The 138,091-nt window shown below is 37.4% G+C and overlaps 2 protein-coding genes across 8 annotated transcripts; both read left to right on the top strand.

The window, feature by feature from the left end:
• The first annotated feature begins 25,460 nt into the window (after positions 1–25,460).
• Positions 25,461–76,712, top strand: nrip1a (nuclear receptor interacting protein 1a). 2 transcript variants are annotated; one of them, XM_060887946.1, is made up of 2 exons: positions 25,461–25,865; positions 71,218–76,712. In XM_060887946.1, the coding sequence occupies exon 2, from the start codon at positions 71,570–71,572 to the stop codon at positions 74,885–74,887; it is 3,318 nt and encodes a 1,105-aa protein (XP_060743929.1). In that variant the 5' UTR covers positions 25,461–25,865; positions 71,218–71,569; the 3' UTR covers positions 74,888–76,712. The 2 variants fall into 2 exon arrangements, with proteins under 2 accessions (XP_060743929.1, XP_060743928.1); XM_060887945.1 differs by having other exon boundaries at positions 25,461–25,877.
• Positions 76,713–89,598: 12,886 nt separating this feature from the next.
• Positions 89,599–105,166, top strand: zgc:153372 (uncharacterized protein LOC767695 homolog). Of its 6 annotated transcripts, none has more exons than XM_060888800.1 (12): positions 89,599–89,679; positions 89,967–90,031; positions 91,092–91,219; positions 91,410–91,560; positions 92,746–92,882; positions 93,891–93,960; positions 94,058–94,139; positions 96,306–96,437; positions 97,447–97,589; positions 99,940–100,062; positions 100,225–100,349; positions 105,003–105,166. In XM_060888800.1, the coding sequence occupies exons 2-11, from the start codon at positions 90,002–90,004 to the stop codon at positions 100,318–100,320; spliced, it is 1,092 nt and encodes a 363-aa protein (XP_060744783.1). In that variant the 5' UTR covers positions 89,599–89,679; positions 89,967–90,001; the 3' UTR covers positions 100,321–100,349; positions 105,003–105,166. The 6 variants fall into 6 exon arrangements, with proteins under 6 accessions (XP_060744783.1, XP_060744786.1, XP_060744787.1 ...); XM_060888803.1 differs by having other exon boundaries at positions 89,608–89,679; positions 89,955–90,031; positions 105,011–105,166; XM_060888804.1 differs by having other exon boundaries at positions 89,608–89,679; positions 89,955–90,031; positions 105,008–105,166.
• Positions 105,167–138,091: the final 32,925 nt, after the last annotated feature.

Here is a 138,091-nt window from a genome sequence, read left to right as displayed (position 1 = left end):
GCACTGCCAAGCTGCCACTGTTGGGTCCTTGATCAAGGCCCTTAACCCTCTCTGCTCCAGTGGTGTTGTATCATAACTGACTCTGCACTCTGACCCTAACCTCCAAAGTTGGGATATGAGAAGAAAGAATTTCATTATGCTGCAATGTATATGGGACAAAATAAAGGCTTTTCCTCTATTCGTTACTTCTCAACAACCAGTTATTTTAGTCCACGATAACGTGGTATCAAAGCAAAGGCCAAGCAGAGAGAACAGAGCTGAAAGAGGACGAGGGGGAAGTGCGGCTACGGAGTCTACAACGTCTCCTTGAGGATCTTCGTCAGCACACTTCATCACAAATTCCTTTTCATCCTCGGCTTCCATCAGTTTTCCATGCTGCAAACTACGTGATCAGGATGCACCTGCCGGTGCTGGGAATTTTTCATCCACAATCCTGAGTTTGAATGTTAGTGACGTGCATTGTTTTTTGCATCCTTTTACCATCAAGGTCATTGTGTCCTCCGACGAATCCATAAGAGACCGGCCTCATTATTGAGTAACAACAGGCAGTGCAGCAATAACCTAATTATCCTTGGCATGTATTAGATAAAGGGCCTTATTGCCTGCTTTCCTACAAGAGGCCTGTTGAAAAAGGAATTTGATTTCCCAGAATACTGCTTGCCCCGATCTTTCCCTGTGTTAATTGGGTATATCGAGCATTGAGGGTTTCCAGCGAACGTGAATGCTTCTCAAATTTAAATACGTCGAAGAAGCTGTGGTTAAATCCCTCTCTCGTGCTGGTGAATATTAATATAGGACATATCATAAATCAGATCATAAGTCAATCAGAAGAATAATGCAGGCATTAAATATGGACATGCGATCTTCATTGATGCTTTAGACTTGTAGTACTTTCATAGCATTCTTTAGAACTTTGTTCCTTCTTAAATCTCTTATCACGTGGTGAATTATAGCATTTTGAAAGATGTTATAGAGATAAAGAGAAACAGCCAACTCCCAAGTACAGTTAGATCCATTTCCAACTCTCGCAACAACTACTATATGCCCCAAGGGCATTTTTGGAACCATTTATGCCGGCATTAAGGAGAATGCACTTAGACCATACCAAACGATTTTGGTTTTAAGCCAAAGTCAAGCTAATGAATGAACAACATAGACGAGCATCTAGCAGAACCTCTTCGATCGATTGACTTAAGTGGCCCACGCTTGTACTTAAGGAGAATTTTGGAGCATCACTTTTAAAGCTGTCTTCAAGAGAGTGTGAGCAAGTGCAGACAAGAGTCGACAAGAATGTGAAGAGCTTTTCATGTTATTCTCCTGAGCAGATGCTTCTACTAGAAGCAGACTGTAGCTGTGAGACGGTGATGACAATAATGATGAGGGATCTCGAGAGAGAAAAGGCAGGAGGGGAAACAAAAAAAACATCACAAGCATTTTTCCAGCATGAGGCTGCTCATGGCACAGATCTCCTACAAAACAGACCAAGGCTTGCAGAACTGTTTTTACTTTTTAGATCGGTCTAAAAATAAAAACAGGGTTTCAAATGTAGCAGAGTGGAATATACGGTATATAGAAAGACATTTTATGGACACCTGATCATCACCCCTCAGATTTGAAGTGTGGCTTTACTGTTATGAATAATCTCCACTTTTCTCATCTTTCTACTACATTATTATCTAGTGCTGGATAGTTTTATGAGCAGCAGCTACACCAATTCCTCTGAAAGAGGCATCAACCCTGTAGACATCCTGAGGCATGGAGATGTTCCAGCTCCAGTTGGATTCCACTCCATGAGGATTCGGACATTTAAATAGAAGATGCCAACTCCATGTGGTCTTTAAGGACAACGACTTCCTCATCAGTACACAATTATCAGACTGTATCTGACTGTAGAAAGGACATTATTCATAATAACACTCTCTCATGTTTATAACAGGTTATAATCACACCCTCCAGTGTCACCCAAATGAGGATGGGGTTCCCTTTTTGAGTCTGGTTCCTCTCAAGGTTTCATCCTCTTAGAATAGTGTTAGAATTTGGAAAGAGAGGCAATCAAGATTGTAAAAACATTTTGCAAGTAAACAACAACAACCACAACAACAACAAAACATGTCTACAGGGATTGGTGAAATTCTTCACAGGAGCCTGCAGGATTGGATAACCTTCCATTAGATGAGACAGGACCGGTCTGATTATTCTCTGGATTTAAATAAGATACGTGTCATAGTACTGAGAAACCACAGAGCAAAGCAAAAACTCTTTGGAAAAAGTTCCAGCTTTACTTCAGACCCTTTGAAAACCACCAAAAAAAAAAAAAAACATCTCCTTTAGAGATAATATCTCCATACCAATGACTACACACTTTTTTAACCACATACACTGACCAAGTACATTTTCATGTGCGAGACGTTACTATAGAAACAAGAAAGTCGTCAATCTGCATTTTGCCTTTTTTTTAAATAAAATAAGCAAAACGTAGCTGAAGAGAGAATTAATCTCAGAACTGTTCTATCGTTCTGAATTAGAGAGGCGATCTTCCAAAAGATCAGCTCATTAAAAGAATACAAAGTACAAACTGTACTTTTCTGACCTCCAACATCTATAAACACGGTTCTGCCTTTTGGCTAGATATTCTGTATTTTCAAATCATTTTTTATTGCTTGTAATAATTTGATAGAGGCTGGGCTTGGGTTTTCATTATGTAATGGCCTACTGTTGTGGCTACAGTTAGTGCTTGTGCAGCACTGCTCAGGTCACGGGAGATCAATAAAGATGCTTCTGGTACGGTGCGTTTCTCCGCCCAGCGTGATTTGATCACTTTGATCACTTTAAATTGAATCGAGATCCTTAAAGTCAGTCAAGATCAGTTACTGGTGTGTGCTTATGTTTATTAAGTGATGCTGAATTTTTCAGAAAGTTTCGTGAGTAGGCTTAGTGGTTAGCACGTTCGCCTCACACCTCCAGGGTTGGGGGTTCGATTCCCGCCTCCGCCTTGTGTGTGTGGAGTTTGCATGTTCTCCCCGTGCCTCGGGGGTTATCGCCGGGTACTCCGGTTTCCTCCCCCGGTCCAAAGACATGCATGGTAGGTTGATTGGCATCTCTGGAATATTGTCTGTAGTGTGTGAGTGTATGTCTCTGTAGTGTGTGCCTTTTGGATGTCTCTGAGAAACTACATGCTGCTAGATCAGCCAAACTGTCATCCGTCCTTATCCTCCTTGACCTTTCAGCAGCGTTTGATACGGTCAACTACGAGACTCTCTTATCCACCCTCAGGAGTCTTGGGATTTGCGGAGCAGCTTGGGAATGGTTTGCTTCCTACCTGGAAGGACGCTCATATCAGGTAACATGGAAGGAAGTGACATCTGCTCCACGCAGACACTCCACTGGCGTCCCACAGGGCTCAGTACTTGGTCCTCTTCTTTTCTCCCTGTATACTCACTCTCTTGGTGAAGGTATTTCCTCACGTGGGTTCTCTTACCACTGCTATGCTGATGATACACAACTTATCTTCTCGTTCCCACCCTCAGAAACCACAGCTTCTGACCGGCATGTCAGCATGTCTGGCAGAAATTTCATCATGGATGACTGCTCATCAGTTAAAGCTCAATCCTAGCAAAACTGAACTGCTGTTCATCCCAGGTGATTCATCCCCAGGTCATGATCTTGCTATATCCTTGCACAACGATCTGATCTCCCCTTCAGCCACAGCGCCCAACCTTGGGGTAACCATGGACAATCAACTGTCCTTTTCCTCTCATGTTGTTAATGTGACTCGCTCATGTTGGTTCCTTCTCTACAACTTTAGAAGGATTAGGCCATTTTTGTCCACACAGGCTCCTCAGGTACTTGTTCAGTCTCTTGTCATTTCTAGACTGGATTACTGCAATGCACTGCTGGCAGGTCTACATATGAACGCAATCCGTCCTCTGCAAATGATCCAAAATGCAGCTGCCCGGCTTGTTTTCAACCTGCCTAAGTTCTCGCATACCACCCCGCTGCTGCGATCCCTCCACTGGCTTCCGGTAGCTGCATGCATCAGATTCAAAACACTGATGCTGGACTACAAAGCCAAAAATGGACCAGCTCCCTCTTACCTCAAAGCCCTCATCACTCCTCACACTGCACCCCGCACCCTCCGATCTACCAGCACTGCTCGACTGGTTCCACCATCTCTCAGGGTAAGAGGCAAGTATACTACAAGACTCTTCTCTGTACTGGCACCAAGGTGGTGGAACGAACTTCCCCTAGAGGTCCGGACAGCTGAGTCACTGGCTATTTTCAAGTGGCGGTTGAAGACCTACTCATTCAGGAAACACTTTAACTAACACTTCTTTCATTATCTTTTGCATTTTATAAAAAAAAAAAAAAAAAAAAAAACCTTTGACACTTTTTCATTGTAACTTTGAACAAATGTTTTAAACTCATGGTATCTTAAGTATGTAACCTAGTGAGCCAGCATTAATGTATTCAATGTTAGAGATTTAAGCACTTATGTACGTCGCTCTGGATAAGGGCATCTGCCAAATGCTGTAAATGTAAATGTAAATGAGCGCGTGAGTGAATGAGAGTGTGTGTGTGAGCCCTGCGATGGGTTGGCACTCCGTCCAGGGTGTATCCTGCCTTGATGCCCAATGACGCCTGAGATAGGCACAGGTGCCCCGTGACCCGAGGTAGTTCGGATAAGCGGTAGAAAATGAGTGAGTGAGTTTCATGAGTAGGTTTTACAATATACTTTATAATTTTTTATACAAAGTTTAAAAAAAAGTAAAATAAACAAAAAATTTTTCTTTGGTTGAAGCCAAACCTGATTCAATCCCTTGAGAGGATGAAAATGTGCTCATGACTTGCTCAAGATTTGCTTGACCTTCATAGTTTCTAACTGTTTAAATCAGTGATTCATTTGAATCTAAGCAGATACATGATTCACAGACACACTTGTTCACTGAGTCGGTGTGTGAGTCAGGAGTTTAGTTTATCTCAGCGTGTTCATTAAAACATCTGTGAACTGCGATTGTGCAAGCCATATCTGCAATAGCACATAGGCTGAACCCGACCGCTGGTCTGTGAGCCAGTGAATCATTTAGCTTTGCACGGAGGTCAGTGTTGAAGTCAGTGAATCACTTCGGTTATGGCCGAGTTTTTTTCAGCGGAACAGTGAGTTCAATAAGACATGGTCAGATGGAGATTTCCAGTATTTCAGTGCATGCACCATCAGCACAATAAAAGCCTTTATTTTCTCATATACATTAAAGCACAGTAAAATTCTTTCTTTGCATATCCCAACTTTGGCGGTTGGGGTCAGAGGACAGGGTCAGCCATGATACGGCCACACTGGAGCAGCAAGGGTTAAGAGCCTTGCTCTAGGGCCCAACAGTGGCAGCTTGCCAGTGCTGGGGCTTGAACCCTGATCCTCTGATCAACAACTGAGAGCCATAAACACTTGAGCCACCACTGCACCGGGTTAGCCTGCTGTTTAGCGGTAGTGAAAATTTATTTATTTATTAATTAACCCTTTTTACCAGTACACTGGTGTTCAATGCTCCATCAGAATGAAAATTGACTTATGAGACATTTTCAATCAGTATCAAGAAGAGAACGCTGTTCTGTCTGTGAGTCTGATCTAAAACGAGTCAGGACTCGAGTCGGATTTCAGTGTGAGACATGATTATGTTTAATTTTAGTGTTTGGTGTTAACACCTTGATAACATTTACATTGAACATACAAACATTTATATGGTTTTCGTTGTCATGAACGTTTTATATAAATGTATTATCCCCTAATATTCTAATGAAAAACAGAAATACTCAACATGGACACAACAAAACAGGAGGAAACTCCATTTTTTTGGCCTCTGGGTAAAGAGCTAAGACTAGCTAGTTTAAACTGTTTAACTGTCATCTTCCTGACATGGTGCAATGTTTCACTTGTGTGCTTATGAAAACCATATCTCAACCTTAAATAAATGAATCCAAACTTATATTCTAACCAAATACTCCCAAATGACTCGTCTGTAATCTCTAAACTGATTTTAAAGATTTTGATCCTGTCCTTCAAAAAGATATCTGCATTACTTTGTTGATTTTAGTGCAGGGGCTGGGGATGCTGGAGGTGATGGACCTGATGGAGGTGATGGGCATTATGGGCGTGATGGAGGTGATGGGCATGATGGGTGTGATGGAGTTGATGGGAGTGATGGGCATGATGGATGTGATGGAGGTGATAAGCATGATGGAGGTGATGGATGTGATGGAGTTGGATGCAATGGGCATGATGGATGTGATGGAGGTGATAAGCATGATGGAGGTGATGGGCATGATGGATGTGATGGAGTTGATGGGAGTGATGGACGTGATGGAGTTGATGGATGCGATGGATGTGATGGATGTGATAAGCATGATGGAGGTGATGGGCATAATGGATGTGATGGAGTTGATGGAGGTGATGGGCATGATGGATGTGATGGAGTTGATGGATGCAATGGGCATGATGGATGTGATGGAGTTGATGGGAGTGATGGACGTGATGGAGTTGATGGATGCGATGGATGTGATGGAGGTGATAAGCAAGATGGAGGTGATGGGCATGATGGATGTGATGGAGTTGATGGATGCAATGGGCATGATGGATGTGATGGAGGTGATAAGCATGATGGAGGTGATGGGCATGATGGATGTGATGGGCATGATGGAGGTGATAAGCATGATGGAGACGATAAGCATGATGAGGTGATGGATGTGATGGAGGTGATAACATGATGGAGGTGACGGATGTGATGGGCATGATGGACAATGCACAGTTGAACAATATTGGTGCTGTTTAGTAGAAGAAGGAGTACACTAAATAATTAATTAATTATAGATTCAAGATTCAAGATAAGCATGATGGAGGTGATGGGCATGATGGATGTGATGGAGTTGGATGCAATGGGCATGATGGATGTGATGGAGGTGATAAGCATGATGGAGGTGATGGGCATGATGGATGTGATGGAGTTGATGGGAGTGATGGACGTGATGGAGTTGATGGAGGCGATACATGTGATGGAGGTGATAAGCATGATGGAGGTGATGGGCATGATGGATGTGATGGAGTTGATGGATGCAATGGGCATGATGGATGTGATGGAGGTGATAAGCATGATGGAGGTGATGGGCATGATGGATGTGATGGAGTTGATGGGAGTGATGGACGTGATGGAGTTGATGGATGCGATGGATGTGATGGAGGTGATAAGCAAGATGGAGGTGATGGGCATGATGGATGTGATGGAGTTGATGGATGCAATGGGCATGATGGATGTGATGGATGTGATGGGCATGATGGAGGTGATAAGCATGATGAGGTGATGGATGTGATGGAGGTGATAACATGATGGAGGTGACGGATGTGATGGGCATGATGGACAATGCACAGTTGAACAATATTGGTGCTGTTTAGTAGAAGAAGGAGTACACTAAATAATTAATTAATTATAGATTCAAGATTCAAGATAAGCATGATGGAGGTGATGGGCATGATGGATGTGATGGAGTTGATGGATGCAATGGGCATGATGGATGTGATGGAGGTGATAAGCATGATGGAGGTGATGGGCATGATGGATGTGATTCAAGATTTTTCAATTCAAATATTCCAGATGCAGACAAATATAGAAAGAATAGATTTATTTGACACAAGCTAAGGTCGTCAGTCTTGTGACAAATTCTTTGGGAGTGTCATCGAAAGCAAAGATTCAGCAGAAGTCCTGGAAGTGTCGGATATTTCTTTGATGAAAATGTGTCTGAAGCTGCTACATAACTTATATATATATATATATATATATATATATATATATATATATATATATATATATATATATATATTTATATATAGAACTTGAAGTGAAATGAATGCTAACAGACCAGGGGGGCAAAATAAGTCTCCTTATTACCTCAAGAATTTGTTTTAATGCTAGCTTACTTTCTTCTCAAATCTCACTGATCGATGACAGAAATTTCCTTTGCTATCATTAAATAATCTTAAATCATAAAATCACATACAGTACCCACACACACCCACACAGCTATAGAATTCAGCCACAATCTTATTTAGATCATGTCCTACAATGTACCTAAGTACTAATCAATAATAAACATCAAAAGAGTTCAAATGAACAGATTTTTATTTAAACTTTCTAGAAAATCCTAACATGAATATTATGTATGAAAAAATTTACAAAACACAGAAGAAGGTGGATATTTTGGTTGTCATACTAACAGTTTGTTTAAGGGCAAGTCATCTGCTGATACACTTGTGTAGGTCATCAAATGATGACGGTTGCTAAGCAACTAGGAAACGTAGCTAATGATTAAGACTTTAATTCTTTCTACGGGTAATCTAAAGGTATGACAGATGTGCAAACAAGACCCAGCTGTCAAGAATTTCAATATTTTACTCCTTGTATATAAAAAAAATAAAAATAAAAATAAAAGTTTGGACATGAAGATGGTAATCATTTCTTCATCACTTTTACCTCCAGCAAGATAAAAACTGTTTCGCATATATTCGATCATCTAGAAGGTATACTACTACAAGACATTATACACACGGTGACAGTAGCGTTCTTCTCCTCTTAGCTAGGACGACAAAATGCTAAAAATTAGTATTAGCATTATCCTAGATATTTTAGACTAGCCATAATCCAACATCTTCACACATTATTTGGGCAAATCTCAAATGATAAGCACACTACAGTGTATAGGCTATAATAAAACAAATATTCTATTCAGAATTTTGCTAAAAAAATTTAAAAAAAAAAAGATCAAATGAAACATTTTTCAAAAATACAATAACATTTAAGTGTATTTGTCAATTTGCAACATCATGAACTGACCTTCATCTTATCAACAGAATAAACTCCTCTCTGACATTGCGAGATTGTCATTGACCTCTTAAAAAAAAAAAAAAAAAAAGCCAGTGACTAATTTAAGGAACCTCCACCAAATTGCATATAGACCCTGAATGCTAATCAGGTCTTAATTGCAGTCCTGCTAACCAGTGGAAAAACGCAAGGCTCTGCAAATGGCAGGTGCTTGATCCTGATCAATAACAAGCATGCTACTATCAATTGCTTAATCAATACTGTTTTACTCACGCTCACAATCTTCATGTTGGCTGCAAATGAGGTCTCTAACAGAGTCGGTATGGATGAACAGCTTGACCAGTTCATATTTACCCATCAATGGATCGATATCTCAGCTTCCAGTGATAAGAAATTCACAATTATGGTTTTAGTATTAATTATTATGAAGCAAGATAAAAAAATAGTCTGCAGAAACACAGGTACAAGAATTAGCCATGTTTATGATGGCTAATGTTGAATTTATAGTCATTTTCCAAACCTTCGTCACAATGTCAGCTAAATGTCTTTTAATGCACCAGATCATTGCTGGCACTGGATCCTCTGTAGCTTGTTTGAGCCAGTAAATGCCATCTGTGACTGATGGAGAGACATGAGATTTGAGTGCATTAGCAAGCCTTATGCTGAGGGGGTGGAGGACTAAAGTGTTGTGTTAGGCCTGCACCTAGCATCCAATAACCATTTAACATGATGCAGAGCAGCACTGGGACCAAACCAAGGACTCATGCAGGCAGGTTGAACCAGTGACATTCTCCACAAAGCGAACTGGAATAAACGCTCAGTGCTCTTTTCGAATTTTGACACCAGTTTATAAATTGACAGAGAAAAATATTTCAGAGAAGACCTACTGAAAACGTGACAGGTCAAAAGGGATTTCTAAGTGAACTGCTAATTGTTCAAAACGTCATGGAAAAAAATAAAAAATCAGTGGTTGTATATTGCAAATATCGTGGTGAAGATGATTTGTTGTGTTGATGCTACTTAAATGTTCCTTCAAAAGTTTAAGAAGCCTGAATAATTAAAAGGCAATGACTCAATTGTGCAGTTGAGTTTACTCACTCTCACTCACTCATTTTCTACCGCTTATCCGAACTACCTCGGGTCACGGGGAGCCTGTGCCTATCTCAGGCGTCATCGGGCATCAAGGCAGGATACACCCTGGACGGAGTGCCAACCCATCGCACACACACACTCTCATTCACTCACACAATCACACACTACGGACAATTTTCCAGAGATGCCAATCAACCTACCATGCATGTCTTTGGACCGGGGGAGGAAACCGGAGTACCCGGAGGAAACCCCCGAGGCACGGGGAGAACATGCAAACTCCACACACACACAAGGTGGAGGTGGGAATCGAACCCACAACCCTGGAGATGTGAGGCGAACATGCTAACCACCATGCCAGTTGAGTTTAATTCTGTTAAAAACATTTCCAGTTAAGTACAAAACTTTAGATACTGGATGAAAATTTTGGAGACACTCATTCATGAAGAAAACATTTTTCCAGGTCTTTTATTCATGGGGAGATATATAAAAAAATATACCACCAACAAATATAGATTTAAAAAACGTGTCAAAATGGAAATGAGCTTAACAGGAAGCAAAACATAAATCAATAACTAGAAAGCGCTTGAGGAACTGCTCATAATGGCAGAGGAAAGAAGCAAAATACCACAAAGCGCTGAGAGAACCGTTTACATACACAGAGACCATGTGTGTACAACAGGAAGCAGGTGTAGTCGCTATTCAAGTTCAAGTGATCGATGAAATATCCGGATTGGACTTAGATGTGGAGTTGCCATGACTCTTGGGAACAGTATTGAATTGCAAACTTTCCAGAGATTGTTATTAAACCTGTAAAATAATTTAAAAAAGAATCATGATACCGGTGATATAACTGAAAAGTGTTTTGGTTTGATATAAATTTATCACAATATCAATATTATATCGTTATATTTGCAGTGTGGTTGTGATATTTTGTATCTGCTTGATAAAGATGTCTGGATGTGTTTGACTGAAGACTTTGATCGAACCACTGCTTGGACCTCAGCATCAACTTCACTTAACATCCTAGTTTAAGACAGAATCGAGAACGCTGTGTGTTATGCGAGAGTCCTGGCATGATGCAACACTTTGACATGCCTCTGAATCCACACGTCTACTTTCCTCTATATGCGAAGGAGAGGAACTTTGTAATAGCAGGAGAAATATAAATAAATAAGTAAAAAAATAAAAACTTGAATCTGGTAAAATGCAAAAAAAAAAAAGGAAAGGGAGAAGGAGAACGTGTGTGTGTGTGTGTGTGTGTGTGTGGGGGGGGGGGGGGGGGGGGTTGACTCAGATCTTTACAAGGCTAGACTCACCTTGAGCACAAAGTTATTTTCCTGGAATAATAACGAAGGCCGTAGCAGATAAGGAGCTCTCTGGACAAGGACAAGTTTGAAAATCATGGCGTGCATGTACACGAGTCTGTTGAGAGATCACTGCTGGTTTAAATTGCAAAGATGGCTGTCAAAATGAATGAGGCGTCTTCGAAGTCTCTTCTGCTTGCCTCTGAGACTTGCAGTAATTACTCACTGAATGAGTAAAAGAGGAATAGGGGCATCAAAGAGGCTGCTGATGCTGTCATATTTTTCAGCAACTATATTTTCTCGCAGACCCTCAGAGATCACATGATGGTTATTTTTTCACAAATTGTGGCGACAAATTAAGTATTGAGCTCATAGGTTTTTGGCAAAATATTATCTTGACCTCGATTTGTTATCTTTTGGCCACAAGACATTATCTCATAGCCCAAAAGTATTAACTTTTGGCTTCAGGGTATATCTAAAATAATAATTTATTTGGCTTAAATGTATTTCTCATAGCCTTATTATATTATCTGATGGCCTCTGTTTATTATCTTATGGCTACAAGATATTATATTATATCCCTAATTCATTATCTTTTGGATTCATTATATTATCTAATAGCCTCAACATATTATCATATGGACTCAGTATACTGTATTACCTTGTTGGTACAATACATTATACCACAGCTTCAGTATATTAAACTTGCTTATTTGCTTTGTGGCTTTAATTTAACATCTTGTGTTCACAAGATATTATCTCATAGCCATAATGTATTATCTTGTGACCACAGGATATTATCTCATGGCTGCGTTATCGTGTGACTTTTATATAATTGTTTCTGGCCTCAACGTATTAATTGTTACCATATTATCTCACTGCCTCAATATATTATCTCAAAGTCCTAATGTTTTATCTTATGCCCACAAAATATCATCTCATCCCATAATGTGTTATCATTTGGCTTAATGTATTATTTCATGGACTCTTGTTACCTTGTTGGTACAATAGATTAACCCATTGCAGCAATATATAAAACTTGCCTAATTGCCTTGGGTCCTCAATTTTTGTGAACATAAGATATTATCATATCACCTTAATATATTATTTGTGGCCTCAATATTAACTACTAGTTCCTAATATTTATTATCTTAAAGCCCTGATATGTTATCTTGTGGCGACCAGATGTATTGTATGTATGTATCTGATGTATCTTATGTATTGTATTGTGGCTTCAATATATTACCTCATGACCATGTCTGTCTGGATCTAGCCCTGAAGTTTTACTGTTGCCATTTGGTTTTTGTTTACGTTTTGTGTTCACGTGTCTGCTCCGCCCGATCGGTGTATCTTCTGCAGTGATGCGGTCGATATAACGGTATGTTGTGGTGAAGAAAGAGCTGAGCCGCAAGGCGAAGCTCTCTATTTACCAGTCGATCTACGTTCCTACCCTCACCTATGGTCATGAGCTTTGGGTCATGACCGAAAGGACAAGATCCCGGATACAGGCGGCCGAAATGAGTTTCCTCCGTAGGGTGGCTGGGCGCTCCCTTAGAGATACGGTGAGGAGCTCGGTCACTCGGGAGGAGCTCAGAGTAGATTCGCTGCTCCTCCACATCGAGGAGGACACGCTGGAGGGACTATGTCTCTCGGCTGGCCTGGGAATGCCTCGGTATTCCACCGGAAGAGCTGGAGGAAGTGTCTGGGGAGAGGGAAGTCTGGGCGTCCCTGCTCAGACTGCTGCCCCCGCGACCCGGCCCCGGATAAGCGGTAGAAAATGGATGGATGGATGGATGGATCTCTTCCCCGCCTTTGTCTAATTCCTTCCTTCCTCGTCTTTGTGTCATCTTTGTATTGCCTTCGTATGCTCTGTTTCGGTTTTGTTTGTTTTGTGTTTTTATTAAATAAATCATGTTTTTTACCAACCCACGTGTTTGGGTCTGAAATTTATCCACGAAGAAAACCCTTGTTTTGTGACATTATACATATACATTCCTTATACATTCACCTGGAAGCACACATCTTTCTGAGAGATGAAAGCCGTCATCGAAAGACTTTCATGTTCTCGGCTGCATATCGATCAACACTGGGATGTGAGAGGTACAGGTGGAACACAACCTATATGACCTCTGATGATATTCCTCTAAATTATAGTGTATTAGAGAGGAAAATGATGACGGCTCAAAAAATGGCACATTCGAGTCCAATAGCTGAGCCATGTAAAAACCGTGTGTGTAGACAGACACGAGGAGATATAAACCTTTTTTGCTAGACAGAGTGAAAGAGAGGAAGAGGGGTCTGAGAATAAAGGGCAGTGCAAGGTTGCTGACCTGCAGATCATTCTGAGGCTTGTGTTTCAGTGGCAGGCCAAGGTCAGCCTACTTGGTTTACCTCTGTGGTTTCATCATCTGTGTTTTATTTAGTATCACAAACAAATTGAGAGATAACCTTAAATAGACATGGACAGAAGCGCTTACCTGATCCAAATGTCACCGCTTCATTTTTTTTTTCCCGAGCTGACGTTAAAAAGGCAGCTGCATTATACGAGCTGTAAAATGAAATAATCATAGAGGGGAATAATTTTGAAATGGGAATGAAATTAATTGCAGTGAATAGGGCAGTTAGATTTATGATGTGTAACCCCAAGGGTTTAAATACCTCCCTTTTTGTCCTTTACACTATAACTGACACACATCAACACAACTGACAAGGGGTAGCTTCTATAGATTGTACACTGTATATAAATAGCGCTATTTGTTTTTTCCTTTTTTTTTTTTTTTTATTTCTTTTGTCCGAATCCTAATCCAATCTATTAGCAATTGACATAATTGGAATCATTCACCATTTAAGACTTCCATTATTTCCTTCTCATAGAGCAGGCTTATGAAGCTTGGCCGTCATTGCCCGAGCCCATTTACCTGCTAATATATTTGAAATACTTTCTCAAATGCTGCACTACACACCCACCTACTAAAAAGCCGTACTCCGCCTTGACGCACAATTCAATTTATTTGTTACTTTTTCTTTTTTCCCCCACCACAGACCATTAAGACCAATGAAGATTGTGGTGTGATTCAGCCAGAGGCAAACTCATCCATTTCGCTTTTTTTTTCTTGACACAAGACAAAAAACCTTTATATATTAACAACTTCACAAGATTGTATTGCTTTTGTGGACAAGCATGCATCTAAGGTAACTTAAACATTTAACATAAACTTGTGATCTGGTGGTAAAGTGCTGAATGTGTGCTAACAAAATGTTCCCCACATCATTATTCAACCGCCACCAGTCTGATCTGTTGACACAGGACACGTTGGTTCCATGGATTCATATTGTTTACCCAAATTCTGACCCTTTGACCAGTCAACTGTCTGTGTTCACTGCAGCCTCATGATCTTGGCTGTCTGGAGAAGAACCTGATCTGGTTTTCTGCTCTTGTAGGTCATCCAACTCAATATTCAATATGTTGCTTGGATATATTGTGTCTTTTACACCGTTGCACGGGTAGATCCCAGGAGACTTCCTGAACCACTCAAAACAGCTCACCTGGTACCAACAACAACAATGTCATGGTCAGTGTAACTAAAATCACATTGTTACTCCATATGATGTGAACATTAATTCTTTCTTCATTGAATTTCTTGTCATTTCACACTCCACAGTGGTGCTTAATAAAGATGAAAAGAAAAAGAAAAAAATGTGCAAGTTGTATATACAGCAAAAATGTGTAAAAATATAAATATAAATGTCTGTACATTTATGGCATTTGGCAGACAACTGAAGGCACAGGGGCCCAGCATTGGCGGAGCTGGGACTTGAACTTGCAGCCTTCTGATCGGTAGTCCAACACTTTAGCCACTAGGGTACCACATCCCCCACAATATATATGCATTATGTACATTGTATGTACAACAAAATAAAGTACAAATTGGATGATATCAAACCCAATTCTGCTTGGTTTCTGATTGGGGAATTGCATAAACATGCAGGTGTTCCTAATAAAGTGGACAGTGATTCTATATTGATATTGAAGTCATGAAAAGAGCTCCTCTACTTTCTTTTCTGAAAATAACTGTTGAAGTTAACAAGTTTCATACAAATCATGAGCAATAATCTCCACCTGGTTTCAACATCCTGGTAACAGGGCGCCCCTGCTGTTGCTAATTGTCATCATCGTTTATCGCTATAAGGTCAGAGGATGCTAACCTTCTACCCCATCGTGACAGAATAAGGCTGGAATTGTAGTGAAGGATGTCATCTCGTTTGAATGCCAGAATGCCTGGACTGCCTCCCGCTGTTTCTGTAATGAGTAATCAGGCCAGCGGTATGTCGATAGCTGTGTGTTAACTGGCCTGACCCACCCTGAACTCACTGCCTCCCAGTCCAAATGTAGCTCTGCTAAGCAGATTAACCCTTCTCCCTTTTACACTCCATTATCTCAATGCCCTGTTCTCCTCTCCTGAATGAAACTGCACATCACTCTCTTCCTAGATCAAACAGGACGTCCTTCGTTCTTATGTTCCAGCCAGCTTAAAGGGTGGTTTATATTTTATGCTAATTTAGACAGCTTAGGTATGTGCTAAACATCAGCTCATATATTTAATGCTAGTTCAAGCTCAGCTCAAATTTTATTTTATTTAGAGCTCAGCTCATGTTTTATACTAGCTTAGATGTCATGTGATTTATGCTAGTTTAGACATCTGTTCATGTTTTATGCTAATTCAGAGGTAATGTCTAGTTTTATGCCAATGTATGTGTCATATATTTTACGCTAGTTTAGGCATCAGCTCATTTTATGCTATCTTAAATGTCAGCTTGTTCTTAATATTTGTAACTAGTTAAGAACTATATTATGCTAGTTTAGGGGCTAGTTCATGTTTTATGTCCATTTAGAGGTCATCTTGTGTTATGCTAATTTAGATGTTATATATTTTATGCTAGTTTAGACATCAGTCCATGTTCTATGCTAATTTAGAGGTCATCTTAAGTTTTATGCCATTGTAGATTTTATATCTTTTATTCTAGTTTAGGAATCAGCTCATTTTATGCTACATTAAAAGGCAGCGTGTGCTTCATGTTTTATGTTAACTAGAGGTCATCTTGTGTTATGATCATTTAGATGTTATATCTTTTATGTTAGTTTTGAAGATCTATTTTATTCTACTTTAGATGTTTTATGCTAGTTTAGAAGTTCATGTTTTATTTAAGCATAGATGTTTGCTCATCTTTTATGCTAGTCTCAATGCTAGACACTAGCTAGTTTTATGCTCTTTTGATGCTGAGATATTTTGCTTATTAAGAGATCAGCTGAAAGTGTTTGCTTATTTGAACTCAGCCCATGTTTTATGCTAGTTTAAAAATCAGCTCATGTTTTATGCTAGTCTAGATGGCAGCACGTTTTATGCTTGTCTTAACATAAGCTCATCTTTTATGCTAGTTTGCAAGGCATATGTTTTATGCTAGTGTAGATGTCAGTTAATGTTTTAAGATAGTGTAGAGGTTAGTTTATATTCTACACTAGTTAAGGCATTAGGTTTAGGTTTGCTCCTAATTAAGACATTAGTTTATGACTAATGCTAGTTTGGAGGTCATTTCTTGTTTCATGCTAGTTTAGTGGTCATGTGTTTTATGCTAGTTTAGGCATCATTTATTGTTTTATGCTAGTTTAGAGGTTAGTTTATATATTATGCTAGTTCCGATGTCATCTTATATTTTATCTTAGTTTAAACATCACTTCATGTTTTATGCTAGTTTAGTGGTTAGATTTTATTTAATGCTGGATTAGTTGAAATATTTTACACTAGTTGAAGAGAAATAAAACAGCCCATAGTCTATGCTAATTTACAGAATTAGTTTTTTTGCTAGTTTAAACTTCAGCTCATGTTACATTAGACAGCTCATTTTTTATGCTAGCTTAGAGTTCATCTTGTGGCTTATGCTAATTTAGATGTCAGCTAAATGTGTCTAAAAAATTCATTCATTCATTCATTCATTCATTCATTTTCTACCGCTTATCCGAACTACCTCAGGTCACGGGCAGCCTGTGCCTATCTCAGGCGTCATCGGGCATCAAGGCAGGATACACCCTGGACGGAGTACCAACCCATCGCAGGGCACACACACACACACACTCTCATTCACTCACGCACTCACACACTACGGACAATTTTCCAGAGATGCCAATCAACCTACCATGCATGTCTTTGGACCAGGGGAGGAAACCGGAGTACCCGGAGGAAACCCCCGAGGCACGGGGAGAACATGCAAACTCCACACACACAAGGCGGAGGCGGGAATCGATCCCACAACCCTGGAGGTGTGAGGCGAACGTGCTAACCACTAAGCCACCGTGCCCCCCGTCTAAAAAATTACAGGTGTAAATTTCATATGTGTGTAGTGTCATTGAAGCTTATTCAGCTCTATGGGATGCTAAATAATTGTCCGTTTTCTGTATTTTTCTATATTTTCCTTCGGGTCCTTCTATGATTTTTTGGCTCACTGAAAGAGAAAATGATTTTGGAGAAGACTGTTTCAGCCACAGCTGGTTAATTTTTCTCCTTTGCCCTAATTAAAGATCGTTTCTGTAATTACGCCGCTTACTTCAGAGAGCGAAGTGCCTGAGTGAAATCTAATTTATTAACCAAGGACTTGAATATTGGAGAAGACAAGAACGGTTAAAAAATCTGAAGAATTCTAAAGTCATCAAAACCTCATTTTGTTCTATTTTAGAGTGATTGTGGTGATGAGCTGAGGTAAATTATTTCAGATGTATAACAAAAACTCTGTCCTTGCTGAGAAAAGAAAAACATTAAAGCAGCGTTAGCTAACTAGCTAACATTACCAAGCTGGTTTGTTTCTGTGTGAAACCAAACCCATATGTCAGGCATGTGTCATAATAAATCTAGATTTACATGATTACCTAATAATATTACCTAGCTTATTAGCAAACATAGAAAGCTAATAGAAGCTGCCAGCTATATAATATTAGCGATGGTGCAGTTGACTTTAAAAATAATACATGTTAGTAATAATACTAATGTTAGCTGTAGCTTGTTAGCAAACCAAACAATATAGTAGCTAGCTTAATATAATAAAATATCCAAATTAATTTTGGATACTGAGCAAAAACAGCTGAAATTTGATACTTGGTTAAATGATTACAATACATAATGTAAGCAGCCTGGTATTTACTGTAGCTTCTTAGTTCCGGTTAGTGTTAGTAATTAGCTTTTAGCCAAACTACACCTAGCATTAATACAATCTGCTGGATATGGAAAATTGTTCTCCTCTAATAATAATTTATATCTTTTGGAGGCAACTTTGACATGAATAAACAAAACAAACAAACAAAAAAACAAAACATGAATGACATTTTGAGTGTTTTTTTTCTAATAATAATCTATTCCTTTAACCAACACATTTTACAAAGTGCTGGTCATAATAAGATCTATTCCTGGCCAACAAAAGTATAGCAGTTCAAACAATGCTTATTTTATTATCTAAGCAGCAAATCTTACACAAGGCAACACCCAGCGGGGTGGTGAGACTTGCCCAGCTCAGCTTCAGGGTGATGAATAGTGCTTCTGGACCAAACAGGGTTATATTTCACTAAACCTTGTGACACTGAGCACCAATTTTGTGTCTGCCCGCTAAGAATAGATAGCCTTACTCCAGCACACAATGCTGTTGACTCGGAACAGTGTTCGCGATTACAGGCCAAGGCCCCAGTAAAGGAGTTCAAGCCAGGACCCTTGAGACGACGCACGTAACACTGAGCTTCCAAATCCAAGCCACACCCCTTGATCCAATTCTTTTTTTTTTTTCCTTTTCTTTTTCTTTTCTTCCCCCACACTGCTTTTGAGAAGCCTTGTTTCTTGCTATCTGATATTCTAATGAGGGAGCGGTAGAGAGGAAGGGTTCCGCCCCGACCACCCGCGGCACAGGCCATGGGGATTAGTCCAAATGCACAAACTGGGTCAACAACATGCGGAAACAAAGCATGCTGGGAGAGTGAATGGCACTGCACAAAAGAGTGAGCTGGTCTGGCTGTACGTCAGGGTGTAATGTGGCTCCGTTCCCTTGACACACACACACACACACTTCCCACGCCGTGTGTGTGTGCATATGTGTTTGTGTGGATCTGCCCTTGCACCTGAGGCTCTGTACTTCACCGACAGTTTGTACTGGAGTAACTCTGACAAGCGCTTTTGAGGCAACAAGCACATGAGGAAATAAAATCAAGAAGAATCTGTTCCATGTTGGGAAATTTAAAGTTACAGCTTCACCTCTTACTAAGGCTTACAAAATGCTGACATTCAGATTCTTTCCAACCACAGAAAACTTTATATCAATGATTATATGTTTTTTTTCTTGACAAAATCAAACCAAATAAATGACATTTATTATTAGGTGTAGACTACATGAAACATCTGCCGTACAAGTTCCTGTGAATAAGTTGTTACTATAGAAACGATAAGAAGGTGGGAGTGATGGAGGATAGCGCTTTGGTCCAAGTCTATTACGCCACCCTGTGACGCAGCATGAGCCACGATTTGAAAAGGTCACTTTAGAATTTGTAAGATTAGCAGACTGAAAAATTGTGAACACAATGTACAAAATACAAGCAAGAAACATTTCCAGGACCTGAAAGTGTATGAATAAAAATGATAAAAAAGTATAATTCACTTAAAATAAGAAAAAGGTCATTAATTTTTGTTCAGTCCAACCTCAACGCTATGTCAATGATGTTTAACGCTGAAGCATATGAAAGAGCTAAAATGGGAGCCTTGCCCGTGAGAACGGCCGATGCCTGTGGGAGAGGTAGGAAGGGTAAACTCTAGACTGTGATCTGTGATGTTCGCACACATGGCTGCACAATGTGCACACACACTGAGGCCTGTCCTGCACCAAACGCCAAGTCCTCCGCCCCCACGCCTCATACAGCTACACAGTCACAATGTGGCACAGCTCTGCACATGTCCATGTATTTACACTTCCCTCTTTCTTCCTTGTTGCTTTTTTTCTTTTCCTAATCCTTTCTGCCAAGTTGACAAACCGCACCTGTGCATGGCATAGCGTTCTTTTCAGTCATCTGCTCTAGTACTGTTTTCGATCCTTCAGTGAAACACACCAGAAACCGTCGCTTTAGCGAATACCAATTGAAGCGCATTAACTTGTTATCACTAAACCACACGTCGTTTTGTGATGCTAAGAGAATTTCTCCATATGAATACACAACTGCATTTTCAGCAGCTCGTCTTTGGCTGCCGCTGAACCCAAGCCAGGTCTTAAGCAGCCATAATAGCAGCCTTTCATTCTCTGAAATGTAGTGCTGTGCATGCAAGCTGCATGCGTAAACAGGGGGGTATTGATCCGCACGGCTCGGTGAAATACTAAGGGCGACATTATTATTTGAGGTCTTAACCCACACAGAGTGCCATCTTAGACAGACCTGCTTTTAAATCCAAAGCCACAGGAAGAGGAAGTCACACTGCCCAATGGATAAAATAGCGTCAAGTGCTTTAAAGCTCTAATAATGACTCCATTGATTCACGTTAGTCAGTGGAATGGATAAGTAGGTAATTAAATTTTCTCATTTGACTTCCCTGATATCCGAACTTCATATTGACATATTAACAATATTTAAACTCCATAATAATACCATGCCTTTAGCTATCAAGGTAAGGTATCTACATACTTTACTATTGGCCACATAGTGTAATTATAGTCATAGGAAAAATGGTTGGAATATTTTTTAGCACGCTGTATAAAATACAAGCATTTGTTTTGCAGGTATTTTTTCTCCTATGATGCTGGACTATATGCACAGCATTATTCAATGTAATTTCCACTGCAACAGGAAGTCAGGGCAAGACATATATAATATATTGAATGCCCCCCCCCCCCCCCCTTTTTTAAAGTGGTTTCTGAGACTAGAGAGCATTTGATTCCCTTAGATGGAAGAGCAAGAAACCTTGAGAGTAACCAGACCCAAAAGTGAACCTCATCCTCATTTGGGTGACACTGGAGGGTGTGATTATAAACTGTTATAAACACCGGAGAGTGTTATCTTGAATAATGTCCTTTCTACAGTCAGACACAGTCTGATAATTGTGTATTGATTAGGAGGTTGTCACACTCAAAGCCCACATGGAATTCCAAGAAATAGAAGTTCATGTCATGTATCCAGATTTATTCAACTAAAAAAAATAAAACAAGTTTGGAATGTTGGACAATTTATGCATTCAACACTTCAGCTTTACTTATGTAGCAGAAAAGGGGCGGGGCTACCAGGAGCTGAACACCAACCACACACAATTTAGTGTTAAACGGCTCATACTCCCGGTTCCATTTGAGACGATATGACCCGTCTAACCTTCATACACTAGAGACTATTGAGTAGGGTAAGTACTATGTAGTGCGTGGTTTGTCATTTGGGACACAGCTTAAGACCTGGGGCCTGTGCACAGTACCTGAAGTATAAACCATGAGTGCCATGAGACATGGACATTTCTGAAGGATGGAGTATGTGCTAGCACTCACGAATGCTGGAGACACTAATCATAAAAAAGTCAATCAAAGATAATCTACACGCAATAGAGTTCAAAGTTACTGACATAAACATAAACATAAAAGTTCATCAGCTATATCAACAATCATATAACAGGACATTAAAACAGATGGATGTAGATAGCCATATATTCTGGGTGCAAATGTTTGCACACCCCGAGTTTACATACATTTTTATGTAAATTTTCTGTAGTTAATTATGTTGTTTAACTTTGTAGTGTTTTTATGTAAGTTTATGTTATGTGTTTTTATTCTGTTTCTATGCTTCTGTAAAGCTGCTTTAAGACAATACAAATAATTTTAATGCAAATAAATTGAAGTAAAATGAATGAAAGGAACAAACACAGACTTTTTTCTTTCCTTTTTTAATTATCACTGCTTTTGTAGAAATGCAGTATTTTTATAATTATTTTTTTAAATGACATTTTTCACATTTTTTTTGTGAACAAAAAAGTGTCTTCTGTCATATGTACTTGATCTGTACAAACCCTCATGATACAAATGTCTGAATTTGACTGTAATTCCATGAAAATGTCGTTTACATCCATAGAGGACCTTTGAACATCTCTCAGCTGGCGCAGAGCCAGCGCTACGGTGCTTCATCGCTACTGAATATTTTATGGTGCCGTTTTACCTCATGACCTCATGTAAAATGTCATACTACACATTTTATGACGCTTTTACGGCAGTTTATACGCTCTTAGAAAAACGGTTCTTCAAGGGTTCTTCCTTCTTCAGTGGGATCCTTGCAGTGTCAGGTGTTCCTAGCTTAGTTTGGAATGAAAAAATCATCTGGCTGTACGTTACATACATTTTAGTGCTGTTTAATCTTAAAAGTCACACGTTTTTTCAGCTCTATATAAACATAAAGGTTTTTTATGCTGTGTCTGTCTTGCTTGTGTACTGTTGTGTTTGCCGAGTCACAGCTCCAGATGTTTCTAAGACAAATTTCCCTTAGATGTGTGTATGAATGTGTGTGTGTGTGTGTGTGTGTGTGTGTGTGTATGGTACCAGTTATTGGTTATTGATGGTGAATCATGTGTAATTATATGTATTTATTCTTTTTATTTAATATCTATCTATCTATCTATCTATCTATCTATCTATCTATCTATCTATCTATCTACAGCATAATTATTATATTCAGAAAGGAAACATACTCACCATCTAGACAGTCAAAATGGTGTTTAGAGTTGTGAAAAGCAAAGACTATGATAGAAACAAGACACTAACCTTTGAAAAGATTCTATAGATCTTAATGTATTATGAACATAGAGAAGGTCATAGATATTCTCACTGGCATTAATAAATGATTAATAAATGATATCAATAAACAGGTGATGATACAGGAGTGCAGTTATAAGGTGTTGATTTTGTTTACAGGATGTTCAGTACAAGCATGCGAGTCCTGGGATGAGCACAGCGCAGTGTTTATGAATACAGCAGCAGCTCTTATGTAATATCTACAAAATTCAGTTAAGGTCATCTATTGATGCAAGAGTGGGAAATTTTGAGAAATGCAAATTTTTAAGGTGTCCATGTTGGATTACTTACACCAATAGAAAGACACCCCACATATGCAGAATACCATGAAGTTGTAGTGACTGAGATGTTTACCTTCATATTTGAGTCCAAAGGTGACATCCCGTTTAGTTATTCCCCTCAGCCCATATCCTTGTTTGTACCTGTCTTCCCAGGGAGCCTAAGCCCTTCCTGCTCCATAATAAAGCTCAAATGAAAGCAGCGGGATTAAAGGTCACTGTCTCCTGGCAGTCCGACTGTTTTCCATCATAATCATCAGGTGCTGAGGCCAAAGTCTGCTTTGTGTAGGTCTGCTGTATGACACAGGGCAGCGGTCAGGGTTGAATCGACCTTTGAACTGTTAAATGTTTATTTTCAGTGTTATATTTGAGGAAAAGTTTGTGACTTGACTCTTATAACCAAAGGTGGCCATCGTTTATTGGGATGATATGGGATTTAAACTTACAGGCATGTGACAAATTAAAGGAAAAGAAATGTCAGTTAGTGATTTATTATTACTTTAATAGAATTTCTTTCATTTATAGGTTGTATAGTATTGTATATACAGACAGTTTGACAAATTGAAGCTTTAACTCCAACATAAAGTGGATTATTCTCATGTTGGGCCATGATGAGCTGCCAGAACAGCTTTACATCAATTTGGGGAACTGTATGAGATACAGGAAGGTGTCTTGACTGTGATTATTGTATGGTTTTCATCCTCATCAAACCAATCACCTAGCCCTAGTGCCCTGCTGAAAGGGTGGAGTCATTCTGGAAAAGACCACACCCATCAGACTGGAAATTATTCCTATGTAAGATCAATTAGAAGAACTGCTTGAACTGCAATATTGATTTGTCGCAATATGCTTGGCTTTAAGGAGACGAGCAGACCAGCAAAAGTAAATACACGCCCCTCAACTGCATACCAGAGCCACCGTGTTTGTGAGGGATAAAAACAACAGATGGGAAGCAAACAAAGAGAGTTTATTCCTTATAAAATGCATACGAGAAGCAAAAGGCAGTCGTAACTAACTACAGTGATCTAAAATGTGTGAATGGCTGAGCGGATCTGAAGAGGAGGAGCAGCAACACCTTCATCTCATCTTGTATTCGAGGAAGCTGTGAAGCTCTCATCAGGATCTCAACCTACTGTAGACTCCACAGGCTTTGTTTTCTTTCCCAATTAAAAAAATCTATGAGAAACCTGACACGTGGGTTGAAGAATATGAACCTGGTCTAATAATAGTAGTATTAGTAATCATCATCATCATCATCATCATCATCATTATCATCGACTCCCTACAGTGACCAGTAAATTAGAAAAACGCTATAATAATAATAATAATAATAATAATAATAATAATAATAATAATAATAATACAACTACTACTACTACTACTACTAATAATAATAATAATAATTTTAATTAAAAGTATTAATAATGTTGAAACATCATGGATCACAAAGGGGGTGTAACACTTGGAAGAACAAGATGCACATTATGACCAAGTCATGAAAAAATCTTTTATAAAAAAAGTTGTGTAAATGAATATAAAAAAATACAATTAAACCTTTCTAAGAAAAAAATCGTAACTGCATATTATTATTGTTATTATTATTATTATTATTATTTTATTATTTTTTTTTATTATTATTATTTTAAGATATTAGATGATATGATAAAAATAATCCAAGTTCTTTTTAAAAGACTTTCTGTAGTGATTTTGGATCCCACAGCAGTGTACCTGTTGATATGTTAAAATATTAACATAGACAATTAAATAAACAAATGAATGAACAAAAGTTTTTGTGTGATGGTGTGATGATGGCTATATTTATTCAGTTGAAACCAACAGTTTTGATCTAAAAGAAATAAAAACTTTCCTTTTATAATTTAGGTGTGAAGGTTAGGATTAGTTTAGGAATTAATGATATGCATTAATAATTATGTCAGTGAAAGCTTCTTACAAGGATACGTAGACCAGACAGTGTGTGTGTGTGTGTGTGTGGGGGGGGGGGGGGTTGGGGGGGGGTTGATAGAGCTGAACCTCCTCTGTCTCTCTTAACCGTGTAAATCCTCGAGCTTCTCTCTTCACCCAGAGGAACCTGAGCAGCACAAACAGCTCTACTGTCGCTTTAAGACTGCCGGCCGTGCAGCGTACAGGAGGAGTGTAGCCTGTGTGTGTGTGTGTGTGTGTGTGTGTGTGTGTGTGTGTGTGTGTGTGTGTGTGTGTGTGCGTGTGTGTACGGGTGTGCGTGTGGCAGTGGGATGCCTGGGATCACCGATCACACTCGATCCATCGCAGGAGTGCCGGAGAAAATCGGGTCGTACCGAGAGTTTATCACTTTAATCTGACACTGTGCGGCGAAAGAAATAAAGAAAGAAGCAAAGAAAGAAAGAAGGAAAGAAAGAAGAGGAAGAAGAAGCAGCGACGTGGACGCGGCGGTGACGGGGACGCGCATTTAAAAAAAAAAAAAAAAAAAGACGCAGCGGGAAAATCTCATGAAAAGCCATGTGATTGAGCAGGTACGGAGCGGACGGGTGGAGAACGGGGTTCTGTAGGATGCTTAATTGTAGCTGGATGGGTTTATGAATGAATGAATGAATGGATGGATGAATGAATGGATGGACGGATGGATGGATGGAAGTCTGAGCCGCGCGCCTTCACGCACAACCCAAGCGCCCAATGCGCCCAATGCGCCAGGCTGCGTTTGCGTTCGCGGATCTGCGGAGCAAATAAACAAGTCAATCGCATGCCAAGCTTAGGCTGGATAGAGCCTGCTTTTATTTTCTCTCTCTTTTTGGGGTTCTTTAGGGTTTTCCTCTGCATTACTGCGCGTGTAATCCAGGCTTTGATAGCAGCCTTTGGGCTGTAGGTCTGACAGGAGTGTGTGATGCTTTGCCTCTCGCGTACACACGGTCACACAGATGGCATGAAATCCAGACAGCAGTCATGATATGACAAGAGGCTCTACAAGAATTATTATTTCTAACACTTTTCAAGGGATCAGATCTCCATAACGCATTCTTATGGCATTCATGACGTTTTTCTTACCGAATGCTTAATAAGGCTTAAAATAAACCTCTATAACTGTTCATAACAGCACACATGCAAATCTTATAATAATAGGCGCTGAATAAGGATTCATAGCAAAAAATTGACGTATATTTCACTTGTGCTTAGCGTTACTGGTGAGACCAGTGCTATAAAGCTTCATAGGAACGCATTTTAATACACATTTTTCCTGTTATTGGTGAGATCGTTGCTGTAGTGCTTTCATTTCTTGCTCATCTACATAACGCTTTCATTTGTTTTCTTTGGAAACGATGAGAGTGTAGGCAAGATCTGATCTCTTGTGTACACTTATAAACATTTATGTACAGTTACAGATGCTTATGACGAGTAAAAGTGCCATGCTTTGAGCTGTGAGTTTGTGAGTATAATGCATTATTATATGAATGAACATGACATTTGTTATAGAGCATTGTAGGAGTGGCCTAGTGGTAATGCTAAGAACAGGTCAAATATGTGTTTATAATGCATTATGGCACTTTGTTGTTAATAAAATGCTGTCATAACATATTAGGTGTGTGTTTATAAACATTTGAGTACTTATTTGAGCTTATTTTCAGGTTAGAGTTGCGGTATGCTTAGAGCTCTGAGTCTATATAAAGCTCTGTGTGAATAAATATAGCATTTGCCATAAAGCTTTATAGCAGTGCTCTTAATTAATGCTTAAAAAGTGTTGTCATCTTTGTGCTCTAAAGCATCATAAAAATGTTATGTTCATTCACATAATGCTTAAATATTTTTTAACCAAAAGCGGAAAAGCATAACACATGTTATAAAGCATTATAGCAGTGACCCCGTTAATAACTCAAGAACAGGTTAGATATGTATCATAATGTGACACTTTGTGTTAAGAAGCATAATAGTATGCTGTAACATTTGTGTACAGATATAAAGGTTAGAGTGTAGACTTAATGTATTTTAAAGTCTTATGTCACTGTTATGAAGCTTTATAACAAATGTCATAATCATTTATATGGTGTAATTAATCTTAACTGGAGGACAAGCATTACGGATTATGTGAATAAACATAAAAGTTTATATAATAATAATTTTATAGCAGTGGTCCTGTCAATAACACTAAGAACAGGTTAAATATGTATTATAATGCTTAGTGTCACTTTGTGGTATAAAGCCATACACTATGCTTTTATAAAATTTTATGTGTGCATTTGCATAGAGTTATAGAGTCTTGTGTTATAACGTGTAGGTATAACGCATTATAATGTATTATATTACTTTGTGTTACGAAGCTTTATAACAAATGTCATGACAGTTCACATGCATTCATTAAGATTATGTGAATGAACATACTTTATGTCCATAGCAGTGCTCGTGCTCATAATGCTATAAACATTTTATAAATGCATTACAATTCAGTATGTCACTTTTTGTCATAAAGCCTTACAATTGTGCCGTCATAATATTCTACGGGTGTATTTTTGTACATTTCTGTAGGTGTTTATGTCAGAGACTTATCTAAAAGTTTTTCATGCATTATGAATTGAAATCTTTATGCATGCACTTATAATGCATTATAAATGACCGGCTCATGGAAAGTGTTGGTGTATTATTTACTCTGTTTAAGGAGTGACAGTAGGTCAATGAGTGGTCAAAGCTGTGATCAGTGATGTTGTTATTGATCCTGCGTTAGGGATACTACTCCATCTAGTCTCATTATTATGCAGCGACATAACTGAAAGCTGTTCTCAGGAAGCTGCCTGGACATAAGTCACGTCTGAAAATACGGACTCAAACCAAAGTCATTAAATTATCCGTCATGTAAGCGGCGTATCGAATTATAAAAGTCATTTTAAACACCTTTAATAAGTAATAAATCAAATTACGACTGAGAGATATGATAACATGACATGATTCATGTTGAGCCACATTAACATCATACATTATTTTCTGAGTGTTGTGGCCATCGTTAGGATTTAGAACCTCACTCTTTCTGAGTGCTGGGATTTTCAAGCTTATGGTTCTATCAACTTCTGTGACAAGGTAGCATTTCCCTTATTTTGTAAAATGGTTAAATCCTAATGGTTTTATTTTGTTTGTTTTTTTGTGGTTAAAGGTTCCACCCACTGACACTTTGTCATTGTTTACAGACGTTTTCTCTGACGTAGAAGGTCTCTGTCTATCCGTTATTCATGCTAGGAAGTTAGCTAAGGTGTCACGTAGGTCAAGCGCACAAAAAAGAAAAGAAGAAAGAAAAAGAATGCTTAAGCAGAGGGAGTGTGTAAATCAATATATTATGTGTTATTGCTGTTTATATTTCATAGGTTGTTTGTACCTGAGTGTGCGTGTGTGTGTGTCCATGAGGGCCCTTTTTAAACACTAGACAATATGCACCTTGGGCGGTTTATTTCTTGCTAAACTTTTTACATTCGTTAAAGGGAAAAGAAAATTCTTGGAACTTGGCGGTTGTAAAAATGTCTTAATGTCTATCAGGATACTTCAGTATATTATTATAACATAACAGACCTGTCTGTCTAACAAGCTCGTTATTATCTGAGTAACAGTTGAAAAAAAAGATTTATCTGTTTTCTTTCTAATGTTGCTGAATATTGTGCAAACTTTTGAACTTGACAGGAACCGTGATATGTGATAAGTGATTTATATCACTATATTATTTACCTGTTTTAGAGTATTTCATCTCCATTTGCTTGATAAAGTTTTAAATTAAATACTGTGAGTGTGTGCGTATGGATTATTGTGAAAATCTCTCCTGGTATCGTGATATAAAAGCATCCATTAGCATTAGCGGTTAAAGATTTGGCTAAACTTAAACTTAAACATTGACATTTTTCACGAATTCGGCTTCGGGTATCGTGATAACGATGTCACGATCCGTTAACTCGATACGTTGTGAGCATTTCTTGATAAATATGTCATGTTATGATGTATTCGACTGGGCTAAAATCATCACGGGTGTTAAACACTGATTATCAGGAGAATAATTGAGTATAGATTTTTGTCACAGAGACTTTATTAACCTCTTTAACCGCTCAGAACGGAGCTGGAGCAGACCGAAATGCCGATAGGTTAGGGGTCAAAGGTTAACATGGTCGCAGAGTTATTAGTTCAGGTGTTTGTAGTTGATGTAGATGGCGATATTCAGTTGTGGAGAAATACGTTTCTTATCTTCCTTTTGAGATTTGGTGTAAGTGGTACTGTACGTGCAATGGTAATGATGATGCTTGTGAATTTCACCACTGTTCTCTCAGTGATCTCTATAAGACTTAAAGATCTGGGACGCAGTGCAATCACGTCACTGCGTGTGTCAAGACACGGTTGGTGACGTGGTTTGGGTTATTTCTGGATTCATCCTTTCACATTTAGACCAAACTGGAAACACTATACAGCTATTTTTTTTTTTTTTTAGATGAAGAGCATTCCTGTGTCTGCTTTATTGCACACAAAGGAGCAATTACCCATAATCCCTTAATCTGTGTCAACAACAACACTAAACTACACTGAAGTTGTTTCCCAAAATCACTGAGACTTCTCCCATCAAGGAGAAAGTAAAAACATGACTCGTTAAAATGATATTTTTGAGCCGTACCTGTGTTCACGAGCTTCGTGTTCTAAGAGGACGTTTCGAGATATCTTCAAGGTATCTTGAGATGTTTGTCAGCGTGTCGAGTGTTAGGATTCACGGCCTGGTTGTGTCGAACGAGCTCAGTCGAGGACTTGCCGGTAATCTACTGGTAATATAGCTTAGCTTGTAATTTTTATTTCTTTATTAATATTCTTTATTTTTTTTTGTATTGTGATACTAGAAGGCAAAGAACTCATAAATAAAGCGATTAACCTTTGAAGGAGTTCTGGAAATATTTTATAGCCATACTACTGTAGCATGATGGTTTCCGTAGTTTTATAACAATTCTTTTAACAATTATTCCCTCAGTAAAAAAAAAAGAATTTATGCTCTGGCCAAGTAAGTAAAGCTTTGTGTGTAGTCTGTGGGTTAGTTCATGAAATTAAAAAAAAAAAAAAAAAAAAAGCAAGTAAATCTTTTTTTCTATATGTAGAAATATTTGACGAGTTTTATGTTATTCCCTGATTTTTATGATCGCTGCATTACATTTTTCCTGTAGGTTCCTTCTCATTCCTAACCTCACTGACCACAGGTTAGACATTTTGAGGGCAAACTACAAGGTTTCTGAACCCTCGTAGTGTTTGTTCGGTTGAATTACGGTTCCATGCATGTTTATCACATTCTGACTTGAACTTACACGGTCCAGGTGATGGGACTTTGACCTTCATTCTGAATGCAATTACAGTGAGAATTAGAAACGCTACTGCTAGTGTGAGGGCAGAAGAGCAGCAGGAGTGCGTACGAAATGCAGAATTAGAAAATAAGGACAGGAGAAGAGCACACTTGTGTGTGACTTGATGTGCAACCTCCTTGTGCATGCGAGCGTTACGCGGCTAATTGTTCGGGAGATAATGACAGACTCGTCTACCGGACGTAAGGTCGTCAAGTCTCTGTCGTGACCCGTACTTGATTGATCGTAATGGAGATTGAACTGCATTATTCATAGTTTTGGGGAAAAAAAAAAAAGAAGAAGATGAAGAAAAGAAACACAACAGCAGTCTTCGTAGTAAGATCGAGGTCAGATAAATCAAGCGGTGAAGTGCACACGCAAGCATTGACCTGTTCAGAAAAAAAAAAAAAAAAAAAGAAATGACTGGCAGGACGTGCTCTTGTAAACGCCGCTGCTCGACGAGAGCGTGCCAGCAAAAGATCTTAGCTCTGCAGCAGCTTTTAAGGAGAAGACATTTACAGTGGCTCTTAAATTGGCTCGTGCTATGAAGAGGAGGAGGAGGAGGAGGAGGTGGAGGAGGCTAGGAGCTAAGGGGGAGGGGGGGAAAAGGAAACAAATGCAAGCAAAAAAAAAAAGTCCTGTATTAAAACTAACAGCGTAAGCAAAAGTAGAGGGCAAAAGGAAAAGAAGGATCTTAAATCATGTCTCTGGGTGCCAGCTCATCTGTCAGCAGTGCCGCACTGAAATGATTTTTCCATCTGTAGAATAGAAATGTCAGCCCAGGGCGAGCGGGGTGTACCGGTGACATTTTTATAGAGTGGACTAGTATTATGCATGCGATTTATAGCACTCGTACGGAGGCGCCGCAACGCGCCGCACTGCACATGCCTGAAATCTCCTCCAGCTTTTTTAACTCCCAAACATCTCGGAGACGCTAAACACTCGAGCACGCAGGCATGGATCAGAGTTTTTTTGGCAACAGGTTTTTCCTCGCACTACTGTATATCAGTGCCAGGAGGTTCTCACTGTGCGTCCCTGTACACGTTCTCATCAACAGGTCACGGTGTATTAACGCTAAATGACTTGAAGTTTGTTTTCCCGTCATTATAACAACACAGTGTTGAGAGAGATAAGCTAGAGCTCAACACGGCTCTGACAAACAGTTCAGTACCCCGTGTGCTCATTTATATCAGAAGTCAGGACACCTTAGGAGAGCTATAGTGAGCTGAGAGATTGATTTCTATTTATGTTTTCAGCCTGTTTAGGTTTTATAGTAATGTGGGATTAACGCCTAGTTGCAGCCTTAATACTAATATAATCAAGACACCAAAATTCTAACGTTTTCTCTCAGAAACCTTAATGTAATAAAATGTAGCAAGCAAGTCAGCAATGTTTTATCTGAAAACGTTTACGAGCATCATTCGTAAAAGCTCATGACTAGCTAATCTTTATTATTATTTAGTTTTTATCATCATGCCTACAGTATATGTCCTTGTTGAACACCCCATTCCAGATTTATTCCCTATTTGCTGTTATAATAAGCTCTACTGTACTCCTCTGGAAAGGTTTTGCTCCAGGAGAAGTTGGAGCCGACTGTGTAGATTTGAGTTCATTCAGTTACAAGAGCATTAGTGAGATTAGACACTGATGACGGAATGGTGTGGAGACTCCAGTTTCAGTTCCAGTTCATCCCAAAGGTGTTCACTGGGGTTGTGTCGGAGTCGGACTCAGGACAGTTGAGTACTTCTGTTGTTCTTTTCAGCTTACACCTAACGTCTTTATGAAGCTCAGGGTCTTTGTTGCACAGGGGCGTTGTGCGAATGTGGTAGCCTAGTGGTTTAGGTGTTGGACTTCCTACTGGAATGTTCATTCATTCATTCATCTTCTACCGCTTATCTGAACTACCTCGGGTCACGGGGAGCCTGTGCCTATCTCAGGCGTCATCGGGCATCAAGGCAGGATACACCCTGGACGGAGTGCCAACCCATAGCAGGGCACACACACACTCTCATTCACTCACGCAATCACACACTACGGACAATTTTCCAGAGATGCCAATCAACCTACCATGCATGTCTTTGGACCGGGGGAGGAAACCGGAGTACCCGGAGGAAACCCCCGAGGCACGGGGAGAACATACAAACTCCACACACACATAAGGTAGAGGCGGGAATCGAACGCCGACCCTGGAGGTGTGAGGCGAACGTGCTAACCACTAAGCCACCGTGCCCCCGTCTACTGGAATGTTGTGAATTCGAATTCCACGTCCACCAAGCTGACACTGCTTGGCCCCGGAGCAAGGCCCTTAACCCTCAATTGCTCAGTCGTATAAAAATGAAATAAAATCGCTCTTAATAAGAGTTTCTGCCAAATGCTGTAAATGTAAAGTAATGCATTGTCATGCTGGAGCAGGTTAGTCTCTTAGTTCTAGTAAGTAGAAAGCATACATCTATAGCATACAAAGAAAGTTTGGGTAAGAACGACATATGAGTGTGATGGCCAGGGGGGCACATACTTTTGCCCATATAGTGTACACTATAGTAGAAACAAAACCCTCTTCTTGTCCCAGGTGTTGAAGATACTGATTTGTCCAATACAGTGTAGAGAAGAAGAAAACAGGGAAAGAAAGTCTAAGTGAGGTGAGAAGAAAGTAAACGGAGTCGAAGAAATAAAAGAGCGGCCGTGATTGTTTACACTATAGTAGTGATATAGCCACAGAACTACTGTCTCACAGCATCCATGTTTTCTACATGTGGGCGTGAGTGGGCTAAAAAAAAAGCTTTTAAAAAATCTATTTGCCTGACCTGCAGCACTGTAGCCTCGAACAATGCATTTTGTGATTTTGGAGGTGTGAAAGTCGCTTCCTCTACACCTCTAAAGTGAAAGTGAAAAACCTTAAGGAATTTTTTTTTTCCTTCAGATAAAGTGCACACTAAAGTGCAGAAGGAGATATTTGTTTTGAGGACATTTATTTTATGATGGATTTTGCTATATTACGTGCAGTAGTAAAACTGCACAGTCATCAGCTTTTGTAATTCGTTTCATTTGAACGGAATAAAACTTGAACAAAATGTTGTCACGATTAGAATCGTACACAGCTATAATTCAGTTTGTATCGAGCTTTAAACAGGGTCAGGTTTTTTCTTGTAGTTTTAAATCAACCCAATATCAAATAATAGTGTTTTAAGAATTTATTTGATTTTAAATATTGGAAAAACATGATGTGTTGGACTCCTGAAATGATATTGGGGCACAGAAGCCTTTATGGTGTTTATACATTACAGAACAGTGCAATTCTTTATTTCGCAACTGAGGAGGTTGGGGTTGGTGTGCAGGTGCAGCTATGATACTGTGCCCCTGGGGCAGGGAGAGTTAAGGGTCTTGCTCAATTGCCTAATAGTGGGGACTTGACAGTTCTGGGGGTTAAACTCTTGCACCACTACTGCCCCTAAGCTGAGCCTTACTTTGGGCAAACCACCTCCTTGATGATGTGATTGCCCCACCACTGCCCCTAAGCTAAGCCTCACTTTGAGTGAACCACCTCCTTGATCATGGTATTGCCCCACCACTGCCCCTAAGTTGAGCATCACTTTGGGCAAACCACCTTTTTGATCATGGTATTGCCCCTGCCAGGTGGCCATGACCCTGGCACCATTAAATGTTGGACATGTAATATATTATGAACCGTGTCATTCAAACGTTATAGTAACCTTATAAGGAGCAGAACAGTTCAAATTCAAATATGCAGCACAGTAAATCCATGTGGGGGGCACGGTGGCTTAGTGGTTAGCACGTTCGCTTCACACCTCCCAGGGTTGGGGGTTCGATTCCCGCCTCCGCCTTGTGTGTGTGGTTTGCGTGTTCTCCCCGTGCCTCGGGGGTTTCCTCCGGGTACTCCGGTTTCCTCCCCCGGTCCAAAGACATGCATGGTAGGTTGATTGGCATCTCTGGAAAATTGTCTGTAGTGTGTGATTGCGTGAGTAAATGAGAGTGTGTGTGTGTGTGTGCCCTGCGATGGGTTGGCACTCCGTCCAGGGTGTATCCTGCCTTGATGCCCGATGACGCCTGAGATAGGCACAGGCTCCCCGTGACCTGTGAGGTAGTTCGGATAAGCGGTAGAAAATGAATGAATGAATGAGTGAGTGAGTAAAACCATGTAGTTTGAGCATCTAGTTTAACATGTAGTTAAATCAGCATGGTGTTACAGTTTACCGAACATTACTATAAAGTAAAACAGTAAAATCATTTTAGAATCATTAAAGCTTAGTAAAAAAAACTAAAAATCTCACTAGAGGCATTTACTGTTAGACTGCAGTGTCTAACAGTAAATGCCTTATGAAGCATATTTCCATATGAGCTTCATATTAAGCACCACTGTGGAATGTGACGTGACAAAGACATACACTGGTGAACATGGACACAACAGGAGGAAACTCCATTTTTGGGGCCTCTGGTAAAAAAGAGATAAATGCGATTTTGTCCATTTTCACAACCTGCCTTCAAAAACAGTCACGATTTCATCCAATATAAAGTGATTTTCCAGACAATTTTGATATATCAGATTTCTACGACTAATTTTTTTTCCATGTTAACTTTCCATGCACAGAGTTCCTATTCTTTCACCCTGTATCTAATGACCAAAGGAAGAAGTCTGCAGCATGTTTCTCTGTGGCAGGCTCTGTATAATTGAGGGCTCGAGAGGACAAGGTAGGGGTTGCGCTTAAATTGGACTTAGGAGTGTTATTCAACGGTATCTTAATTTAACCAGCCACCGGTTATATTAAGCAAAGCCCAGAGAGAAAAGTGGCTCACTCTGAATACTAGCCATTCTACACCAATGCTGAGACTTTTGAAGGTTACAGGCTTGTCTATGGTTGGACCCTGACGGATTGATGTATGTCCCCTGTCGAGCGGAGAATTTCCAAGTCCAAAGCTGCCGCAGCGCCGTTCTGTTCATCAAGGGTGGGGCGATGATGGTAGGGGTTGGGGTGTGTGTCTGTGTGTGTGTGTGTTGGGGGGGTGGGTTGTCCTTCAAAACTTCTTAACCGGTCACCCTTGCCTATCTCAGACAAGGGCATTGTGTCAGCTACAATAAGCTGAGCTGTGGAGCACTTCACCCTACATAATCATCCGACTCTAATGTAAGTGTCCAACACTCACACTCGGCCCTGTGAGGAGAAGAGGCGGGGTGCCGAGTGGATCGGCGGAGACGTCCCAACTTCATTACCTCTCGCTCTTTGAAGAGCTTTTTTAGAAATTAAATTTGCCCAGCAATTAACTAAAAGGGCATTTTCTTTCAGAATTTATGAATGGCTGAAAGGATTGATGTATGACGAGAGACAGAGAGAACATTGGCATGTACTGGAGTGGGGAATGTCAAGAGTTATGGATTTACTGCCATGTTGTAATGTCTCTTGACATGTAACAAGGTTAGGACATGGATGAGGGGGAAGGTATGACTACATGTTCTGTGCTGTTAAATTCAGACGTCTTCATGCTTATGATGTGAAATTTCCAAGATGTACGTTTCCAAAGTTTGAACAGACAGCAAGTCATTTGTGTGGTTCCACATCATGAGTCAATCTCGAATCCCAGCTCATTCTGACATGCAGGAGAAGATCATATAAATTCAGCTTTGGAAAACGCTCCTTCGAGACCTGTTCCTGTTCACCCTGGTGAATCTGCTGAAGGTCAAATTCATTAAGATACTCAAGCCTATAGACTTGAGGGAGAAATCACTAACAAGCCACACATATCGAATGAGCTCGGCTAACACTGAGTAGTCCGGACATATGGGCTCATGTGTATCCGGCATGTCAATAAGAAACCACTCTGTTCATATGATCAAAGCCATTAGTGCTGATCCTATATAATGTCTTTAACAGCACATTTCCACCAGATAGTGCAGGTCGACATGGTGTGGTAACATATCCCTGATACCTCATTTTCTCTTGTTGAATTTGGTTACCTATGTTTCCTGGGTGCTATATGTTAAATACACCTCAGGCATGTGGGTGCTGCTAGAATTATTCATTTGAGTTAGATATTTGAGTTTCGTGAGACATTTTAGTCAGTAGGCAAGTAGGCAACTTGAAACACTTGATTTAGACTTTTTTTTTTTTTTTTTTAGTTTTTTTTTTAGTTTTTTTGGTTTGGTTTATTGCTCTCAGATTTATGCCAATCGTTTATGTTTAACCAATCGATGTAAGATTTGGGATTTTGGGATTGTGTGTAAATCTTTAGAGAATAACTCATTCGTATGAGTTTGTGTTTTTCAAGAAAAAAAAATGTCATGATCTGAAATTACGTTTGGGAAGATAGTAATTTATGAATATAAATATCATGTGGGGGGGAAAAAAGAAAAATGTTAGCTTACACATTAATACAAAATTATATGCAGAAGTAAATAAAAAATTTAAAAACACCAAATGAGTACTGTAAAAAAAATATCATGTGAACATAACTAAAAACAAAGTGTGTAAGAAATTCCATATGGGAAAAAAAACACAAAAAAAACATCCTGAACACTTAAATTATAACATGAAATGAAACGTTTTTTTTTGTTTTTTTTTAATTAAAGCAAAAATAAATTTTAGATGTTTGAGTTTATTGGGTTCAAAATGTTAGAAATTCTGAAAATAAATCACATTTAATAAATAAAAAGTGCATGATTTAGAGTTTTTTTTTTTTTAGAAAATGTGTTATTGAATTAAATCTTTTGAAAACTTGAGTTCGGATTTTTATTTTTTTTAAATCTTAGTTTAGCATTTTAGGTCATTTGAGTCACTTGAATTAGTCATTTTATGAAACTTGAGTTACTTGAGTTGAACTTTTTAGAAATCTCAAATATGCATTTTTAGGCAATTTGAGTCACTTGAGTTAGACAGTGTGGGAAATTTGAGTTACTTGAGTACTTCAAATCAAATCAAATCAAATCATACACACCATACTGCACATGGACACTTTAAGGACAATAATTAAAACCATACGCATTTATGTATATTTATGTATATGTATATACATTATTTTTTACTTATATTTTCATATTTTATATATATTTTTATATAGTTTATACTTTTTTTATTTATCTGCCTCCTTTTGGTTATATTTCTTACCCCAAATTACATTCCTTATGTTTGAATACCGGACAGATGCAAAAAGCATTTCACTGCATCTCGTACTCTGTATGTATGTGTATGTGACAAATAAAATTTGATTTGATTTGGTAAACATCGTACTGTAGGTCACTTGGGTTAGAAAATAAAAAAAAAAAAAAAGATTTTACCTGGAGTACATTTTTAGATTTATTTGAGGCATGTTACCTTCAGCTAGTTAGCATGTTTATGAAAATTGAGCTGCTTAATTATTATACTAGATTTACTAAATGTTAGAGTCCCATTTCAACATAACGATTAACATCATTATTACAATTTCTGCCAAATGTCAGCAGCATTAGACCAAAGCACACTGCAGTCTGAGTAAATGTGCAGGAAAACAATTCAATCAAGTTGTTTTCCAACTTGGTAACCATTTGCATGGCTGAATTTGTATTAAATGGTATGAAGGTGAATGTGAAGGTTAGGGTTGAAAGTTAGTGTTTGAACATTTTCTCACGTCAACTGCATGAAAGCCAACCTCATTGCTTTTGCCATTTTGCATTTGATCAAATTTCACATGGGATCCTGAAGTGTATCACAGGGGACTCAGGGGAACAAGGTGGGGGACGTTCTAGACGGGGTGCCGACCCATCAGAATGCACAGTCGCACACACTGCTACTTTAAAGACAATTTAGTGATGCTAATCTGTCTATAAGGCATGTATTTGGACTGGGGGTCAGGTGCAGGGACCCGAAGTACCTGGAGTAAACCACAGAAGCAAGGGTAGAACATGCAAACTTCACCCACAAAGAAGTGGAAGTCGAAACCCCAACCCTGTAGTTGTGAGGCAAATGAATGGGCTAACCTTTAAGCCACCACCATCCTCCTCCTGAGAGTGTTTTACAGTTAATAATAATACAATGGAACACTAGACAGATTCCAGCGGTAACAGCATTGTGATTCTTGTAAGCCTCTTTATACTGTACCATGTTGTTGCAAAAACCCAGTTAAGTAAGGATATGAAAGTAAACCACTACCACACCTGGTTCTAAATAAACACTGGATTCTCAGAGAGAACATCCTGAATAGATCCACAGATGTTTGGAACAGGTGAAGTCAGTTCGTTGTCAAGAGCTATTTCAGTGTGAACGTATAAGCACTCGAGAGTGTTGCTTGCCCAACGACTGTATTGTAAGAGACCCGGCTGATCTGTTGCCGAGCAACGGTGGCCACCGTCACACCGTGGCTCATTGTAGAGTTCATGCTGCAACCCAGGGGAGACATTTTTTACAGTACAGGTCATGGGACATTGTTTCAGCACTGTGTGTTTGCCCTGCATGTGTGGAAGGAATCTGTGGTGTAGGGAGGACAGAAGCAGTAAAGACAGCTGAGTAAATATTGCAGTCCTGTACCGTGAGCATGACACTTTCATATGCTAATGCATGTCCTCTGGGAGAGGTGATGGTCATGGAGCCTGTTGTAAGCCCTTGTTTTGGTTTGGTTTATTGCTCTCAAATTTATGCCACTGTTTAACCAATCGATTTTGGGATTGTGTGTAAATCTTTACGTATGAGTTTGTGTTTTTCACGAAAAAAAAAATGTCATGATCTGAAATTACGTTTGGGAAGATAGTAATTTATGAATATAAATATCATGTGGGGAAAAAAAAAATGTTAGCTTACACATTAATACAAAATTATATGCAGAAGTAAATAAAAAATTTAAAAACACAAAATGAGTACTGTAAAAAAAATATCATGTGAACATAACTAAAAACAAAGTGTGCAATAAATTCCATATGGGAAAAAAAAACATCCTGAACACTTAAATTATAACATGAAATTAAAATTTTTTTTTTTTTTTTAATTAAAGCAAAAATAAATTTTAGATGTTTGAGTTTATTGGGTTCAAAATGTTAGAAATTCTGAAAATAAATCACATTTAATAAATAAAAATGTGTGAAAACATGTGCAAGAAACACATGCACTAGTAAATATGTAAAATTAACATAAAAATTTAATATATATTAAAGTTCTGTAAAAGTAAAGCAAAAAGAAATTTTTAGATAAAAATAAATTAATAAAAAATAAATAAATAAAAAAAAATAATAAATGAATAATGTGGGGAAAAAAAACGTAAATAACTGCATTAAATAAATTTTTTTAAAAGTTAAATAAAAATAAATTAAAATTTGTAGACCAAAAAAACCCACTACAATTAAATGAAATTATATTTAATTGAAATTTTAGGGGAAATTTTGGGGAAAAAAACATAAATGGCAACATAAAATTAAATGCTTTGTGTAAAAGTAAAACAAAAATAAATTACAATTTGGTTGCCAGAAAAGTAAAAAATAATTAAATGGAAAAAAACATAAATGATAACATAAATTGAAATGTATTGTTTAAAAGCAAAAATAAAAGTCAAATGAAAAATTGGAGAGAATAAACTTTAAATTTAAATAAATTATTTTGTGGAAATTAAAATGAAATATAAAAAAATAACAGCCCATGCACTAAATGTGGAAAATTTACACAAGACAAAAAGGCACGTACCATAAGATGTGGAATGTGTAAAATTCACAGTCTGTGTGTTGTTCTTTTTGTGGCAGTGTCTAGGTCATGAAGGGTTAAATACAGAAATACAAGCCTCAAAATATGTTCCTCCACCCTGACATAAGCGGTGAGCAGATCTCTCCGTTACAGCTCTGTTCGCTCATGTATTTTTAGTGTCCATCCAAAATAATGGGCCCTGAAACTTGATCTTGATCACTTTGTTGAGAAGATAAAGACCTCTGTGCCTTTGTCAGGTGTTGACAATAGTTCAAGGTTGTTTTCCACTGGTGAAGTCAAGGTCATGCAGGGTTTAGGTCTATTTTTTTTTCCATGAGCAGAAAGTCTGCATGAGATTCAGGATATGCTAAAGACGACAAGGCCGTTTAAGATCAGTTGGCTGTCGAGGACACTTTAACTATAAAATAAATTTCATGGATTCTTGGTTATGAACATCATCCAACTATTCTAATATAAGCCTCGTTTATTTAAACGTTTAAGACAATATCTTGGCAATTTATTGCAGCTGTAGGACTTTTTATTCCTGAACCTTCTACCAGCAGAACACATTAGATCCCTGTTATTATTTATAGGCTGAACCCCATAAAGTACAAATTTTAGGTTTGTTTTCACTGCAGTAATAATCTCAGAAACCCAGGAACTTTTCCAGAAAACTTAAAAACTTTTAAGTATATTTTCAGCCCATGAAAAATCTCAGAAAACCATGAACTTTTACAGTAACTTTCACACTTCAGGTTTATTTTATTCGCGACTCACAGCAATATTTCTAGAAATTAACGGATTTATGCAGTTCAAGTTCCTTTTTCAGCAAATTCTCAAAAGAAAGTTTTTTCAGTATCTAACAAACTTTTTTTTATCTATGTTGTTAACACAAGTGTGTATTCAGAAGCCCAGGATCTATTTAAGGAACCTTTTTAGATAAGAAACAATCTCAGGTGATTTTCCCGAAACTTACGAAATGCTCAGGAATGATTTGTGAAACCTGGAACCTTTTTCAATAATTTATAAACTTCAGGTACCCTTTAAACCTAGGGATGATCTCCAAAAAATAATAAATAAATAAATAAATAAAATCATTAACATATGAACTTTATTTATCTTTTAAAAGCAGGGATAATCTCAGAAAACCAGCACTGATTTCAGTACCTTAAGAACCATGACTCATTTTGTCAGGTTTGTTGATTGAATTCCACACATTCAAGTAAAAGATTTATATATATATATATATTCATTAACATTAAAAAAAAAATTATATATCCACCTCAATAGCAATGTGGAAAAAAAAAGTCAAAAGGCTTCACACAAGTGTTTGCACAGATTTAGGTCTCTTTGCTTGGCATAGGCTTAGTGGGCTTTGTGCAGAGTTGCTGCGCTCATTTGAGGCATCAGCATAATGGAAGTAGAGCACAGAGCCAGAACTGCTACGCTCAGTTAAAATTATCTGGGCTAAAGGTGCATAAAAAAGTGTGGCACTTGTTTGATCGCTAGATCTTTTTTCTGATAGCATAACGAACGTTTGATATGTTAGTAGGTGTCTCTTTGAATGTAGGAGTATGATTGTAATAGCTTGTCTTTTTTTTTGATAAAGTGATGACTGATGGCTTTTCGCCAAACATGTTTTTCCTGACAAAGTGACTGTTGCATAAGATATGAGAGGTGATGAAGCTGTCACCTTGAATTCAAGTGCTGTATCTCCCCCAGCCTCAGAGACAAGTTTATCTAAATCCAACGCGTCAAAGTCAAGCTGAGGAGATTTTAAATGAGACACTTTTTGCAGAATGGAAAGCTTTTCAGGAAACAAAGAACACTTTCAGGAACTTTAGGTATGTTTTCAGCACACGGACAGTCATAGAAACTCGGGAACTTTCCTTGGAGAAAGCAGGTTTTACTCGGAAATTCCAGCTATGAAGTGGGGAAAAAAACATGGACTCCTTGAGAAGGTAAACTCTATGGTCAGTGTTACAGCTTTATCAGGCTAATAAATTTGGACAAAAAAAAAAAAAGCAAACACTGCTATGATCTCGTTTATAATTAGAGCAGTGAGGCTATATGTACAGTTGATGGTGTAGCTAGCCATCTTGAACTCATTTCTTCAGGAGTCAAGAGATAATTTTTTCAAGTTGGAGATCAGATATATGTACCAGAATAGATACTATTCTAGGCTCAGTGCTTGATGTTGTAAAATTTCTGATTGTTGATTTCAAACGTCAAAGAATTTCCAAAAATGTCTACAACTAAATAGCATTCAGCTAACAAGATAGTAATTCTTACAGATTTTATCTAAAAGGTGATGAACGTAAACATTTCATTTTTTTTTCACACAAATAGAGAGTTAAAAAAACCTTGTATCTATGAAGCTACCTAATGAGCAGTCCTGTTAGCTAATTGCTAGCAGACTAGCTCACATGTCTCACAGGTTTAAGTGGGATTTTATTTTCTGAGACTCCATTTGCTTTGTAAAACATTGATTAGGGCTTTTTTTCTTTAACTAGATTAGGTTTTTTTTCAAGGAATCTTTCAGTTTTACCAAAACAAAAACAAATGAGTTCATCACTTAATGGTTAACTTAAATATCGCTCTCGTTAGCTGCTGGCAAACTTGCTTGCATTTCTCACAGATGGGAAAAATTTCAGTATCAGACACTTAATTTCTGTTATTATATTTTTAGCAGTTTATTTAACCTAGACAATATAAACAACAACATAAAATAGGCAGAAACATTCCAAAACAACTACAATATGTTCATCGCTAACATTCATGCTAAAGTTAGCTAGCTAGTTTAGCATGTCATGATGATTCTTCCAAAGCTATATCTGAGCTATGCAACAGTCTTTGAATTTTTATCTAGACGTTTCTTTAATGAAAATCCCAGTTTAGCACTAAGTGTTATCTGAATTATCATCTAGCTAGAATTATACTCCTAAAAAGGAATTAGCATTTTAAACCCTTCATGCACAGTTTTTGCTGTGCTGTCATGTTGACATGTGATCATTTGAGCTAACTGCGGTTTGCGTCACTTCTGCTTTCTTACCCTAACCTGACAGTCACGGTTCATGCAGTGTGATGGGAAGTCAAAACAGGAACTCATCCAGGAACTCTATGCTACTTTCAGCACTCTTCGGTTTAAGAGTTTGTAGAACCATGGTAACTATGGTAACTATGTCAGCTCATTAATATTAGCAGCCGTGAGACAGCGCGCGACCCTCTGTTCGCTGATGTAAATCTCATCTGTGATGCAGTGGCACCGTTTCAAATACGGTTCAGTGAACCTTTTTCTGTGCCATTGTGCTGCTTATATAACACTATTTAGCAGTAAGCGGCTGACAGGAATCTCAGCTAGCTCGGACCGATGGAGTTAGCCTTTGCATGTGTGTGTGTGTGTGTGTGTGTGTGTGTGTGTGTTTAAATCTATTCTCATTTTTTGTTTTTTTGTGGGTTGACCTTACTGATTAGGATGAGATTAGATCTGACCTGAAAACATTTGAATGCCATAAATAAGGGCAATGATCTAATTAGCGCTAGTGTCGATACGTCAGCCTGAGCTGTGTGGGCGAGGCAGAGCTAACAAGGAGAGATGAAGGTGATAAAACATCTGGGTTGCCTGTAAATGTGATGAGAACCTGGAGGAGCACCGAGTGCAGCCATTAAGGATATTTTATAGGTGCCCTGCTCACTTTTTCCTCAGGGTGCACACACATGTAAACCTATCTATCAGAGAGAATTGATCTGTATGTGAGTTATGGGAACGACCGCTGTCACGAAGGCCTCAGTGTCCTCCACATACATGAAGGTTCTGATTCACTCCGGTTTCAATTAATAAATGACGCTGGATTTGCTCATAAACCTTAAGCAATTTTTTTGGACATTTGATAAAAGATGCACTGATAAATAATCTGGGAATGCACTTAAAAAGAAAGTTGTAGTAAGGAATAAACCACTTGTGCTTGTCGCTGGGTGCTGTTACAGGAAACTAATCAACGACGTGGTGGTGTGAGTCACTATTACTACACCAGAGATGTTTGTTTTGCTAGAGCATCGCATCCTAAGGTGTTTTTTTTACATGTCTAGGTTTATCTACCCAATTATCGCTTATGATTCCAAAGTCTAATATAATAAAAAAAATAGAAAAACAAATGTGTTTGGTTGAAGGAGTCACCAGTAACAAGTAACAATGTCTTTTCCAGCATGGAAACATCATCAGGTTTCTCAGCTTCGTGTCAGGGAGCGTCACATGACCGTGGCGTGGATTATAACCCATAAGAATAGTCTTAAAGAATTCACCTAATTTAATCACACCTAAATAATAAAAATATCATGTCATAAAATATGTCAGAGACCAAAAAATAGAGTTTCCTCCTGTTTTTATTGTGTCCATGTTGAGTGATTGAGCGTCTTTTCCATGTCTCACTCCACAGTGGTGCTTATATGAAGCTCATATGACAGTAGACACTCAGGACTTTGTAGAGTTTCATCACTATTTCTGTTAATCCCCTAGAATACTAGGGGTTAATATATTCATAGAAAAGTTCCAGTTATTTTAATTTCACACAATTGTTTCTATTGAGATGCCCCGAATATTTGTTCATAACCAGCTCAAATTTGAAGGTGTTTATCTTCAACCACAAAGATTCTGCGTAATGTTATAAACACACGTCTCAGACTGAAAGCCAAACAGAGTCCTGACTCATTTTAGATTAGACTCGCAAAGATAAAATCATTCACTTCTTTATAAAAGGGGTCTATGTAGCACCCTGGTCCTGGAGAAACGTTGTCTCATTTCACTGTGTACTGTACTGCAACAGCTACATATGGTTGAAATGACAATAAAGCTTCTTGACTTGACTTGACTTGACTATGTAGGCAAAGTTTTGTTGCATATAGTTATGGATTTTACCTCATTTATCAAATTTCTTGGTGAAATTCCAAATTTTGGGAGTATGCACCATTTATATCTGTAAAATGTCCTGTGTTTGCCCTTTACCAACTAGTGATGCTTGTCCTCTGTGGCTCGTGGAACAAAGCAGAAAATATAGTCGCTGGCTGCAAAGTGCTGCAGCGTGCGGCATTTAAAATTCCCATCCACTTTCAGCACTCGGTAACCTTGCAGAACTCTGACTTCATCCTGGAACAATGTCAGATCCATGTAGATGAATATAATTAAACAGCCGCTTATCATCCAGCCGAGGGAAGTTTAGCAGCAGGTCAGACTTGTTTGCCTCTCTGTGCTGAAGGTCAGGCCAGGGTTAGACTGGCAGTTTGCATGCAGGGAGGTATGCAAGAGACAGAGAAGACACACTGCAGTCCAACACAACAACATTTTCCAGCTCACAAAACAACTATTTTTATACCGTCTGTTTAGATTGGCTTTGTGTCCGGCTGTAGTAACGCTCTGTGTTGAAGAACACGTACTGTATTGCATAAGCGCTTGTTTCCCAAACTGAGGTGAAAATGTGAAAAGAAATTTGTCTTAATATTTATTTAGTGTCAATTTATTAAGATGAACATGTTGACAAAGTGATATTTTTATTCGTTTTAATGTTCGTTTAAAACGTTTAAAAAATTCGTTTTTTTTTAATGACTGCCTGTGATATAAAAATTAAATCTGAGTCAAAGAAGGATTTAAATATAAAATAAGATATAATTAAATTAGCTGTACAGGACCCAGGAAGAATAAATAATTAAAAGTTAACAAATACAGCATATGAATACAATACAATGACCGATGAGAGGAAGATAAAGACGGTTATAGGAATATAGAACGAATATTTATGAATAAGTCAGGAAGGAGTCTCCAGTGTCAGCGTGTGTCTTTGAGTTGTGTAGTTATGTTATAGTCATTTTAACAAAGGTCATTGTTTCAAAGTAGCTTTATAGAACATAAGAAATATAGTACAAAAAGTTCAAGATTAATATTAGACTTATATTTAAATGTGTTTGTATTTATCCCTAATGAACAAGTCTGAGGTGACTGAGGCGACTGTGGTGAGGAAAACTCCCTTAGATGGAAGAGGAAGAAACCTTGAGAGGAACCAGACTCAAAAGTGAACCTCATCCTCATTTGGGTGACACTGTAGGGTGAGATTATAAACTGTTATAAACACCAGAGAGTGTTATTATGTCCTCATGTATTAGAGCGAATTAGATATAATGTCCTTTCAACACTCAGATACAGTCTGATAATTGTGTATCGATGAAGAGGTTGTTGTCCTCAAATACCACATGTAGTTGGCATCTTCTCTTTGAATGTCTGTATTCTTCATGAAGTGGAACACAACTGGAGCTGGTATCTCTAGATCCTCACAGGGTTGTTCCATCTTCTCACTGAAGGTCCAAAATCTCCATGAATCGGAACACAACTGGAACACACTTTGCCATTATAGAAAAATAATCAACATGGACATGACATGCTTCAGTCGTTATCCTCAGGGTTAATTATTTTTTAACAAAAACACCGTGTTCTGAGGTTTTTTATTCCTGTTAAACCACAACAATTTGTCAACACTAGCAAAATGTTCATTTATCAAACAATAGCACCTATTAAACAGAAGGACGCTCTTGATCCGCTTTATGTTAAACAAGTTAGTTTACTTCGTCACTTAAGTTATAGCGGCTAGAAACATTCGTTCCCTCAGCAGGATTTCTTTTTTATTTCCTTTATCATGAAAACTACAAATCTAAAGCACAGCTTGTCATGTTAAAAACAAACCAGAAAGCATCAGCTGAAGACTGAAGACTTTCCAGAGAAAAGCATATCGCCGTTACAAAGCTCTGACACTGGAGCAACTTCCTGACTGATCGATAATATCAACGATCATTTAAATATAATTTGAATAGATTTGTTTGTTCAAAAAAAATAATAATAATTAAGCTTTTTGACTGGCATTAAAGTAGAATGAACATGAATAAAATAAAGAATTCATTCATTCACTCATCTTCTACCGCTTATCCGAACTACCTCGGGTCAGGGGGAGCCTGTGCCTATCCCAGGCGTCATCGGGCATCAAGGCAGGATACACCCTGGACGGAGTGCCAACCCATCGCAGGGCACACACACACACACGCTCATTCACTCACGCAATCACACATTCACACAATCACTACCATGCATGTCTTTGGACCGGGGGAGGAAACCGGAGTACCCGGAGGAAACTCCCAAGGCACGGAGAGAACATGCAAACTCCACACACACAAGGCGGGGGCGGGAATCGAACCCCCAACCCTGGAGGTGTGAGGCGAACATGCTAACCACTAAGACACCGTGACCCCCCAAAATAAAGAATTAAAATGTACAAAAAAATACAAATATACTAAGAATAGAATAGACATGGTAGCTTAGTGGTTAAGGTGTTCGACTACTGATCGGAAGGTCGTGAGTTCAAATCCCAGGGCCACCAAGCTGTCACTCCTGGGCCCCTGAGCAAGGCCCTTAACCCTCAATTGCTCAGCTGTATAAATGAGATAAATGTAAGTCGCTCTGGATAAGAGCGTCTGCCAAATGCCGTAAATGTAAATGAGTGAAATGTAAATGAGAATTTCAAGAAAATGTAAATCAAATGAACTGTAAGTGTGGGAAAGGAGCAAACATTTATGGAGAGATGTAAAATTGTGTATATGAATGCAGATAGGTTAGAGAACTTAAGGAAGCTCCACGGTGTGTTCGATTTTTTATTGGACATCCATGAAATCAGAAAGCTGTCTCGAAAATGATTGTTGAGGACACGCCGACTGGTTCGATCACCAGCTGAACCGTTTACTCCAGTTATTATAAACCACACAAGTGAAGGATTTTCCTGCTTTTAAACAGTGTTTTTCTATTCAAACGAGCTCCGGTCTGATTTGAGGAGAAACCAGACGTGAGGTGGCTAAAATGAACGCTAGGAAGACTTGCCTTTGGCTAAAAGCGTTATTTAATTAAGATCTGGTTGTTTCACATGCACGCTGCCTGATAAGGCAAGACTCCGAACCGCACAGGAGAGCGAGTGTGATCTCTATTCACTGGGGTTAATGAAGGCAGTCGTTCTTAAAGTTTAAGCTCAAACATTTTTATTTACTTTTTTGAACTCTTCTTTAGTCGTTGTAAAAGGAGATATTTTCCTGACCTGTTTCTTTGCAACAAGACGTTCTGGACTCACGTTCGTTGATGTGGTGACCTCCAATAATTATGTTGGCTTTGTAGAAGCCAACATTCTGTTTTACTATTTAAGCTTAGACAAAAATTTATCAAGAGTAACTCCTCCTAGGGCTTTCGAGCCATATGCACCAAATTCGGATGTGTTGTAGACCCTGGTCTGAAGTTTGTTGCTGTTACTTTTCTAAGCGATCCGAGTACCAGTACTTCCGGTACCGGGTCTCAAAATGGCCTTTTTTCCCATAGAGTCCCATTATAAACTTTGGAGGTTTATAACTCGGCAAGGTTTCGAACTATCTACACCAAACTCGGCCAGCTCCTTTAGGGTGATACTCTGAACAGCGTTTTAACAACGTTGCCGCAGCCCCGCCCCCAAAATATGCAAAATCAAAAATTAGCACAACATGGACATGTGACATATCAAAACACTCAGAACAATGAGGGAAACGTCCTCAAGAGTATTCAGATAGTTTCACATGTTCGTCTCCACTTGCCTCCAAATGTTTTGGCACCCTAGCTTTCTGTCCACTTGCTTCTAAAAGTAAAACTGTCCCTTATGTCCACTCGCCTCCATAAAGCACCGGCCTTTGCGAATACTTGCTTCATCAAAGCCAACATCAAAGTTTGTCGTGACGAACTTTTCAAATCTAGTTGCTTCTGTTCTTCTAGTTTGGGTTTTTTTCTTTCTACATATTATACAGAGAGGGCTTGGTACAGCAGTATCAGGTGTCTGAATAAACCTGTATATTAAATACGACTCCTGATACTGTATGTAGCTTTCTTTTTCTTGGCAGTCGTAGGCTCTTCTTCTGTCTCATCATTGGGCTTTTCCCCTTTGCAAAGTAGCTCTCCAAAGACTTTTGTTTTTTTACACATTTTAGCTAGTTTGTAGACTTCGTTTTTGGGATCACGTGACTAAAACAGGTACGTGTCAGGCGCGTCGAGAGGTACGGACGGATGTTATTAAAAGAGAATCCGGTTTTTCAATATAAAACATCTTTTAGAGTGTGATCGTCAATAAAACGGAAATAAAATGAATTATTTATTCTTCCTTTGTGGCCAAATGACCCACAGTAAATATTTCAGGTGATAAAGCTCTGAACATGCTGTAATAATGAATTTCATGTTTAATGACTTTGTTTCACTGTGTTCTTGGTGAATGATATCTCGGCTGATGGATAACCCTCATTAGTACTTCAGTGGAAAAGAAGAAGTCCGTTCCATCGTTGTTCATGTCAGTTTCGGGAAAATAATCCATGATGCTGTCCACTTGTTAGAGCAGCTTAAACAGTCATTCCTTTACAGCAGGAAAGACATGTTGGCCCAAATACTGTAGCTGATAGATAATTAGATCAGATTTTTTTTTGTTTATACATATAGAAATGAAACATTAATCTGAGGACACTCCCTATACTACGAATAGGTGACCCTTCCTTTTATATTGTGTCAAGGAAGCCATGTCCAGGCATCTCGCCTGTCCGTGCCAAGCTTGTAAACTTATCTGTTATGCCACAGCGTAGTACATTCAGATAAGGCATCTGGCAACGTATTCATCGTCAGGCCACACCAGAATAGGATGATGTACGCAACCGAAATTCCATTCCCTGAGCGATGATTTCCCGGAGGTTAACTGAGCAAGCGTTGGCGTTATGGCAGCAGTGTGGCCTCCTCAAGTGCAGGACAAGAACAGCTGGCTGCACGCATGGCCGCCGTTTTTGCACGGTGTAAAGTTTCATGCACCAGCAGGGCCAGCTCTGTTTCTTTGGAAGAGGGCCTGCACCTCTGAGAACCTGTCATCGTTGGCGTCACAAATGTTCTGTTTGTATCAAGCTGCTCTCGGAATAAGCTGCACGTCTTGGGTGTCACTGCACGAAGTGCTAATGTAATACTGTACGTAATAATCTGGGCTCTTGGCTGGGTCTTATAAAGGCTGTGAAGCGCACACGAGAATGTACGAGAATATAAACGATAGGTTATCGTTAACATTGCTGTATATAGCAGCAGTCTTCAACTGGTGGACCAGGACATGTCTGATATGACTCCTGTAAAGTTTTTTCAGTTCACTGGAATAAACACGTGCAGTAGAAGAGACGAGAAACAAATGGAAACGTGATCTTTCTGTAGTGTTGTGCTGTGTTGTGTTGCAAAACCTCATGGACAGAATGTATGGGATGTATTTGATTAATGCAGCTCATTTAACCGGAGACTAGCTAGTGTTTTTTTTACAGATTTCTTTAAATGTTTAATTTTTTTCCGTCCGCTCTCTGGTCTGAAACTTTTTAAAAAGAGTCAAGCGAAAACACAATGTTAAAGCCCACGTGCAAAGAAATACACGAAATATCCTTCCTTCGAAAAATTTCAAACCGTTATTATTGTATATTTATTTGTTATATATTTATGTATATTATTATTATTTTGTTTATAAACTAATCCATGAAACATAGCTATTTTTTTTGTAACTCATACTCAAAAATCCCCAATTGAAATAAATGTTTAAAGTGTTTTAAACATTTTCGATGATTATTAAAGGTTGAAGTCTGATTACTCAGTGATTCTACTGTGAAATGAGCCACATGCGGGTTTACCTTGATAGAATTTTTTTAGAGTATAACAATTTCTATACAATTTCTAGTATCTAGGCTAAAAAATTCAATACCTTTGAACAATTTGTTGCACATGATCTATTTTGGCACTGGCGTGAAATGCTTTCCGACTGTCTGTGGCATAAAAGGAGGACAAAAATAGAATTGTCATTGCAATATTTCGATTGATCATTTCTGTATTTTAAATATATTTCCATAAAAAGAAATCATTTTCGTAAACTTTACATAAATTTCCAGAAACAAATTTCTGGACATTTCTGAACAATATGTGGGGGGCACGGTGGCTTAGTGGTTAGCACGTTCGTCTCACACCTCCAGGGTCGGGGTTCGATTCCTGCCTCCACCTTGTGTGTGGAGTTTGCATGTTCTCCCCGTGCCTTGGGGGTTTCCTCCGGGTACTCCGGTTTCCTCCCCCGGTCCAAAGACATGCATGGTAGGTTGATTGGCATCTCTGGAAAAGTGTCCGTAGTGTGTGAGTGAATGAGAGTGTGTGTGTGCCCTGCGATGGGTTGGCACTCCGTCCAGGGTGTATCCTGCCTTGATGCCCGATGACGCCTGAGATAGGCACAGGCTCCCCGTGACCAGAGGTACTTCGGTTAAGCGGTAGAAATGAGTGAGAGTGAGTGAACAATGTATCGCACAGGATTTGTCGTGGCACAGGTCACCATTTGGCTCTACATGATTTTGTTTTAATTATTAAAAGCGACATGATATTTTTGAGCCTTCATTCTACCTGCTGTGTTGCACAAATTCAATAGTTTATTGAAATATATATCTGGAAAAAGAAAAACTTCGAACATCAAATCAACTTTCATTCGGTTTATTTATACCTAAAGAGTATCATCATTATCGTAATATTGAAATTATTCTGTTCATCCAGCAAGGAATTTTATGTAACCAGACCATTAGGAGTGTTAGTAGAAATAATTCTGGTGTGTAGAAATAAAAAGGTGTTGCGTTTATCGGCCAGGCGTCTAGGCGTAAGGTTAAAGGTACACAGACTGGATGAAGTGTCCTCTGTCTGTGCTGATAATCCAGACGGCCGCTGGAGAAAAGGCAGGATATTGAGATATGCGTCAAGCCGGTTTGGAGATTTTTTTTTTTTGTCTTGCTGATGTTGTTGAAGGGCGACTGCAGGCGACGCGAGCCTCACTGTGCCTCTGACGCCACTCAAGGTCATGCATGCTCACCCTCTGACATTCAGCTGCCGGAGAGAGAGAATGAGATGTCGAGTGTATGTGAGAGGAGGGAAGCTATGTGTGTGTGTGTGTGTGTGTGTGTGTGTGTGTTTGTGGGGGAAGGGACAGAACAGGGAGGATGGGGTTGCTCTGAAAGTCGTCTCATGCACTGAGCGGAAGCGAGTTCACGCTGCACTTGACGAGTCCTGATTTCTGCGAGGGCTTCGCTCGCTCAGCCGTTTTTGCTCTTTGTTTCATCTCCACCATTTTTCAGACACCCTTTAGACATGCTCTCGTCTCAGGTCGGCCTCTCCGCGGACGTCGTTTTGACTCTCGACAAGCCGAGTTAGCTTGGTGCTTGGTGTCATAGCTTGAAGCGTTCCAACTCTTATAAGCAGGATGTAGTCTGTTCAAAGTGCATTCACTCCAGTTTATTTAAGCAGGTGTGAACACAATTCGATCCGGTTTTATTTGAAAGCTTCTACATACAGTAGCATTCAAATATTGAAGACAGCTTTTAAGACTGGAAATAAAGAGTAAAATTTGTAAGGTATTTCTAGGTTGTTTAAATTATACCTCTTAATATTGGCCTTTGCACAAAGCCTCAGACTTTATTGCTACTGTTATTATTATTGTTAATATTATTATTACTGCTGGGTTTAGGGTGTCATTCTAGTGGATTTGGTGTCACTAACATGGATCACTAAATGTTACACAAATTTTGTTGACTAAAACAAGAGCAGGACATGAGCAGGAAATACTAAGAATCTACTTTTCAGCTGAGGCACTGAGGGGTTAACTCTCAGTGTCGGTCCCGGGAAGGGCATCCGGGGTTAAACCTGTGCCAAAATCAAATATGTGGATCGGATGATCCACTGTGGCGAGTCTGAACATGGAACAGCTGAAGGACAACAACATTAACAACAGCAACTTCTGAGAATCTACTTTTTGCTTTTTGCGTAATATAATATCATTTGTAATGAAAAACTGTGTATGAAGTAAAAAAAAAAAAAAAAGTCAAAACAGAAGAAGTGCCATAGACTTTTGGAACCCCGCTGTGCATGGCCTAAAAAGCAACTTTAAAGAAATCTGGATCCAGATTACTAATTAGGAAGCCAAAGGCGACAGTAGCAAGAAAATCCCTGACTCGTACTGCTGCAGCAACCTGGGAAAACCCATTGGGCCAAAGAAATCTGAAAAATGAGGTTTTCCATAACTTTAATTTAATTTCACATTTATCCTTTAAAAGTCACCAGAAAAAACTATATATTTTTATTTCCTATTATTCCTATGTGTAAAGATCTTGTTGTATAAGTAAACAATTTAATAAATGCAGCGGTAAAGCTGTCAGTCAGACTGTTAAGTCTTAATATAACTAAATCGGGAAGTGACTTACCTCAGGAAGTGACTTACCTCAGTGGCTAAAATGTTAATTACTGATCAGAAGGATGTTAGGTTATATCCCCAATCTGTTTGTGCTGGGCCCTTGGAGCGAGGCCCTTAACCCCTGACTGCTTAGAATAGATGAGATAACTGCAATTCACTCTGGATAAAGTTTTTCTTCTGAATGAGATAAAAAGGATAGTTCCCCTTTTTCAGAAATTTATACGGTAGAAAATGTTATCATGTGGTTATACTATAGACATATAGACATATACAGTATAACCAGACAACGGTTACAGACAAACATTGACGGTGTGAGATGTGGTTGCTTAGTGGTTAAGGTGTTAGTCTAACAATCAGAAGGTTGTGAGTTTGAATCGCAGGTCCACCAAGTTGCCACTGCTGGGCGTCTGAGCAAGGTGCTTAACCCTCAATTGCTCAGTTGTATAAAATGAGTTGTAAGTTACTCTGGATAAGGGCGTCTGATAAATGATGTAAAGACACATTTTTTTTTTATATCGGCTTGACAGCTTCATCAACTTCAAACTGAGTGCAACTTACAGTATATCAAATTCAGGAAATATCTACTTATGACCTCTTCATGATTAAAGTGGGTTGTGGTGGCCTAGTGATTAAGCTGTTGGGCTACCAATTGGATGGTTGAAAGTTTAAATCCCAGGTCCATCAAGTTGCTATCGCTGGGTCCCTGAGCAAGGCTCTTAACCACCAATTGCTCAGTTGTATAAAATGAGGTAAAAATATAAGTTGCTTTAGATAATGGTATCTGTCAAATGCTGTATAGTTATATTTGGTCATTTTTTTTAAAGTGCCCCCAGGGTTATATTCATCTAATTTCAACCATAACTGGCAAAATTTTCTTTCATTCTTTCAGGCTTAGAAATAAGCTCCGCCCACAATTTTATCACAACCTCTCAGGTCTCAGATCTATTCCTTAACAGTCTCAGGTATATGAGGTTGAACTTTTTTTAAAAAGACAATGTTTTGTAAATGTTTTCATTGCAATTTTATTGAAATATTACATCTTTACATCTTTGTATATTTATTTCTGTATATTTGTGTAGCATAAACATCATTCTTAATGAATGGAAAACAAAGTATGCTGATAAAAACAGCCAAAGTATGGATTTCACTTTGTTTCCATATTACAATGATACCAGAGAATAAAAGAAGTAGAATCCACCCTGTAGGAATCGTAAAGCCAGGCAAAATAGCCGAGTGGGACCTCAATAGTGTAAACACTGCTTGAGAAAGACGACCCCCTATAGTTTGCTGACTCGTTTAGGTTTGCGAGTCATGCCATTTCCCCCCCATTAACTTCTTAATCCGGCTTCATTTGTGCTAATTAGCATCGGTGAGCGTGAGCACTGCCACTGCAAGGCCTCGTCCTGCCCATCCGTCTATGGCGAGGGCTGAGTTACCTCTGCTGAGATGCGTTCATTACTTTTGTCTTTTTTAAGTCCTTCAAAAGTGCTTATTATTATTTAAAGTCAAAGCACGGAGAAGTGTACAGTCAGCTCTTCTAGGACAGGAAAGCGGTACAGAGACACTGTGAGAAGGCCAAGGTAGGAAATGGGAACCCACCCATGAGGATCAACACAGCGCTAGTCAACGGTCCTGGCTACATGCTAACACTGATAATGGAGTACGGAAGCTGAAGGGTAGAGCATTAGTCTGAAGTGTAATATGAGTAGAATGTGATTTAGAGATATCTAATCTAACCGTATCACCATATATGGAGTACAGTTATATCTGGAATAGCTATATAAATGAATTTAGACATTAATATGCCAATGTACCGTACCAAATCTTACAGAACGGTTGACCTTTAAGGGATCCTAGCTAGGTTGTGGATATTACATGGACGACCTGTTTGCAGGCTTTGATTAAGCAATGAAATAAATTTTATATAGCTAGCAAGCATCCATGCTGATTTTACAGATGCTATTTAACATCTGCTTTAAATCAAAGTGAAATCCAATTTTTTTATTCACTTCAAATGTGAATAGTATTAATATATATATATATATATATATATATATATATATATATATATATATATATATATATATATGTATATATATATATATATATGTATATATGTATATATATGTATATATATTTAGATATATATATACATATATATATACATATGTGTATATGTATATATGTATATATATATATATATATATATATATATATATATATATATATATATATATATATATATATATATATAGATAGAGAGAGAGAGAGAGCAGAGGAAAACAGGTGCTAGAGAAGAACCATGCATAGGCTAGCAGGGTAAAACCTAGTGTATGTGCAGAGTATCAATTTATTTATTTGTTAAATAAAATTATTGACTAAATTACACAATATTAAATTATCTTAATGACAGACAGCAAAATTACCTGAAATACCTAGTAAGATAAGCAATATATTTATTACTTACTAGCTTGACTAATCTTGCTAACAATCTAATATTATATGTCCATATATGTAGAACTTGATAGACTGCCTAAACATAGTGTGTGTAGTGTCTGCACATGGGCAAAAATGGTACACACTATCATAGCTATTTAAATCATATTCGATAAAAATATACCCAGTTTTAGGATGCCAGATTAGTTCCTGAGAACTTTTGTGGTTTTTATGTGTGTGTGTGTGTGTGTGTGTGTGTGCGTGTCCACATATTTAGCCCTTTGCTAGGACCAAAAAACCCCAAGGGTCCTCATAATGTAGGATAATGTCAAATGTCTTCACAAGACCGTAACATTTTAAAGCTTTTATTTGCTAAAAGAAACTAGAAGAACTGGCTATATTTTCTTTGTCATTGAGGTTAAAGCTGGGGTATTAGGTATAGTATTAATTTGCTCCATCAACCAGTATATTTATATATATGTTTGTTTGTGTGTTTATGTGTATTCTCTGCCTTTTCAAATAAAAAACAGATTGTCTTTGTATAATCAATAATCATGCATTCTGCTGCAAAGTATAGGTTTATATTAATATGCTGGTTGTGAGCTTATCGTTTCTATAGTAACTGTTCATTCATTTAACCTAAGATATAACGTACAGATTTTTAAAGGTGTTATTAAACCAAAAAAAAAAAAAAAAAATAACTGATGGTAAGTTTTCTATAGGAGATATTTATCTAACATTTAAGGAAGGAGTTGGGGGGCACGGTGGCTTAGTGGTTAGTACGTTCGCCTCACACCTCCAGGGTTGGGGGTTCGATTCCCGCCTCCACCTTGTATGTGTGGAGTTTGCATGTTCTCCCCGTGCCTCGGGGGTTTCCTCCGGGTACTCTGGTTTCCTCCCCCGGTCCAAAGACATGCATGGTAGGTTGATTGGCATCTCTGGAAAATTGTCTGTAGTGTGTGAGTGCGTGAGTGAATTAGTGTGTGTGTGCCCTGCGATGGGTTGGCACTCCGTCCAGGGTGTATCCTGCCTTGATGCCCGATGACGCCTGAGGCTCCCCGTGACCCGAGGTAGTTCGGATAAGCGGTAGAAAATGAGTGAGAGTGAGTAAGGAAGGAGTCTCCAGATATGTGACTCAAGTGTTAAGATGTAACAGAGTTTTTTGAGCATTTTATGTTTTTTATGACGCGTGCTTAAATATACACGTTACTTCTTGAGTAATAAAAAAAAGAGGAACTCAGAAAAGCAAGCCTTCGACATGTTTACTTTCACTATCCAAATCTGAGCTTTCTTCCCACATGGAATTTCCAGAAGCTAGAAACAAGATGTGTGTCTTTGTCAAGGCAAATATTTGAGAGCCCCAGATGAATTATAGCACTTTAAATTTGCATGTCTTATTAAATCCGGTATTAAGCGATGGCACAGAAACGTCTGAAATGTTTGACACATTTTTAGCTAGTAGATCAAACTGCATATTAAAGGATATTTTCTCCCATGCTAGATGAGCCTCAAGGATTTGGCTAAAACATTAGCCAGGAAGAATATATGTGAATTAGAGTATTGCTATTTCTTTCTGTATACGGTTCCAAAATCATCATTAAATTTCTCTAGAATTGATTTATTCGCGAGGCGAATTTTTGCCATTTAGCTTAAAGGAGTCGTGTAGCTTCAAGAAAGTTTTGTAACAAATCTAAACTTCTAATCTAAACAGATGTAACAGCGAGAATCCTTACCATTGTCTTGGTTTATGCTCTTTATGCTCAGGTCTTCATCGGTGAACATTTGAAGACTTCGGCAGGAATTAACGTTAAGTCTGTAATGGACTCACAAATGACGCTGACCTTTTAGTTCCTCGGGAGCTCTTGGTTACACAATTCTGCTCGACTACAACCTGTTGTAGAATGGACATTATTTACATTTACATTATTTCCTGTTCAGCGTCACGTAAATGAGGATGAGGTTCACTTCTAAGTCTGGTTCCTCTCAAGGTTTCTGCCTCATATTATCTCATGCCATCATATTTTCTTTTTACCTCAGACTTGATCATTATTGATACATGCTAGAGATGAATAGTAAAATAATTTTAAACTTTCCAAGTTTTATTCTGTTTCTATACTTCTGGAAAGCAGCTTTGAGACAAGGTCCATTGTTAAAACTGCTTGACAAAGAAATTGAACTGAATTGAATTAATACCTGTCACTGTAATATATTCAGATACTGTGGACACTTTGGGATTATCACAGCAGTTTGTATCGTCATAGCTAGCTAGTAGCATTCACCTCGTTTGTATTTTGATAGTTATTATAATGCTAGTTATCATCTGATACATTAACATATAAAGCTGTTGCTAGTTAGTTAATAGTAGCTAATATTTACCCACTTGGTTTCTTTGTAACTAAAATGAAGGTATAATTTGAGTTGAAGCTTTTCTCATTTAACCCTCATGCGTATTGTTGATGCACCATAATGACTACTGAGTACAACACTTTGGAATGTTGGTGAATTTTGATTGGTGTAGGAACTGAATAACAAAGTGTGTTATACATTAGGTTGAAAGTTGTTTAACGTAAATCTTGAACATCGAGCAGACCAAAACACCTAAAGTTTACCTGTACCTGAAGCTACAAGTGGATTTCCTGGAAAGCTAAGAGTTACTACATAATGTCTAAACACCAAATCATGTAAGACATGAAGGTTAATGCTGTGTTGAGGGTTTGAACACAAAAACGAGTTTATGGTTTTCCGGGTTGTTTTTGTGGCTACTTTAAAACCAGTCTGTGTTTGCTTAGCTTGCAAATTATCCAAATTAAATCTAATCAATTTCATGAAACAACAGGCTGCGGCAAACAAAGGGGAAGTGTAAGTGCAGATGGTGTATCTGTGACGTACACAAGTGGATTAAGGAATAGATAATAAGGCATACTGGTGAGCATGTAAATCTGAAATGTCTGATTAAGGGATTAAAAAAAGAGGAAGAAAAATTAATCTTCCTCTTCCAAAGTCTGGCCTTTTCGTGGTTAAGTTTCGATTCATTTTGTGTGTGTTTTTTTTTAGATGAAAACTTTCTTGTGTCAAAAAAAAAAAAAAAAAAAAAAAAAAAGATCTTTTTACCAGAATATTTAATTCATTTAATTCATTGAAACGTTTGGGGAAAAAAAATTCCTGTGTTTTTTAATTTACAAATAAACCTTAAACAATTATTCTGTAATTAAAAGAGAAAACAATCCTGCAAATTGTGTAATTTATCAATTAATACTTCACGCTCCAAACAATCTGACTTACGCTTGTCATCTCAGATTTGATATTAAAGTGGCGCTTTCTGTTTAAGTCTCACACTAATGGCGTTATCTAACTCGCCCTCAGCCCTATTCTGTCAGAGCTCGGTCACATCCTTGAAAACTCTCTGTTCTTCCGGCGCCTGATTTTGCCTCTTGATGACTGCGGAGGCTTCACTGTCTTATTAACATCGCTCCCATCTAGGGAGAAGGCAAGGGACCCAGGCGCTCTCTTTCCTTTAATGTGCTGGCTTTTCTTCAGTCATTTAATTAAGAATGGGGAGATTATTCAACCCGCAGTCAGCTCCCTCTTCCTTCCAGGGCCTCATTTATCTCTGATTAAACTTGTAATATTCGGTAACTGTAGCTTGCCGGCTGTTTCCCGGGGATGGCAAAGAAACAGGAGCGATTGTGACGGTGAGGAAAGGATGTGAGAATGGCTCAGAAAAGTACAGCAATGTTGGTGAATATTGGTTTTTTGCTGTTTTATGTAGTTCTAAATAAAAGACATGGGTTAGAGGAAAATAATCACAAACGACAGAGCAATGTGATGAAGCTGAGTTACATTTTTACTCAGACGTTCATTCATCTCCATTATACAGTCGTTCCTCTAACACGATTGGTCGAATGGTCCAAGGAACGGTCCACTCGTCTGTAATCGGTTACTACATTAACGTTCATCGCATGACGACGATAATCTACATTTTTCAGGAGTATAATATTTGAATTAAAATATGGAAATGAAGCTGAAAAAAAAAGAAGGGTCACCGATTTCTTGTAGCTTTGTTGGGATTTATTTTGCCTGCTGGAGCAAAAATAAATACCCCTTTTGGCCATCAGTCCAGAAAGTCCATATCAAAAAGAGTGTATTAATATATACAGTGTTAGCTATTTGTGTTGTAGGTGCTGTGCATTATCCAGGTCCTGATACGTCTCTGGTGTTTATAATCAAAGTGAATAAAGAGAATAAATATATATACGTGGCTGCATTTCCGGCACGATCCCAATCGAGGTGCTAGAAGCCGAGCCAGGACCCTGAGCTGCTGAGCGTGACACCGGTTGTAATATTTTGTTATGAGCCAAATAAAGTAGGGGTGACCGAAGCCACCTCGTGCTCTCTCTATGCCCTTTCAGGTGGAAATGGTTAACATAATAACGCTGCTGTTGGCACTAACAGCTGCTCGTCCTTTCAGCAGAGAGCAGGGGATTTTTTTTTTCTCACTACCTCCCTACCTCTATCGCTGACTTTCTGCTGCCCCCGCTTTGTGTGACAGCTGCCTAATTGGGCATTCTCCCTCCGTCGTGAGGCCCCCCCCCCTCGGTCCCCGGCTGCTGACGAATAGCAGTGGATTACAGATGAGGGCACGCTGACCTGTTCGACCTTCCCATAACTGGGGGAGTGTCCTGTTTGGTGAAAAGGGGAGGGGCTTGGCGGTTCAGGTCACTTGGGGATGAGGTTGCGAGAAGGTGGAAGATCAGCCAGGTGGCTGGTGAAAAGGTGTCACATGATGTCAATGTGTCAAGGTCATGTGACACACACTATTCTTTCTTCTCTATCTGGAGCATAGAGAATAAAATTTTTATTCTCATCTCATGCGGTTGATTTCTGAGTCTTTCTTCATTTGTTTTCACTCGCGCTCATTTGCATGTTGCTTTCTCTTCTCCTCTCCCTCTCTCTCTCTCTCTTTCTCTCTCTTTTTCTCTGTCAGTCTTTGTTTTCTCACCAGCACCCTCCCGCTGAGTAGGAAACAGCATCATGGAGGTCAAATCCTTCTGTCTGGGAGTGATAATGATGCTCATTATGTACTCAGTAACCCTTTATTGCTCTGGCTGTGTCCTTATTGACAGAATAAGGACATTGTATTTCCATCTGCTATCAAACCGTGTCTTGTGAACTAGACTTTATAATCTTCACACAGTGGAATAACAGACAATGTAGGCCAATCGTATTTAAATATTCATAAGCAAAAACCATTTTAATGTTTAATATTCTGATTACTATGTTTAGATGATTAATGCCAGTGACCTGTATGTCTCTTGATGTCCAAAAATGTGTCTGAAATATGCATGTCTATTATACATTTTTAACAATGATGTCCCAGTTACATGGCAAAAAAGAACATTATGCCACAGCACTGTCAATTTCTTGAACTGGATACAGAAGAAGGCTTTGATTAAGGCAAATATCTGATTTATATTTATGTGCTTGCGCTAGAACATTCTCACACAGGGATTTGCCTCATACACGCAATAGATTAAAAGGATTAAAAAAACCTCGTTCGTTTGTTAGCCATTTTTGTGCGGAGTCTCCAGTTTTAGTGGAAATGTAAAGGAGTTTCTTGTATTTTTTCCCTTCAGGTTTGTAAGTTTCAAGATTTCTTTTTTTACTTTAGGAATTTAAATTGTAATTGCTGTGGCATAAGAGGAATAAAACACTGAATTTGTTCTAGGTAATAAACGAGTAAGTTTTTTAAACTAGGGATCGTTTAAATTTTTGATCATCACAACATGGTAGTTAATGGTGCTTGCACAGCAGCATTATTACTATTGTGCCGGACAAAACTTCGGCGCGTAACTTGTCCCGCAGCTTTTGTCCTAGACCCATAAATGAGGTGTCAAATCGACCGGCTCATTGAAGAGAGCTGTGCTATGACTTTTATAAGCGATCCGAGTACCGGTACTTCCGGTACCGGGTCTCAAAATGGCCTTTTTTCCCATAGACTCCCATTATAAACTTTGGAGGTTTATAACTCGGCAAGCTTTTGAACTATCTACACCAAACTCGGCCAGCTCCTTTAGAGTGATACTCTGAACAAACTTTTAAATTGGTGTACCGACTGGCCTTTCGGGTTGTGCCGCAGCCCCGCCCCCAAAATACGCAAAATCAAAAAACTTTTTACAACATGAACATGTGACATATCAAAACACTCAGAACAATGAGGGGAACTTCCTCAGGAGTATTCTGATGACGTCACGTGATGTCACGTGAAAATAAAAAATTAGCACAACATGGACATGTGACATATCAAAACACTCAGCACAACGAGGACGTCACATGCTCGTCTTGACTAGCCTCCGGGATTTGCCACGTGCAAGCACCGTTCACATTTTCTTCAGGAAATGTACATTCTAGTTCTTTATGCTATTCGATTTCTAATATTCTAAAAAAAAACCTCCTTGTTGACGATAATGTGGTTTAGTTTTCTTAGTAAACAGAAGAACACTACTGCGAATGAATTTAGCGCATTATTTACATCATTTAGCAGACTCCCTTATCCAGAGCGACTTACATTTTATCTCATTTTTATACAACTGAGCAATTGAGGGTTAAGGGCCTTGCTCAGGGACCCAGCCAGTGGCAGCTTGGTCGACGTAGGAATCGAACTCACACCCTTCCGATTGGTAGCCCAACACCTTAACCACTAGGCTACCACATCCCAGTATAGAGCCAGCTGGAAGGCTGCACTTTGTTATCTTTCTGTACAAGAGAGGAAAAGAGTAGAGAATTGCTGCAGGGAGAACTTGGGCAATAACGCTCGCATCCGTAAGAATATCTCAGGAAGGCTTAAGCTTTCATCCCTGTGCAGAGAGAAACAGCTATAGTCCACCTTTTAGCTTTGCTGTATCACACACGCACACACAGAGAAACAGAGTCGCACACTTCACTGGTATAAATGTGAGTGTGTGGCGACGCAGTGGAGCATCCTCAGAGGCAGAGAGGAACCCGCCTGTGCCTCGCTCTTGTCACCGTGCCAGGATTCAATATCATTCAGGCGAGCTGGAAAGCCGTCACTAGTAAAATATGATGAATTATCCTCACCCAGAGGAGATTGGCAGCGGAGATTTGTGTGCACTTGAAAAAGTGAAATGAGGGTTAGGATCTGTGTGTGTGTGTGTGTGTGTGTGTGTGTGTGGTCAGGAGACGGGACGCAGTAGCAGGGTTACTGCAGGTTTAATGGTGACCTTGTTGTGCGAGCACTTAGCCGCTGTTCTGTGCTGAGTTGCACTGAGCAAGCCCTCTAATCCCATACTGTAGCACGCGCACACACACACGTACACACACTTGATTAGTGGCAGTGGTTATCTGCACAGAGGACAAGCTGTTGCCCTTTGGCTACTGCTCTGGATCAGGGCACATTGAGGTGTCAAGCCCAGAAAGGAAGACAGGAAGGGGGAAAAAAGAAGAAAGAGAGAGAAAGAAAGAGAGAGAGGAGAGGAGGGAGAGGGGGTGCTGTGCAGACATTAGTATTCAGACCTGCCTTCCAGCCTGCAGAGCAAATTGATTACCACACTGTACCTGTTCTTGGCATCGGTGCTCAGCATCATGGTAGGTCTCTATACTCTGTGTTGGGATGATTGAACGTCTGGCTGAAGAACTGACACAAGTTACAAAAGGGTGCTTTTTTTACATTTAGAGAGAATTAGCTTTTATTGTTTGGCATCATCTACTTAAAGGTGAGGTGAGGTGAGGTGTGTATTTCCTTTAACTTTAAAAGTATTCCTGGAATACATCTAATACATCATTCTTAAACTGAATTATGAAATAATATTTTATTCATCTACCAAATTTGATTATGAAAAGCTGTAGTGCATTTTTCAGGCCCAGAAATAAGCCCCGCCCCTAAATGTGAGTAGGAAACATGGTTTAAATGTATGGCTGAGGGTGTGATTTGAGGTACAGACTGACTTTAGTTTGTAAAATTTGTTTGTAAAGCTGTTTACATTTATTTACCAGGCCCAGAAGTGAACCCCAAAGGAAACAAAGAGGTGTACGCAGGCTTAACCAGATCTAAATATAATCATTTAAATAAATTCCTTAAGAAGTCTCGGTTTAGAGCACTTCTACGCAAAGGATCGATCTAAAAAGTTTTTAAAAATGTTCAGTCATGATGTTTATATTTTTCAGGCTTAGAAATTAACCTGTAATTAATATTTTAATTTGAATTTGAATTTGATTTATGTTCAGGTGTAAACAAAAGCGTGCCTTATTCAAGAAGTTATTTATTTTGAAACTTTGGAGAATGACAAACATCAGGTTAAAAAATAGGAAAATCAAGGACATTTTTAATCATCTGTATATAAATAAAATAAAAAAATATATACTGTGTATACAAATTCATTAAATTTAGTTCATTAAATTGAAACTCAGCACAAAACCTGTTCATTTCCATCTATTTCAGTAAATCTATGAAATATCAGCGATCTCTGCAAACAGCACTTCTGATTCACTCTGATGTTAAATCTTAATTAGATTAAATCTGAATTTGTTTTATTTTGTATGGAAGACATTTATTTCTAGCACAAAATACAAAGTTTTCTAATTTTGTACAACATCCTAGGGAATCTTCTGAAGTCCTGCTGGATTAGGTTTAATACATTTTACTAGTTTTGCCTTCTGTTATCTGTTAAATCCTTTATTTAGCTGTTTGTCATCAAGACTGAGGAGAAATTTGGTATTTATTTCAGCACACACTCTACATACATAAAGTATTTTAGTATTTTACTCTATAGTATTCATCTGTGCTATAAATTTAATGTGTGGTTGAATCTCATCTTTGCAGCAGAAACAGCAGTGTTTTCAGTGTTTGTTTAGAGTGTAGACAGCGGAAGTAGCTGATGACATCAGCAGATTTGAACTCAGCGAGCTCTGAGCTTTTGATTGAACCCGGTGGGACGTCTATACTAACTATATCAGAATATCTGATCGCTGTCTTCTTTTACGGTAAATAGCGACTCTGGGAGTTTTTTTTTTTTTGTCAGCTCTGAAGGTCTTGTTTGTATAATGTACGTATTTTTTTAAATACCAGCAAAAAGTAGCTTAAGTGCTTGTCTTTATGAAGCACCGAATTGTCCCTATTAGACTATTAAGCTTCCAGCTTGGCATAAGATTCCCACAGTGACCAATAAAATAGACTGGAAATATTGAAGCAGTCGATATTTTGTCGGCTCGGAGTCGTCTTGCGTCTGATTACATCACGTTAAGCCAATAACAATAACAACTATCCTGGCGTTTATTAGGCTGTAATGGCTCTGGTTAATGACAGAGGGGATAAATACACTCTATTTTATTGTTTGCACATTGTCAGAGACTATTATCAGGAATTTTCAGAGGTCGTTCATGTTAACGATTCTTGCTAATACGCCCTAGTTGCTGTCTTGTGGATGTTTTCACAGGGTAAAGTTATGTTTTATTTATAATGCTGTATTTTCCCACCGCAATCCACAGAGAGTTCTGTTCATTTCTGATGTTCTTACATCTTTCTCCAATGTTCTCTGTGGCAGGTCAGTAATTGTGTTTCTCAGGCCCACTCCTAGCAGTCTTAGCACATAGTCTGCTAGTCTTATTGTCTTAAGTCAAGTCAAGAAGCTTTTGTTGTTACTTTAATCACAAATAGCTGAAGCAGTACATATACGGCTAAGTTCCTAGTCTGATTGCTTTTTCTTCCGGGTCTACTTTATCAATCTTGTTGCCCTACCTCTGGTTGGAGTCTCACCACTTGGTGGTAAACTCTGCTGAGGATAGATTTGCATGGACATCCTGTGACCCATGGGATTACTCTACTCTAGATAGAACCATTTGGAGACTATCACGCCGTCATTGAACTGCCGTTGTGTTAGTCAGCTTTGTGCTCAGGTCTTCATCAGTGAATATTTGAACACTTCAGCAGGAAAGAATTAGTGTTACCTCTGTAATGAACTCTGAAATGATACTGACCTGTTAGTTCCTCAGAAGCTCTCGGTTGCACAATTCCACTCAACTACAAACTGTTATAGAAAGGACATTATTTACATTCACATTATTTCATGTCCAGCGTCATGTAAATGAGGATGAGGTTCACTTCTGAGTCTGGTTTCTCTCAAGGTTTCTTCCTCATATCATCTCAGGGAGTTTTTCCTCACCACCGTCACCTCGATTGATCATCGGGGATAGATGTTAGAGACAAACAGTAAATTAATTTTAAACTATCTATATTTCTATACTTATTTTAAGCTGTTTTGAGACAATGTGAATTGTTAAAAGTGCTAAACAAATTAATCAAATTGAATTAAGTTAGTGTGCAACCTAGTGTAAACAAACAATACAGTACACAACAACACAGAGACATAAAATAGTGCTGACCGGTGTACAGACTTTATGGAAAGGGATCTGTAAACATATCTGCTCATGTGATAGCAGCAGTTATTAGTAGCATTAAAGTGAGGTGCAAAAAGTAGCATATAAAGTGTGTTTACAGTGGTGGTGCTATAAGCATAGATGTATACTGATTGTGTGTGTGTGTGTGTGTGAGATCAGTTCAGTTTAGTTCTGGGTGTTGAGGGGTCTGATGGCTTGGGGAAGAAACTGTTACACAATCTGTTCGCAAGGGTCTGAATGTTTTGGTAACTTTTCCCAGACAGCAAGAGGGTGAAGAGTGTGTTTGAGGGGTGTGTGAGGTCAACCACAATGGTATATGTCCATGATAGAGGGAAGCCAGACTCTGATGATCTTCTCATCTGTCCTCACTGGATCGCAGGGTCTTGTGATCTGAGATAAAACCAGGAAGTGATGCAGCTGCTCTTAACGCAGTTCAGTGGAATTACAGTAGATAATATCCCGGTCGGATTATCAATTGCTAGTGCAATTTTCAGAACGTTCTCCAGAATGTTATCGAAAAATACATGCTGACTTTTAAAGCACAGGGGAAATACAAAGCCAGCAAACAATAGAAAGGGAAGAAGAGAAATTTTTGCAAGTTGTAGTCATTGAGATATGACAGAACTGACTTTGACTGACAGGATGAATTTACAGGAAGTTTGTTAGACAGTCACCAGTGTTGAAATCACTGATGATTAACAAGGAAATGAGTTAGAAATGGAAATTCTTCCAATTACTCAAGCTGCCCAAAACTATACAGTGTATGTAAATGTATTGACATTTCAAGCCGTGTTCGTTTCAGAAGAGAGAAAAGGGCTGCTCTTACTCTATATAAACAGTAAGAGGAAATAACTAGTTTTGATTGGAAAAACATTTGAATCGTTGGCAAACTCGTATAAAAGCAATAAAACCCATTAGATGTAGCGTGTTATTGGAAAACAATGAAGTTTAGTTCATTAACGATTTGATAAAAACACATCACACCACCGGTTAGTTGATTATTTTTCTAAAACAATGCACTGTGTTGTGTTGTACTGTATTTCTCATATGTCAGATAAACTAAGCGTATCTGCCATTAGCAATACTCCGCCGTTCTAAGGTCACGCTGTAATTCTAACACTAACTCTGAAAAACAGTGCTGTTTATTTCACTCAAGCCGTGTGCACATTCCTCCGTTTTGGATGAGCAATGTAGGTCAAACTAATGCCTTTAACTCCAGCCTGATTGGTGGAGCACTAATGAGAGACTCCAGCTGGAAAATGGCAGCATGTGATGCCCGTCATGCTTCTTTAGAAGTAGGTCACAGTGACCCAGTTTGAGAGCTGCCATGATTGACTGAGTCATGAAACGTTATCTTAGGAATGTGTTGTTGCAGCTCCAGCGTGCAAGCAGAGCTTAAGCAGCGCGCCTGCAGTGTCGGCGTTCGAGCCGTGCCAACCTTGAGCTGCCGTTTAATGCTGGGGCCACATCTGCGCTGCAAAGAGTCGTCAGATGTTGGATGTGTATGCGCAAAAGCAAGGGCAGGTTTGTCACTTTTTATTAGGGCCTAATGCTTTGTATGGACGCCAGCTGTTGCATCAACTCCAACAGTCCTGGCTCAGGGAATGACCTTGACTTCAAACAGGAGCAGGTTCTGCCTCTTTTGCCTCATCATGCATTTTAAATAGCATAAATGGAATACAATTTTTGGACCATGGACATAATTTATTATGTGATATTTTTTCCCTGGGGTCAATTAATCTTCAACCTTGCTCTTGACAAATGAAGGATCCAGTCCGGATATCAGGCTCTTTCCATTAATATCGGGCTGCTCATTTCGCAGGGATTTTTTTTCCCCCAGGATACATGCTCAGGCGTGTCTTCACTCATCTCTTATGGTGATAATGTAATGACGTTGTAGACCTGAATAGAACAGCCGATACAGGGTCATAAATAACCAGGATTTTAAAGATTCTCACATAGCATAACCACTCCTCTGTCACGTTCATGAACTCACTCTAGTGTCAGTTACATTTTATTTCTATGGAATCTCTTTCTGTGTTAATGGGAATCTTAAAATACTAAAAAATACATGATTTCTAAACGGAGATAAGAACCTGATTACTAGTGTTTGCAATCTACTGTAACAAGCTCAGTCGGGAACCAAGATTTGTCTGCTCCTTCCATGTCTACATAAAGCATGCATAAATAATACTGCACTATATGTCCAATTATATCATCTAGCATCTACACACAGGGCTTATACTGCCTAAATTCTGCCTTAATTAATAGAAGAACATTACATTATTCATCATTTAACTATAAACAATAGGCTGCTGTCTGTTAGGTTACATCATTATTTACATGTACAACTTTACGCTTGTGTGCCAGTATATATCACATTGTGTTTGTGTGTGTGTGTTATACTTCATTGTGCAGCAGAGTCATCAAAGCTGGCTAAATATATCCGTCTTGAAGTTTAATCCTAGTCCATCCCACTCCCAAAGGAGTTCTGACATGTTCTCGCAGACACTCTTGACCTATCTCGCCCTGTTCTAACAAAAAAATTTGACCAACCCTGCTGATGTTGTGGTTATTATTTTATTTTGGACCTACTGATCTTTTCTACTGAAGATATTTGCTTGTGTTTGCTCAAAATATAAAGTCATTTTTGGTTTAAAATGTGCTTTAAAATCTGCATCCTTGTGCCTCTTAATAACTTTGAATTTTCTGTTTTCTACTTTAACCCGGAAGGAAAAACTTTAATGTTTTCTGGAAGAAAACAAATGTCTCTCACTGTACAAACCTCGGAAATTTACGCTTTAATATATTATTTAACCAAACCTGGGGACCAAAGAGACCCGGCTGTTAGTCCTGGGTTTGTCCTAATTACATGAATGTGTGTGAATAACGGGACGTATTTCACACTTTTCACACCTTCACATTGTGTTAACATGTTAATCAAGCAAAGATAAGCCAGTTGACAAAAGCAGGGATTTTTTTTTTTAATATAATGATTAACTCCCCCCTTTCGGGCACGGTGGCTTAGTGGTTAGCACGTTCGCCTCACACCTCCAGGGTTGGGGGTTCGATTCCCGCCTCCGCCTTGTGTGTGTGGAGTTTGCATGTTCTCCCCGTGCCTCGGGGGTTTCCTCCGGTTCCTCCGGTTTCCTCCCCCGGTCCAAAGACATGCATGGTAGGTTGATTGCCATCTCTGGAAAAATTGTCCCTAGTGTGTGATTGCGTGAGTGAATGAGAGTGTGTGTGTGTGCCCTGCGATGGGTTGGCACTCCGTCCAGGGTGTATCCTGCCTTGATGCCCAATGACGCCTGAGATAGGCACAGGCTCCCCATGACCCGAGGTAGTTCGGATAAGCGGTAGAAGATGAATGAATGAATGAATGAACTCCCCCTTTTCATAACTAGCAGCAGTGTTTTGACACTCTGTTGTTCTGATCAATCAAACAAAGAGATTTATTTTTTTGTCAGTGCTTCGCTACAAAGTACAGCATGAAACCCTGAGGTTTTATAGTTATATACTGAATCTGTTGAGGTATGTTAAAAATCTAAATGATTAGAAGTCAAACTCTGTGAAGAAATGTATCTGTGCTTTCAATCAGATGCCAAAGGTTTGCTTTTGAGGCTGGTAGTGGGTTTCTCACATCCCACTATTGCTTCATGGAGCAGTAGCTTGACAAGGTCATGAGATCTCCTTCCCCTTTATGGTCTCTGGAAAGCAAAGCCAGCAAAGGTGCCAATTAGCGTTAGCTGTGGTTAGCTCTGACATTTCACTGATTGCTGAGCTATATTACTTGCCTTGGATTGCATTTAGTATTGATAATGTCATGGCTTGTTATTTTTTTTAATACATAATTTATATTGAAATAACTGTCAATTTAGCAGTCGCCGATCCATCTACCGTCATGTTTATGCGAAGTGGACTTGAGCGCGGATTGTAAAATGTAAACTAGATAAATCTAGATAAGGAAGCTGTGCGATTCATTTGCCGAGAGTTCTGTCGCAACCTTCAATTGCTTAATATCTATGAACACAACTAGAAGTCTCTCAAATCTAATATGTTTATGTAGGCTAATATTTGAGGGTTTTCTTAAAAAGACAGAAAAATGCAAAAATAATTGGTTGGCTCTATGTCTTTGTGCCATAAATCAGAAGGCTGTCAGTTCAATTCCCAGCAATGCAGAGCTTTCTTTGTTGTCATGTCCATTGTGTATTGTTTTTAATTTTAAGTCATTTTGGATATATTTGACATCAAGCAAATAAGCCAGGAAGGAAGGAAGGAAGGAAGGAAGGAAGGAAAGGTTTATTAGTGACATCTACTCAAGAAATACTTGTATATCACCCTCAATAGGTATCTGACAGCTAGGTATCTGGAAGTTGACAGAAGCTGGGATGAGGGTTGGAGAAGGAAAGACCTGATCAAATGCCTCTTAGACAGCGAGCAAGGCTAATCCTTGATAAGAATCTTTTGTGAGAGTTAACTCCAGGCTGACTTCATGCTTAATGTCCTTCTGCACTTGTCAAAACTGTTGCTAGAAAACCTGAGGTGAAAAGTAATTTTTTTTTCAATTTTAGTTTTTAATCAATTATCATTTATCATTTTTTTTAGATACCGAACAATTTTTGTATATATACATATGTATTATTGGAGTTTTGTAGATCCCACAGATAGTTTGTCATTAATTGACTTTCTTTTTCTTTTTTAATCATACAGGATCACCTCCAACTGTGCCTGTGGTCAGGAAATCATGGTATGGATAGTTGTCTGAGTTTGTACCCAAGATGGAGACTTGTTCCAGATCCACTAGGATGGAAACTCACAAGAATTACAACACCATGACCATGGTCATATCTCTGCCATAGTACAAAAACAAAGGAACATATTTGTTCAACATCTTCTGTAACAGGGAAATTACCCTGTAAAGTTCATTTCATCTTTTGAATCACTGTGGATTGAAAACTTATATTGTGAAGCAAAAAGCCATTGGAACTATTGGTGGAAACTTTTGGAGCATTTTTCTTCTCTGTTGTGGTGACCAGCCATAGAAGGGACCATATTATTGAACATGACTCATGGGGAAGAGACTGGCCCTGAGACACACCAGGATTCTGCTGTTCTAACATATCTGGAAGGCTTACTCATGCATCGGGTAGCAGGAGCACAAAGTGCCACAGCAACACAACAAAGTGAGGCTGAAAAAGGCAATGAAGAACAGAGAAACAAGGAGACACCAGGGCTTCTATTGCCCAAGCATAGTTCTCAGCAGGAACAGGATAAAACAACCCCCCAGGGAGGGTCAACACATCATGTGAAAAAAGCTCGACTGCTTCGCTCTGAAGTCTGGACTGAACATGAGAACCAAGTGAGACAAATGTCCATGCCTTCTCCTGAGCTCAATGGGAAAAAGCAGGAACACTGTGGTGGCTTGAATGGTTCACTGCAATGTAAAGGAGAGAGCACATTGCTGGCAAGCCTGCTTCAAAATTTCAGCACAAGACTCCAAAATGTGGCCCTGTCACAGCAGATTGAACAAAATTTGGCACCACAGAAGGCATCTAGTTCAAGCAGTAAGCCCAATAAAGAGGACAATATACCAGAGCATGGCAGTGGATCTGATGGATCTGGTCTATGTTTGGCCGGAAACAGTACAATGCAGAACAATACCAGCAGCCAGATTTACCACCACCGACAGCCCAGCAAGGAAAGATTATCAAAGTCTCCAGGAGCACTACAACGCAGTGCTCTGTCTTCCTCATCAGAATCGCTCCATTGCACCGAGCGTCTAAAAGCTGTAGCCAGTCTAGTAAATATCAGGTCGAGTCCTGCTCCTTCGCCAAAACCCAGTGTGGCCTGCAGTCAGCTGGCCCTGCTGCTTTCGAGTGAGGCTCACCTGCAGCAGTATTCCAGAGAACATGCACTTAAAGCTCAACTAGCTGGGCGATCTGCCAGTGAAAGGCTTGCAATCATTGCCACACAACAAACTCAAGAAAAGAATCAGCCTACAATATCTCAGACAAACCATGATGGACTTACTTCTTTACATACCAAAAATGGCATACCTTCTCAAATGCCAACAAGCTCTAGCAGGCAAAGTCAAAGCCTGCATACAGGACAAAGTAGGTCAGTGGGTTCAGTGAGGAGAACACATCCCTTCAGGGAACGCAGACCTTTTGAAAGGCATGGCAGGCCATCACAGAACTGCAGCAGTCTGCTCCTTCAACTTCTCAACAGCCACAACACACCACAAAGACTTAATTCTCAGGATCACCCGAAGGAGGACACCAACATCTTTTCAAGTCAAGGTTCTCCAATGTTCTCAGACAGTGAACACTCAAATTCCATAAGTCTACCAAAAGATAGCAGTGATGCTGAGAGTACTCGCTCCAGTTGCTCTCCTATTGACCTCTCTTTGAAGAACAAATTGAACAATTCAACACCATTCTCTTCTTCTTCTTCACCATCGCTAGACAAGGTCACGGAGTCTCTGAAAACCAGGTGGACATCAGAGAGTCCAGCATCAAAATTCCTTACAGAACCCAAAGAGTTATACACTTGTTCAGAGATTAAGCCGCACCACAAGGTTACACTACTGGAATTGCTCCTTGATCAAAAACACATGGAGAAGACAACCAAAGCCCCTGAGAATCCAGATTTACAGCCTAAGGTCCAACCTAAGGTCAGCAGTGCATCAACAAGTAATCACGCTCTTTTTTATCCGGGTCAGTGTAAGGATACAATAGAGCCTAGTCCTAATTGTAGATTGAATACCAGAAGTCCTAAATTACTGCCAACATTTTCCCAAGGCAGAGACTGTAACGTTCGTGCATCTCCTTACAAAGTGTACAGCTCTCCTCATACACAGTCAGTACCCTTGGATCTGTGTAAGAATAAACCACTTGCAAGTAGTCCAAGTGTCAAAGAAGCAGCTTTCAGTGCTAGTAAACTGTTACAAAATTTAGCTCAGTGTGGGAAAAAAAGTGCTGCAAGTTCCCCCACACCGAAAGCTCCTCTTCCTCCAGTCAAAAGACAAACTGAAGAGTTTAGAACTTCAAAGTCTTCAACTTTGTTAGAAAAGCTTGCTGTACCAGTTCAGAAAAATAACACCCCTCATGTGAAATCGGTAAACGCTCTTGTGGCAGAATCTGCACAACATAATTCAGAGATTGAAAATCTCCTTGAAAGGCGTACAGTCTTACAGCTTCTTTTGGGGAATAAGTCTCAAAAAGAAAGAGTTGGCAATAAGCGAAAGGGAGAATCTGGAAAGCAAGAGAATTCAAAATCTCACAATACGTTGGACAGACCTTCAACAGATCTTGCGGTCAAAACTGAGCCTGTAGAAAATGAAATGTGTAATGATGAAAAAGTATCAAATCAGTGGCAGAACAAATTAGCAGAATCACGTAGGCAGAGTCCCCACACTCTTAATCAGGGAAGTATAAAACAAGAGCCAGTTTCCCCAATAGCTGTCCCCGGAGATGGTCTTCTTTGTCATCTCCTGCATCAGAAGCCCAGAAACCTGAAGCCAAACTTTTTAGAGCACTCAAATCAGGGATGCATTAAAGAGGAACCAGTGGAACATCACCATGGACCAACCATCCCCAAGAAGAGGAAATTTTCAGTTGACTCAGAAGACCATATTAAAGTGACCCAGCAGAGAATGTGTCATAGTTCTGGCAACCTAAAGGATGATAGCAATTGCTCAACCTCTGGAATTCCAGAATCTCAAGGATCCAGTGGTCCATCCAGCCCACCACAGGCAGACAGTCCGCCAGCTAAGTTTCCACCATGTGAATCACCGCGTAATGAAAATGGGGGATTCAATGTCCTGAAGCAGCTACTTCTTTCAGACAACTGTTTGAAGGAACTGTCTCAGTCAAGGGCTCCATTTAGTTCGCTGGAACGTCCAGTACAAAATGGGAGTAGAATCAAAGAACCACGTAACAATGGTGATCATCAAAGCTTTCAGCAGATCTTGAACCAGGGCAAGCAAACTTCATCATCAGTAGGAACAAACAGAGTAGAGTCTCTTACGGATGTTCAGCAGGATTCATCCAGGACAAAACGTGATGTTCTCTCACGGAGAGACTTGAAATCATCAACTGGTTTTGTGAACGGCGATAAAACACAAGACTGCCGCCTGGATTCTCCACGGTTGACTAAAGCTAACCCTATTTTGTATTATATGCTCCAGAGGAGCAATGCACATTTGGTTAGGGACAGAGTCGAGCTTGAAGCAAAGTCAGGACCTTGCAGAGTGCAGACTAAGGAGAGAGATGAGTCTGAGGCCTTTGACCTCAATGTACACTTGCAACAAAACCCACATCACAACGGGACTCATAGCTGTGACTCACCACGGATCAACGGGTCTCTCAAGAAGTCATGAAGAAAACTGCTTTGGAATGAAAATGTACTTTTCTTCATCCTTCTTGCTTCTATGTCTTGCCATTTTCTTTCTTAATATAAAACCTCTTGTCTACTCTCTATTCTGTAAGATCAGTGCTTAATTTCTTGCAATTTCTTAACCTGTTGATTGTCAAATTCAAAAACAAAACAAAAATACTTAGTATACTGACTTGAAATTTTAAACCTGTTGTTAAACTATAAAATGTGTGTGACATGCTATATCTATATTTCCTAATCAAACTTCCTCCATTGGTGAAATTTGATAGTTTTGATAGTTATGCTGCAGGTTATACAGGTTATGTAATTGTTTTTTTCCAACAACATCCCTTAGCTTCCCTCATTTAATTCATTCATTCATTCATTCATTCATTCATTCATTCATTCATTCATTAATCTTACACAGTACACTTTATGTAGCCCATATTTTCCATCGGTTCATCGGTATAAAAACATGATATAGTATGTGCATGATATGTGATTTGTATCATTTGGTATTGGTGAATTTTTATTCATTCATTTGATTAATTTTGGTATAAATATATATATATATATATATAAATATATTTTTTAATAATATGTGAAGTGCTTTATGAATAATTTCAGCATTTCATTGCACCAAGCCAAGAATAGAGAGTTCCACAATACCCTATATGACGATAAAGAAAATGATGATGAAATTAAAAAAAAACCTTGATTAGAAATTATTTGACATGTTGCTCAGCTAAACATGAAGATGTATCCTGATTATACGAATAGGTATCGGCATCAGCATGTGCCATATATGTCTAGCATTATGCAATACAGATGCATTACAAGAAGACAAATCAAGCTTGCCGGAGATGCAGAGAGTGTTCTAGTTATGTGCAGAATGTGTGTTGTTTTAATGGTCGTGTTTTACGGGAGTACTGTGCTACAAATTGTCTTTCCCCACATATGATAACGTATATGATAATGACTGGTCTTACATTTTATGAATGGGAATATTCTATAACACATTATTTTTGTCCCTCGATCTTAAAGTCTTGTTATAAACTATATTTATGTACATACCGTAATCTTTATCTTTATGAAAGATGGCTATTTTATATGACTGAAAAAGAGAAACCTTTTAGTTTTGGAATTTCGTAAAGAGTCCATGCGGCCGTCACGGCTGTGTGAATACGTAAATAATCCAGAGAAAGTTTTTTTGTTTTGTTTTGTTTTTTTCTTTTTTTTTTCTCCTTTTGGTCCTACTTTTTGCATGTGTCTCTTGGTAAAAATAACAATAATCTGTTCTGCAACAATGTTGTGTTATGTCAGATATTCAACAGTCCACAGCTGCCTGTTGCATGCAGATGCATGAGAAGGTTCCTACGTATTACTGCTCATGGAGGAATTCAAGTCTTAAGCATAACTATTTTGTCATGAAGCCTGATTATAAAACAAAAAAAAAGATTTATTGTCTGTTTATTCTAAGAAATAGACTGCTGAGTAAAATATCTGAACTTTTGAAAGAGATGTGCGCATATATATATATATATATATATATATATATATATATATATATATATATATATATATTTGGTTTTTATTTTATTTTATTTTTTACAAAAGGAAAAACCAAACCGGTAAAACAATCAAGTCATGTACATCAACAGTGCAATTACGGATTACTTTAATGCTATGATGATTTAACTTGGTTTTAAACAACAGAAAATAAATGTTTGGACTGCAGCATATTGAATATTATTGTGATATCATTTTTAAATGTATACATTTTGGTGTTTACTTGCACAGATTTTGAATAAAGTTCCAAAATGCACAAAGTGAAACCCCCCCCTTTTTTTTTGATTAAATAATTGTTGAAAAAAAAAAATTTGTTTGCCTCAGAACAAATTGAAGTGTTTAATTTATTTTTTACATGCATGGTAGGTTGATTGGCATCTCTGGAAAATTGTCCCTAGTGTGTGATTGCGTGAGTGAATGAGAGTGTGTGTGTGTGCCCTGCGATGGGTTGGCACTCCGTCCAGGGTGTATCCTGCCTTGATGCCCGATGATGCCTGAGATAGGCACAGGCTCCCCGTGACCCGAGGTAGTTCAGATAAGTGGTAGAAGATGAGAAGATGCTTTATACAGTATGTCTTCAGTGGAGCTGATGAGATTCCAGGAAAAAGCCCAAAAATTCTAATCAGATTTAAACCAAAATTGAGTTTTTCCACCAATAATACATTTAGGTTTCATTCAAAAATGAGACTTCTTTGAGACAATGTTCACGATTAAATTTTATTTTTTATAGCATATTTAACTGTGAACATTGTCTCAAAGAAGCTTTACAGAACATAAGAAATATTACACAATCTACAAAAGTTAAATTTTTTACAAAGATTAATATTAGACTTATATTTAAATGTGTTTGTATTTATCCCCAATGAACAAGCCTGAGGTGACTGAGGCGACTGTGGTGAGGAAAGGAAGAGGGAGAAACCTTGAGAAGAACCAGACACAAAAGTGAACCTCGTCCTCATTTGGGTGACACTGGAGGGTGTGATTATAAACTGTTATAAACACCAGAGAATAATGTCCTTTCTACACTCAGATACAGTCTGATAATTGTATCGATGAGGAGGTTGTTGACATCTGAATCTTCATGAAGAAGAACACAACTGGAGCTGGTACTGTACATCTCTGGATACCTCAGGATCCTTACATGTCTGTTTATCAAAAGACATTTAGAGACTAAAACCTCATTTTGACCTCACACTTATGCACTAGTCATTGTGTTGTGTAAGAAGTGTGAGTAGTGTGTTCACACTGAAATTCCAACAAGAAGACAATCAACATTCACTAAAGTTTTGAAATGTTTCAGTGATCTGCTGAAACATTCATCAGAACAGAAGTGAGGCAATATTTCCTCAGCAATGTTAGACAGCTCTAGTATGAGGCTTATGTTTAAAACCCCTTTTTACCACCACACTGGTGTTCCAGTCTGCTGGGAGAATAGACATGGACTTATGGGACATTTTAATCAGTATAAAGAAATGAATGATGTTCTGTCTGTGAGGCTGATCTAAAATGAGTGTTTGTCCCTCTGTTGATAACCTTACACAGAATTTTAGTGGTTGAAGATAAACACCTTCAGATTTGAGCTGCTTATGAACAAACACTTGGGGCGTCTCAGAGAGTAGAAATGGGTTTGATATCAACGTTTACTCTGAAGATGGTTTTACTCACTCACTCACTCTCTCTCTCATCTTCTACCGCTTATATAGGGGATAGGGGATAGGGGATCCTGTGCCTATCTCAGGCGTCATTGGGCATCAAGGCAGGATACACCCAGGACGGAGTGCCAACCCATCGCAGGGCACACACACTCTCATTCACTCACACAATCACACACACTCTCACTCACTCACTCATTTTCTACCGCTTATCCGAACTACCTCGGGTCACGGGGAGCCTGTGCCTATCTCAGGCATCATCGGGCATCAAGGCAGGATACACCCTGGACGGAGTGCCAACCCATCGCAGGGCACACACACACTCTCATTCACTCACGCAATCACACACTACGGACAATTTTCCAGAGATGCCAATCAACCTACCATGCATGTCTTTGGACTGGGGGAGGAAACCGGAGTACCCAGAGGAAACCCCCGAGGCACGGGGAGAACATGCAAACTCCACACACACAAGGTGGAGGCGGGAATCGAACCCACAACCCTGGAGGTGTGAGGCGAACGTGCTAACCACTAAGCCACCGTGCCCCCCAAGATGGTTCCATTTTCTTGAAAGTTTGATTAAATATATTAACCCCTAGTATTCTAACAACTACAAATTCTACAAAGTCCTGAGTGTTTTCTTTCATATGAAATTCATATTAACACCACTGTGGGGTGAGACACGACAAAGACGTTCAATCATCAACACGGACACAATAAAAACAGGAGGAAACTCTATTCCTGGGTCAAAGAGTTAAAGTCATTTTGATGATTGACTTTTACTCAGGTGAAGAGGCAGAGATTGATGAGATGAGATTGTGAATGATGATGAGAACACATCTATTATAAACATTTATAACCTATTCTAAACTATTATAAACAGGTATGGAAGTATTTACAAATTTTAAAATGCTTAACTTTATTTCTGGGTGAAATATCAGTGTGCATCATATGAAGGACTTTTCCATACCACCACACTGGAATCGTTTAAAATAAATAAATAAATAAAACTTTTTTCTTTCCCAATTATTTTTCTTCTGGGCTTCACTGTGACCTTAATGCATGTGGGTCAGTGTGACTCAGACTTAAGAGGAAGTGATGGGGAAGAGATGGCTCTGTGCTTCACCGGGGTCAGCATCAAGACAGATCATAGCCCTGTAAAGAGGAACCCGGTAAGAAAGAGACACAATAGATAGCGAAAAGCCGCAGGCCCGAAAGTACCTGCTTCTTCTTCTCAGAAAATAGAGTGAAGAAATTCTGAAATTCTGCTTTTTGAGATTCTTTTCCGTCATATCCTCATAACTTTAGCACCATTGACTGAACCAAATGTAGCATCACTGTAGCGTGGCACGGTCACGTGATCACACAGACGGCTTGTATGCTGTCATGAATGTCAAGAAATTCAGTTGTAGCATCTGTCGGATCACACGCGAGCACCGAGCCATGCTATACATGAAAGACTTCCTAAATATAATCTCTCTTTTTTAGACACATTTATATATTTTCCTCTTAAACTGGGTCACATGCATGTATGGCTTCCTTTTGTGTGTGTATCAAAGGGTAGGGAGTGGGGGAGGCGAGAACCAGCACGCTGACAGGATTAACTTCCTGCCAAAGCAATTTAGACTTTACAAATGCATTGAACCTTCGTGGTCAGTTTCACTTAAGGTTTCGTTATTCCGTTACTTTCTTCCATTATCTCATGTTAATGTACTATCTCGTTTCTATCTCATTATTTCGAGATGCTGAATTAATATAAGATCAGTTTCAAAATATTTAATTTTTTATATCTTGTTTTTTGAGACATTTTTCCATTCGCTTTTTTCCCTTAATGGTTATTTTGACTTATTCTCTCATTTATTCATATTCATTCCATTTCCATATAAAGTTTCAGTCGAATATACGGTGATTTTCAAGTTAAAATAATGAGAATATATTTAAATAATGAGATAAAATAATTCTGAATTAATTAATGATCATTGCTCAACATTTAAACACAGAATTTTAATTTTTTTTATTATTTTAATCATTATTTCAATACATTAATTCATTTTGAATTATTACCTCATCACTTCAAAATATGTCTGATAATACTGACTTAATAAATATTTCAAGACTCATTTCCACTTAAAGTCTAAATAATAATGCCGCATTATACAATAGTTTATATGTAAAAAAATAAAAATAAAAAAAAAATAGCTATAAATAATGCAAATTAACGCATCAACATATTATATTAAAGCCATTTATGCAGTGGCGGCTCAGCTAGTTAAGGCCCTGGGTTGGTGATCGGAGGATCGGGTTCAAGGCCCAGCACAGCCAGGCTGCCTCTGCTGGGCCCTTGAGCAAGGCCCTCTACCCTCTCTGCTCCAGGGGTGCTGTATCATAGCTGCTCCTGCACTCTGACCCCAACCTCCTCAGTTGGGGTACAGTATGTGAAGAAAAGAATTCCACTGTGCTGTAATGTACATGAGGCAATAATAAAGGCTTCTATTATTTGAAGACATGACATTGTTATTTTGACTTATTATCTCATTAAAGTCAAGATCATCAATTTTAACTCATTTCAAGATATTATTTGGATTTACTCACTCTCTCTCACTCAGTCATTTTCTACCACTTATCCGAACTACCTCGGGTCACGGGGAGCCTGTGCCTATCTCAGGCATCATCGGGCATCAAGGCAGGATACACCCTGGACGGAGTGCCAACGCATCGCAGGGCACACAGACACACACTCATTCACTCACGCAATCACACACTACGGACAATTTTTATTGATAAAATATCTTGAAATAATCACATTTTAACAGAAAATAATGAAATTATATATTCAAATAATAGCTATTGACCCAATATCTTAAAAGGAATACTTTATAAGTCAAAAATAAGTACAATTCAAATATTTTTCCCAGAGGTCAGAAATTAGAATTTCTACCTGTTTTTATTGTGTCCGCGTTGATAATTGAACGTCTTTATCATGTTTCACTCTACAGTGGTGTTAATATGACGCCCTTATGAAAGTAGACACTCAGGAGTTTGTAGAGTTTCATCAGTATTTCTGTCTTTAATATTTCAACAGAAATAAACTGGGTTTTTTTTTCTACACAGATGTTTGTATCTTCATAGTAAACATTGACATTTGGCAAACCCATTTTTGCTCTTTAAAGCCCTATTCGGATGGGATTAGTTTTACGTGGGGACGTGGGGGTAAAGTAATTATTACCAGAGCTTCTCGGTGATTTTAGTCCCGTCCGAATGTGCCATCTCGGTAATCATTACGGACAATGTCAGTAAAGATTACGGCGACTTTTACCTTCTGTAAAAAGGTCCGGAAAAATTACCTCAGGTAATACTAATCCCGTCTGAATAGACCCGCAAATATGATTTATACGATAAAATTCCGTCATTTCCTGTTTAAAAGTAGTTTTTGGTGCGTTTTGCAAGCATGGAGGAGCTTGAAGAAGCATTCGGTTGCATTGTAGGTGGTGGGCCAACTCTGTGGCAAACCTCCAGTGTTTTCCGCATACCATTTAAAGCAAAAAGAACGTGATAACAGGAAGCAACGTCATACGCACATGACGACAAGGAGGTTACTGTGGTGTGTAAAGCGAGTTACCCCTCCCACTTCTGCTAGTTTTACTGAGATGTCTTGTCCCTTGCGAATTGGCCAATTAATATTACAGACGTCCTGAGGTAAAATTGCATTACTCCACATCCCCACGTAAAACTAATCCCGTCCGAATAGGGCTTTAGACGCCCCGATTTCTTGTTCGTAAGCGGCTCAAATTTGAAGGGGTTTGTCTTCAACCAATAAAATTCAGTGTAACATTATAAACAGAGGTAAAAAACACACATCTCACACTGAAAGCCAACAGAGTCCTGACTCATTATATATCAGACTTGAAATGATAAAATAATTCATTTATTCAAACTGATAAAAATTTTCCCATAAGTCTGTTTCACCAATGTACTGATAAAAAACAACGAGCTAATATACTCAATATTGTAATAGTGGCAATGTTCCCACAATGTTCTGTGTAATGAGTAATTACAGGATAATGTTTTTTTCTACATATAATGTTTTTTTGTTTAAAGTCATTCAGACACCAGGTTGTTACCAATGCATGACAACGTTTCTATTTCGAATTCAGGTGCTAAAGCGGCATGCAGCGATGTCTGTAATGTAAATGGAGGCCACGCTTCATGTTCACGCCGAGCTTGGCTTCTTTTACACGTCCTCCGTGTGATAATTGGATGAACGCTTGCATGCATTTTTGTGAGATCCAACAAAGTTGCACAGCTAGCACAGATCTGCTGATGTAGAACAATAACGTATAAAGTATGTCCTGCTTGGCTGATGACAGCTAATGACCCTTGTGCTTAAGAGGGGAATTTTAAATCATACATATGATTTATGATGCTCTAGGCTGCTTTGCTCGAGTTGGGTCCCTGGCTGGGTTTCACACGGAGTAAGGCCTTGTCCCCAAGGCATGGACCTAAAAGTCACGATAACCTTAAGAGGAGGATTCTGTAGACGTGAAACACATGGCGTTCTTATTTTCTACTTCTTTATCGACTCTAGAGCTTAACCTAGTTTTACTCTATTGTATAGTGGCTACACTTTTTTTATTTATGGAAACGAGACATTTCTTTGCCTATTTTTTTAATGTTATAACTCTGACGCCTTCTTCACATTTAGGTACTATGAAAAACCTCATCGTGAAACTTATTCACCGGTAAGATCTACTGTATCTTGCCATCAAACAAGCATTTGCCATTTACTGTAGTTAATTATATAATATAGGGCTTGTACTTATACTTTATGCAAATCCAGTCGTATCTGTACAGTGCTTTTAAACAATAAACTGCCACAAAGCAGAATCTGGATGTCGATGTAGATCCCTAATAAAGAAGCAAGGTTCAAGAGACCATATTAATACTGTACACAGTATACAATTTAGACCGTGCGTATAAATCAGCTACAGTACGCCAACTATGAATGGGTGGAAATAAAGAGAAATAAGAAGTGATGGCAGCTTGAAAAAACATCCCTGATGAGACACGAGGAAGAATCCTTGAAAGAAACCAGAGTGAAAAGAAGTCACATCCTCATCTGGGATTATGAATCATTACATTATACATGTTTACTTGATTAGTAAAAGAGGTTCTCTGGTCAGATGAGACTGGAATTGGACATTTTTGTTTGTCATAAAGCTCAACATTTTATTTTTTAAGCACGGTGGTAGTAGCATCATATTCACAGTTACCTTTGATTTCTGCTAAGACAGATATGAAGATGAGGTTAGGCATGAACATTATGGATCCATGGACACATCCTGCCTTGTGTCAACAGTGTACGCTGGTGCTGATGGTATACCGGTGTGGGATTTAATGGACATTAATACCAGTTGTGCATTGTTTAAATGCTACAGTTTATCGCAGTATTCTTGCTAACCGCAGGCATCCCTTTGCGACCGCAATTTCCCCATCCTTTAATAGCTACCTCCAGCATGATAACGCACCAACTGGTTTCATGAACATGATACTGAGATCAATGTACTTCAGCATCCTCCCTAGAGTCAGATCCGATCTGAACCAAGTACACAGAAGAGGCGCTGCAAAGGATTGAGGCTGTTCTAAACACAAAGGCGATCCTACTCACTATGAGTCACTTCCTCCAGGATTTGTTGTGATTTAAAAATGAATGCAAAATTAGACAAACTTCAAAGCGATTTCAATTCAATTTCTATTTTATTTGTGTAGCACTTTTAACAATGGACGTTGTCTCAAAGCAGCTTTACAGAACATAAGAAACATAGTACAAAAAGTTTAATATTGGACTTATATTTAAATGTGTTTGTATTTATCCCTATTGAGCAAGTCTGAGGTGACTGAGGCGACTGTGGTGAGGAAAAACTCCCTTAGATGAAGCAGAGACACCCTCATCCTCATTTGGGTGACACTGGAGGGTGTGATTATAAACTGTTATAAACACCAGAGAGTTTTTTCTACAGTCAGATACAGCCTGATAATTGTGTATTGATCAGGAGGTTGTTGTCCTCAAAGACCACATGGAGTTAGATCTACTCTTTGAATGTCAAAAATGTTCATGAAGTGAAATCCACCTGGAGCTGGTACATCTGTATGTGCCTCAGGATCCTCACATGGTTTGATGCCTCTTCGGACGTCCAAAATCTTAATGATGCGGAACACAACTAGATCTGGTACAATCGCTTTGTGCCTCATGATATGTGGAGAAAATTAGCACAAATTGTTTTAGCAGATTTGGACCTAGACTTTTCATTTAAAATCATCGCATGTCAGATTTTACCAAGTCCCTTTTTCATTCATGTCTGTGGAACACGAGTACTGCTTTCATAAAATGTTATTCCATATGTCTTTTCACCGGTGGGTTTTTATTAAAAGAAGAACTCTGTGCTTGAGATGTCGCCAGTTCTATCTGTAAACAACTCAAAGCAGCTCGAAATCCTGTAGGAACTGATTAGGTAGTTAGTGTTCCTAATATAGTGGCCATCAAGATCGTATACAGTAGCACGTTTTATATTTCGTTCTCTTAAGTAATTAGAAAAAAAAGTAATTCTTCCTGTTCATTTATTTTTAATAATTAAAAGAGAATCCAGATCATGCATATTCCACATTTGATCAAAAACCCAAACGCCATGAAAGGCACCTTGTGACCCAGTTCTGCCTTCTGCAAATGACATGCATACAGTATATCACGTTAGATGTGTTTCGACAAGGATTACAGACATTGAACAAGAGAAGAAAAGAAGCTGAAAAGCAAGCAGAAGTAGAAGAAAAGAAGAAGAAGAAGGAGAAGAAGGAGAAGAAGAAGAAGGAGAAGAAGAAGAAGGGTAAAGAAGCGACAGCAAAGAACGGAAGAGAAGAAACGTTAGACGGATGAATGATTCTTTTTTTCTCCTTCTTCTTTTCCTTGTTTTCCTCTCCGTGAACTTTTCATCTGTTTGTGGATGTTCACGGACAGTGAGTCAGGCGAACAGGAGCTGAAACGCTTCCAACGCGCATTGTTCTTGCGTTGAAAGGGAAATAACTGACCTTGAATGTGTCGTGTTGCTTGCTTTTAACTAGGCAGTTTTAAAGAGTTCAAAGGAGAACAGAGGTTAAATAAGACCTCAGTGGTGTGTGTGTGTGTGTATGTGTGTGTGTGTGTAAGAGAGAGAGAGAGCTGAACAGTGCGGTTTTGTTTGCTGAGCAGAAGGCTTTCTGTGTCACACGCACACACACACACACACACACAAACACACACACACACACACACAAACACACACACACACACACACCCCTCCTTCAGATTCCACTTTATTTGATCTTCCAATGATTATGCTTTCCTTAAACTTCTCGTAACCTTTGGTCAGACTGTGAACTCTCGCCAGTGTACAGTACGTGTTTGTCGGACTTGAACTGACAATAACCTCTGGCTTTCTTTGATTGCACAAAAAGAGAACAGAAATTAAACAACTAGGACTGAGCATGAGACCCAGGTCAAGCTCTCGGATCTTGACAACCGTTCGCTTTGTCCGAAGAGACAGACACCAAAAAGCCACTGGAAATGTCAGCTTTGAAGTAGGGACCTGCAGTGGATTAGCAAAAAGAAAAAAAAAATACAAAGGGCCACTGAGTCAGATGACAAAGCCTCAGTTCTTAGATGTCTAACTAGGTTAAGTCTGTTGTTGTGCTCTGATTTTATTCAATGATAAGACTTCAGTGTAAAGGTTAAATATAGTAGATCTGGGTCATGCATGTAGATGGATAGTTAACTTAGCTAGCAAGAAATGTCCTCAGAACATTCAATAAGAAAAACAGATCTAAAAACACACATCAGCTATCACCTGTTTCATTTTATCTGATTAATCTGACAGAAACACAACAACAACAACAACAACAACAACAATGTTTGGTTAGCTACCAAAATAGAAATGAAAAATCTTAAAAAAGAGCAAAAACCCCATATATTTTCATTTAGCCATCTAGTTATCTTGCTGATTCAATATCCTAGTTTATATAACATAAACAAAACATGAAAATAGCTTAGCCAGTGTTTTTTTTTTTCGTCAATAAAAATGACGTAACCTGAAGAAGAACAAACTTAAAATCAATCTGTCTGTGGTACAAAAACACAACAACAGCAACAACAACAACCAAGCTAGAAATTAAAGATCTCATAAAGATGCTAGCATCTTCTGGTTACAGAATTATGTCATCAAATAAAATTATTTCAACCAGACGAAAAACGCTAACTACTCTACAGAGCTAAGCCACTGAGCTACTTAGCTGTCTAACTTGTTATCTCGTTCATGTGATATCTTAATTTAAATGTGACATCAATCATTAACAGCTAGCTAAGCTAATTAGACTAATTAGGAAAAAACAGGCAACTTGCTTATCCATAAGTCCATCTTTCCTAAAATGCCATTCAATTGCTTAAGGAATCTAACATCAATCAGTATAAACCAGTTAATTAGCTGCCACGCTAGATATTTTCATAAATTAGCATAGTCAACAGGGTGTTGCCTCAGATCATTAAAAAATTTCTCTAGAAATGGCTACATCTCATTTCAGAAGAAGATTGCTAGATTAGCACCAGGCTAAGTAGAAGTAAAACTAAAGTAAAAAAGTAAATAGAAATTGTACAAGAAGTAGTAAGCTAATTAGTCTAGAACACTAGCAGAAAAAAGCCTAAATCCTACATGAATTAGTCAATTAGCTATGTAGCTAGCTCATCATAGTATCTTAGTACATTAATAGCTAGTCAGGCTAATGAAGCATTTTACCTGAAGAAAAAAATTGCCTATGTAGCTTATTGTATCTAGCCTTAAAATAGTACAATAGTTCACATTTCTGAGGTAAACGAATGCTAAATTGATCGTTGACATACATACACACATCATTCAGTTAGCCTGCTACCTAACATGCTAATATAATAGCAAATTTAATGTAATATAGTAGACTAATTACTAGCAAAGCTAACGTGGTTGTTTTAGGACAAGAAGTTAAAAAAACCACACTAAAATGCACAATAAAGCTAGTTATATTAGTACACTACATAAAGCCAGAGTAAACCAGTTTGTTTGCAAACTAGCTAGTCTTATAATAGTAATATCCTTATAACAATAATATATAGCACTATTAATATGTTACTTAGCATTATTAAATATTTAGCATATGGTTGTAAATAATTTTTATTGTAGATTCTATTGATTGTTCATCTTTTACTAATTATGTAATAAATTGCATTAAATGTGGAATCTAGCCACCATGGGACAAGCCAAACAGGATAGTAGTTTTATTTTTGCATATTTAAGAACTTTTTTTTATATCTCATTGTATACAATACAGTTACAAAGAGTTATATACAGCTTTTTTTTAATTAAATTAAAATCTAATTAGGTGTGTAACAAAAAACAGAAAATGGTCTATATTAGGAATAAAAGGTCTTTTTAAGCTTCACTTTTACCTCCAGGGAGGTGAAATGAGTCATATTCAACCCATCGTTTAAAGATGAGAGCAGTTCATTGTTTTGACAGTGACCCAGGACACTGAGGACATGAGGGAGGTCATAGCTGACTGGACGGAGAAATGTCAAGCAGAACTCTGGGAAAAGTTTTTCAAAAACACACACACACACACACACACACACACACACAAATGTCTGTATTCATCAGCATGAATCAGGCCTGTTGCTCATTCGACAGTCTGAGAACTCTGCCAAGACAATCTCCTACTAACCTTATTGTGTTTCTCTCCCTTTTTCGGACTCCAGGAGTGAGTTTGTGCATCGTTGTGAGTTCTTTGTGTTACTCACGATTTAAAGGTTACACACACTGATAAATTTGGAAATTCCCAATCTAGTCACTAAACTACCTGAGCTGCCACACCATTTAAAGGAATACTAGTACTATTATAACACTAAATATCAAATTTACTCGAAACTTCATGTTCATTCTTTACTCTCGCTTTGCATTTTAAACTTCCTCAACCTCTTAACGGTGTTAGAAATAATCCTGATAGGTTGCACTTTATACAAATGTAATACTGAAGTTCAATTCCGATTCTGGCTAAATTAATTTATTTTCTAAAACAGCACGTCTGACTGTAGTTCCAACTGTAAAGCAAAGCACAGATTTATATGAATGCTGTGTTTTTGGTGTAGTAACACCAAAGTTTTTGTAGTATACAGTACATCATAACCCATGTAATGTCTTAAAGCTGTTCCTTAATATTCCAGAGCATTTAATAAAAAAACAATTAATCAAGGCAGAAAAATAATAGAAACCAGTTAGTTAGCTACACAGACATGATGCTAACATAACATCCTAATTAAATTGATGTAGCTCATTTACTGATAGATAAGCTAATAAAGTGCCAAACTGGTTAAACCCATAACTATCTTAGCTAGCAAGGTGTTTTCACAAAAAAATAACATTTAAACACCTCTAATATATACCAGTAAGGGCCTAATTATTTATAATGTTACTAGCTTAGCTAGCAAGGTGTTTACCCACATGTCAACTCACTGTACATGACATAGTAAGTTAATTAGTGTAGTAGATTGGCAAAAAACATCCATAAAGATATGTGACAAACGTACATTACCAACACCAGGGTATTAGCTACCTAGCTAACTCAGTTACATTAGCTTCATTAAAGTATGTTAGCATATTAATCCCTAGCCAGGCTACTTTTAAAGTTTTAGTTGACGAAAAATATCACTCTACATAGAACATAGAACTAAATAAATATCCTAAAACACATTCCTGCAGAAGAAGAAGAAGAAGAAGAAGAAGAAGAAGAAGGTTGTAGTGTAGCATGGCTTCTAAAGTAACAACATTCATGGGACCTTGTATTATGGACCCTTTATCTAAGTCTGCTATTAAATCAATTAAAAACTGCGAATAATAATAATAATTGTTGAAGATTTCTTTAAAAAGATGTTTATGTAATGTTTTTATAACAGACAGAGCTAAAACTGAGACCTTCCAGTTTTCCACTGGTTTCTTTTTTTATGTCTTATTAACCTCAAGAGAAAGCGAGGATGTGGATGTTCCATAACATTAAATATAACTATAAACGGATATAAAGAGCCACTAATTGATTAAAAATTGCTGTGGTGTAAAAGGAAGTAAAACGAATGAGGCATGCGGCTATAGGAAATGAATCATCTTCAGGGACAGTCATGTTGGGCCACAACACACCACGTCATTAATTAAACATTTTATTCTTAATTTCAGACACAATTGTTCATGTTTAAATAAATTCAGGGTCCAGCAAAGGAGTTCACAGTAAACATTTAAATCTACACCCATTTCTCAAGTGATGTCTTTTACACACCAGCACCATCATCAAAACACCAAATTGTTTTTATGTCCAGGTTTAGTGATAACATGGCGCCACCGTGTGTTAGACAGAGGTACTGCACTACAGTTTACAGAACAAAGTGATCTTTGTTCCCAAACTACTTCCAGTGAGTACTATTTCATTCACCTACGTAGTGGACTTCTACCTTACCTACTAAAGCACCGTGTAAGAGCAGGTGAGGAGTAATACACATACCTGTCTACTGTGATTAGTGTAGTGATTAGTGTAGTGATTAGTGTAGTGATTAGTGTAGTGATTAGTGTAGTGATTAGTGTAGTGATTAGTGATGTTAGACCTGAGCAAACAACAAATCTTTCTCTTTTCTGGCTGCAGGTTTGTAAATGTGCGCATTTCGTTTCGTTCAGTTGAAACCAGGAATGAATCCGTTAATCTGACGGCACCGTGTAGTGTTAATGAAGTGTTAATGTGATGTTAATATTAATATTACAGGTTCTTCTACAGCTTCACTTAGTGCTGAGTCAGCGCCTGATATCAACATGGCGGATCTGATACACGACAGTGTGAAGGTGAGCTAGTGCTGAGTCAGGGATGTAATCATACAGGATTATACAGTCTATCTTTTTATTTTCTTTATCTGGTCTGTGCATTCATTCGTTTCTTTCTTTCTTTCTTTCTTTCTTTCTTTCTTTCTTTCTTTCTTTTAGAGAGTGCTTGTAGTGTCTTTCTTTCTTTTTTTTCTTTTTTTCTTTCTTTCTTTCTTTCTTTCTTTCTTTCTTTCTTTGAGCAAGTACTTGTAGTTTCTTTCTTTCTTTCTTTCTTTCTTTCTTTCTTTTGGAGAGTACTTGTAGGCTCTTTCTTTCTTTCTTTCTTTCTTTCTTTCTTTCTTTCTTTCTTTCTTTCTTTTAGAGAGTGCTTGTAGTTTCTTTCTTTCTTTCTTTCTTTCTTTCTTTGAGCGAGTACTTGTAGTTTCTTTCTTTCTTTCTTTCTTTCTTTCTTTTAGAGAGTGCTTGTAGTGTCTTTCTTTCTTTCTTTTTTTCTTTCTTTCTTTCTTTCTTTCTTTGAGCGAGTACTTGTAGTTTCTTTCTTTCTTTCTTTCTTTCTTTCTTTCTTTCTTTCTTTCTTTTAGAGAGTACTTGTAGGCTCTTTCTTTCTTTCTTTCTTTCTTTCTTTCTTTCTTTCTTTCTTTCTTTCTTTCTTTCTTTTAGAGTGTGCTTGTAGTTTCTTTCTTTCTTTCTTTCTTTCTTTCTTTCTTTCTTTCTTTCTTTGAGCGAGTACTTGTAGTTTCTTTCTTTCTTTCTTTATTTCTTTCTTTCTTTCTTTCTTTTAGAGAGTACTTGTAGGCTCTTCCTTCTTTTCTTTCTTTCTTTCTTTCTTTCTTTCTTTCTTTCTTTGAGCGAGTACTTGTAGTTTCTTTTCTTTCTTTCTTTCTTTTTTTCTTTCTTTCTTTCTTTCATTCTTTCTTTCTTTCTTTCTTTCTTTCTTTCTTTCTTTTAGAGAGTACTTGTAGGCTCTTTCTTTCTTTCTTTCTTTCTTTCTTTCTTTCTTTCTTTCTTTCTTTCTTTCTTTCTTTCTATTCCTTGACATGGACATGTTGCTTTGCCGCTGATGGGTTTTGTGTTTGTGTAGAGTTACTACAGCTCTCTGGAGTCTTCAGATGCTTTACAGACGAGTGCTGCTTGTTCTGCTTCCTCTCGGCCGTTGTCTCCGAGCGTACAGCAGGCCCTCACACTCGTCCATCCTGAGGTCTGCAAAAGGTGGGAAAAATATCTGTACCACTACTTAAATATAACAGCACCCTCAAGTTACTGTTTCCTTATACCATTGGTGTACCATTAAATTAATTATTCCCTTTATAGTTACATTTAGTTTCAATCTTCCATTCCATGTGAATAAAACAGATTTAGCTCCTGTTCAGCACTTCTGATGGATTTGTCACTGTTGTAGGTTCTTTGGCTGTGGCCTGGTGGCTCCAGGGAAGCTGCAAGGATGTTCAGTTCTGGATTTAGGAAGTGGATCAGGTCGGGACTGCTATGTCCTCAGCAAACTGGTGGGAGAGGATGGACATGTCACTGGTGTTGACATGACTGAGGATATGGTATTGAACAAATAACACAGTCATGACTTTTATGCTAATTACCGCAAGGGGAGAAAGCATAGATAGACAGATAGAAAGACAGACAAACAGATAGACAGACAGACTCTCACTCACTCACTTTATTGTCATTGCACAGGGGATAACAAAATTAAGTGCCAGACCTTATGGTGCTCCAAATACATTAAGTAGTGTTTTTTTGGGTGTTCTGTTCTGTTCTGTTCAATTCAGTTGTCTCAAAGCAGCTTTAAAGAACATAAACATAATAGAACAAATGTACTGTTAAATAAAGATTAATATAATACAAAAATTCAAGATTTATATTATTTCGTATTTAAATGTGTTTGTATTTATCCCCAATGAACAAGCCTGATTTGACTGAGATGACTGTGGTGAGGAAAAAACTCCCTTAGATGGAAGAGGACCAGACTCAAGTTCTCTATTGACTCTGGTGTAGAAACTGTTCCTGAGTCTGTTTGTGTGTGATGCAAGAGGTCAAATAGATGGTGTTCAGGGTGGGTTGGGTCTAGCAGCGAGAGCTGAATAGTTCTTCCAGGGAGAGATTTTTTGGACGATGTGCAGCATACAGTCTGCAAAACGATCTGAGTGCAAAAGTTTGTTTTTCCTCATGGACAAACTAGTATATCCAAAAAAGACAGCAATCCAGTCCACAATTCGGTGAAATTCAACAGAAAATGGCTTAAAATAGTAACAATAAGTTTAGTAAAATTTAGTGCATTGGTTCCAGGAGTGGTGGAATCTAGCCACAGGGGTTGCAAGCCAGTGACTTCAGTGTCAGTCCCAAGCCCAGATAAATAGATAGGGTTACATCAGGAAGGTCAAAGAGGATAGATTGAGATGGTTTGGACATGTACAGAGGAGGGAGATGGTTATATTGGTAGGAGGATGTTGGAGATGGAGCTACCAGGTAAGAGGTCAAGAGAAAGGCCAAAGAGGAGATATATGGATGTGTTAAAAGTGGACATGAAGTTAATTGGTATGAGAGTAGAGGATGCTGAGGATAGAGTTAGGTGGAAACAGATGATTCGCTGTGGTCAAGTCAAGTCAAGACTTCTACTATGCTAAAAGTCCAAAGTAGAAGAAAAAGGTTCCAGGAGTGGTGGGAAAGTGAGTGAATAGTTGTGTAATGGAAAGTATGTTGTTCTATTTTCTTCTCATGTTTTTCAGATACAGACATCAAGGAAATACATGAGATACCACCAGGAGCGTTTTGGCTATGTCAAACCGAACACAGAGTTTGTTCATGGATACATGGAGAAGCTCAGAGATGCAGGAATACAGGACGGCTCTCAGGATGTAGTCGTGTGTGTAACCTGGTTCATGTTTAGCAACATCAGATAATGTTAATGTTATGTTCAGAGCTTCAGGAGTGTGGAACTAGACAAAGGTCTAGAAGAAAACTGAACTGATCAGATGTTCAGAATGAAACTGAAATAATCAGACCTGTTTCCTCTTAGATAGTTAGATGTGATTTTTTTATTTGTAACAGAATTCATCAGAGCTGTTTTTTATTTATTTATAAATGAAGTAATGAAAATTTTTTTATTTATAACTGAATTAATCAGAAGGGGGGGCATGGTGGCTTAGTGGTTAGCACGTTCGCCTCACACCTCCAGGGTCGGGGTTCGATTCCCGCCTCCACCTTGTGTGTGTGGAGTTTGCATGTTCTCCCCGTGCCTCGGGGGTTTCCTCCGGGTACTCCGGTTTCCTCCCCCGGTCCAAAGACATGCATGGTAGGTTGATTGGCATCTCTGGAAAATTGTCCGTAGTGTGTGATTGTGTGAGTGAATGAGAGTGTGTGTGCCCTGCGATGGGTTGGCACTCCATCCAGGGTGTATCCTGCCTTGATGCCCGATGACGATGAAGATGAATGAATGAATGAATCAGACATTTTCTATTTATAACCCAATTGATCAGACATTTTTTTTAGTTCAGAAATAATCAGACATTTTTCATTTAGAACTGAATTAATCACTTTTTTATTTAGACCTGAATTGATCAGACCTGCTTTTTTATTCATAGCTGAATTGATTCCTGATTAATGAGTTATATGTGAATTGGTCAGAACTTTTTATAACTATAACAATTCATTAGACGTTTATAATTTAGAACTGAACTCTACAGCTGAATTGATCAGACCTGTTCACAAATTTATAACTGAATTAATCAGCTTTGATTTTTTTTCTTTATTTATAACTGAATTGAGCAGACCTGTTCAGTCATTTATAACAGAACTGATCAGACATTTTATTTATTTATTTGTTTATAGCTGAATTGTCTGATTTAGACTTAAACACACCTCTTCTGTGCAGATCAAACTGTGTGATTTGTCTTTGTCCAGACAAGCGGGTCGTTCTAAGTGAGGCTTACAAAGTACTCAAGGTAAAACAGTTCCTCTTTAAAGTGTCGGCTTGTCTTCCTCTTTTATTTTGTGTGTGTGTTATTTCTGGAATTTATTTTATTTCTCTTTACTCCATAGGTGGGTGGTGAGCTTTACTTCAGTGATATGTACGCGAGCGATGTAGTCCCAGAGTCTTTCAAACTGGATCCGGTGCTTTGGGGTACGTAAGGTTGTAGATTACGGCAGACCCAGATTAGGTCTCTTAGGTGAGGCGTTTTAGGGTCTAAAAAAAAAAGATAGCTCACACATATGTACACTTCAGTGAATGGTGGAGTTTATTTAAAACTGCAACACAACAGCACAAGTTCCAGCAATCCAGTAGTGAAACTATTTACAGTGTACAGACCCATAAAATGGGGGGGAACAAAGAAAGTACAATAAAATATTTATATATTAATAAACACAGCTATTCTCAGTATACGAGTTAGGAGGTTTTAGCTTATGGCAGTGTTACTCATTGCGCGGCTCGCGAGACTCCTGCGGTTCGCCAAGCTTTAATATGCGGCTCGCATGGCAGTAAATAATACGATGATAGGATCATGTGGTTAAAATTTATTTTTCATTTAAATAACATTAAAAACAATCAGGGGAGCATAGAAAAACGAATGTGCTCTATTACAAATAATAATATATATTTATATATATTATTTGACTCGTCACTGACTCACTGCATTCTGCACAATAGCCAGTTTTTGGCGGCCTGCCAGAAGCTAGTTTGTGTTTCATGCTAGTTAACAACTTGTGTTTACTGTACACACACGGACTAAAAAATGGATCGATTTCTTATCACACAATCCCGCGCACAAAATGAACAGCAACAAAGCAATGTGACAGTGACAAAAGAGGTAATAAATAATGCATAATAAACAATGATTTTTAAGTAATTATTGTATTGCAATATTGTACATTGTATTTAAGCAGATAAGCTATTTAAGACTGAATAACTTGGCATACTTTGCGGTGAAAGTGGCTCTCCTATTGACTTTGTCCTATCAGTGTGGCTCACATGAAAAAAATAGTGAAGACCACTGGCTTATGGTATCGCAGTAACACATTTGCCATTTGCCTTTTTATTGACACTACCATTATCAGGCAAGTTTCACATATCTCCACAATCAGATACGTACCTAAAATCTTAACCCGGTAAGAAATAAAACAGAACATAAATGAACTTAGCAGACAAAAGCAGACAATAGACGTAACATTCTGCTTTTAATCAGAAAAAGGATTTACTTTCATTTGGTGTGACTGAAATTGTAATTGTACCATCTCACACATCCCCCTGGACCTGAGAGAACACGATTACAGTCATAGTTTTGTTAGATGTAATTGGAATATTCTTATTATAATATACAATCTCTTAAAATTAGCCCTTTTTAAATGATTTAGGTAGGTGTTTAAATTTTTTAGAGACATAATTTAAATATATTTGCAAATCTTTAATATATGATCAGGAAATATTTTTTTGTTATTTTTAAGACATTTTTGCGTGCGTGTGTGTGTGTGTGTGTGTGTGTGTGAGTAAACAAAATAAAAATAAATCATTTTGTATAAATGAAAATGAATAATTAACTGAGGTGTTTTTTTTTAACAAGCTGTTAAATAGGATTAATATAATAGGACTTAACATAAAATACACATGTAATTGAAACACAATATAATTCAAATTAATATGACCCAATTAATATACATATATATGTCTGGCGGAATCCTCGTATCTGCAAAACCGATATTTTTCAGAAAATTTTAAAAAACCTTATCTGCAATGCACAGGGTTTAGTCCGCGTTGCAGTGGATTGTTTTGCGCTAAATTCCTGTCCTCAGACGAGCACCAGAACTAGCGGGGGTCAAGATTTTTTTTTCTTTGAGCCCAGTGTTTTGAAGACATTTACCTCAGAAGACGTGTTGATTCGTTGCGACTCTTCTTGAGGAGAAATATGCCGTGAAGCTCTCCCGCGGAGTGAGGAAGAGGTGGACAGTTGAAGTGTCCAATGGAGTTATGAGATTTGCGCTCAAGCTATTTTCAACACTTTAGATTGGTTAATAACTTGTAAAAATAACAGACCCACGTGGGGACTGACCAATAGCATCGATATGTGAAAAAATATGAAATTGACCAAATTTGGACATACGAGGTTTCCGCCCGACAGCGACGATATATATATATATATATATATATATATTTTTTATATGTTTATTTCATATAAGAGCTAACAGATGATCATTGGAGATATTTTAGAATATTTGTATCTCATAACTTTGTTCTTTCTGGAATAGAAGCTTTTAGAATATGATGCTGAAGTTGTACAATACATTTCTGTGGCAGGTGAAGGAATGGGTGGTGCCCTCCACTGGCAGGATTTCATCTCCATCATGAAGGACCTGGGCTTCAGCACACCTCGGCTGGTCGCAGCTAGTCGTATTGATGTGCACGATCCAGATCTCCGGATGAAAGCAGGTCGCTCTGCATGATTGATTGGTCACGTAGCTCATGTAAAGTACTCTGAAACTTAAATTAAATTTAAAATGTTATAGTACAGTTTACTATTTTTACTATAACTGTGTCCCAAACAATTTACTACACATTATGCACTTACACTATGCACTATGTACTCTAGCGTCTAGTGTATGAATTTTAGAAGGTTTCGTATCATCTCAAATGGAACACTAGTGTTTTTTTGTTGTTTTTTTTTACTACGTTTACCAGTTGATCGCAGATGACGTCAAATTCGTGATGCCGTTACGGTAGCTGAGTGAATGTGGTGTATTTTTAAAATGTTGAAAAACAAATCACACAACAAAAAATTTATTTAAAGACGTTTATAAAGAGTGCCGTCTGTCTTTTAGAATCTTGTCCTGCATCAGTGCCCTGATCGGAAGATCATTGGTTTGAATCCCAGATCCACCAAGTTGCCACTGCAGGGCCCCTGAGCAAGGCCCTTAACCCTCAATTGCTCTGGTGTATAAACTGAAACAATGTAAGTCACTCTGGATAAGAGTGTCTGCTAAATGCTGTAAATGTAAATGTAAATGTAAATTTAGCCCCGCCTCTTTTCCGTAAAGCTGTAAGTGTTGAGTGTGTGAAATGTCCAACATTACACACTTTCTTTCCCCAGAATTTTTATATGTGAATATAGAATATACTGTACTTGAAGTGCACTCCTTTTTCTTGGATTTTTAATGACTCACTCTATGTATACTGAGAGAAGAAAAGAAATCGATAGTATTCTTTATTTTAGTATAGTATAGTATAGAATATACTTTAGTATAGAAATTCTTTATTTTTAAAGAAATCGATGATTAATAGTAAAAATTCATTAATGTGATAAACTTTTGATTTTAATTGTAAACAAGCATAACTGAAAATTTGCCAACAGCTTTCAGAATTAATACATTTTCTATACAAGGTTTCCCTATCATTTTCTTTTTAAGACATCTTTATATTAATTTTATATGTTTTTTCTTAGGTGACATTAAATACGCCTCAGGGACCTACCGTGCCTTTAAATTGCCCCAACACTGCATTCAAACCACAGCACTGATCACCTACAAGGGGACTGTTCCAGACTGTGCAGAGTGTTTTGAGCTTGATGCCTCAAACTCCTTTAAGGTATTTTATGATTATTCTTTTTTCAACATCAATCATGACACAAAATGTCTTAGCCTTATTTATGTAGCCTCATGTATATGTATTTGTAAATTCTTACTGTTTAATTTGTTTTGCATTGTTTGGGTCCAGATGCTAAAAGAATGTATAGCTTATGGTTACATTTATGAATAATTTCCTAAGAACCGCATCTATAAGGAAACAGGAAGGGACATAAAACTGATCCTTGTGGAACATCCATTTGAAAATGTTTTATTTTCACTTACAAAGTAAAGACATTGCAAGAGAAAATTCATATTAGTTAATTCCTGTATATTTATGAGTACTGGACTAATATATGTAAGGAATATAGTATAGATATCATGGTTAAATTTAGGAATAATTTCCTAAGAACAGCATTTATACGTAAACAGGAAGGGACCTAGAACAGAACCTTGTTGCACATCCGTATGAAAATTCCTTATTTACATTCACAAAGTAAAGACATTGCAAGAGAAAACTGTTTATTAGTTAATTCCTCTATATTTATAAATACTGAACTAATATACATGTAAGGAATATGTAAGAAAGAAAAATAATCATCATAGTTACCATATCAAGGGGGGCACGGTGGCTTAGTGGTTAGCACGTTCGCCTCACACCTCCAGGGTTGGGGGTTCGATTCCCGCCTCAGCCTTGTGTGTGTGGAGTTTGCATGTTCTCCCCGTGCCTCGGGGGTTTCCTCCGGGTACTCCAGTTTCCTCCCCCGGTCCAAAGACATGCATGGTAGGTTGATTGGCATCTCTGGAAAATTGTCCATAGTGTGTGATTGCGTGAGTGAATGAGAGTGTGTGTGTGTGCCCTGCGATGGGTTGGCACTCCATCCAGGGTGTATCCTGCCTTGATGCCCGATGACGCCTGAGACGCTCCCTTGCATTTTTTATTTATTAAAAAAAATTATTAAAAAAATTTATTTATTAAAAAATTATGAATCTATATGTAAGTTTAATGTTGTAGAACATCCATGAAATGACTTACTTTGTGTTATCACGTGTTACAGCAGCTATAAACATAGCATAATTGTTCCTTTACCATACTCTACAGGTGCATCTCAATAAATTAGAATGTCGTGGAAAAGTTCATTTATTTCAGTAATTCAACTCAAATAGTGAAACCTGTGTATTATATGAATTCAGTACTTCACAGACTGAAGTAGTTTAAGTCTTTGGTACTTTTAATTGTGATCATTTTGGCTCACATTTAACAAAATAAATCTAAAAAAGTGAATATGGTGACATGCCAATCAGATAATCAACTCAAAACACCTGCAAAGGTTTCCTGAGCAATAGTCTCTCAATTTGGTTCACTAGGCTACACAATCATAGGGAAGACAGATCTGCTGATCTGACAGTTGTCCAGAAGACAATCATTGACACCATTCACAAGGAGGGTAAGCCACAAACATTTATTGCCAAAGAAGCTGGCTGTTCACAGAGTGCTGTATCCAAGCATGTTAACAGAAAGTTTAGTGGAAGGAAAAAGTGTATTGCAGGTCTGAGAGGTTATATATGGGGATGATGTTAGACTGAGACAGAGTTAGACTACTGATCAGAAGGTTGTGAGTTTGAAGCTCAGGGCCACCAAGCTGCCACTCTCGGGTCCCTGAGCAAGGCCCTTACCCCTTAATTGCTCAGCCGTATAAATGAGATAAATGTAATGTGTGTATATATATATATATATATATATATATATATATATATATATATATATATATATAATCTCGTCGCTGTCAGGCGGAATCCTCGTATCTCCAAAACCGTTATTTTTCAGGAAATGAAAAAACACCGTACCTTATCTGCAGTACACAGGGTTTAGTCCGCGTTGCAGTGGATTGTCTTGCGCTAAATTCCTGTCCTCAGACGAGCACCAGAACTAGCGGGGGTCAAGATTTTTTTTTCTTTGAGCCCAGTGTTTTGAAGACATTTACCTCAGAAGACGTGTTGATTCGTTGCGACTCTTCTTGAGGAGAAATATGCCGTGAAGCTCTCCCACGGAGTGAGGAAGAGGTGGACAGTTGAAGTGTCCAATGGAGTTATGAGATTTGCACTCAAGCTATTTTCAACACTTTAGATTAGTTAATAACTTGTAAAAATAACAGACCCATGTGGGGACTGACCAATAGCATCGATATGTAAAAAAAATATGAAATTGAGCAAATTTGGACATACGAGGTTTCCGCCCGACAGCGACGATATATATATATATATATGATAGCACTGTATGATGAAAAAGCCAGACTCTCACTCCTCATTTCTCTTTTCTGTGAGCTGGTGTTCAGCTTTACTGATGTGCTGCTGTTTCTGTTTTCATGCAGGTGAATGTGCCTGTAGAGGTGGATGCAGAGATGGCAGCTATCTTCCAGTATACACGTTTCTCACCAGACTTCACGGTCCAGATGACAGACAAGCCCGATCCTAGCCTCGGCTCTACTCAGCAGGTAAACCACACGGCTGAGCTGCATGTCTGTCATCTGTATATTTTATTACCTTGGAAGGACCATGTTAACACATCCTTAAAACATCTAATACTTGTATTTTTTTTTTTTAATTAGAATGTGTTATTTTTTTTTATTTGTATTTTTTTTTTTAATGCGTTTTAGTATTGCCACCTGAGCCCGTTCCTGCTGGCGGACAGACTGGGATCCTGTATGAAGCAGTGCTCTAAGACAGGCGTGGCTGCAGGAAGCTGCGGGTAATGAAGGAGACTGCGTCGTGTTTGCTCATGGTAGGATTAAAAGCTCTAAACATCTAACAGAAACACAATGGATTCAAAAGAGAAAATTGCGGCCTTTGTGTGTTTTGTTTTGTGATTTTGTGCGATTGAAATTAATTTATAACACATGAACCATTCATATTCTTCCAAGTTTGTCAGGATTTGATCATTCCAGGTAAATTACATTGGATTTGAAATGGATTTGGATTTGAAATAGATTTGAATCACTTATTCTAGTGAAAGAGTGACTAAATCATGTCAAATATTCACACAGGGAAAGTTATTCGGTCGTCTCCGAAGCTGCTTGAGTCGATTTTCTGAGCTCTGTATTAAGAAGATGCTAATTGGCTAAAAAGTGGGAGGGGACTGGTATGGAGGAGGGTGGGGTGAGGTGGGGGTGGGGGGGTTATCAGTAGTGCCTAGACTACGGCTTAAAACACTTGAATTTATACAGCGCACCTTGTACTCAGAATATGAGATGATTTTTTTTTTCTCTTTATTACAATAAGATATAAAATGCATGATCATTTTTTAATTCAGTGATACCCGGTTCAAATCTATTTTTTTATGCTTTTGTTCATAGTTCATGTCATAAAATAGATTTAAAATAGGTACAATAAAAATAAAAATAGAATTAACTGTACAAGCAAGGGAAATGTATATAAATATATATATAATGTATGTGTGTGTATGTATTTAAAACATAAAGAGCTTCCTGAATTTTTTACCCAGACAATCAAATGCAAAGGACTTTTTTAATCCAGTTAAACAAATAATACTGGATTATGTGTAATTTTCTATTGTTACAGATATTACATTACATATTTATACTGTAAAATTTATAGCCAGTGTACTGTACAGCATCACGCAAAATCCCCTGTTTATATATGTAATGGCATGAATACAAATCCATAATCCTTCATCTAAAACTGTCAGGTTTTGCTTGGACAACTTCCTCCTGGAACATTAGAGGAGTTCATGTCAACATTGTCCATGTTCACCTGTCTTTCCCTTGTCCTAGCCTTAATCCTGTTCCCACCTCTACACACCAGTTCCTTAGGTTTCTCTGGTAGTAATTCTGTTGTTCTGTTGATTTTTGTTTGATCCATGCATTTGGGTCTGATTCAGTTTCCATGGAGACAACTGTATCTGACATCTGACAAAATTGTTCAGTTCAGTTTTATTTGTTTAGCGCTTGTAACAATGGACATGGTCTCGGAGCAGCTTTACAGAACATAAGGAATATGATATTAAAAGTTCAAGATTAATATTAGACTTATATTTAAATGTGTTTGTATTTATCCCCAATGAACAAGTCTGAGGTGACTGAGGTGACTGTGGTGAGGAAAACTCCCTTAGATGGAAAAGGAAGAAACCTTGAGATGAACCAGACTCAAAAGTGAACCTCATCTTCATTTGGGTGACACTGGAGGGTGTGATTATAACCTGTTATAAACACCAGAGAGTGTTATTATGAATAATATCCTTTCTACAGTCAGACACAGTCTGATAATTGTGTATTGATGACAGGTCTGAATAAAATAGCACTGATGGACTATTATGTCCTATTATTGTTAGGATTATTGTCTCTAGATGGCACTAAAGATCTGTTATCGAAAAATCGACCATTTCTTCTATTAGACTGTTATGATGAACTTTATAACCTCGTACCCTGAAATGTCCAGCAAGTTCTAATGAAAATTAATTCATGTGAAAATGTGATTTAAATCAGCCTACTGCAGCAATAGAGACGTGTGTGTGTGTGTGTGTGTGTGTGTGTGTGTGTGTCTCATAGATAAATATACTCTTATTAAAGTGAGGATCTGATACATTCAGCTAGGAGCAGACATGAGGAATGAGGGAATGTTAATAAAAACAAAAGAAAAACATGTAATACTGTATGGATATCACATTTTGAGTGTGTGTGTGTCTGTGTTGGTGGTATGCAGCTCTAGATATTATGCATTGAATCGTGGCTTAGGCACATTTGCGATGGAAAGTTACAAATTCTCCTTATCCACCAAGTAGATCATATAAGTTCAGTGTGTTATTTATTTTCCAAGGCAGAGCTTTATGGTTGAGTTTAAATAGGGTCTTATATGAGCCTTACAGAAGATTGCCTTGCTTGCAGAAATAAGAAGAAGAAGAAAAAAAAAACATCCCTGCTCTGTCTGTGGGTCTGAAGAGGGAGTGGTGTGTGTGTTTGTGTGTGTTTGTGTGTGTGTTTGCATGTTTTAATATTTTGGTGGGAACAAAAAATGTCCATGTGGGGACATTTTGCTGTTCCCCATGTAGACATCCTCAAAAGAAGCAATAATAATAATCATAATAGGGCAAATAATTCAGTCAGTGGAGGTCTTTGCAAAGATATGAAGACAAAGGTGTGTGTCTGTGTGTGTGTCTGTGTGTGTGTCTGTGTGTGTGTCTGTGTGTGTGTGTTGGGCAGATTTTTATATCCTGGTGGGAACCAAATGTCCCCAAAGAGATAATAGCAAACATTTGTGTTCATGTGGGGACATTTTGCAGGTCCCCAAGAGGATGATTTACAAGGCAAAAAATGTAAGTAAGACAAAAGTAAGTGTGTTTGTGTAAGAGAGAGAGAGAGAGAGATAGAGAGGGAGTGGGTGTACAGTATATGTGTGTGTGTGTGTGTATCTATGTTGGAAGCAAATGTCCCCACAAGGACAAGAATATCAGAAATATCAGTTCGTATCAGGACATTTTGCATGTCTCCATGAAGATGTTTTTTACAAAGAATTTAATTAAAATAAAAAAGGAGGAAAAAACTATTGCCAGTGGAAGGTCCTTGCAAGGATAGACAGACGAATGTGTGTGTGTGTGTGTGTGTGTGATATCCTCAGCTCAGCGGAGGAAGCAGGTGTGGCATGAATGTAAACAGAGCTCTGAGGAATGACTCGCATTGTCCTCATTTTACCTCTCTCTCCAAAGTGCCTCGCTCTGGAGCTCGCCCAAATCGCATCCCATTACTTTTAGCCACTTAATGCACTGTCAGTACCGAGAGCTGGAAAGCATGTAGCGTCAGAAGACACCGGGAATAGAACCGTAACGTTCAGTTGAAAAAGCCTGTGTGTGAGTATCAACAGTACACGAGTTTTCTGTGCTCGTTTGTGCATTAGGTTACAGCGAAGTGAAACTGCACAGATTTTAAACAGAGCTTTTCAGTACGCTGCTGGATTCTCTCAGGCAGATCGTGTCTATTTTTAGAGTAAGACAACAGGTACAGATACATCACTGACATAGAAACAGCGTTCAAAACGCTGACCCTGAGGCTGCCGTGAAAATCTAGCTACAGGACGATTTATCCCTGTTGCATAAAGAGCGAAAGGTGGGAGGGGCTTAATCTATCTCTTCTGTCAATCATTTGTGCCTGTAAGCTCATGTAGGTAGAAGACGATAGAAAACAGCTGTTCTTTTTCTTCAAGGCTTCATATATCTCAGAAACGAGACAGTCTTCACTCTGCAGAATTTCACCAAGTTCATCGAGAGACGATTATAAGAAAAATTTCAGCACGATCCACTTTGAATATTTTATTCAGATTTAGTTTTATATTTTAAGCATTTGGCAGATATCCTTATCCAGAGCGACTTCTTTATATACACTTGAGTACTTTATTATTATACACCTGAGTAATTTTGGGTTAAGGGCCTTGCTCAGGGGCCCAGCAGTGGCAGCTTGGTGGACACCGGATTCAAACTCATGACCTTTCCGTTCACGTCTTAACCACTAAGCAACACATCCCACAGTTTTAGATTTAAGCTCATGGAATTGCATCTATGGCTTTAAATATGTAAACAAGGAAAAAGTACAAGAAATAAGGCTTTATGTAAAGACTGTGTAGACTATACAAGGAGTGAATTGCTAAATCTTTTACGGTAAAAAGATCTGTAAAGATTTAAACAACTGTAATATCTGACACTATAAAATAACACATTTTCTCATCTGGACGATGCTTTAAAAAGTCCTTACAGAGTTTCATTTTTGTTGCCGTCAAAAACACCTGCTTGAGTTTTGTTGTTGTTTTTGATTTCTAATGTAGCTTCCTGAATTTTTTGTGCTTTATAAATTTTTTTTTTTAACTCAAATTGGTGTCATTTCCAGTACAGGATACTTCTACCAGCAAAGACATATATAATATAATGACTTTCTATGAGCGCTGTACTCATGTTCCACACACATCTCAACCTAAATCTGTGGAAAATCCGTGATCATTCTGAAAAAATTTTAATCTCAATTTTCTCAAAATTTTAATTTGAAAATCTCTCAAATTCTCCTCACAATTATCAGACTGTATCTGACTTTAGAAAGGACATTATTCATAATAACAGTCTCTGATGTTTATAACAGGTTATAATCACACCCTTCAGTGTCACCCAAATGAGGATGAGGTTCACTTTTGAGTCTGGTTCCTCTCAAGGTTTCTTCCTCTTCCATCTAAAGGAGTTTTTCCTCACCACAGTCACCTCAGTCACCTCAGACTTGTTCATTGGGGATAAATACAAACACATTTAAATATAAGTCTAATATTAATCTTGAACTTTTGTATTATATTAATCTCTAACACCTAATCCATTATCATGCATTTGTATATTTTCTCATACATATGTATCTCATACATACACATTTCATTTTTTTGAAAATTTCATTCAAGCAGAAATCTGGAGACTCTTTCCCTCTGTTTCTACCAAAAGAAGTTTATCCTACTTCTACATTGATGCAAGTTCTCACTTTCATGATCATCATCATCTGCATTAGTCTCTGACTCATCACCTGAAATAAATAAAAAAATGCCTCGTCATCCTCTCTTCGATCCACTGATCTCTGCTCCATGATTACTGTGTAGAAGAGCTTCATGTTTCTCTTTCTGACAGGTTTTACATCTAGACAACACACACACACACACACACACACACACACACACACACACACACACACACACACACACACCACAAGGGAGCGCATCAGAAGACTATCAGCTAAATTCATTAAAGCTTAGAAACTGAATAAAAGACATACAATAAGAAAATAATCCACAGAACACAACATGAGGAAACTGTTGAATTACTTTATTTTAATAACCGAAAAAATATGATAATGAGGACTGAGAAATAATTCATTCATTCATTTTCTACCGCTTATCCGAACTACCTCGGGTCACGGGGAGCCTGTGCACACACACACTCTCATTCACTCACGCAATCACATACTACGTACAATTTTCCAGAGATGCCAATCAACCTACCATGCATGTCTTTGGACCGGGGGAGGAAACCAGAGTACCCGGAGGAAACCCCCGAGGCACGGGGAGAACATGCAAACTCCACACACACAAGGTGGAGGCGGGAATCAAACCCCGACCCTGGAGGTGTGAGGCGTACGTGCTAACCACTAAGCCATCGTGCCACCCTTGAGAAATAATTATACAGTTAAATGAAATGTGTGGGAACATAATTCAAAAAACTTAAATGGAAGATAATGGTTATTGGAAGTAACTTAGATGCTGATCTGGGTCTAATTTTAGGCAGAAATGTGAAGGTTTAAGCGATAACCTTACCGTACCGTGTCATAAAAAAACTGTAATAAACATAACGTAATAATGAGCAAAAAATTAAAATATAATGCACATTAATCAATTTTATCTTGAATAAAAATTATTTTAGTGACAACTATGACAGCACAGGTAAATAAAAATAAAAAGTGAAAGTTTGTATTCGGTGTATAGAAAAATGTCCCAACAATAAGGCAGCAATTATGAATGAATGAAAGAATGAATGAATGAATTTTTATTAAAAATTATTTCAGAAAGGCACGAGATATTTTTTATCCATTTACAATTACATTTAATAATTGTGGAACCTCCACAAAAAACTTTCTAGTCTCACATTATAGCAGCTATAAACTGTCTTCTCCCCATAATTGCCTTTTTTTTTTCTTTCTTTTCTTCTATTGTTTAAAAGACAAAAAATACACAGTTGATCATGTTACAGAGAAAAACCACGAAGCACGAAACTTAAACTGAAACTGTAACTGTGAAAATACCTTCAATAAAAGTTAAATAAACGTCTCCTTACAGAAAACGGTGCCATATTAGAGATTATACGTGTTTGTAAATTTTTTTTTTTGTGTTGAAGTTAAAGTTAGAACGTTTGTTTTAGAAAATAAATCATCTAATCAGAATTAGATCCAGAAGCCCTGGTGGGAAAGAGCTAAGAAAAATGTGTTTGAGAATTTAAAACACAAAGAATGTTTGAATAAAATTTAAAAAAATAATAAAAAAATGTTGGTGTGAAAACTTATAGAATGAAGAAAAGAAATAAAAGAAGTTAGATATACAAAAATAATAAAATGTACGTCATCTGTTGTAGTTACAGGTGGTTTTTTTTGTTTGTTTGTTTTTTTTTTTAGAAAAGTTTGTTTAATTCTAGCTTTTTTTTTTCATTATTTTGAACATGGATACAATTTTAATAATTTTGTTTTGTATTGTATTGTTTTATTACTTTTCTTTTGTTTTGTTTTTCCAGAGGACATAATGCTGAGTAAAGTTAAATATCGTTTTAACAAATGTTCTTTTTTTAATACATACATCCAAAGAAAAGTTCACAAATTCATTCATTCATTCATTTTCTACCGCTTATCCGAACTACCTCGGGTCACGGGGAGCCTGTGCCTATCTCAGGCATCATTGGGCATCAAGGCAGGATACACCCTGGACGGAGTGCCAACCCATCGCAGGGCACACACACACACACACACTCTCATTCACTCACGCAATCACACACTATGGACAATTTTCCAGAGATGCCAATCAACCTACCATGCATGTCTTTGGACCGGGGGAGGAAACCGGAGTACCCGGAGGAAACCCCCAAGGCACGGGGAGAACATGCAAACTCCACACACACAAGGTGGAGGCGGGAATCGAACCCCGACCCTGGAGGTGTGAGGCGAACGTGCTAACCACTAAGCCACCGTGCCCCCTAAGTTCACAAATTAATTAACTTATTTATTTGTTTGTTTGTTTGTTTATTATTTTGTTTATTATTTATTTAGAGGACATTTGGCAGGGCAAACTCTCCAGAGTATATTAAGCAGACTGAATATACATACCGTTGCAATATGGTTTTGTTTTGTTTTTTTGCCCAGAGGATATTTAGCAGACTGAACATACATCCTTTTTTTTTTTTTTTTAATTTTCCAGAGAACATTTAGCAAACGGAATAAAATTCCCTTACGATACATGTTCTTTTTTAAATACATACATACAAGAAGTAATTCACTGACAGGTTTTGACTAAAAAACAAGCAAAGCCAGTTTTTTATTTTTTATTTTTTATTTTTTATTTTATTTTATTTATTTATTTTTTTACCCCAGTCAGCAGCTGCAGATCTCCAGGAGCGCAAATTGTTTATTTATTTATTTATTTATTTATTTATTTTTTGTCGTGGGGTGCGGGGGTAAATAGAGTGTGGGTTCAGCGAAGAGTAAAAATGACTCTGTGCTCTTGACCTGCTCTGTTGCTCCTCCCCCCACCGAGACCAACCTGTTCCACAAACATGAGGAATCTCTTCCACGAGCTGCTTCACTGCCCATGCGAGATCAAAAGCCCTCGCCGTTACCCAAACCTCCCTCTCCACCCCTTTTCGTCAGAGCTGGGAGCCGATTGAAGCGATTCATGACCAGGTCACGACCCCTGCATGCCAAACACAGGCTGAGGAGAGACGAGAAGCTTGACTTACTCGACTCTTTCAAAAGCCCGGGCTGCAGCTTCCTTCGGCACACATCCTCTTCGCTTCCTGTTCCCTGATTTGTTTATTTGGGGATGAGTCCTGAGTTATCTGCTTTTCGGCAATTTTACAACATAACACAAACTACGTGTAACGTCTTACGCTTTAGCATTTATTTAGCATTCCCTGTTCGTTTTATTTCTTACTTATTTAACAGGGATGAATAATGTATTAAGTTTTGTAGCTATTACCGCTGAAGGAAGGCTTAAATATTGATGTGTTTGCTTTGATCAGCTTTCAGCAAACATTTTTTTTGTCTCTTTCTTTTCCACATCCTACTGCGATGCCTCATATCGATTCCTCTCATACTACCGAGCATGCAGCGGCTTAGTCCTTGTTCAGCGTCGCTCTCGGCTTTAATTAAAAGGTTATTAATACCGAATCAGGCAAGGAGATTAGCCTTGTGGTTATTGAGGGAACGCTTTGTGGAATCACAATGCCCTTTCTTTCCTTTATTTTTTTTTTAAGTCCTGTCGTATTCATCGACTTCGCAGACGACAAAGGGCTCTAAAATATCAGCCAACAGATCCATGAAGGAAGAGATCTAAATTGTGCTGCATTGTTAACCCAAAAAGCTTATGTTAAAGCGCTCCAACGCTTTGATCTCTCAGGCAAAAAAAAAAAAAACGACAGAGAAAGACGAAGGGTAACACAATGGAATTTGGCTTTAGAGGAATTGGGTGATTTGATCTCCCCTACTTAAATACAGCTTTTCTTTCAAGGTGATTGATTTGACTATTAAGAAGCTAATAGATCATCATGTTTTCATGTATTATCATTGATGATGTATTCATTCATAGAGACTTCAAAGCACTCTGGATAAGCACTTGTGCCAAATGCTGTAAATGTAAACATACCTACTTATACAGAAAAAGGAAAAAGGAAATAAAAAAAAAAAAATCAATGAAAAAACAAACACAAAAAAAAAAGAACACTCTTGAATATTACTTATATAATGAGATTAAAATGCTAAGTATTCCTGTTCTCCTTGGTCTAGACATCATGTGCCAGCTGCCAGAACAGCCTTACGTGACACGCTGACATCATCGCATTTCCCTGCTCTATCCTGGACCTCTAGTTAAAGCTGAACCTAACAGCAGGATAGAAAAATATACGCTAAATATTTCAACACACTTCACTATCAATGAAATTATCAGAAATGTCAGGAATACTAAGTCTTCATTCCTGGTGTGAAGTTCGTATTTACGGAGCGGGAAGACGTAATTACGTAATTACGACGTCAGCAGCGTTCTGGTTACTTTTACTTTTCGGAGAAAGATGGAGTATCTAATAAATACATAAATAAAGCAAAGTTTTTTTTAATTCTGCTTCTAGTAAAATGAGGAATAAAGAATGGCACATTAGGCAACAAATCTACCCTTAACTAGAGACACTGCGTGCGTCAATCTCGTGTTTTTTTTTACTGTCACGCTCTTAACTCAGAGCTCTAATTATAAGCTATTAATTATAACATACATCACATTTATATTATAGAATATTTTTTTTATCCACAATTTCTGTTCTTTAATATTTTAATACACTTTTGCTAAAATTTGACATAATTCTTTAAAAAAAAAAGCCATTTCAGTCTATAGTAATGTTTAAATATTTAGAAATTATATGGTTATAAGCACTGTTTATAACTGTGCTATAATATGTTATGAGCACTACTTGTCACTCCACTCATTCATAATCCATAATAAATAATTCTATAAAGTGTAACACAACACCTTATGAATGCTTTATAGCCTGATGTTTATACTTCATTAACTTTAAAAGGCTTAATTCAGTGTTTCAATGTTATAACATATCACACTGTTTTTATGATCAGGTGTTGTAATGCATTATGATGCATCCTGATGTCCTGAGGTCATATTGTGTACTTATGTTAATTTGTTGTGCGCTTGATGTGTTGATTTACAATTACCTGAGCAATTACATACTGTAGGTGTGTGCCAGGTGTTACAAAGTATTATGTTTACCTTATGCTTATGCTACATAACCCCTTATAAATGTTTGTTATAAAAACTTTTTATTTAAAAATAAAACAATTTTATCTTGGGAATACAGGATTCATTGAAAACATTTCCAAAATATGTTGCTTTACTTCAATAGTGTCGTAGTGTCATTACAATGTACTTAGGAACAGGTGTCCTAATGTATCATAATGTAACCTGACATGTCATACTCAATACTTCATTAAGTGTTGTGCATGTAACATGTATAGTATTTATAAGCAATTACATAAGCTTAGCCAGGCATTATAAGCTGTTATGTATGCTATATAACATTTTATAAATGTAGAGCACAACTAGGATTTATTGGATTTAGGATTTATAGGAAATGTGATACACTACTGTCTTCAATATGCATTATAACATGCTATGCAATGTAACCTGACATTATGAAGTCATACCCTATACTTGTGCTTTATAAGCCTTTATGAATGTAACTATATCTGTTCAGTAGCAATTACACAGGCTTTTTTCAGGTGTCATAAGTTGGTATGCATGCCATATGATGCATTATAAATGTAATTACACTATACTTACGTTTTATAAATTGTTATGCGTTTGAGGTGTTTCATTTACAATTACATGAGCATTTACACAGGCTTGTGCCAGGTGTTATAAGGTATTATGTTATACCTTATGCTTATGTTATATGCTATATGCTAACACCTTATAAGTGCTTGTTATGAAAAGCTTTTAATTAAAAATAAAACTTTTTATGCATATTCTTAAGGATACAGACGATTACATTTGTTGTTTATAAATATAGAATGTCGATTCAGGCGTATAGGAACAACATCACTCATTTCAAGCATCAATATTTTAATGAAAGTGCCTGTGAGCTAATGAAGCGGAAGGAGCAGATGCACGATCCTGACCTTCAGATGAGCGGACGAGCGAAAGCGGAGATGATAACTTGTCGTCTGTGTCAGGATTTTTAGCTGCTGATGTGTAGATTTAGCACTGTCATTTACATACAGTAAGGTATTATATAATGCTCCTGTCTGTAAAGCTGAAGCTGAAGAGGTTTGGAATTGTTTTTTTTTTAACACAGTACAGTATGCACTATACATTGATTTCACATCTACTGTTGCTGAAATTTCTGGAAGTTTATGCATCCATTTATTTGGGAATCTAATATAGTACGATTCTGGGTTCTGATTGGTCAGAATGCTTTGTTTCTTTTGTATAACACAGATAGTAACTACTTCATCAGACATGGGAAAGGGTAACATGACAAGCAAGCTGGTTGCTATAGTAACAATGTCTACAATTTTATGATTTTAATGACAAAACATTGCATGTATTTTGAATAGAGAGTTCATAGGACATGATTCCGTATTTGATGCTTAAAAACTGGTATAGTTCACAGTGCAGTGTTATAGTGGATTACAATGGCCTTATGAAAAGGTATCATAATGCATTATAAGAAAACCTGACAAGTCATAATCAATACTTATTCTTCATCAAGATTTATACATGTAACACTGACTATATCTAAACAATAAGGCAAACTTACATCAGGCATTATAAAGTGTAATATATGCTAAATAACATTTTATAATGCGAATCTTACAAATGCCGGATTTATACAGTAGGAAATGTTTACAAAATATGCTGCTTTATTTAATAGTCTCATATGAACAGGTGTCATTAGGAACAGGTTTCATAATACCTCATAATGTAACCTGACATGTCATACAATATACAAGTTTTATGCAAGTAACCTGTATGCCATTCATGAGCAATTACACAAGCTTAGCCAGGCATTATAAGCTCTCATGTATGCTACATAACATTTTATAAATGGAGCGCTGGACTAGGAATCCAGGGTTTATAGGAAATGTGATCATGCGATAGTACATCACACTATTGTCTGTAATATGCATTATAACACATTATATAATGTAACCTTACATTATGAAGTCATACCGTATATGTATGCTTTATAAGATGTATCTGTTTAGTAGTGAGTACAAAGGTGATTACTTTTTCCAGGCACTGTAAGTTATGTAGCCTATACAATGCATTATAAATCTATGTTATCATTACAATACAAAGGAAGGTTTAAGTATGAAGAGATTTTTTTGCTTATACTTTGCTTATTACCTTCAAGAAAGAAAGCAACTGGTAAAACATATATGTAGGTTAACTGATAAAACGGATATATAATAAACGATAAGCTTTTTATGTCATGTCATAATGCATTCATAAGGTATAATACACATTTATTATTATTATTATTATTATTATTATTATTGTTGTTATTATTATTATTATTATTATTATTATTAAAAAATATATATTTTACATTTTAAAGCTATTTATACATATACAGCTTATAAAGCAGATGTGGTAATACTTTCTGTGAAGGACTTTGTACATGGTGGTATCATGTTATAATGCATTCAAGGTTAAGTGTACAATATAAAAGTACGACATTGTTTATTAATGTGTTAGAAGAGGAAAAAAACTCACTTTATGACACATCACCATAGCAACACTTTAGGATGTGTACTTTTTTCTTCTTCTTAACATTTAGTTAACAAAACACGTTAATTAGTCCAGATCTTTATAGTTTATTAATGCATAAAAAACATTAATATAACTCATTACCCATTGCCTTATTCAGCCTGCACACTGCAAATTATGATTTTTATTTTTATTATTTATTAAAAAAAAATTAAGACAACCTCAATATCAATGGAGTGATAATTAGTCCAGAATTCACTGATCAGCATCATGTTGCTGGATGTAGTCCAACATGAGATCTGATGAAGCCTGTTCTAGGGTCCAACTCCTGTCTAATCCCCACCCCCACTCAGGGTCTGATTAGTCTCATGAATAATTCTGGAAAAGGGCGCAGTGACGACAAGCTCAGTGCTGCTTGAAGTGCAGAGCTGCGGTGGTGTAGGGAAGGGTTTGTGTGGTCCTGTGATCAGATTACAAACTACACCAGCTGCTGCACAACAAGGCTCCGGCACACGCTGATTGAAAACGGCCGCAAGATTGCTCCGAATACTCGACTTCATGTCAGGCTGAGTGACCTTGCTCTGGTAGAGATTGGAGGTTGGAAAGAGAAACTGGCAAGAGTGTAGCACTTGATCTAAAAGTCATAGTTATAATAAACCATGAGCATGATCATAGCAGGTTATAAATCATTCATAAGACACATTGGTATCAACTTTTATGAAAATAGAGTACCATATGGTTATTTTTATATATGGCTTTTTTTAAATATATTTTATATTTAGCTATGTTGTAGCTATAGTAACACCTTTTATGAAGGTCAATGTATAATAAACCATAAGTACATACATGTGTTATAATGCAATCATAAGGCATTATGAACATTGTTATGATTATTTCTGAAAATATATTCCACTCTATAGCTGTTTGTATATACAACTATAATGTGTCTTTGGTAACATTTTCTATCAAGGTTGTGATACTAAAGTTATAAGCACATTCATATGTTATAAAGCAATCATAAGGCATTACGAACATTGTTATTATTATTTCTGAAAATATATTATACATAATAGATATTTGGATTTATAGATTATAAAGTATCTATGGTAACACTTTTTAGGGCATCTCTATTTTAAACCATGATCATGATCATAAAGCGTTATAATGCACTAACAATATTAAACTGTACATGAGGATAAGGTTCACTTTTGAGTCTGGTTCTAAGGGAGTTTTTCCTCACCAGAGTCACCTCAGTCACCTCAGACTTTCATTGGGGATAAATACAAACACATTTAAATATAAGTCTAATATTAATCTTGAACTTTTTGTTCTATATTTCTTATGTTCTGTAAAGCTGCTTTGAGACAATGTCCATTGATAAAAGTGCTAAACAAATAAAATTAATTTGAATTATAATGTTTCATACTAGTCAGAATTGGGGAAATGTGGAAGTTAATTGTGTAATTTTGTGTAATATTGTGTAAGAATCTCTCGCAGCTGTCTGTCTCCCTCTACTCAGCTTGACTCTTGAGCATACTCATGTCTTGTGACAAGCCCAGGAAGTGTGTCTCCATCACAAGCTTTAACTTTTTCTCAAAAAAATTAACCACGATTACGGACAAACTGCTCATGTGGAAATGTGATGAAGCTGATTATGAAAGTCTGGAAGTTTACATCTTGTCTTAAGGAGCTGTAACATAATTGTTATCGTGCTCCTCTTTTCTGCAGTCATCCTGCTGACGTCACGTGGTATCCGTGAGCATCAGGACTGGCACAGGGTCGTGTGATGCAAGGGGAACTTCCCAAAAGTGATGTAAGTTATTTATATCAAACATAGAAGAGCTGTGGTTTGATTCTCATGAACACTTCAGATCTTCTTCAGATGTTCTGGGATTTTATATATGGACATGTTTTGAGTAGATTTTTAATGGGTTGATTTTAGAACATTCCTCTGAAAAGAAAAAAACAAACACATGAACGAATAAATAAACTTAAAATGTACAAAAAAGTGTTGAACTAAGTATATAAAAATAAGCAAATAATAATATTTTAATATTATTATTATATAAAAATCAAAATGCACAAAATTTTAAAAACTATAAATGTATAAATATTACATAAAGTATAGTAAAAACATCAATAATAATAATAATAATAATAATAATAAGAATAATAATAATTGAAAAAATACAAAATATATAAAAACTGATAAAAAAAAGAATTGAATAAATTATGTAAAAACAGCAACACAGTTTTAAATGTGAATAATTACCCAAACAATCTCCAAAAATAAATCAAGCACAAGCTCTTTATCAGATAAATTCAAATGCATTTGAATATGTATGTATCTGTAAGAAGTTAAAAAAGTAGCCTTGTGGAAAAAAACAAACCAAATATATATATATATATATATATATATATATATATATATATATATATATATATATATATATATATATATATATATATAGACTAAATTTCTTAAGAAAGTTTCACCAGTTTGAATGTGCACAGTGTTTTCTTGCTCTGAGGCTACAGTGTTAAGCTTAGCTTCTGAACAACTGAACCACACACACACACACACACACACTTGCCCTTGCTGTCTGTAAGACCTCAGCTCGACTCGGCTCTCGCCTCACGGGGCCTCTGGGATCTTGGCCTTTGCATTCCATCGCTGGTCTGAGGGGCTGCGTCTCATATTCAAGAGGGAGGAAGTTTCTGCAGGGCAGGGATTATGCGCACTTTCTTTGCATTGCAACCCCCCTACAATCCCTCCCTCTCCCGCTCTCTCTCTCTCTCTCTCCCTCCCTCCTTCACTCCCTTATTCCCTCTCTTTGGTCTGCTGCTTCCATAAACCGAGCCTGCGCTGAAATCCAGACCTGAACCACATCCTCAGGTGGACTCAGCTTTTCAGCCTTTGTTCCAGCTGGATCCCCCCACTACAACCACCACCACCACCCCTACTTTCTCCCCCTCTTCACTCCCTGGCTTTCAGGGTTGCTTTTCTCTTTTTTTTTTTTGCCTCACGTCATGTGGTCGAGGTTTAGGGATTCTCATTGGAGAGGAGGACAGGGAAGCAGTCGAGCTGCACAGTGCTGAAGCCGGTGCTCTGTCGCGTGCTCTTTCACGCTCCTGGATGGAGACCCCACGAGTTTCTTCCATCTCATCCAACTTTCTCGAGATTCTACAGCGAGCCGAGGCATGAAAAACAAAAGCAAAAGCCCTAAAGGACGCTTATTCCCCTGCAGTAGTTCGATACTATTTTGGTTGAGGTAGGTGCAAATGTTTTTTCTCTTAACTTTTTTTTGGGGGGTTAATAAACAGTAAAGTGATTGAACACTGCAGCCGGTATGTGTCTCTGTGCCGTAGCGTTTCGTCAGCGTTCCCAGATTGTTGCTTTTGTAATGTGTTATTTGATTAACGAGCGCCCGGCTGAGCCGTCTTTCTGTGCTCTGTAAACACACTCGCTCAGGCTTTATCTGCTAGAGACAGCTTTGTGTTAGAGTTCCACACAAGTGAAATTCTGACTTGGACTCAGACTTTCAGAGTGGATCGGATTTTGATGACCTTCTAAATATACATATATATATATATATATATATATATATATATATATATATATATATATATATATATATATATATATATATATATATATAATAGAATATAGAATTTATAGAATTGAACTACATGATATGTTTTTGAGGCACACTGAAATCCTCTAGGCACTTATGCCTTAAACATCTATGTAACCTGCAAGAAAATCTACAGGCAGATGTTAATCATTAATATACTCATATGTTCCTTATAAATAAAGAATAATCTACAATCTTTCATACGTTTGTGTATTAAATCCTACATAATGTGCTGATTTTAAGTGCACACGAATGGCTTCGGGCTTGAAACCAAAAACTGCCCATGCACACTTTTTTTAAATAACCACACGTCTTGTAGGTTTCAACACCAAAGGTCTCTTGAGGGAAAAGCAGGAAAGCCGTCCGTTTCACCAATTACACTCTACTGGAATTTTTTGGCACTTGTTTTGAATTCTTGTTATTCCAACATATTTCCAGATGAGTTTTGCGGAAAAGTCCCGGCACAATGAACTGAAAATAAGTCACACTGCAGTATGCACTTACAGCCATGCAAACAGTGGTTTGTTGACCGTGAGGTAAAAGTATTGTTTATTCCTCTTCCAGGATTTCTGAGAGTTTTCTGAACTTAAGTGAGGGATTGGAGCAGTCGATGATTGATGATTCTTCTAATAATTTTTCCAATAGGTTAAATAATGGAATACAACGAAGAAACAGAAAAGGTTCTGTTCGATCCGTCGGCTGACTTTACAGACCCTTCTTTTGCACGGAATCTTGTTTTCGTGGATGTGGGATCTGATTAAAATAATAAGAACAATAATTAAAATTAAGGAAGACATGATGAAAGCTAGAGATGAAATTCAAGCTGACAGCAGCACAAGTAAGAGGAGTAAGATCGATGAAAATTAGCATGAAACGTTGCAAGAAATTAGACAAATAATATATGATAAATAATAATACTTATAAATATTGAGCAATAATACAAGATGTTAATGAACATCTTTTTAATTATATAATCAAACTCTTATCAGACACTTTACTGACTATATATATCAGTGTTTATTCACAACAACTTTACACTCTTCTACACAACTAGACATCTGTTATATAAACATGAATCATTACTTGTTATAATTCTCAAGATCCATGTTAGACCTCAGGACCTTAGCATTGAGTGTCTTCTGTAGTTTCTATGTTACTTCTACGTAATTCTGTTACAATTCTGTTTAATTAAATTATTTAATCTCTGTTATTGTTATGAAGGTTTGGAATGCTTGAGGCTTGAGGAAAGAAAGAAAGAAAGAAAGAAAGAAAGAAAGAAAGAAAGAAAGAAAGAAAGAAAGAAAGATTTTTTTTTACATTTTTATTTAGGTGAATTATTTAATTGTTCATATTTTTGCTCTGTTGCAGTTTCCAGCCTTAAGGTTTAACAGTGAGGCTTCAGGTTTCTTCACTGATGCTCAATAGTTTGAGGTTTTAATAAGGATTTGCATGAATAAATAATGCTCTAATGATTCATTTTCACCTAACAGATGTTGAGTTATATAGGTTGTGAGGAATAAAAGCTGATACATAATGAATAAAGCTTTTACAACAGTCTAATTTGAGCCTCATCAAGAAAGATAGCATGACCTCAATTAACGCTCATGAAGATTCACAAAATAAATAAATAAATAAATAAATAAAATTATAAAATGAAAGCTTTTTCAGCTTTCTAGGACACTCAAAACCTCTTAAACGTATTCTGTTTTTACTTTATAAAGAAACTATCCAGTGAACATGTGAGGAAGTTGAATTTTCCACGTGTGTATGAACTCATTAGCACTTGATTCACTGGGAAATGAAAACCTGACTTTCATGATGGATTTAAAGACACCAGAATGAAGTGGGCTCTGATTTCAGCTCTGTGTGAATAATAATAATAATAATAATAATAATAATAATAATAATAATAATAATAACAATGACACATTGTCAGCTGCAGCTTAGAAACGATTCTATTAAACATTATTAAAGATTATTCAACACGATTTTTTGATATTTTTAGATTTTTACAATTTTTAAACGTTTTATTATTTTAGAACATTTTAGATATAGAACCTGTCTTAATTTATATATAATAATAATAATAATAATAATAATAATAATAATAAGAAGAAGAAGAAGAAGAAGAAGAAGAAGAAGAATGTGTTGTTACCATGCTAACCGTGTCAGTGCTTTAAAAAACGGCGCTTTATTAATCCAGTAGAACGTTAGAGTCTTGTGAGGAACGGTTCTGTAGAGAACCCAAAATAGTCCGTTATATAAACAATTGTCAATTCATTTCTGAACTTATTTCAAGAAGCAAAGGGATCTGACAGTAGAACTGAACAAAAACTTTTTAAGATTGAAATTATTATTATTTTTTTAATCGAGTTAGTTGAGTTATGTAATAATTGATTTATATAACTTAACTAATACGTGTGTGTGTGTGTGTGTGTGTGTGTGTGTGTGATATAATAATCTTGACTTTTATTTCAATGTAGATTTCTGTACCTGCTGAGATATTATTATTATTGCAGTGTGGAAATGTAGCTACTGCATTTTCTTTTTTCTTTTCTTTTCTTTTCTTTTCTTTTCTTTTCTTTTCTTTTCTCTTCTTTTCTTTTTTCCTGTTCTTTTTAAGCTTTAAACATTGTTCTGTGTTCTTAAATGTATCTACTTCTTAAACAAAATAATTTCACACAAATAATTAAATATAATCCTTTCAATGAACATCTATAATGAGCTATGAAAACTTTCTTAACATGAGATATAATTTAATTCGTATTGTTTTTATTACTTGCAAAAATGCAGTACATTTTGTAGCGCCTTTAATTATGCTAATTATGTCTATTCTTAACATGGCTCATGACATTCTAACAGCTTATTTCAAATAAATTCAACTCCAGTTTATTATTTTAAGAAACTTATCATGCTTAAAAAGTGTTAGAATAAGGTTATAGCATTTTATGTCTGCCTTTTATCTACACTTATAAATAAAATCTACTGTGTCTACACTCATTAGCTTGCTAGAGTATCTGATAAAACATGAGGCTAAGCTTTAGCACTGATGCTAGAGTGTATTTAATAAGGAATAAAACACTGGAGTTTATGGTATTAATTAATGACATAAGACCTTTTCATCCATTTCTAGTCACGTGTAATGCTATTGTACTCTGAAGTACTACTGGTTGCCATGGTGATAGCAGGTTCTCAGTATGTGGCACAACTAGCATTCCACATATGCTAGGATTTTCTGGCTGGAAGTCGCTGTACGTATGAATGCATCATGATGCTACAGTGGCTATGAACAGCTATGAACAATTCTCTATAAAATTTAAAAGTTAAATTCAAGTTACAATTTTTGAGAATCCAAACTCTTTATAAAAGTGCTGATCCTTCCAGCAAACTTTAACACATCAACAGTTTCTCCATAAGTAACATGTTTATTAAATCAGTTTATTACTCGTCCGCCAATCCAAGTCGCCGCAAACGAGCTGTTACTATAGAAACGGTACCCTATTACAACAAGTGTATTAATATCATGATTTGAATTCCAGCTGCGCTGCTGTCAGAGCTGATCTTACAGGAAATCTTCAGAATCTAATATTCTATATAGAACACAACATGGTTCTATCACTTTCTTCATGTATGGAATAACAACAAAGCATTTTGTAGCATTGTGTGTTTTTTCTTAAAAGAACCACTTTTCTTTTCTTACTGCTATAAAGACATAAAAAACAACATTTTTTTAGCCTAAAGAACCTTTTGTTCACTACAAAGAACCTTTGCATTGGAAAATTTCCATAGATGGTAAAAGTTCTTTTAGAACCATATATCCTGACCAAGAACCAATTAAGAACCTTTCATTTAAAGAGTCACTGATTTCACCTTATGCACTTTTTTGTAGACAATTATAGAAAAAAAATAAAATAAACACTTCATTGCACTCCAAGGATTCTACATGGAACCATTGTTTGTGTGGAAGGTTCTGTCTTTTCTTATGTTGTACCCAGAACCCAGAGGAACCTTGTTTTTAATAGTGTTCAATATGAATGTCTTTTTTTTTTACTTTTAAAAATCTTGATAGTTTATTATATATATATATATATATATATATATATATATATATATATATATATATATATATATATATATATATATATCGTTGCTGTCAGGCGGAATCCTCGTATCTCCAAAACCGTTATTTTTCAGGAAATTAAAAAAACACCGTACCTTATCTGCAATGCACAGGGTTTAGTCTGCGTTGCAGTGGATTGTCTTGCGTGAAATTCCTGTCCTCAGACGAGCACCAGAACTAGCGGGGTCAAGATTTTTTTTTCTTTGAGCCCAGTGTTTTGAAGACATTTACCTCAGAAGACGTGTTGATTCGTTGCGACTCTTCTTGAGGAGAAATATGCCGCGAAGCTCTCCCAGGTGGACAGTTGAAGTGTCCAATGGAGTTATGAGATTTGCGCTCAAGCTATTTTCAAGACTTTAGATTGGTTAATAACTTGTAAAAATAACAGACACACATGGGGACTGACCAATAGCATCGATATGTGAAAAAATATGAAATTGACCAAATTTGGACATACAAGGTTTCCGCCCGACAGCAACTATATATATATATATATATATATATATATATATATATATATATATATATATATATATATACATAATGACATAAGACCTTCTTATCCATTTCTAGTCACGTGTAATGCTATAGTACTCTGAAGTAGATACTGTATATGTATGAGACCAGGCTAGTGCTGATTGGCTTCATCTGTCTACTCCACTGAACATGCTGTGCTGAAGAAAACCAGTAGAGTTTGATAGTTTGTGTAACCTCGCAGAACGGATGTTTGGAGGAAACGACTTGACAAGAGCACACGGTGTGTCTGGGTGTCTACGGTGCCTCATTGATTTCCTCAGGAAACGTACTTGGTGTTCTTGTTCTCACTTAGACGTTCATTCAGAATCAGGGATTTTATGTTGAAAGTTTGGTTGAATCTTCAGCAGAGACATGGAATGTCTCGATTTTTACAATATCTATGAGTTTATGGAAGCTTTACAATCTCAAGTTTTTGAGATTTTGAGTTTTACAATCCCACGATTGAAGCAAAATGTTTGCAGTGAAAGTGACGAATATTAAAGAAAGAAAGATGCAAACTGAAAGGCTTACATAAAAATCTTTATCATCATCATCATCATCATCATCATCATCATCAGCATCATCAGCAAACAATCTTCACTGCAGTTGAGAAAGAACATTGCTCTATTTTTACCTCTCTAGTAGAAATTGTCCTAAAGTAGAGAGCGATGCGGCAGTGCTTTAGTCTTTGAGTCTGTTTACTTTTTATATTTCTGCTTAAAGGATTCATGCTAATCCCAGCATCAATATCATCACAGAATTCAAGGCAGCTAGTTTAGTCATATGAGAATATGACTAAACTAGCTGCCTTGCATTCTGTGATTCTAAGTCCAATGGTTGTACCAAAGTCTCCTACTTCTACAGTAGGTAGATTTTTTTCTGAACATGGTTGGAAAGAGTAGAGTTTCTCCTAGTGACAAAATTCTAAGAAAACTCTTAGAAATGTGGGTGTTTCATGAAAGAGAAGATCTTAGTAAAGATAAAGATTATTCATAAAGTATCTTAACCCTGAAAATAGCTCATAAGTGTTAGGAGAATTGAGGATTAAGAGTTTCTTTGGAAGAGGAGAAAATGGCCAAAAGGTGAAGAGGGAGAAGAAATATTTAATATTAATGAATGTTAATATAATAATATAATAAAATAATATGAATAGTTATTAATGTAATATTTAATAATGATAGTGAATTAATAAGATACTACAGATAAGATTGTGTAGGGATTAGAGATAACATCTTCGACACAGTGGAGATGTGCCTCAATGTCATTTAGAGATACTCTGAAACATCTCTGAAACAGATCTGAAATGCCATGGTGACAGAAATGCTATAATTTGTCTCTGACATTTCTGCTTTGTGTCAGAGATGTTTACATTTACATTACATTACATTTCTTACATTTATAACATACACAGATGTTAGAACATCTTTAATATGATCTGTCACGAACGTAATCCCTGAACGATATAGTCTCAAATATCTTAACATAGAGACAAAGTGAAATTTTATAATAGACCAGATTTTAAAAGTGCTCCTATTTTGTTTATTGGACCAATCACAGTCTTCAAAAGAATGTAGCCATTCAATTTGATCTAATTCACTCTCACTCATCAAGGCAGGATACACCCTGGACGGAGTGCCAACCCATCACAGGGCACACACACACACACTCTCATTCACTCACACACTACGGACAATTTTCCAGAGATGCCAATCAACCTACCATGCATGTCTTTGGACTGGGGGAGGAAACCGGAGTACCCGGAGGAAACCCCCAAGGCACAGGGAGAACATGCAAACTCCACACAAACAAGGCGGAGGCGGGAATCGAACCCCCAACCCTGGAGGTGTGAGGCGAACGTGCTAACCACTAAGCCACCGTGCCCCCCTTGATCCAATTCAATTTTATTTTATTTTATTATTTTATTTTATATAGCAGCTACAGATATGTATAAATTGAGAATAAAATTCATTAAATTTATCGCTAATTTAAGCCAGAGGTGACAGAGGCAAGGAAAAAACTTTAAAAGGGAATAAAACTAAGACTCAAAAGCAGCAGCTTGGTGGCCCTGGGATTCAAACTCATGATCTTCCGATCAGTAACCCCCTTCACCACTTCCCTTATTCTGTTGTACACAATGACAATAAAGTACTTTACCTTACCTTACCTTACCTTACCTAACCTTACTTCACCTCACCTCACCTCACCTCACCTTACCTCACCTCACCTTACCTTACCTTACCTTACTTTACTGTACTTTACTTTACTTGACTTTACCTTACTGTACCTTACCTTACCTTACCTTACCTTAACTTATCTTACCTTACCTTATCTTACTGTACCTTAGTTCACCTTACCTTACCTTACCTTACCTTACCTTACCTTACCTTACCTTAACTTACCTTACCTTAACTTATCTTACCTTACCTTATCTTACTGTACCTTAGTTCACCTTACCTTACCTTACCTTACCTTACCTTACCTTACCTTACCTTACCTTACCTTATCTTACCTTACCTTAACTTATCTTACCTTACCTTATCTTACTGTACCTTAGTTCACCTTACCTTACCTTATCTTACCTTACCTTACCTTACTTCACCTTACCTTACCTGCCTTTACCTTACCTTACCTTACTTTACCTTAGCTTACCTTACCTTACCTTACTTCACCTTACCTTACCTTACCTTACCTTACTTTACCTTACCTTACCTTACCTTACCTTACCTTACCTTACCTTACCTTACCTTACCTTACCTTACCTTACCTTACCTTACCTTACCTTACCTTACCTTACCTTACTTTACCTTACCTTACCTTACCTTACCTTACCTTTCCTTACATTACCTTACTTCACCTTACCTTACCTTACCTTACCTTACCTTACTTTACCTTACCTTACCTTACCTTACCTTACCTTACCTTACCTTACCTTACCTTACCTTACCTTACCTTACCTTACCTTACCTTACCTTACTTTACCTTACCTTACCTTACCTTACCTTACTTTACCTTACCTTACCTTACCTTACCTTACCTTACCTTATCTTACCTTACCTTACCTTACCTTACCTTACCTTACCTTACCTTTCCTTACATTACCTTACTTCACCTTACCTTACCTTACCTTATCTTACCTTACCTTACCTTACCTTACCTTACCTTACCTTACCTGATAGGAAAATGACCTAATAGGAAAATGACCTAATGGCTAGAGAGTTTGACTCCTAACCCTAAGGTTGTGGGTTCGAGTCTCGGGCCGGCATTACCACGACTGAGGTGCCCTTGAGCAAGGCACCAAACCCCCCAACTGCTCCCCAGCATAAATGGCTGCCCACTGCTCCGGGTGTGTGTTCATGGTGTGTGTGTTCACTGCTGTGTGTGTGCACTGGTAAGGGCAACTGTATAACCAAAATTGATTCTGTCCTCTGAAACAATTCAATCTAAAATCCTCTCGGTAGTTTTTGTTTCTTCTAATGCCAAGTATGGTGACCCATACTCAAAATTTGTTCTCTGCATTTAACCCATCCAAAGTGCACACACACCGTGAACACACACACACCGTGAACACACACCCAGAGCAGTGGGCCATATATGCTGCGGCGCCCGGGCAGCAGTTGGGGGAGGGTTCGGTGCCTTGCTCAAGGGCACCTCAGTAGTGGTATTGCCGGCCCGAGACTCGAACCCAAAACCTTAGGGTAAGGAGTCAAACTCTCTAACCATTAGGCCATGACTTCCCCCTACTTTACGTAGACACAACAAAATGGTTTAAATTCTGAAGTGTAGTGAGCAGGTCATGAGATGTCACAAAGCAGCACCAAAAAAGTCCCGGATTTATATAAATTCTTACGCAACCATCCACAGACACGACAAATGGCATGGTGTTACAAATCTAAAGTCCCAAATTGACTCATCCTCATTGACTCAGGACTCAATATATATATAAAGGATCAAAATGTCCAGAATGAAGAAACATCTCAGCATGAAACAAGCAAGCGACATAAAATGGCCTGATCTTTGAACTTGAACAAATGACATTGTGACATAAGTTTATCAGTACAGTCTATAAGCACAATCGAACATTTTTTTTCTCTCTTTTTAAAATGTGATGTGTTTAATATTTTCTTTTAAAATTCACAGTAAATATCCTTTCAGTTTATATAACGAAACCGCTCTATTGTACCGACTCTGCTTGACTCTGGCTCGCACATAGGGAAGTTCAGTATAGACGACTTCTTCAGACATAATGAGAGCGCAAGCAGACAATCACAAAGTAAACAGTTCAAGGTTTTAGTCATCATGGGTTAAAGATCATTTTACTGTAGATGCATAGGAAAGAGGAGGAGAGGTTCTATTCCTATCTGAGTTAACTTTCAAGCTTAAAGCATAAAGTACAAAGTAAAAGTTTTCTGTTATTGATTAGGAGAAATTTACAGGTGACAAATTGTCAGATTCCTGTTCTGTCAAAAAAAATCTTAGCAAGTAAAATATTCTGAATATAGAATAATCCACCTAATATTGTTTTTCATTGAAATCGTGAGATGTTTTTTAATAAAACAAATATACAATTAAGCATATAAGATTTTGTTTGAAATGTTTTAATACCTTTGAAGCTTTACATCTTACTCTGCTGACAGTTTGTTCCTATAAAATCTATAAAAATCTGCCAATCGAATATAATGAATTTTCATGTGTGAAATTTGTAAAAAATCATTTAAAAAAGTCTAGAATTAGCTTTAAAATTATATAATATGTATTGTTTTGTTGAAATTTTTAAATAGGAAATCTATACAAACTTCAAAAGAGGCCATAAAGAACTATTTGTTTAATATTGGATTTATAGGAAAACGTATTTTAAAATTTTTTTAATCATAGCTTAAGATATGATTTGATATATTTGCGTTTTGAGGTCAACTGGCTCTCCAGAAAAGTCTCTTTGATATCCAAACCTTTAGCATACATTAAAATAAAATCTCATTTGCATGACCTTTTCTCCAACTACCTCGCATGATCATTCTTCGCAAATCATTTGTCAATACTCCGGCTGTATATCTGGTATCATGAAAAAAAAAAGAAAAAAACTCTGACGTGAGATAAGGAAGAAACCTTCTCATGCATTTCATGCATCAGAAGATGACGTTACTGTTTCTTTTTGACACGTTTTTAGGGCTCACGACCGGAGAACACGTGCAGAAAAATCCAGATTTATTGACGTCTTAAAATCTGTTTGTCATAAACGTCATTACTGCATTTCTGGAAAGTTGAAAAATTCAAATGTAGAGTAAAGGATGTTGTGGTGTGTACATTTGTACTAAATAGAAAGTCAGTAACTCAGGGCTTTGGTGTATCTCCAGCATGTACAGACAAGAGTCATCTACACTTCTGTTCCATTGTAAACACAGAGTTTGGATGTAACCTGATCGTATAGTTAAAGTGTCGCTGTTCCGATTCGGTGCCTGAAGGTTTAAAGGCTCGGTTTGGCATGTAAGAAGAGCCGAGCGTAATAACGGCCGGCCGCTCTCACTCTTTAAGCCAGTCTTCTCCATCAATACTTGGCTGAAAAAAAGCGAGGGAGAAAACACACAGCTAGAGTTTCACTGGAATCTATCTCCTCCAGGCCAAAGTTGAAGCCATACTGTAAGCCTCGAATAGATCCTCAAAATGACCGAGAACTGATGTCATGCTCTTCGTGTGTGTTTGTGGAATTGAAATTTAGAGCTGACGCAATTCCCCGTCTGTGACATCGACTTTATTTCGTATCAGTCAGATGTTTAGATATTTATCGCAGTTATTCATACCAAAGTTATTTAATACTTTGATGACGGCTGAGGTTAGGATTGGGGGCGGGGCTTGTGTCTTTCCTTATGACTGAAAAACAAAATGTAACCATTGGTTTCAGTTTGTATAAAAGTCTTATATATTCAGCCAAAAAATGACTATATACTTAATTAAAAGACTATATTGTGAGTTAAAATTAGAACACAAACGATTCTTGTTGGTTTGATTTGGTATAAATGGTTTGAGAAATTCGTTGTTAAAGAACTAGGAAAATATTTTATTAACAAGTGTTGAATTGAAAATTTTGCTTAAAATAAATAAAATAGCAAATTATAATAATTAAAAAAATTAATTCATCTCAAAATTATACCTCAACATTTTCTTTAATAACGTAAAATGTATGTTGTATTTTCAAATGCATTTATATGGCTTTTTTTATGGAGATTTTTATATAAGAATAAGAATAAGAATAAGAAATAAGAATTTGAATAAGAATTTTCTAATTTAATATATTATATAAAATGTGTAATATATGTGTAATATATATATAGATATACACACAAGAAAAATTAGAAATTATATGATATCACTTTTCTTTTTTCAACATGGTCTTGCAATTTATTTTTATTTTTTTAAATAATTTGAATAAATTAAAAAAAAAACAAAAAAAAAAACAAAGGTTAGGTGAAAATCAGCGGAGTTAATGTTTGATAAAAGACCATTTAAGAACCTTAAGTGTAATTAACAGTGATGAATTATTATCAAACATATATGTAAAAGTATGAGCCAAAGTTGAATTTAAATGAGTTTAAAAAACATTTATTTAAATTATTTTTTAAATGTAAATATTTATTTAAAAAAAAAAAGAAAAGCTCAAAAGTTAAACTCAGTGTTGGAGGTGGTGTTAAAGCTTCAACCTTTTTTTTTAATTATACTGGAAATATAGAATTAATAATAGAAATTTTTGTTGTTCCTGAAACTTTTTTTTGCTCATTAGAATTCATGTAAACATCTTATTAGTTCATGTTCTTACAGACGCTTCTCCGTCTTTGGACACTTTAATGTATCTATAAATGGAGGACAAATGTATACATTTCTGTGATAAAAATTGGCAAATTGCTGTAGTATAAATGGAATCAAACCCTTCAGGATGCAGTTACAGGAAAATAATAGACTTCAGGGTGGCAGCAGTTGCTTCATCATGTCATTGAAGATATTGTTGATTGTTTTCCTTCAACAGCACATCCCCATAAGTTGTACATCTAACTTTCTTCTTCTTCTTCTTCTTCTTCTTCTTCTTCTTCTTCTTCTTTCTTTCTTTCTTTCTTTTTTATTTATTTATTTATATTTTTAAGAATAATGTTAATCAACCTTATCTTGGAAGCTTGTGTTTGTCTTGAATCTGTATCCACTTCCTAGTCCTCCTCTCGTCTGTGAGAACAGGAAGTCCTTCAACGGTGTTCATCTATCTTATTCTTATCGAGGCTGATGGCTGCTTGTGGCAGAGGATGATGGGAGGTTTAGGGGTAAATATTGGGGAAGTGAGGCCAAGGGAAAGCGTCAGGGTTGCAGCACACGTGTACATCATTAACGACACTCTAATTAGTGTGTAACACCCGGATCGAGGTCTGTTTCCTATAGAGGATTTATTTTCAAGCTCCCTGTTTTCTTTGCGTCACATTCGGACCGTAACTGACAGCTGATTATTCCGCCCTGTAATTAAGCTGACCTGCAGATCAAACATCTTTTTTTTCCTCACTTGATGAGCTAATTAATAGATTTTTACCTGTTGGTATTTTTAATAACTGTGAATAAACTATACTCTTAAAAAATGTTCTTTAAATGGTTCTTTATATAGTTCCCTTTTCAAATATTTTTTTTTTTATTTGGATAATTTATTTGGATTTATTTGGGTCCAACTACATTCTTTAAAAAAAAAAGGTGATTTTATGGTTTCCCCCAAAAAAAAAAAAAAAACTCCATTCAGTACATGGTTCTTCACCCCATTTATACTCAGTAGCCTGAAGAACCGTTTTTCCCACCACAAAGAACCTTTTGTACAATAGGATATTTCCCATGGATGTTAAAGTTTCCTCAAAGAAACACACCCTGACCAAGAGCCATTTAAGAACCTTTGAGTGTGTGTATACACTTTACGTGTTCTCCTGGCGCAACAGCTGAAAAGCACATACTGTATGGGTCCTAGAGTGACCTTGTTCTTGAGTAGAAGCTGTTTCAAACGCTGTAGAAGAACTCTATAGAAAGTCTTCCAGACCTTGATCTACAGGACTGCTCTCTGCTTTGTATCTTTGAAGGAACTCTAAAAGGTTCTATGTCTAAATATCTTTCTGTACCTGTTCATTGCAGACTTAGCTTTGTCCCTGTGGGGGGTCTTTACTATTACTAGTTATTAATGGTTCTTGAAGGGTTCTAGTCTGTTAGGGAAACAACCCCCAAACGGGGCAAAGAAAAGAGTCGTGAGTGTGTTACAACTTCACCAGAGAGTTCTTGATTCTAGCTTGCAAAAGAACCTAAAGGTTCTGTTATAGGGTAGAGAACTACAGAACCTTTAAGGATTCCTTTAAATGACAGAACTTTTTTTTCTCTCTTTTGGCTTATGAAACTGTAAATTCAGGAAAAAAAAAGCCCAAAAATATAAAATATAAAAATGTTATATTTGAAATTGATCCATGAAAGATTTTTTTTTACATTTATTTCTAAAATATTTTTCTTGTAAATTTATATTTATTTATTTACTAGATATTATCCCTGTACATTTACTCTGTCCCTCTAAGGAAACCTTTAACTACCCAAAGAACTTTTTATTTAAAGACTGTAATAACGAAACACACGAGCACCTGGCCGTTTTGTCTCCTCTGTCATATCTGGAAGCGTTACAGCAATTTGTCCAGGAAAATTTACTTTACTTATCTAGATGCCTGTTATCAGTAGACTTGATAAATGTTTAACTCCAGCATTATTCTTGTAGAAAAAAGAATTCGTCACTTCCCTGTGTGTCTTTTGAATCCAGGTGGGTTTTATTAGAGATGCAGTTAGGTTCTGGAAACGACGTGAGACCGTTCTTCTCGTCCTTGATGTCCCTCATCGAAGGGATGTTTTTTCCCTTCTCACAGGACAGCTGTTTTATTAGCCATACAGATGAGGATCAGCAGGGGTGCGTTTGTGTTTGTATTTGTGTTTGTAGCATAAGATCCTGCTTGCGAGGACCTGACGCTCTGGACTTTAATGCTGAAATAAAAAGCATACAAAGTAAAACGATCATTAGAGAAACAGAAGAATACACCGAGCCCAACGTCTTTCCCTGGCCGTTCTCGGGTTACCGTGTCCCTCCCATATTTTTTCAGTCTTAAATCTCTTCTTTGATTCGTATTTCACTCAGGACGTCTATGGACATGTTACTGTTGAAGACGTTTGCTTTGCTCGAATGTTAACCTGGAGACTGCAGCTGAATAAATCCCCTGAAAAAAGCACATACAGGCCACACAAGCTGTGTGTGCTGAGGAGAAAGTCATCATCCTTTATTCGTTGGCTTGGTTTGTCCTACACTTTTCCAACAAGATGCATCTTGCCACAGAGATCATTTGAAGGGCATTTAAACCTTTTCAAACTATTAAACGTTCAAAAGTGCTTTGTTAGCTCAGGAAAGCTTCTCGTCGTACTCTAAGCTGCACTTTAGACGCTTTTACTTGTTTGTATAAGCGCTTTGATGGTCTTTTTTTAGCCTAATCTATATCCAGACATGTAACACAGCAGGTTTAGGGGTTTCTTTAATTTATTTATAGCGACATTGAAATATTTTGCAGCTTTCTGTATCATATTATTCACTGAAAATGGTACATTTTATTTATTTATTTTTTAAAAAATGTTTAAAAGCGGTAGCTTGAAACTGATTGGCCAGAAGCTGCTGACTCATTTACCTCATTAACATATTAACAGATATGATACATATAATACAGCGACTCTAGACTTGCTGAATAGATGTTACTGTAGCTTGTCCAAAGTTGAGAAAAGTTGATCTTCATGCAAAGACGAAGCGACTCTGCAGACGAGAGCTAAGACAGTAGAGGTCACGTGACCCGTGTTAAAGATCACACTCTGCTTCTGCTTCATCTCATACAGTATGATATGATGCAGATAAACACTGAATTTTATACACAAACCCTAAATTGTCAGTTTTCAAGTGGCATACTAGCTGCAGCACCAGATGAGAAATGTTATCATCATGGCAAACAGTCGTAGGAACGTCTACTTCATAGTACAGCAACTGGGGACTCGTAGCGATAATATCACTGTAATGTCTGAACAAAGTTTTATATTAATAATAAGAACAACCAAAACAAAAGCATCGCTATTACATTACGTAAGTAAAGGTGTAATCGTTGATATGACAATATGTTTTCTGTAAGGTGGGATTCATGGAAGGCGTCTCAAGCGTCGAGTCTTCAGGACAGATGTTTCCAGGTTGAATCTCAGTCTTCTTATAAGAGTGTAGCTTCTTATAAGAGTGTAGCTTATAACTAAGACTGTAGCTGCTGTAATGTAAGCGATAACAAGGACTAATTTGTACATGTAACTACAAATGCAGAAAAAGTCTTAGTAATAGTAATATACAACTAAATGTACTGATACAGCAACATGCTAAAGTGATAAAACTAACTTAAAACTTATTATTGTTTTAGTGATAAAATGAAACTTATTATTACGTTTATTCTTTGAAAAAATGACGCACTGTAGTTTTTTTATCCATTTACGAGTACGTTTAAATGCTTCGCTTGTTCCTAATATACTTCAGCAGCTATAAATATGTTTAATAGTCTCTCTCTCTCTCTCTCTCTCTCTCTCTCTCTCTCTCTCTCTCTCTCTCTCTCTCTCTGTCTGTCTCATTCTCTCTCTCTTTTGTAAGCTTGAAAGCTAAGATAAAAACATCATGTTGTCAAGAAACAAATCGTAAAGTCCTGAAGATTTTATCACCGATTGTTCTAAAGCACTGAAACCAGAGACTCTTTCCATAAATGTTGAATATACTTCATCACATACATTTTCTTCAGTGTGTTTGTGTTGTGTGTTTGTCCTTGTCTACCAGGGACAACATAATGACTAATACACACTTGCGATGTGCTTTCTGACCAATCAGAATAGAGATCCGTACGGCTTTGTGTTTAAATAAGATCGTCTGTTTAATAAAAGCACTTTAAAGCACTGTTTTAAGTCGGGCTCCTATTCAGGATTCACACAAAGACAGGAACACTGCAGCTTTCTTTAGGGCTTTGTTTTTGTAGCTGCTACGCCATTCGTCATACGTCTTTATGCTCTGACATAAGTTATTAACCGCTCGGCACGGTTGAGCGCGAAAGTTTGCATACCCTTAGATCAACAAAGAAGATAAAGACATGTACAAGCAAGCAATTTCATTTACTAGATTCCACAGACACTCCATCACGATGACAAGAAACAAATATGTTCAAAAAAAAAAAAAAAAAGATATCAATATAAACGTCTCGTTCTCCCTTTATGAGGGCAATGTAAACATTTAGACAGCACGTACGCTCGTCTTTTGCCTAAAAACAGATTGCAACAGATTTTGTCAGACCTTTTATTATTTCAATTACACCCATATTTATTTTTTTTAACTTCAATTGTTTCATATAAATAATTAAACAGAGGCATTAAAAAACATGGGGTGTGTAAACTTTTGCACTCAGCTGTATACTGATTAGCTGCATCATGTGGGCTGGTGGTTTAAGGTGCAAATTTAAGTGAGTTGTTGTGGAATTCTAATATTAAATCTAAATGAAATCGATATCTGATGATCTGCAGTTGGTCTGATTTATATAGAAAGGTCCTTCATTTAAAAATCCAATCACGCTCAGTGTGAACAGGTCGTGAAGCTTTGTTAGCATTTTGTTAGCGTTCTTTAGGCAGATCTCTGCTTCTACTTTCTGCCTAATCTACTGATGGCTCTATAAATAATGCATAGTATGGACTCAACCCTGGACCCGCAGGAAAATTACAACTGCTCTTTGCTTTTTGCTTTTTTTTCAGAGTCAGACTCGAGTCCAGATAGTGAAGGACGTATTTAACGCCAGTCAGCAAGTCAAAAACGCTGCAATATGGTTAAAACATTATGTCTTGTTATGTGTAGGACATCAGAGTAAAGTCATGTTGCTGTGCTCAAAGTCATTACTGCTGGCTTCAGCCTTATAGCTGCATTATTAGCGCTCGCTCTCGTGTGATACGATGTTGAGGCTCTGAGGTGGGACTGAAAAAACTGAAAGAAAGCTTTCAAAGAATAAACATAACCGTTTTGTTCTTTATCTGACTTTACTTTTAAAACGTATGAAATCCGCGGAAATCTGATAAGTTAGCTAAAGTTTGACGAGGGATTAAGGGGCAGCGTTAGTCTTCATACTTTGTTCCAAAACTTTTGAAAAAAGAATCCAACAATTTTTCATCTGGATTCATGAATTAAAGGATTTTTGCATAAACAGGAATTTTTTTTTTTTACTTTAATTTAAAGTGTGTCGAGCAAGTAAGTGGGTTTATTTTTTACCGAGACTAGCGGTATTCATACAAATTGCTATGAATCTGAACAAAGAGGTAGATCTGAAGACGGTCAGTGATACAGATTTTCGGACATCAACCCTGAGGTACACCATAACCCTGATGAACTCTGGCACTATTTAGTCCCTACATTTTCCTGTGTTTAATGTAAATTAAATCTAAAACTTTATGAGGCAACTGCCAGAAATGATCTGCGGGGTCCAGTCACCTTCTGAAATACATAAACTAACCGGACATAAGACGTAACCCTGAGGGATACCATAACAGTGGCTGCAGAGACAGTTCAAAATGTTGTGCTGTTTTGTCTGTTTATATTTATTTGTGAAATAATTTATACTCAGTTTTGTCTGTATTATGATGCAAGAGCAAAATATAATTGAAGCTAACGCTACAAATATGAAGGAGTTTATAATGATTTACATCATTTTGTCATTGATATTGTTTTCAGTATTCTGAATTCGACCATCATTTTTTTTTACCAGTTACTCCTTTTGTTATCAGTTATCTACACCGGTAAAATCCTAACAGCATACATCTTTATATTAAATATAAATCTGTCGAATGCACACAGACTTTACTTCAGTGCATGCGAGTGAATCGGAGTATGTGTTTCTGTAACAGATGGCGGCTGGCTGCTGTTTCTAGGCTACAAACGCTGCATGTCTGGCCGCTCTTATCACAGTGTGTGTGTGTGTATGTGTGCGCATGTGTGTAGATGCTTCGTTTGCCTCCGACGGTGTCTAAACCAATCAGACATCTTCCTTGAAATGTCCGCTACCTAAATCAAGCTAGGACAGTTTATCTCTAAGACTTGAAGGATTTCTGACATATTACTATTGAAAGGTTTAGGCTTCATGTAAAAGTTTGACTTGGATTATAATCTGTGATTTATTTTTAGATTTAAAACACTAAATTAGAGCTAGAGTGGAGATGCGTGGGCTTCAAATGGGTTTTTATTATGCTTAAACACACATGCTTATGTTTTTTTAAATCACAAAAATATTTCATGTAAAAGATCTGATTTGGTCTGTTTATAAATGAAAAACCTCTAATTTTAGAGAAATTATAGAAAAGATTTGATCATTAAAATAGTGGATTATTTTGTGCTGGGTTGAAAAATCAGATGGCTTGATTCAGTAATGTTTAGAAAGTCTCGCTTAACACAGCAGCTCTGGGCTTGATTTATTCTTTTATTTATTTATTGCTCTAAACTGTCCTGGATTTTGCATGGCAACAGGGTAAAAAGAGAAAGAGAGAGGGAAAAAAAACACTAGCGTTTTTAGACTGCACACATTGTTTTTATTATTATTTTTGAACGCTCACAAAATCAGTGTTTAAAGAAATTAGAGAAAAATCATGCATCAATCAATCAATTAAAATCATGTCAAAGATATCTTGATATTTATTTTGTACAGAAGCCAGAGATGAAAATACGAATGTTTAACATTTCATTTAGTCATGTATCATGAGAGTAAATCATCATTAGAGTAAATGATCATTAGAGTAAATCTGGACATATTTGTGTCTATTGAAATATAAAATATCTGAAGGTTAGAGAAGAGGAAGAAAAATAAAATACTAACACTAATGGAATAAGTTAAAGAATCAAGTGAGAATTGATTCCTTTTGAATTTAGTTCAGTTTAGATCTAAAACAAAATAGGAATATGGGGAAAATCAGTATGTTGTGTAGTGAGATTTAAAAAAAAAGTGATACAAGTGCAAATTATTAAAGAGACTGAAGATATGAGAGAGAGAGAGAGAGAGAGAGAGAGAGAAAGAGAGAGAGACAGAGATGGCCTCCATATGAGCTTGATTAAAAAAAATGCTTGCTAAGCTATCCATTTCACACATCCACAGAGAGAAGGTTCGATATTCACCCGATCGATGATAGAGTGGCCGCTCTGGCCAGATCAGACAGGGCTCCTTTTCAAACCGACGTCTCAGTCGTCCCTCCGCTTCCTTTTCCTCTAAGCAAACAGACGTCCTACAGTACATCGAGGCTGGACCATGCAGACACGTCTAGACCGGTGGACCGGCGGTGACCGGAGACAGACGAGTCGGGTCAGGAGAAAAAAAAGTGAGGCATGCCCTTTTTTCAGGGAGGGAACGACCCACGGGTGCAGAGAGGTAAGAAGGGCAGGAGCAGCTCGCTTCTGCTTCCATGGTTACTCACCAAATATGAGGCTGCTGCTATTGACAAGCTTTCGTTCTCATGCTCTCAGCCGGCCTGTGAGCTCTGAGGAAAAACATGCACGAGGTTTATATCAGCTAAAACAGGAACAATGGCAGATAGGAGGAGTGAATCACACAAGCTTATTTATTAACGCTAATGACTTTTAAATCTAATAGCCACAGATTCTTCTAAGCCAAAAAAAAAAATGTCGTAAAGAATCTTGTGGTGGTTCCATGGTAAACTATAAGAAATTTTACATCATATATGTTTACCATGTCATTGTGGAAAAAAAAAAAAAAAAAAAAAAAAAAAAAAAAATATATTTTTATATATATATATATATATATATATATATATATATATATATATATATATATATATATATTATTATTATTATTATTATCTTTTTTACAGCAGAACATCTGTAAAAATGCTTAAGAATGAAAATCAGGAAATGAAATGAATGTTCAGGAAACCAAAGATATTTGAGAAAGAAATTCTTTGTCATTGGACATTTCTCTGGCACTCTGACCTCTGAAGAGAGTTTCATTCGGTGATATTTGGCTTTTTTTTAAATTTTGCATCGAATCTCATGAACTCGTTCACCAAATCCAAGCTGGCAAACCAAAATGTCAAACTAGGTAACTTTTAAATTTCAACATAAAACCCTGTACGTCATTTTACGAGAAATGTGTATAAATTTAAACAAACAGCAACCATCGAACTGCACAACTACAGCAGTGAGAAATCAGTTATGAACAATAAAAAATAATTCAACAAAATCAAAAGTTTTCAGCTGATAAAGAAAACTAGAAACACGAATCTATTCTATGGTGTGGTTTTATTTTAACCTTTAATTTTAGACACAAATTGATTTCTATTAAAAATTCACAAGAGTGAGAGTTTATTTTATGTTTATTTTATTGCACCTTACAACTTAATGATTAACCAGTCAATTGTTCAGACTTTTGCCGATTCCTTTTTTTTTTTTTTTTTTAGAATTGATCTAAAATCAACACTAGAAAATATAAGTATAAATAAAATGGCAAAAATCCTCTAACATCCTGCTGCTTATTTGTATTTGCCTTTTTTATTTTTCTTTGATTCATCAAAGAAAAATCAAAGTCATGTGAATTGTATGTGAAAAATACACAGAAAAAATACTATGTATTATACCCTAGTGTGTCCACTTTAGTTGTATTTCAATTTTTTCATATGAAGAAATTTTGGGGGGGGAAAATAAATAAATAAAACCTCAAACCTGAAAACTGTAAGCCACTCAGGTCTGTAACGATTGTGTCTTATATATTAATTAATAGGAGTGTCGCTGATGTCAGATTGTTCTGATTATATTTTTGCATTTTCATTTGTTTATTAATAAATTTGAAGTTGGATAGTTTCTATTATAAACAGCAGGCTTTCTTTCTTTCTTTCTTTCTTTCTTTCTTTCTTTCTTGCATTGCATTTCCAATTTACATAGATGATGATTTTCAAGAATAAGATATTAATACACGTGTTTAAAATAACTGCCAGATAAAATAATCTTAATTAAGATTGATAGTTTTTTATTACCTTTATTCTTTCTTTTTTTCAGTAAAAGAAGTTAAAAGAGTTGAAATAAAACTTATTTTAGTAGCTTTTATAGTATCGGTGTTTGTTGACATTTCTTTCTTCTGGTAAATTTTGTGTGCACTTTTGGTCCAGTGTCTTTCTCAGACTGCTCATAGTGTCATAATGTTACTTTCTGTGTGCCAGTGCAAAAGAAAACAACTTGTGTATGTGTTTGTGTGTGTGTGTGTGTGTGTGTGTGTGTGTGTGTGTGTGTGTGTGTGTGTGTAAATAACAGCAATCAAGAGTCCATCAGCATTTATTTTCAAAGAATCAAATCATTTAGTTTTTTCTTTTAGACACCATTTGAATAAATTAACTCAGGTTTAATCTCATGTATTGCTGGTGGATTTCCTGTAGGTTAGTGCAGGAATGCTGCCTAGGTTTCAATCGCACGTCCATACACACTAAACACGCACACACACGCACACACACACACGCAAACACACACACACACACACACTGACAGAGAGTGAGACAGATGGCTCTTCCACCGCCTCTTTACCGAAGGAGCGTGGGAACCTCAGAAGTCACTGCAACTCACCTGCGTGTGCTCACACACACACACACACACAAACACAAAGTTGTCTTTTTCTTAGGCAAAACAGCAGATTAAAATTATTAACACTGAAAGATAAACAGTCATTTAATGCTTAACATCAAGCTGTGTTTTAATTACTATTATTAAAAGCACAAAGTAGGACCTCAGACTTTGATACTGAATACACAAGAAAATGGTTAATAATAAAACATCGGCTTAAATAGATTTTGTTCATTTCAACTCATTTATTAGATTTATCGTAAAGAAATAATCACAAATAATTTCGACAGAAACCAGGATTTAGATTTCTAAGGAAATCTATAATCATTTAGATTTAAATTAATCAGCTTCATTTCAGATTTCCTTTAAATTTATTGCGTTTCATTCTTGCAAATATAATATTTCATGAAATTTAATGGTAAATTATACTAAAAGGTAACAAAGGAATTATTATTATTATTATTATTATTATTATTATTATTATTATAATCATTAATTCATCTTGTAAGTTTATA

The sequence above is a fragment of the Tachysurus vachellii genome, chromosome 15 (assembly GCF_030014155.1).
Source record: "Tachysurus vachellii isolate PV-2020 chromosome 15, HZAU_Pvac_v1, whole genome shotgun sequence".
NCBI lineage: Eukaryota > Metazoa > Chordata > Actinopteri > Siluriformes > Bagridae > Tachysurus > Tachysurus vachellii.
Note: the sequence above shows the minus strand (reverse complement) of the source record. Positions and strands in the feature narration are given on the sequence as shown.

What these genes read in the sequence shown, in the direction of transcription:
- nrip1a (XM_060887946.1), top strand. Translation starts at nt 71,570, where the DNA reads ATGACTCATGGGGAAGAGACTGGCCCTGAGACACACCAGGATTCTGCT.
- zgc:153372 (XM_060888800.1), top strand. Translation starts at nt 90,002, where the DNA reads ATGGCGGATCTGATACACGACAGTGTGAAG. An exon ending in ACTGGATCCGGTGCTTTGGG is followed by an intron (nt 94,140 to 96,305) that starts GTACGTAAGGTT and finishes TTTCTGTGGCAG; the next exon opens with GTGAAGGAATGGGTGGTGCC. An exon ending in ATGCCTCAAACTCCTTTAAG is followed by an intron (nt 97,590 to 99,939) that starts GTATTTTATGAT and finishes GTTTTCATGCAG; the next exon opens with GTGAATGTGCCTGTAGAGGT.